We start from the raw sequence: 143805 nt of genomic DNA, 5'->3' as shown, positions 1-143805 counted from the left end.
CACAGTGAGCTTTGCAGGGTGACACAAACATAGCTGTCCCTCCTCCCTTCCAACCTAAAAGTGCATTTGAATCCAACATCTCTGGTGCCTGGTGCTCTCTGAGCACAGCAAAGCACGAACGTTTAAGCTCTGCTCCCACAATAAAAGGGGCAAGAATGAAAGATGTTGCTGGGAAACTTCAGCACCCAGTGAGCTTTGCAATGGCGACACAGTCATTGCTGTATCTCCCCCTTCCTACCGAAAAGTGCATTTGAATCCAACATCTCTGGTGTCTGGTGCTCTCTGAGCACAGCAGAGTAAAGCACGAACGTTTGAACTTTGCTCCCACAGGAAAAGAGGCAAGAATGAAAGATGTTGCTGGGCATCTTCAGCACCCAGTGAGCTTTGCAATGGTGACACACTTATTGCTGTATCTCCCCCTTCCTACCGAAAAGTGCATTTGAATCCAACATCTCTGGTGTCTGGTGCTCTCTGAGCACAGCAGAGTAAAGCACGAACGTTTGAACATTGTTCCCACAGGAAAAGAGGCAAGAATGAAAGATGTTGCTGGGCATCTTCAGCACCCAGTGAGCTTTGCAATGGTGACACACTCATTGCTGTATCTCCCCCTTCCTACCGAAAAGTGCATTTGAATCCAACATCTCTGGTGTCTGGTGCTCTCTGAGCACAGCAGAGTCAAGCACGAACGTTTGAACTCTGCTCCCACAGGAAAGGAGTCAGGAGTGAATGATGTTGCTGGGCATCTTCAGCACCCAGTGAGCTTTGCAATGGTGACACACTTATTGCTGTATCTCCCCCTTCCAACCTAAAAGTGCATTTGAATCCAACATCTCTGGTGTCTGGTGCTCTCTATTAGCACAGCAGAGTAAAGCACGAACATTTGAACTCTGCTCCCACAGGAAAGGAGTCAGGAGTGAAAGATGATGCTGGGCGTCTTCAGCACACAGTGAGAGTTGAAAGGGTGACACGCACATTGAGGTCTCTACTCACTTTCGTTCCTCAAAGTGTATTTGAATCCAACATCTCCGGTGCCTGCTCTCGGCTGAGCAGAACGATGTAAAGCAAGAGCGTTTGAACTTTGCTCCCACAGGAAAAGAGCCAGGAGTGAAAGATGTTGCTGGACATCTTCAGCACACAGTGAGCTTTGCAGGGTGACACAAACATAGCTGTCCCTCCTCCCTTCCAACCTAAAAGTGCATTTGAATCCAACATCTCTGGTGCCTGGTGCTCTCTGAGCACAGCAGAGTAAAGCACGAACGTTTGAACTTTGCTCCCTCAGGAAAAGAGGCAAGAATGAAAGATGTTGCTGGGAATCTTCAGCACCCAGTGAGCTTTGCAATGGTGACACACTTATTGCTCCATCTCCCCCTTCCTACCGAAAAGTGCATTTGAATCCAACATCTCTGGTGTCTGGTGCTCTCTGAGCACAGCAGAGTAAAGCACGAACGTTTGAACTTTGCTCCCACAGGAAAAGAGGCAAGAATGAAAGATGTTGCTGGGCATCTTCAGCACCCAGTGAGCTTTGTAATGGTGACACACTTATTGCTGTATCTCCCCCTTCCTACCGAAAAGTGCATTTGAATCCAACATCTCTGGTGTCTGGTGCTCTCTGAGCACAGCAGAGTAAAGCACGAACGTTTGAACTCTGCTCCCACAGGAAAGGAGTCAGGAGTGAAAGATGATTCTGGGCATCTTCAGCACACAGTGAGAGTTGAAAGGGTGACACGCACATTGAGGTCTTTCCTCACTTTCGTTCCTCAAAGTGTATTTGAATCCAACATCTCCGGTGCCTGCTCTCGGCTGAGCAGAACGATGTAAAGCAAGAGCGTTTGAACTTTGCTCCCACAGGAAAAGAGCCAGGAGTGAAAGATGTTGCTGGACATCTTCAGCACACAGTGAGCTTTGCAGGGTGACACAAACATAGCTGTCCCTCCTCCCTTCCAACCTAAAAGTGCATTTGAATCCAACATCTCTGGTGCCTGGAGCTCTCTGAGCACAGCAGAGTAAAGCACGAACGTTTAAGCTCTGCTCCCACAATAAAAGGGACAAGAATGAAAGATGTTGCTGGGAAACTTCAGCACCCAGTGAGCTTTGCAATGGCGACACAGTCATTGCTGTATCTCCCCCTTCCTACCGAAAAGTGCATTTGAATCCAACATCTCTGGTGTCTGGTGCTCTCTGAGCACAGCAGAGTAAAGCACGAACGTTTGAACTTTGCTCCCACAGGAAAAGAGGCAAGAATGAAAGATGTTGCTGGGCATCTTCAGCACCCAGTGAGCTTTGCAATGGTGACACACTCGTTGCTGTATCTCCCCCTTCCTACCGAAAAGTGCATTTGAATCCAACATCTCTGGTGTCTGGTGCTCTCTGAGCACAGCAGAGTAAAGCACGAACGTTTGAACTCTGCTCCCACAGGAAAGGAGTCAGGAGTGAAAGATGATGCTGGGCATCTTCAGCACACAGTGAGAGTTGAAAGGGTGACACGCACATTGAGGTCTCTACTCACTTTCGTTCCTCAAAGTGTATTTGAATCCAACATCTCCGGTGCCTGCTCTCGGCTGAGCAGAACGATGTAAAGCAAGAGCGTTTGAACTTTGCTCCCACAGGAAAAGAGCCAGGAGTGAAAGATGTTGCTGGACATCTTCAGCACACAGTGAGCTTTGCAGGGTGACACAAACATAGCTGTCCCTCGTCCCTTCCAACCTAAAAGTGCATTTGAATCCAACATCTCTGGTGCCTGGTGCTCTCTGAGCACAGCAGAGTAAAGCACGAACGTTTGAACTTTGCTCCCACAGGAAAAGAGGCAAGAATGAAAGATGTTGCTGGGAATCTTCAGCACCCAGTGAGCTTTGCAATGGTGACACACTTATTGCTCTATCTCCCCCTTCCTACCGAAAAGTGCATTTGAATCCAACATCTCTGGTGTCTGGTGCTCTCTGAGCACAGCAGAGTAAAGCACGAACGTTTGAACTTTGCTCCCACAGGAAAAGAGGCAAGAATGAAAGATGTTGCTGGGCATCTTCAGCACCCAGTGAGCTTTGCAATGGTGACACACTTATTGCTGTATCTCCCCCTTCCTACCGAAAAGTGCATTTGAATCCAACATCTCTGGTGTCTGGTGCTCTCTGAGCACAGCAGAGTAAAGCACGAACGTTTGAACTCTGCTCCCACAGGAAAGGAGTCAGGAGTGAAAGATGATGCTGGGCATCTTCAGCACACAGTGAGAGTTGAAAGGGTGACACGCACATTGAGGTCTCTCCTCACTTTCGTTCCTCAAAGTGTATTTGAATCCAACATCTCCGGTGCCTGCTCTCGGCTAAGCAGAACGATGTAAAGCAAGAGCGTTTGAACTTTGCTCCCACAGGAAAAGAGGCAGGAGTGAAAGATGTTGCTGGACATCTTCAGCACACAGTGAGCTTTGCAGGGTGACACAAACATAGCTGTCCCTCCTCCCTTCCAACCTAAAAGTGCATTTGAATCCAACATCTCTGGTGCCTGGTGCTCTCTGAGCACAGCAGAGTAAAGCACGAACGTTTAAGCTCTGCTCCCACAATAAAAGGGGCAAGTATGAAAGATGTTGCTGGGAAACTTCAGCACCCAGTGAGCTTTGCAATGGTGACACACTCATTGCTGTATCTCCCCCTTCCTACCGAAAAGTGCATTTGAATCCAACATCTCTGGTGTCTGGTGCTCTCTGAGCACAGCAGAGTAAAGCACGAACGTTTGAACTTTGCTCCCACAGGAAAAGAGGCAAGAATGAAAGATGTTGCTGGGCATCTTCAGCACACAGTGAGCTTTGCAATGGTGACACACTTATTGCTGTATCTCCCCCTTCCTACCGAAAAGTGCATTTGAATCCAACATCTCTGGTGTCTGGTGCTCTCTGAGCACAGCAGAGTAAAGCACGAACGTTTGAACTCTGCTCCCACAGGAAAGGAGTCAGGAGTGAAAGATGATGCTGGGCATCTTCAGCACACAGTGAGAGTTAAAAGGGTGACACGCACATTGAGGTCTCTCCTCACTTTCGTTCCTTAAAGTGTATTTGAATCCAACATCTCCGGTGCCTGCTCTCGGCTGAGCAGAACGATGTAAAGCAAGAGCGTTTGAACTTTGCTCCCACAGGAAAAGAGCCAGGAGTGAAAGATGTTGCTGGACATCTTCAGCACACAGTGAGCTTTGCAGGGTGACACAAACATAGCTGTCCCTCCTCCCTTCCAACCTAAAAGTGCATTTGAATCCAACATCTCTGTGCCTGGTGCTCTCTGAGCACAGCAGAGTAAAGCACGAACGTTTGAACTTTGCTCCCACAGGAAAAGGGGCAAGAATGAAAGATGTTGCTGGGTATCTTCAGCACCCAGTGAGCTTTGCAATGGTGACACACTTATTGCTGTATCTCCCCCTTCCTACCGAAAAGTGCATTTGAATCCAACATCTCTGGTGTCTGGTGCTCTCTGAGCACAGCAGAGTAAAGCACGAACGTTTGAACTCTGCTCCCACAGGAAAGGAGTCAGGAGTGAAAGATGATGCTGGGCGTCTTCAGCACACAGTGAGAGTTGAAAGGGTGACACGCACATTGAGGTCTCTACTCACTTTCGTTCCTCAAAGTGTATTTGAATCCAACATCTCCGGTGCCTGCTCTCGGCTGAGCAGAACGATGTAAAGCAAGAGCGTTTGAACTTTGCTCCCACAGGAAAAGAGCCAGGAGTGAAAGATATTGCTGGACATCTTCAGCACACAGTGAGCTTTGCAGGGTGACACAAACATAGCTGTCCCTCGTCCCTTCCAACCTAAAAGTGCATTTGAATCCAACATCTCTGGTGCCTGGTGCACTCTGAGCACAGCAGAGTAAAGCACGAACGTTTGAACTTTGCTCCCACAGGAAAAGAGGCAAGAATGAAAGATGTTGCTGGGAATCTTCAGCACCCAGTGAGCTTTGCAATGGTGACACACTTATTGCTCTATCTCCCCCTTCCTACCGAAAAGTGCATTTGAATCCAACATCTCTGGTGTCTGGTGCTCTCTGAGCACAGCAGAGTAAAGCACGAACGTTTGAACTTTGCTCCCACAGGAAAAGAGGCAAGAATGAAAGATGTTGCTGGGCATCTTCAGCACCCAGTGAGCTTTGCAATGGTGACACACTTATTGCTGTATCTCCCCCTTCCTACCGAAAAGTGCATTTGAATCCAACATCTCTGGTGTCTGGTGCTCTCTGAGCACAGCAGAGTAAAGCACGAACGTTTGAACTCTGCTCCCACAGGAAAGGAGTCAGGAGTGAAAGATGATGCTGGGCATCTTCAGCACACAGTGAGAGTTGAAAGGGTGACACGCACATTGAGGTCTCTCCTCACTTTCGTTCCTCAAAGTGTATTTGAATCCAACATCTCCGGTGCCTGCTCTCGGCTGAGCAGAACGATGTAAAGCAAGAGCGTTTGAACTTTGCTCCCACAGGAAAAGAGCCAGGAGTGAAAGATGTTGCTGGACATCTTCAGCACACAGTGAGCTTTGCAGGGTGACACAAACATAGCTGTCCCTCCTCCCTTCCAACCTAAAAGTGCATTTGAATCCAACATCTCTGTGCCTGGTGCTCTCTGAGCACAGCAGAGTAAAGCACGAACGTTTGAACTTTGCTCCCACAGGAAAAGGGGCAAGAATGAAAGATGTTGCTGGGAATCTTCAGCACCCAGTGAGCTTTGCAATGGTGACACACTTATTGCTGTATCTCCCCCTTCCTACCGAAAAGTGCATTTGAATCCAACATCTCTGGTGTCTGGTGCTCTCTGAGCACAGCAGAGTAAAGCACGAACGTTTGAACTCTGCTCCCACAGGAAAGGAGTCAGGAGTGAAAGATGATGCTGGGCGTCTTCAGCACACAGTGAGAGTTGAAAGGGTGACACGCACATTGAGGTCTCTCCTCACTTTCGTTCCTCAAAGTGTATTTGAATCCAACATCTCCGGTGCCTGCTCTCGGCTAAGCAGAACGATGTAAAGCAAGAGCGTTTGAACTTTGCTCCCACAGGAAAAGAGCCAGGAGTGAAAGATGTTGCTGGACATCTTCAGCACACAGTGAGCTTTGCAGGGTGACACAAACATAGCTGTCCCTCCTCCCTTCCAACCTAAAAGTGCATTTGAATCCAACATCTCTGGTGCCTGGTGCTCTCTGAGCACAGCAGAGTAAAGCACGAACGTTTAAGCTCTGCTCCCACAATAAAAGGGGCAAGTATGAAAGATGTTGCTGGGAAACTTCAGCACCCAGTGAGCTTTGCAATGGTGACACACTCATTGCTGTATCTCCCCCTTCCTACCGAAAAGTGCATTTGAATCCAACATCTCTGGTGTCTGGTGCTCTCTGAGCACAGCAGAGTAAAGCACGAACGTTTGAACTTTGCTCCCACAGGAAAAGAGGCAAGAATGAAAGATGTTGCTGGGCATCTTCAGCACCCAGTGAGCTTTGCAATGGTGACACACTTATTGCTGTATCTCCCCCTTCCTACCGAAAAGTGCATTTGAATCCAACATCTCTGGTGTCTGGTGCTCTCTGAGCACAGCAGAGTAAAGCACGAACGTTTGAACTCTGCTCCCACAGGAAAGGAGTCAGGAGTGAAAGATGATGCTGGGCGTCTTCAGCACACAGTGAGAGTTGAAAGGGTGACACGCACATTGAGGTCTCTACTCACTTTCGTTCCTCAAAGTGTATTTGAATCCAACATCTCCGGTGCCTGCTCTCGGCTGAGCAGAACGATGTAAAGCAAGAGCGTTTGAACTTTGCTCCCACAGGAAAAGAGCCAGGAGTGAAAGATATTGCTGGACATCTTCAGCACACAGTGAGCTTTGCAGGGTGACACAAACATAGCTGTCCCTCGTCCCTTCCAACCTAAAAGTGCATTTGAATCCAACATCTCTGGTGCCTGGTGCACTCTGAGCACAGCAGAGTAAAGCACGAACGTTTGAACTTTGCTCCCACAGGAAAAGAGGCAAGAATGAAAGATGTTGCTGGGAAACTTCAGCACCCAGTGAGCTTTGCAATGGTGACACACTCGTTGCTGTATCTCCCCCTTCCTACCGAAAAGTGCATTTGAATCCAACATCTCTGGTGTCTGGTGCTCTCTGAGCACAGCAGAGTAAAGCACGAACGTTTGAACTCTGCTCCCACAGGAAAGGAGTCAGGAGTGAAAGATGATGCTGGGCGTCTTCAGCACACAGTGAGAGTTGAAAGGGTGACACGCACATTGAGGTCTCTACTCACTTTCGTTCCTCAAAGTGTATTTGAATCCAACATCTCCGGTGCCTGCTCTCGGCTGAGCAGAACGATGTAAAGCAAGAGCGTTTGAACTTTGCTCCCACAGGAAAAGAGCCAGGAGTGAAAGATGTTGCTGGACATCTTCAGCACACAGTGAGCTTTGCAGGGTGACACAAACATAGCTGTCCCTCGTCCCTTCCAACCTAAAAGTGCATTTGAATCCAACATCTCTGGTGCCTGGTGCTCTCTGAGCACAGCAGAGTAAAGCACGAACGTTTGAACTTTGCTCCCACAGGAAAAGAGGCAAGAATGAAAGATGTTGCTGGGAATCTTCAGCACCCAGTGAGCTTTGCAATGGTGACACACTTATTGCTCTATCTCCCCCTTCCTACCGAAAAGTGCATTTGAATCCAACATCTCTGGTGTCTGGTGCTCTCTGAGCACAGCAGAGTAAAGCACGAACGTTTGAACTTTGCTCCCACAGGAAAAGAGGCAAGAATGAAAGATGTTGCTGGGCATCTTCAGCACCCAGTGAGCTTTGCAATGGTGACACACTTATTGCTGTATCTCCCCCTTCCTACCGAAAAGTGCATTTGAATCCAACATCTCTGGTGTCTGGTGCTCTCTGAGCACAGCAGAGTAAAGCACGAACGTTTGAACTCTGCTCCCACAGGAAAGGAGTCAGGAGTGAAAGATGATGCTGGGCATCTTCAGCACACAGTGAGAGTTGAAAGGGTGACACGCACATTGAGGTCTCTCCTCACTTTCGTTCCTCAAAGTGTATTTGAATCCAACATCTCCGGTGCCTGCTCTCGGCTAAGCAGAACGATGTAAAGCAAGAGCGTTTGAACTTTGCTCCCACAGGAAAAGAGCCAGGAGTGAAAGATGTTGCTGGACATCTTCAGCACACAGTGAGCTTTGCAGGGTGACACAAACATAGCTGTCCCTCCTCCCTTCCAACCTAAAAGTGCATTTGAATCCAACATCTCTGGTGCCTGGTGCTCTCTGAGCACAGCAGAGTAAAGCACGAACGTTTAAGCTCTGCTCCCACAATAAAAGGGGCAAGTATGAAAGATGTTGCTGGGAAACTTCAGCACCCAGTGAGCTTTGCAATGGTGACACACTCATTGCTGTATCTCCCCCTTCCTACCGAAAAGTGCATTTGAATCCAACATCTCTGGTGTCTGGTGCTCTCTGAGCACAGCAGAGTAAAGCACGAACGTTTGAACTTTGCTCCCACAGGAAAAGAGGCAAGAATGAAAGATGTTGCTGGGCATCTTCAGCACCCAGTGAGCTTTGCAATGGTGACACACTTATTGCTGTATCTCCCCCTTCCTACCGAAAAGTGCATTTGAATCCAACATCTCTGGTGTCTGGTGCTCTCTGAGCACAGCAGAGTAAAGCACGAACGTTTGAACTCTGCTCCCACAGGAAAGGAGTCAGGAGTGAAAGATGATGCTGGGCATCTTCAGCACACAGTGAGAGTTAAAAGGGTGACACGCACATTGAGGTCTCTCCTCACTTTCGTTCCTTAAAGTGTATTTGAATCCAACATCTCCGGTGCCTGCTCTCGGCTGAGCAGAACGATGTAAAGCAAGAGCGTTTGAACTTTGCTCCCACAGGAAAAGAGCCAGGAGTGAAAGATGTTGCTGGACATCTTCAGCACACAGTGAGCTTTGCAGGGTGACACAAACATAGCTGTCCCTCCTCCCTTCCAACCTAAAAGTGCATTTGAATCCAACATCTCTGTGCCTGGTGCTCTCTGAGCACAGCAGAGTAAAGCACGAACGTTTGAACTTTGCTCCCACAGGAAAAGGGGCAAGAATGAAAGATGTTGCTGGGTATCTTCAGCACCCAGTGAGCTTTGCAATGGTGACACACTTATTGCTGTATCTCCCCCTTCCTACCGAAAAGTGCATTTGAATCCAACATCTCTGGTGTCTGGTGCTCTCTGAGCACAGCAGAGTAAAGCACGAACGTTTGAACTCTGCTCCCACAGGAAAGGAGTCAGGAGTGAAAGATGATGCTGGGCGTCTTCAGCACACAGTGAGAGTTGAAAGGGTGACACGCACATTGAGGTCTCTACTCACTTTCGTTCCTCAAAGTGTATTTGAATCCAACATCTCCGGTGCCTGCTCTCGGCTGAGCAGAACGATGTAAAGCAAGAGCGTTTGAACTTTGCTCCCACAGGAAAAGAGCCAGGAGTGAAAGATATTGCTGGACATCTTCAGCACACAGTGAGCTTTGCAGGGTGACACAAACATAGCTGTCCCTCGTCCCTTCCAACCTAAAAGTGCATTTGAATCCAACATCTCTGGTGCCTGGTGCACTCTGAGCACAGCAGAGTAAAGCACGAACGTTTGAACTTTGCTCCCACAGGAAAAGAGGCAAGAATGAAAGATGTTGCTGGGAATCTTCAGCACCCAGTGAGCTTTGCAATGGTGACACACTTATTGCTCTATCTCCCCCTTCCTACCGAAAAGTGCATTTGAATCCAACATCTCTGGTGTCTGGTGCTCTCTGAGCACAGCAGAGTAAAGCACGAACGTTTGAACTTTGCTCCCACAGGAAAGGAGTCAGGAGTGAAAGATGTTGCTGGGCATCTTCAGCACCCAGGAGCTTTGCAATGGTGACACACTTATTGCTGTATCTCCCCCTTCCTACCGAAAAGTGCATTTGAATCCAACATCTCTGGTGTCTGGTGCTCTCTGAGCACAGCAGAGTAAAGCACGAACGTTTGAACTCTGCTCCCACAGGAAAGGAGTCAGGAGTGAAAGATGATGCTGGGCGTCTTCAGCACACAGTGAGAGTTGAAAGGGTGACACGCACATTGAGGTCTCTACTCACTTTCGTTCCTCAAAGTGTATTTGAATCCAACATCTCCGGTGCCTGCTCTCGGCTGAGCAGAACGATGTAAAGCAAGAGCGTTTGAACTTTGCTCCCACAGGAAAAGAGCCAGGAGTGAAAGATGTTGCTGGACATCTTCAGCACATAGTGAGCTTTGCAGGGTGACACAAACATAGCTGTCCCTCCTCCCTTCCAACCTAAAAGTGCATTTGAATCCAACATCTCTGGTGCCTGGTGCTCTCTGAGCACAGCAGAGTAAAGCACGAACGTTTGAACTTTGCTCCCACAGGAAAAGAGGCAAGAATGAAAGATGTTGCTGGGAATCTTCAGCACCCAGTGAGCTTTGCAATGGTGACACACTTATTGCTGTATCTCCCCCTTCCTACCGAAAAGTGCATTTGAATCCAACATCTCTGGTGTCTGGTGCTCTCTGAGCACAGCAGAGTAAAGCACGAACGTTTGAACTCTGCTCCCACAGGAAAGGAGTCAGGAGTGAAAGATGATGCTGGGCGTCTTCAGCACACAGTGAGAGTTGAAAGGGTGACACGCACATTGAGGTCTCTACTCACTTTCGTTCCTCAAAGTGTATTTGAATCCAACATCTCCGGTGCCTGCTCTCGGCTGAGCAGAACGATGTAAAGCAAGAGCGTTTGAACTTTGCTCCCACAGGAAAAGAGCCAGGAGTGAAAGATGTTGCTGGACATCTTCAGCACACAGTGAGCTTTGCAGGGTGACACAAACATAGCTGTCCCTCGTCCCTTCCAACCTAAAAGTGCATTTGAATCCAACATCTCTGGTGCCTGGTGCTCTCTGAGCACAGCAGAGTAAAGCACGAACGTTTGAACTTTGCTCCCACAGGAAAAGAGGCAAGAATGAAAGATGTTGCTGGGAATCTTCAGCACCCAGTGAGCTTTGCAATGGTGACACACTTATTGCTCTATCTCCCCCTTCCTACCGAAAAGTGCATTTGAATCCAACATCTCTGGTGTCTGGTGCTCTCTGAGCACAGCAGAGTAAAGCACGAACGTTTGAACTTTGCTCCCACAGGAAAAGAGGCAAGAATGAAAGATGTTGCTGGGCATCTTCAGCACCCAGTGAGCTTTGCAATGGTGACACACTTATTGCTGTATCTCCCCCTTCCTACCGAAAAGTGCATTTGAATCCAACATCTCTGGTGTCTGGTGCTCTCTGAGCACAGCAGAGTAAAGCACGAACGTTTGAACTCTGCTCCCACAGGAAAGGAGTCAGGAGTGAAAGATGATGCTGGGCATCTTCAGCACACAGTGAGAGTTGAAAGGGTGACACGCACATTGAGGTCTCTCCTCACTTTCGTTCCTCAAAGTGTATTTGAATCCAACATCTCCGGTGCCTGCTCTCGGCTAAGCAGAACGATGTAAAGCAAGAGCGTTTGAACTTTGCTCCCACAGGAAAAGAGCCAGGAGTGAAAGATGTTGCTGGACATCTTCAGCACACAGTGAGCTTTGCAGGGTGACACAAACATAGCTGTCCCTCCTCCCTTCCAACCTAAAAGTGCATTTGAATCCAACATCTCTGGTGCCTGGTGCTCTCTGAGCACAGCAGAGTAAAGCACGAACGTTTAAGCTCTGCTCCCACAATAAAAGGGGCAAGTATGAAAGATGTTGCTGGGAAACTTCAGCACCCAGTGAGCTTTGCAATGGTGACACACTCATTGCTGTATCTCCCCCTTCCTACCGAAAAGTGCATTTGAATCCAACATCTCTGGTGTCTGGTGCTCTCTGAGCACAGCAGAGTAAAGCACGAACGTTTGAACTTTGCTCCCACAGGAAAAGAGGCAAGAATGAAAGATGTTGCTGGGCATCTTCAGCACCCAGTGAGCTTTGCAATGGTGACACACTTATTGCTGTATCTCCCCCTTCCTACCGAAAAGTGCATTTGAATCCAACATCTCTGGTGTCTGGTGCTCTCTGAGCACAGCAGAGTAAAGCACGAACGTTTGAACTCTGCTCCCACAGGAAAGGAGTCAGGAGTGAAAGATGATGCTGGGCATCTTCAGCACACAGTGAGAGTTAAAAGGGTGACACGCACATTGAGGTCTCTCCTCACTTTCGTTCCTTAAAGTGTATTTGAATCCAACATCTCCGGTGCCTGCTCTCGGCTGAGCAGAACGATGTAAAGCAAGAGCGTTTGAACTTTGCTCCCACAGGAAAAGAGCCAGGAGTGAAAGATGTTGCTGGACATCTTCAGCACACAGTGAGCTTTGCAGGGTGACACAAACATAGCTGTCCCTCCTCCCTTCCAACCTAAAAGTGCATTTGAATCCAACATCTCTGTGCCTGGTGCTCTCTGAGCACAGCAGAGTAAAGCACGAACGTTTGAACTTTGCTCCCACAGGAAAAGGGGCAAGAATGAAAGATGTTGCTGGGTATCTTCAGCACCCAGTGAGCTTTGCAATGGTGACACACTTATTGCTGTATCTCCCCCTTCCTACCGAAAAGTGCATTTGAATCCAACATCTCTGGTGTCTGGTGCTCTCTGAGCACAGCAGAGTAAAGCACGAACGTTTGAACTCTGCTCCCACAGGAAAGGAGTCAGGAGTGAAAGATGATGCTGGGCGTCTTCAGCACACAGTGAGAGTTGAAAGGGTGACACGCACATTGAGGTCTCTACTCACTTTCGTTCCTCAAAGTGTATTTGAATCCAACATCTCCGGTGCCTGCTCTCGGCTGAGCAGAACGATGTAAAGCAAGAGCGTTTGAACTTTGCTCCCACAGGAAAAGAGCCAGGAGTGAAAGATATTGCTGGACATCTTCAGCACACAGTGAGCTTTGCAGGGTGACACAAACATAGCTGTCCCTCGTCCCTTCCAACCTAAAAGTGCATTTGAATCCAACATCTCTGGTGCCTGGTGCACTCTGAGCACAGCAGAGTAAAGCACGAACGTTTGAACTTTGCTCCCACAGGAAAAGAGGCAAGAATGAAAGATGTTGCTGGGAAACTTCAGCACCCAGTGAGCTTTGCAATGGTGACACACTCGTTGCTGTATCTCCCCCTTCCTACCGAAAAGTGCATTTGAATCCAACATCTCTGGTGTCTGGTGCTCTCTGAGCACAGCAGAGTAAAGCACGAACGTTTGAACTCTGCTCCCACAGGAAAGGAGTCAGGAGTGAAAGATGATGCTGGGTGTCTTCAGCACACAGGAGAGTTGAAAGGGTGACACGCACATTGAGGTCTCTACTCACTTTCGTTCCTCAAAGTGTATTTGAATCCAACATCTCCGGTGCTTGCTCTCGGCTGAGCAGAACGATGTAAAGCAAGAGCGTTTGAACTTTGCTCCCACAGGAAAAGAGCCAGGAGTGAAAGATGTTGCTGGACATCTTCAGCACACAGTGAGCTTTGCAGGGTGACACAAACATAGCTGTCCCTCGTCCCTTCCAACCTAAAAGTGCATTTGAATCCAACATCTCTGGTGCCTGGTGCTCTCTGAGCACAGCAGAGTAAAGCACGAACGTTTGAACTTTGCTCCCACAGGAAAAGAGGCAAGAATGAAAGATGTTGCTGGGAATCTTCAGCACCCAGTGAGCTTTGCAATGGTGACACACTTATTGCTCTATCTCCCCCTTCCTACCGAAAAGTGCATTTGAATCCAACATCTCTGGTGTCTGGTGCTCTCTGAGCACAGCAGAGTAAAGCACGAACGTTTGAACTTTGCTCCCACAGGAAAAGAGGCAAGAATGAAAGATGTTGCTGGGCATCTTCAGCACCCAGTGAGCTTTGCAATGGTGACACACTTATTGCTGTATCTCCCCCTTCCTACCGAAAAGTGCATTTGAATCCAACATCTCTGGTGTCTGGTGCTCTCTGAGCACAGCAGAGTAAAGCACGAACGTTTGAACTCTGCTCCCACAGGAAAGGAGTCAGGAGTGAAAGATGATGCTGGGCATCTTCAGCACACAGTGAGAGTTGAAAGGGTGACACGCACATTGAGGTCTCTCCTCACTTTCGTTCCTCAAAGTGTATTTGAATCCAACATCTCCGGTGCCTGCTCTCGGCTAAGCAGAACGATGTAAAGCAAGAGCGTTTGAACTTTGCTCCCACAGGAAAAGAGCCAGGAGTGAAAGATGTTGCTGGACATCTTCAGCACACAGTGAGCTTTGCAGGGTGACACAAACATAGCTGTCCCTCCTCCCTTCCAACCTAAAAGTGCATTTGAATCCAACATCTCTGGTGCCTGGTGCTCTCTGAGCACAGCAGAGTAAAGCACGAACGTTTAAGCTCTGCTCCCACAATAAAAGGGGCAAGTATGAAAGATGTTGCTGGGAAACTTCAGCACCCAGTGAGCTTTGCAATGGTGACACACTCATTGCTGTATCTCCCCCTTCCTACCGAAAAGTGCATTTGAATCCAACATCTCTGGTGTCTGGTGCTCTCTGAGCACAGCAGAGTAAAGCACGAACGTTTGAACTTTGCTCCCACAGGAAAAGAGGCAAGAATGAAAGATGTTGCTGGGCATCTTCAGCACCCAGTGAGCTTTGCAATGGTGACACACTTATTGCTGTATCTCCCCCTTCCTACCGAAAAGTGCATTTGAATCCAACATCTCTGGTGTCTGGTGCTCTCTGAGCACAGCAGAGTAAAGCACGAACGTTTGAACTCTGCTCCCACAGGAAAGGAGTCAGGAGTGAAAGATGATGCTGGGCATCTTCAGCACACAGTGAGAGTTAAAAGGGTGACACGCACATTGAGGTCTCTCCTCACTTTCGTTCCTTAAAGTGTATTTGAATCCAACATCTCCGGTGCCTGCTCTCGGCTGAGCAGAACGATGTAAAGCAAGAGCGTTTGAACTTTGCTCCCACAGGAAAAGAGCCAGGAGTGAAAGATGTTGCTGGACATCTTCAGCACACAGTGAGCTTTGCAGGGTGACACAAACATAGCTGTCCCTCCTCCCTTCCAACCTAAAAGTGCATTTGAATCCAACATCTCTGTGCCTGGTGCTCTCTGAGCACAGCAGAGTAAAGCACGAACGTTTGAACTTTGCTCCCACAGGAAAAGGGGCAAGAATGAAAGATGTTGCTGGGTATCTTCAGCACCCAGTGAGCTTTGCAATGGTGACACACTTATTGCTGTATCTCCCCCTTCCTACCGAAAAGTGCATTTGAATCCAACATCTCTGGTGTCTGGTGCTCTCTGAGCACAGCAGAGTAAAGCACGAACGTTTGAACTCTGCTCCCACAGGAAAGGAGTCAGGAGTGAAAGATGATGCTGGGCGTCTTCAGCACACAGTGAGAGTTGAAAGGGTGACACGCACATTGAGGTCTCTACTCACTTTCGTTCCTCAAAGTGTATTTGAATCCAACATCTCCGGTGCCTGCTCTCGGCTGAGCAGAACGATGTAAAGCAAGAGCGTTTGAACTTTGCTCCCACAGGAAAAGAGCCAGGAGTGAAAGATATTGCTGGACATCTTCAGCACACAGTGAGCTTTGCAGGGTGACACAAACATAGCTGTCCCTCGTCCCTTCCAACCTAAAAGTGCATTTGAATCCAACATCTCTGGTGCCTGGTGCACTCTGAGCACAGCAGAGTAAAGCACGAACGTTTGAACTTTGCTCCCACAGGAAAAGAGGCAAGAATGAAAGATGTTGCTGGGAAACTTCAGCACCCAGTGAGCTTTGCAATGGTGACACACTCGTTGCTGTATCTCCCCCTTCCTACCGAAAAGTGCATTTGAATCCAACATCTCTGGTGTCTGGTGCTCTCTGAGCACAGCAGAGTAAAGCACGAACGTTTGAACTTTGCTCCCACAGGAAAAGAGGCAAGAATGAAAGATGTTGCTGGGCATCTTCAGCATCCAGTGAGCTTTGCAATAGTGACACACTTATTGCTGTATCTCCCCCTTCCTACCGAAAAGTGCATTTGAATCCAACATCTCTGGTGTCTGGTGCTCTCTGAGCACAGCAGAGTCAAGCACGAACGTTTGAACTCTGCTCCCACAGGAAAGGAGTCAGGAGTGAAAGATGTTGCTGGGCATCTTCAGCACCCAGGAGCTTTGCAATGGTGACACACTTATTGCTGTATCTCCCCCTTCCTACCGAAAAGTGCATTTGAATCCAACATCTCTGGTGTCTGGTGCTCTCTGAGCACAGCAGAGTAAAGCACGAACGTTTGAACTCTGCTCCCACAGGAAAGGAGTCAGGAGTGAAAGATGATGCTGGGCGTCTTCAGCACACAGTGAGAGTTGAAAGGGTGACACGCACATTGAGGTCTCTACTCACTTTCGTTCCTCAAAGTGTATTTGAATCCAACATCTCCGGTGCCTGCTCTCGGCTGAGCAGAACGATGTAAAGCAAGAGCGTTTGAACTTTGCTCCCACAGGAAAAGAGCCAGGAGTGAAAGATGTTGCTGGACATCTTCAGCACATAGTGAGCTTTGCAGGGTGACACAAACATAGCTGTCCCTCCTCCCTTCCAACCTAAAAGTGCATTTGAATCCAACATCTCTGGTGCCTGGTGCTCTCTGAGCACAGCAGAGTAAAGCACGAACGTTTGAACTTTGCTCCCACAGGAAAAGAGGCAAGAATGAAAGATGTTGCTGGGAATCTTCAGCACCCAGTGAGCTTTGCAATGGTGACACACTTATTGCTGTATCTCCCCCTTCCTACCGAAAAGTGCATTTGAATCCAACATCTCTGGTGTCTGGTGCTCTCTGAGCACAGCAGAGTAAAGCACGAACGTTTGAACTCTGCTCCCACAGGAAAGGAGTCAGGAGTGAAAGATGATGCTGGGCATCTTCAGCACACAGTGAGAGTTGAAAGGGTGACACGCACATTGAGGTCTCTCCTCACTTTCGTTCCTCAAAGTGTATTTGAATCCAACATCTCCGGTGCCTGCTCTCGGCTAAGCAGAACGATGTAAAGCAAGAGCGTTTGAACTTTGCTCCCACAGGAAAAGAGCCAGGAGTGAAAGATGTTGCTGGACATCTTCAGCACACAGTGAGCTTTGCAGGGTGACACAAACATAGCTGTCCCTCCTCCCTTCCAACCTAAAAGTGCATTTGAATCCAACATCTCTGGTGCCTGGTGCTCTCTGAGCACAGCAGAGTAAAGCACGAACGTTTAAGCTCTGCTCCCACAATAAAAGGGGCAAGTATGAAAGATGTTGCTGGGAAACTTCAGCACCCAGTGAGCTTTGCAATGGTGACACACTCATTGCTGTATCTCCCCCTTCCTACCGAAAAGTGCATTTGAATCCAACATCTCTGGTGTCTGGTGCTCTCTGAGCACAGCAGAGTAAAGCACGAACGTTTGAACTTTGCTCCCACAGGAAAAGAGGCAAGAATGAAAGATGTTGCTGGGCATCTTCAGCACCCAGTGAGCTTTGCAATGGTGACACACTTATTGCTGTATCTCCCCCTTCCTACCGAAAAGTGCATTTGAATCCAACATCTCTGGTGTCTGGTGCTCTCTGAGCACAGCAGAGTAAAGCACGAACGTTTGAACTCTGCTCCCACAGGAAAGGAGTCAGGAGTGAAAGATGATGCTGGGCATCTTCAGCACACAGTGAGAGTTAAAAGGGTGACACGCACATTGAGGTCTCTCCTCACTTTCGTTCCTTAAAGTGTATTTGAATCCAACATCTCCGGTGCCTGCTCTCGGCTGAGCAGAACGATGTAAAGCAAGAGCGTTTGAACTTTGCTCCCACAGGAAAAGAGCCAGGAGTGAAAGATGTTGCTGGACATCTTCAGCACACAGTGAGCTTTGCAGGGTGACACAAACATAGCTGTCCCTCCTCCCTTCCAACCTAAAAGTGCATTTGAATCCAACATCTCTGTGCCTGGTGCTCTCTGAGCACAGCAGAGTAAAGCACGAACGTTTGAACTTTGCTCCCACAGGAAAAGGGGCAAGAATGAAAGATGTTGCTGGGTATCTTCAGCACCCAGTGAGCTTTGCAATGGTGACACACTTATTGCTGTATCTCCCCCTTCCTACCGAAAAGTGCATTTGAATCCAACATCTCTGGTGTCTGGTGCTCTCTGAGCACAGCAGAGTAAAGCACGAACGTTTGAACTCTGCTCCCACAGGAAAGGAGTCAGGAGTGAAAGATGATGCTGGGCGTCTTCAGCACACAGTGAGAGTTGAAAGGGTGACACGCACATTGAGGTCTCTACTCACTTTCGTTCCTCAAAGTGTATTTGAATCCAACATCTCCGGTGCCTGCTCTCGGCTGAGCAGAACGATGTAAAGCAAGAGCGTTTGAACTTTGCTCCCACAGGAAAAGAGCCAGGAGTGAAAGATATTGCTGGACATCTTCAGCACACAGTGAGCTTTGCAGGGTGACACAAACATAGCTGTCCCTCGTCCCTTCCAACCTAAAAGTGCATTTGAATCCAACATCTCTGGTGCCTGGTGCACTCTGAGCACAGCAGAGTAAAGCACGAACGTTTGAACTTTGCTCCCACAGGAAAAGAGGCAAGAATGAAAGATGTTGCTGGGAAACTTCAGCACCCAGTGAGCTTTGCAATGGTGACACACTCGTTGCTGTATCTCCCCCTTCCTACCGAAAAGTGCATTTGAATCCAACATCTCTGGTGTCTGGTGCTCTCTGAGCACAGCAGAGTAAAGCACGAACGTTTGAACTTTGCTCCCACAGGAAAAGAGGCAAGAATGAAAGATGTTGCTGGGCATCTTCAGCATCCAGTGAGCTTTGCAATAGTGACACACTTATTGCTGTATCTCCCCCTTCCTACCGAAAAGTGCATTTGAATCCAACATCTCTGGTGTCTGGTGCTCTCTGAGCACAGCAGAGTCAAGCACGAACGTTTGAACTCTGCTCCCACAGGAAAGGAGTCAGGAGTGAAAGATGTTGCTGGGCATCTTCAGCACCCAGGAGCTTTGCAATGGTGACACACTTATTGCTGTATCTCCCCCTTCCTACCGAAAAGTGCATTTGAATCCAACATCTCTGGTGTCTGGTGCTCTCTGAGCACAGCAGAGTAAAGCACGAACGTTTGAACTCTGCTCCCACAGGAAAGGAGTCAGGAGTGAAAGATGATGCTGGGCGTCTTCAGCACACAGTGAGAGTTGAAAGGGTGACACGCACATTGAGGTCTCTACTCACTTTCGTTCCTCAAAGTGTATTTGAATCCAACATCTCCGGTGCCTGCTCTCGGCTGAGCAGAACGATGTAAAGCAAGAGCGTTTGAACTTTGCTCCCACAGGAAAAGAGCCAGGAGTGAAAGATGTTGCTGGACATCTTCAGCACATAGTGAGCTTTGCAGGGTGACACAAACATAGCTGTCCCTCCTCCCTTCCAACCTAAAAGTGCATTTGAATCCAACATCTCTGGTGCCTGGTGCTCTCTGAGCACAGCAGAGTAAAGCACGAACGTTTGAACTTTGCTCCCACAGGAAAAGAGGCAAGAATGAAAGATGTTGCTGGGAATCTTCAGCACCCAGTGAGCTTTGCAATGGTGACACACTTATTGCTGTATCTCCCCCTTCCTACCGAAAAGTGCATTTGAATCCAACATCTCTGGTGTCTGGTGCTCTCTGAGCACAGCAGAGTAAAGCACGAACGTTTGAACTCTGCTCCCACAGGAAAGGAGTCAGGAGTGAAAGATGATGCTGGGCGTCTTCAGCACACAGTGAGAGTTGAAAGGGTGACACGCACATTGAGGTCTCTACTCACTTTCGTTCCTCAAAGTGTATTTGAATCCAACATCTCCGGTGCCTGCTCTCGGCTGAGCAGAACGATGTAAAGCAAGAGCGTTTGAACTTTGCTCCCACAGGAAAAGAGCCAGGAGTGAAAGATGTTGCTGGACATCTTCAGCACACAGTGAGCTTTGCAGGGTGACACAAACATAGCTGTCCCTCCTCCCTTCCAACCTAAAAGTGCATTTGAATCCAACATCTCTGGTGCCTGGTGCTCTCTGAGCACAGCAGAGTAAAGCACGAACGTTTGAACTTTGCTCCCACAGGAAAAGAGGCAAGAATGAAAGATGTTGCTGGGAATCTTCAGCACCCAGTGAGCTTTGCAATGGTGACACACTTATTGCTCTATCTCCCCCTTCCTACCGAAAAGTGCATTTGAATCCAACATCTCTGGTGTCTGGTGCTCTCTGAGCACAGCAGAGTAAAGCACGAACGTTTGAACTCTGCTCCCACAGGAAAGGAGTCAGGAGTGAAAGATGATGCTGGGCGTCTTCAGCACACAGTGAGAGTTGAAAGGGTGACACGCACATTGAGGTCTCTACTCACTTTCGTTCCTCAAAGTGTATTTGAATCCAACATCTCCGGTGCCTGCTCTCGGCTGAGCAGAACGATGTAAAGCAAGAGCGTTTGAACTTTGCTCCCACAGGAAAAGAGCCAGGAGTGAAAGATATTGCTGGACATCTTCAGCACACAGTGAGCTTTGCAGGGTGACACAAACATAGCTGTCCCTCGTCCCTTCCAACCTAAAAGTGCATTTGAATCCAACATCTCTGGTGCCTGGTGCACTCTGAGCACAGCAGAGTAAAGCACGAACGTTTGAACTTTGCTCCCACAGGAAAAGAGGCAAGAATGAAAGATGTTGCTGGGAAACTTCAGCACCCAGTGAGCTTTGCAATGGTGACACACTCGTTGCTGTATCTCCCCCTTCCTACCGAAAAGTGCATTTGAATCCAACATCTCTGGTGTCTGGTGCTCTCTGAGCACAGCAGAGTAAAGCACGAACGTTTGAACTTTGCTCCCACAGGAAAAGAGGCAAGAATGAAAGATGTTGCTGGGCATCTTCAGCATCCAGTGAGCTTTGCAATAGTGACACACTTATTGCTGTATCTCCCCCTTCCTACCGAAAAGTGCATTTGAATCCAACATCTCTGGTGTCTGGTGCTCTCTGAGCACAGCAGAGTCAAGCACGAACGTTTGAACTCTGCTCCCACAGGAAAGGAGTCAGGAGTGAAAGATGTTGCTGGGCATCTTCAGCACCCAGGAGCTTTGCAATGGTGACACACTTATTGCTGTATCTCCCCCTTCCTACCGAAAAGTGCATTTGAATCCAACATCTCTGGTGTCTGGTGCTCTCTGAGCACAGCAGAGTAAAGCACGAACGTTTGAACTCTGCTCCCACAGGAAAGGAGTCAGGAGTGAAAGATGATGCTGGGCGTCTTCAGCACACAGTGAGAGTTGAAAGGGTGACACGCACATTGAGGTCTCTACTCACTTTCGTTCCTCAAAGTGTATTTGAATCCAACATCTCCGGTGCCTGCTCTCGGCTGAGCAGAACGATGTAAAGCAAGAGCGTTTGAACTTTGCTCCCACAGGAAAAGAGCCAGGAGTGAAAGATGTTGCTGGACATCTTCAGCACATAGTGAGCTTTGCAGGGTGACACAAACATAGCTGTCCCTCCTCCCTTCCAACCTAAAAGTGCATTTGAATCCAACATCTCTGGTGCCTGGTGCTCTCTGAGCACAGCAGAGTAAAGCACGAACGTTTGAACTTTGCTCCCACAGGAAAAGAGGCAAGAATGAAAGATGTTGCTGGGAATCTTCAGCACCCAGTGAGCTTTGCAATGGTGACACACTTATTGCTGTATCTCCCCCTTCCTACCGAAAAGTGCATTTGAATCCAACATCTCTGGTGTCTGGTGCTCTCTGAGCACAGCAGAGTAAAGCACGAACGTTTGAACTCTGCTCCCACAGGAAAGGAGTCAGGAGTGAAAGATGATGCTGGGCATCTTCAGCACACAGTGAGAGTTGAAAGGGTGACACGCACATTGAGGTCTCTCCTCACTTTCGTTCCTCAAAGTGTATTTGAATCCAACATCTCCGGTGCCTGCTCTCGGCTAAGCAGAACGATGTAAAGCAAGAGCGTTTGAACTTTGCTCCCACAGGAAAAGAGCCAGGAGTGAAAGATGTTGCTGGACATCTTCAGCACACAGTGAGCTTTGCAGGGTGACACAAACATAGCTGTCCCTCCTCCCTTCCAACCTAAAAGTGCATTTGAATCCAACATCTCTGGTGCCTGGTGCTCTCTGAGCACAGCAGAGTAAAGCACGAACGTTTAAGCTCTGCTCCCACAATAAAAGGGGCAAGTATGAAAGATGTTGCTGGGAAACTTCAGCACCCAGTGAGCTTTGCAATGGTGACACACTCATTGCTGTATCTCCCCCTTCCTACCGAAAAGTGCATTTGAATCCAACATCTCTGGTGTCTGGTGCTCTCTGAGCACAGCAGAGTAAAGCACGAACGTTTGAACTTTGCTCCCACAGGAAAAGAGGCAAGAATGAAAGATGTTGCTGGGCATCTTCAGCACCCAGTGAGCTTTGCAATGGTGACACACTTATTGCTGTATCTCCCCCTTCCTACCGAAAAGTGCATTTGAATCCAACATCTCTGGTGTCTGGTGCTCTCTGAGCACAGCAGAGTAAAGCACGAACGTTTGAACTCTGCTCCCACAGGAAAGGAGTCAGGAGTGAAAGATGATGCTGGGCATCTTCAGCACACAGTGAGAGTTAAAAGGGTGACACGCACATTGAGGTCTCTCCTCACTTTCGTTCCTTAAAGTGTATTTGAATCCAACATCTCCGGTGCCTGCTCTCGGCTGAGCAGAACGATGTAAAGCAAGAGCGTTTGAACTTTGCTCCCACAGGAAAAGAGCCAGGAGTGAAAGATGTTGCTGGACATCTTCAGCACACAGTGAGCTTTGCAGGGTGACACAAACATAGCTGTCCCTCCTCCCTTCCAACCTAAAAGTGCATTTGAATCCAACATCTCTGTGCCTGGTGCTCTCTGAGCACAGCAGAGTAAAGCACGAACGTTTGAACTTTGCTCCCACAGGAAAAGGGGCAAGAATGAAAGATGTTGCTGGGTATCTTCAGCACCCAGTGAGCTTTGCAATGGTGACACACTTATTGCTGTATCTCCCCCTTCCTACCGAAAAGTGCATTTGAATCCAACATCTCTGGTGTCTGGTGCTCTCTGAGCACAGCAGAGTAAAGCACGAACGTTTGAACTCTGCTCCCACAGGAAAGGAGTCAGGAGTGAAAGATGATGCTGGGCGTCTTCAGCACACAGTGAGAGTTGAAAGGGTGACACGCACATTGAGGTCTCTACTCACTTTCGTTCCTCAAAGTGTATTTGAATCCAACATCTCCGGTGCCTGCTCTCGGCTGAGCAGAACGATGTAAAGCAAGAGCGTTTGAACTTTGCTCCCACAGGAAAAGAGCCAGGAGTGAAAGATATTGCTGGACATCTTCAGCACACAGTGAGCTTTGCAGGGTGACACAAACATAGCTGTCCCTCGTCCCTTCCAACCTAAAAGTGCATTTGAATCCAACATCTCTGGTGCCTGGTGCACTCTGAGCACAGCAGAGTAAAGCACGAACGTTTGAACTTTGCTCCCACAGGAAAAGAGGCAAGAATGAAAGATGTTGCTGGGAAACTTCAGCACCCAGTGAGCTTTGCAATGGTGACACACTCGTTGCTGTATCTCCCCCTTCCTACCGAAAAGTGCATTTGAATCCAACATCTCTGGTGTCTGGTGCTCTCTGAGCACAGCAGAGTAAAGCACGAACGTTTGAACTTTGCTCCCACAGGAAAAGAGGCAAGAATGAAAGATGTTGCTGGGCATCTTCAGCATCCAGTGAGCTTTGCAATAGTGACACACTTATTGCTGTATCTCCCCCTTCCTACCGAAAAGTGCATTTGAATCCAACATCTCTGGTGTCTGGTGCTCTCTGAGCACAGCAGAGTCAAGCACGAACGTTTGAACTCTGCTCCCACAGGAAAGGAGTCAGGAGTGAAAGATGTTGCTGGGCATCTTCAGCACCCAGGAGCTTTGCAATGGTGACACACTTATTGCTGTATCTCCCCCTTCCTACCGAAAAGTGCATTTGAATCCAACATCTCTGGTGTCTGGTGCTCTCTGAGCACAGCAGAGTAAAGCACGAACGTTTGAACTCTGCTCCCACAGGAAAGGAGTCAGGAGTGAAAGATGATGCTGGGCGTCTTCAGCACACAGTGAGAGTTGAAAGGGTGACACGCACATTGAGGTCTCTACTCACTTTCGTTCCTCAAAGTGTATTTGAATCCAACATCTCCGGTGCCTGCTCTCGGCTGAGCAGAACGATGTAAAGCAAGAGCGTTTGAACTTTGCTCCCACAGGAAAAGAGCCAGGAGTGAAAGATGTTGCTGGACATCTTCAGCACATAGTGAGCTTTGCAGGGTGACACAAACATAGCTGTCCCTCCTCCCTTCCAACCTAAAAGTGCATTTGAATCCAACATCTCTGGTGCCTGGTGCTCTCTGAGCACAGCAGAGTAAAGCACGAACGTTTGAACTTTGCTCCCACAGGAAAAGAGGCAAGAATGAAAGATGTTGCTGGGAATCTTCAGCACCCAGTGAGCTTTGCAATGGTGACACACTTATTGCTGTATCTCCCCCTTCCTACCGAAAAGTGCATTTGAATCCAACATCTCTGGTGTCTGGTGCTCTCTGAGCACAGCAGAGTAAAGCACGAACGTTTGAACTCTGCTCCCACAGGAAAGGAGTCAGGAGTGAAAGATGATGCTGGGCGTCTTCAGCACACAGTGAGAGTTGAAAGGGTGACACGCACATTGAGGTCTCTACTCACTTTCGTTCCTCAAAGTGTATTTGAATCCAACATCTCCGGTGCCTGCTCTCGGCTGAGCAGAACGATGTAAAGCAAGAGCGTTTGAACTTTGCTCCCACAGGAAAAGAGCCAGGAGTGAAAGATGTTGCTGGACATCTTCAGCACACAGTGAGCTTTGCAGGGTGACACAAACATAGCTGTCCCTCCTCCCTTCCAACCTAAAAGTGCATTTGAATCCAACATCTCTGGTGCCTGGTGCTCTCTGAGCACAGCAGAGTAAAGCACGAACGTTTGAACTTTGCTCCCACAGGAAAAGAGGCAAGAATGAAAGATGTTGCTGGGAATCTTCAGCACCCAGTGAGCTTTGCAATGGTGACACACTTATTGCTCTATCTCCCCCTTCCTACCGAAAAGTGCATTTGAATCCAACATCTCTGGTGTCTGGTGCTCTCTGAGCACAGCAGAGTAAAGCACGAACGTTTGAACTTTGCTCCCACAGGAAAAGAGGCAAGAATGAAAGATGTTGCTGGGCATCTTCAGCACCCAGTGAGCTTTGCAATGGTGACACACTTATTGCTGTATCTCCCCCTTCCTACCGAAAAGTGCATTTGAATCCAACATCTCTGGTGTCTGGTGCTCTCTGAGCACAGCAGAGTAAAGCACGAACGTTTGAACTCTGCTCCCACAGGAAAGGAGTCAGGAGTGAAAGATGATTCTGGGCATCTTCAGCACACAGTGAGAGTTGAAAGGGTGACACGCACATTGAGGTCTCTCCTCACTTTCGTTCCTCAAAGTGTATTTGAATCCAACATCTCCGGTGCCTGCTCTCGGCTGAGCAGAACGATGTAAAGCAAGAGCGTTTGAACTTTGCTCCCACAGGAAAAGAGCCAGGAGTGAAAGATGTTGCTGGACATCTTCAGCACACAGTGAGCTTTGCAGGGTGACACAAACATAGCTGTCCCTCCTCCCTTCCAGCCTAAAAGTGCATTTGAATCCAACATCTCTGTGCCTGGTGCTCTCTGAGCACAGCAGAGTAAAGCACGAACGTTTGAACTTTGCTCCCACAGGAAAAGGGGCAAGAATGAAAGATGTTGCTGGGAATCTTCAGCACCCAGTGAGCTTTGCAATGGTGACACACTTATTGCTGTATCTCCCCCTTCCTACCGAAAAGTGCATTTGAATCCAACATCTCTGGTGTCTGGTGCTCTCTGAGCACAGCAGAGTAAAGCACGAACGTTTGAACTCTGCTCCCACAGGAAAGGAGTCAGGAGTGAAAGATGATGCTGGGCGTCTTCAGCACACAGTGAGAGTTGAAAGGGTGACACGCACATTGAGGTCTCTACTCACTTTCGTTCCTCAAAGTGTATTTGAATCCAACATCTCCGGTGCCTGCTCTCGGCTGAGCAGAACGATGTAAAGCAAGAGCGTTTGAACTTTGCTCCCACAGGAAAAGAGCCAGGAGTGAAAGATGTTGCTGGACATCTTCAGCACACAGTGAGCTTTGCAGGGTGACACAAACATAGCTGTCCCTCCTCCCTTCCAACCTAAAAGTGCATTTGAATCCAACATCTCTGGTGCCTGGTGCTCTCTGAGCACAGCAGAGTAAAGCACGAACGTTTGAACTTTGCTCCCTCAGGAAAAGAGGCAAGAATGAAAGATGTTGCTGGGAATCTTCAGCACCCAGTGAGCTTTGCAATGGTGACACACTTATTGCTCCATCTCCCCCTTCCTACCGAAAAGTGCATTTGAATCCAACATCTCTGGTGTCTGGTGCTCTCTGAGCACAGCAGAGTAAAGCACGAACGTTTGAACTTTGCTCCCACAGGAAAAGAGGCAAGAATGAAAGATGTTGCTGGGCATCTTCAGCACCCAGTGAGCTTTGTAATGGTGACACACTTATTGCTGTATCTCCCCCTTCCTACCGAAAAGTGCATTTGAATCCAACATCTCTGGTGTCTGGTGCTCTCTGAGCACAGCAGAGTAAAGCACGAACGTTTGAACTCTGCTCCCACAGGAAAGGAGTCAGGAGTGAAAGATGATTCTGGGCATCTTCAGCACACAGTGAGAGTTGAAAGGGTGACACGCACATTGAGGTCTTTCCTCACTTTCGTTCCTCAAAGTGTATTTGAATCCAACATCTCCGGTGCCTGCTCTCGGCTGAGCAGAACGATGTAAAGCAAGAGCGTTTGAACTTTGCTCCCACAGGAAAAGAGCCAGGAGTGAAAGATGTTGCTGGACATCTTCAGCACACAGTGAGCTTTGCAGGGTGACACAAACATAGCTGTCCCTCCTCCCTTCCAACCTAAAAGTGCATTTGAATCCAACATCTCTGGTGCCTGGTGCTCTCTGAGCACAGCAAAGCACGAACGTTTAAGCTCTGCTCCCACAATAAAAGGGGCAAGAATGAAAGATGTTGCTGGGAAACTTCAGCACCCAGTGAGCTTTGCAATGGCGACACAGTCATTGCTGTATCTCCCCCTTCCTACCGAAAAGTGCATTTGAATCCAACATCTCTGGTGTCTGGTGCTCTCTGAGCACAGCAGAGTAAAGCACGAACGTTTGAACTTTGCTCCCACAGGAAAAGAGGCAAGAATGAAAGATGTTGCTGGGCATCTTCAGCACCCAGTGAGCTTTGCAATGGTGACACACTTATTGCTGTATCTCCCCCTTCCTACCGAAAAGTGCATTTGAATCCAACATCTCTGGTGTCTGGTGCTCTCTGAGCACAGCAGAGTAAAGCACGAACGTTTGAACTTTGTTCCCACAGGAAAAGAGGCAAGAATGAAAGATGTTGCTGGGCATCTTCAGCACCCAGTGAGCTTTGCAATGGTGACACACTCATTGCTGTATCTCCCCCTTCCTACCGAAAAGTGCATTTGAATCCAACATCTCTGGTGTCTGGTGCTCTCTGAGCACAGCAGAGTCAAGCACGAACGTTTGAACTCTGCTCCCACAGGAAAGGAGTCAGGAGTGAATGATGTTGCTGGGCATCTTCAGCACCCAGTGAGCTTTGCAATGGTGACACACTTATTGCTGTATCTCCCCCTTCCAACCTAAAAGTGCATTTGAATCCAACATCTCTGGTGTCTGGTGCTCTCTGAGCACAGCAGAGTAAAGCACGAACGTTTGAACTCTGCTCCCACAGGAAAGGAGTCAGGAGTGAAAGATGATGCTGGGCGTCTTCAGCACACAGTGAGAGTTGAAAGGGTGACACGCACATTGAGGTCTCTACTCACTTTCGTTCCTCAAAGTGTATTTGAATCCAACATCTCCGGTGGCTGCTCTCGGCTGAGCAGAACGATGTAAAGCAAGAGCGTTTGAACTTTGCTCCCACAGGAAAAGAGCCAGGAGTGAAAGATGTTGCTGGACATCTTCAGCACACAGTGAGCTTTGCAGGGTGACACAAACATAGCTGTCCCTCCTCCCTTCCAACCTAAAAGTGCATTTGAATCCAACATCTCTGGTGCCTGGTGCTCTCTGAGCACAGCAGAGTAAAGCACGAACGTTTGAACTTTGCTCCCTCAGGAAAAGAGGCAAGAATGAAAGATGTTGCTGGGAATCTTCAGCACCCAGTGAGCTTTGCAATGGTGACACACTTATTGCTCCATCTCCCCCTTCCTACCGAAAAGTGCATTTGAATCCAACATCTCTGGTGTCTGGTGCTCTCTGAGCACAGCAGAGTAAAGCACGAACGTTTGAACTTTGCTCCCACAGGAAAAGAGGCAAGAATGAAAGATGTTGCTGGGCATCTTCAGCACCCAGTGAGCTTTGTAATGGTGACACACTTATTGCTGTATCTCCCCCTTCCTACCGAAAAGTGCATTTGAATCCAACATCTCTGGTGTCTGGTGCTCTCTGAGCACAGCAGAGTAAAGCACGAACGTTTGAACTCTGCTCCCACAGGAAAGGAGTCAGGAGTGAAAGATGATTCTGGGCATCTTCAGCACACAGTGAGAGTTGAAAGGGTGACACGCACATTGAGGTCTTTCCTCACTTTCGTTCCTCAAAGTGTATTTGAATCCAACATCTCCGGTGCCTGCTCTCGGCTGAGCAGAACGATGTAAAGCAAGAGCGTTTGAACTTTGCTCCCACAGGAAAAGAGCCAGGAGTGAAAGATGTTGCTGGACATCTTCAGCACACAGTGAGCTTTGCAGGGTGACACAAACATAGCTGTCCCTCCTCCCTTCCAACCTAAAAGTGCATTTGAATCCAACATCTCTGGTGCCTGGTGCTCTCTGAGCACAGCAAAGCACGAACGTTTAAGCTCTGCTCCCACAATAAAAGGGGCAAGAATGAAAGATGTTGCTGGGAAACTTCAGCACCCAGTGAGCTTTGCAATGGCGACACAGTCATTGCTGTATCTCCCCCTTCCTACCGAAAAGTGCATTTGAATCCAACATCTCTGGTGTCTGGTGCTCTCTGAGCACAGCAGAGTAAAGCACGAACGTTTGAACTTTGCTCCCACAGGAAAAGAGGCAAGAATGAAAGATGTTGCTGGGCATCTTCAGCACCCAGTGAGCTTTGCAATGGTGACACACTTATTGCTGTATCTCCCCCTTCCTACCGAAAAGTGCATTTGAATCCAACATCTCTGGTGTCTGGTGCTCTCTGAGCACAGCAGAGTAAAGCACGAACGTTTGAACTTTGTTCCCACAGGAAAAGAGGCAAGAATGAAAGATGTTGCTGGGCATCTTCAGCACCCAGTGAGCTTTGCAATGGTGACACACTCACTGCTGTATCTCCCCCTTCCTACCGAAAAGTGCATTTGAATCCAACATCTCTGGTGTCTGGTGCTCTCTGAGCACAGCAGAGTCAAGCACGAACGTTTGAACTCTGCTCCCACAGGAAAGGAGTCAGGAGTGAATGATGTTGCTGGGCATCTTCAGCACCCAGTGAGCTTTGCAATGGTGACACACTTATTGCTGTATCTCCCCCTTCCAACCTAAAAGTGCATTTGAATCCAACATCTCTGGTGTCTGGTGCTCTCTGAGCACAGCAGAGTAAAGCACGAACATTTGAACTCTGCTCCCACAGGAAAGGAGTCAGGAGTGAAAGATGATGCTGGGCGTCTTCAGCACACAGTGAGAGTTGAAAGGGTGACACGCACATTGAGGTCTCTACTCACTTTCGTTCCTCAAAGTGTATTTGAATCCAACATCTCCGGTGCCTGCTCTCGGCTGAGCAGAACGATGTAAAGCAAGAGCGTTTGAACTTTGCTCCCACAGGAAAAGAGCCAGGAGTGAAAGATGTTGCTGGACATCTTCAGCACACAGTGAGCTTTGCAGGGTGACACAAACATAGCTGTCCCTCCTCCCTTCCAACCTAAAAGTGCATTTGAATCCAACATCTCTGGTGCCTGGTGCTCTCTGAGCACAGCAGAGTAAAGCACGAACGTTTGAACTTTGCTCCCTCAGGAAAAGAGGCAAGAATGAAAGATGTTGCTGGGAATCTTCAGCACCCAGTGAGCTTTGCAATGGTGACACACTTATTGCTCCATCTCCCCCTTCCTACCGAAAAGTGCATTTGAATCCAACATCTCTGGTGTCTGGTGCTCTCTGAGCACAGCAGAGTAAAGCACGAACGTTTGAACTTTGCTCCCACAGGAAAAGAGGCAAGAATGAAAGATGTTGCTGGGCATCTTCAGCACCCAGTGAGCTTTGTAATGGTGACACACTTATTGCTGTATCTCCCCCTTCCTACCGAAAAGTGCATTTGAATCCAACATCTCTGGTGTCTGGTGCTCTCTGAGCACAGCAGAGTAAAGCACGAACGTTTGAACTCTGCTCCCACAGGAAAGGAGTCAGGAGTGAAAGATGATTCTGGGCATCTTCAGCACACAGTGAGAGTTGAAAGGGTGACACGCACATTGAGGTCTTTCCTCACTTTCGTTCCTCAAAGTGTATTTGAATCCAACATCTCCGGTGCCTGCTCTCGGCTGAGCAGAACGATGTAAAGCAAGAGCGTTTGAACTTTGCTCCCACAGGAAAAGAGCCAGGAGTGAAAGATGTTGCTGGACATCTTCAGCACACAGTGAGCTTTGCAGGGTGACACAAACATAGCTGTCCCTCCTCCCTTCCAACCTAAAAGTGCATTTGAATCCAACATCTCTGGTGCCTGGTGCTCTCTGAGCACAGCAGAGTAAAGCACGAACGTTTAAGCTCTGCTCCCACAATAAAAGGGGCAAGAATGAAAGATGTTGCTGGGAAACTTCAGCACCCAGTGAGCTTTGCAATGGCGACACAGTCATTGCTGTATCTCCCCCTTCCTACCGAAAAGTGCATTTGAATCCAACATCTCTGGTGTCTGGTGCTCTCTGAGCACAGCAGAGTAAAGCACGAACGTTTGAACTTTGCTCCCACAGGAAAAGAGGCAAGAATGAAAGATGTTGCTGGGCATCTTCAGCACCCAGTGAGCTTTGCAATGGTGACACACTTATTGCTGTATCTCCCCCTTCCTACCGAAAAGTGCATTTGAATCCAACATCTCTGGTGTCTGGTGCTCTCTGAGCACAGCAGAGTAAAGCACGAACGTTTGAACTTTGTTCCCACAGGAAAAGAGGCAAGAATGAAAGATGTTGCTGGGCATCTTCAGCACCCAGTGAGCTTTGCAATGGTGACACACTCATTGCTGTATCTCCCCCTTCCTACCGAAAAGTGCATTTGAATCCAACATCTCTGGTGTCTGGTGCTCTCTGAGCACAGCAGAGTCAAGCAGGAACGTTTGAACTCTGCTCCCACAGGAAAGGAGTCAGGAGTGAATGATGTTGCTGGGCATCTTCAGCACCCAGTGAGCTTTGCAATGGTGACACACTTATTGCTGTATCTCCCCCTTCCAACCTAAAAGTGCATTTGAATCCAACATCTCTGGTGTCTGGTGCTCTCTGAGCACAGCAGAGTAAAGCACGAACATTTGAACTCTGCTCCCACAGGAAAGGAGTCAGGAGTGAAAGATGATGCTGGGCGTCTTCAGCACACAGTGAGAGTTGAAAGGGTGACACGCACATTGAGGTCTCTCCTCACTTTCGTTCCTCAAAGTGTATTTGAATCCAACATCTCCGGTGCCTGCTCTCGGCTGAGCAGAACGATGTAAAGCAAGAGCGTTTGAACTTTGCTCCCACAGGAAAAGAGCCAGGAGTGAAAGATGTTGCTGGACATCTTCAGCACACAGTGAGCTTTGCAGGGTGACACAAACATAGCTGTCCCTCCTCCCTTCCAACCTAAAAGTGCATTTGAATCCAACATCTCTGTGCCTGGTGCTCTCTGAGCACAGCAGAGTAAAGCACGAACGTTTGAACTTTGCTCCCACAGGAAAAGGGGCAAGAATGAAAGATGTTGCTGGGAATCTTCAGCACCCAGTGAGCTTTGCAATGGTGACACACTTATTGCTCTATCTCCCCCTTCCTACCGAAAAGTGCATTTGAATCCAACATCTCTGGTGTCTGGTGCTCTCTGAGCACAGCAGAGTAAAGCACGAACGTTTGAACTTTGCTCCCACAGGAAAAGAGGCAAGAATGAAAGATGTTGCTGGGCATCTTCAGCACCCAGTGAGCTTTGCAATGGTGACACACTTATTGCTCTATCTCCCCCTTCCTACCGAAAAGTGCATTTGAATCCAACATCTCTGGTGTCTGGTGCTCTCTGAGCACAGCAGAGTAAAGCACGAACGTTTGAACTCTGCTCCCACAGGAAAGGAGTCAGGAGTGAAAGATGATGCTGGGCATCTTCAGCACACAGTGAGAGTTGAAAGGGTGACACGCACATTGAGGTCTCTCCTCACTTTCGTTCCTCAAAGTGTATTTGAATCCAACATCTCCGGTGCCTGCTCTCGGCTGAGCAGAACGATGTAAAGCAAGAGCGTTTGAACTTTGCTCCCACAGGAAAAGAGCCAGGAGTGAAAGATGTTGCTGGACATCTTCAGCACACAGTGAGCTTTGCAGGGTGACACAAACATAGCTGTCCCTCCTCCCTTCCAACCTAAAAGTGCATTTGAATCCAACATCTCTGGTGCCTGGTGCTCTCTGAGCACAGCAGAGTAAAGCACGAACGTTTAAGCTCTGCTCCCACAATAAAAGGGGCAAGTATGAAAGATGTTGCTGGGAAACTTCAGCACCCAGTGAGCTTTGCAATGGTGACACACTCATTGCTGTATGTCCCCCTTCCTACCGAAAAGTGCATTTGAATCCAACATCTCTGGTGTCTGGTGCTCTCTGAGCACAGCAGAGTAAAGCACGAACGTTTGAACTTTGCTTCCACAGGAAAAGAGGCAAGAATGAAAGATGTTGCTGGGCATCTTCAGCACCCAGTGAGCTTTGCAATGGTGACACACTTATTGCTGTATCTCCCCCTTCCTACCGAAAAGTGCATTTGAATCCAACATCTCTGGTGTCTGGTGCTCTCTGAGCACAGCAGAGTAAAGCACGAACGTTTGAACTCTGCTCCCACAGGAAAGGAGTCAGGAGTGAAAGATGATGCTGGGCATCTTCAGCACACAGTGAGAGTTGAAAGGGTGACACGCACATTGAGGTCTCTCCTCACTTTCGTTCCTCAAAGTGTATTTGAATCCAACATCTCCGGTGCCTGCTCTCGGCTGAGCAGAACGATGTAAAGCAAGAGCGTTTGAACTTTGCTCCCACAGGAAAAGAGCCAGGAGTGAAAGATGTTGCTGGACATCTTCAGCACACAGTGAGCTTTGCAGGGTGACACAAACATAGCTGTCCCTCCTCCCTTCCAACCTAAAAGTGCATTTGAATCCAACATCTCTGGTGCCTGGTGCTCTCTGAGCACAGCAGAGTAAAGCACGAACGTTTGAACTTTGCTCCCACAGGAAAAGGGGCAAGAATGAAAGATGTTGCTGGGAATCTTCAGCACCCAGTGAGCTTTGCAATGGTGACACACTTATTGCTCTATCTCCCCCTTCCTACCGAAAAGTGCATTTGAATCCAACATCTCTGGTGTCTGGTGCTCTCTGAGCACAGCAGAGTAAAGCACGAACGTTTGAACTTTGCTCCCACAGGAAAAGAGGCAAGAATGAAAGATGTTGCTGGGCATCTTCAGCACCCAGTGAGCTTTGCAATGGTGACACACTTATTGCTGTATCTCCCCCTTCCTACCGAAAAGTGCATTTGAATCCAACATCTCTGGTGTCTGGTGCTCTCTGAGCACAGCAGAGTAAAGCACGAACGTTTGAACTCTGCTCCCACAGGAAAGGAGTCAGGAGTGAAAGATGATGCTGGGCATCTTCAGCACACAGTGAGAGTTGAAAGGGTGACACGCACATTGAGGTCTCTCCTCACTTTCGTTCCTCAAAGTGTATTTGAATCCAACATCTCCGGTGCCTGCTCTCGGCTGAGCAGAACGATGTAAAGCAAGAGCGTTTGAACTTTGCTCCCACAGGAAAAGAGCCAGGAGTGAAAGATGTTGCTGGACATCTTCAGCACACAGTGAGCTTTGCAGGGTGACACAAACATAGCTGTCCCTCCTCCCTTCCAACCTAAAAGTGCATTTGTATCTAACATCTCTGGTGCCTGGTGCACTCTGAGCACAGCAGAGTAAAGCACGAATGTTTGAACTTTGCTCCCACAGGAAAAGGGGCAAGAATGAAAGATGTTGCTGGGAATCTTCAGCACCCAGTGAGCTTTGCAATGGTGACACACTTATTGCTCTATCTCCCCCTTCCTACCGAAAAGTGCATTTGAATCCAACATCTCTGGTGTCTGGTGCTCTCTGAGCACAGCAGAGTAAAGCACGAACGTTTGAACTTTGCTCCCACAGGAAAAGAGGCAAGAATGAAAGATGTTGCTGGGCATCTTCAGCACCCAGTGAGCTTTGCAATGGTGACACACTTATTGCTGTATCTCCCCCTTCCTACCGAAAAGTGCATTTGAATCCAACATCTCTGGTGTCTGGTGCTCTCTGAGCACAGCAGAGTAAAGCACGAACGTTTGAACTCTGCTCCCACAGGAAAGGAGTCAGGAGTGAAAGATGATGCTGGGCATCTTCAGCACACAGTGAGAGTTGAAAGGGTGACACGCACATTGAGGTCTCTCCTCACTTTCGTTCCTCAAAGTGTATTTGAATCCAACATCTCCGGTGCCTGCTCTCGGCTGAGCAGAACGATGTAAAGCAAGAGCGTTTGAACTTTGCTCCCACAGGAAAAGAGCCAGGAGTGAAAGATGTTGCTGGACATCTTCAGCACACAGTGAGCTTTGCAGGGTGACACAAACATAGCTGTCCCTCCTCCCTTCCAGCCTAAAAGTGCATTTGAATCCAACATCTCTGTGCCTGGTGCTCTCTGAGCACAGCAGAGTAAAGCACGAACGTTTGAACTTTGCTCCCACAGGAAAAGGGGCAAGAATGAAAGATGTTGCTGGGAATCTTCAGCACCCAGTGAGCTTTGCAATGGTGACACACTTATTGCTGTATCTCCCCCTTCCTACCGAAAAGTGCATTTGAATCCAACATCTCTGGTGTCTGGTGCTCTCTGAGCACAGCAGAGTAAAGCACGAACGTTTGAACTCTGCTCCCACAGGAAAGGAGTCAGGAGTGAAAGATGATGCTGGGCGTCTTCAGCACACAGTGAGAGTTGAAAGGGTGACACGCACATTGAGGTCTCTACTCACTTTCGTTCCTCAAAGTGTATTTGAATCCAACATCTCCGGTGCCTGCTCTCGGCTGAGCAGAACGATGTAAAGCAAGAGCGTTTGAACTTTGCTCCCACAGGAAAAGAGCCAGGAGTGAAAGATGTTGCTGGACATCTTCAGCACACAGTGAGCTTTGCAGGGTGACACAAACATAGCTGTCCCTCCTCCCTTCCAACCTAAAAGTGCATTTGAATCCAACATCTCTGGTGCCTGGTGCTCTCTGAGCACAGCAGAGTAAAGCACGAACGTTTGAACTTTGCTCCCTCAGGAAAAGAGGCAAGAATGAAAGATGTTGCTGGGAATCTTCAGCACCCAGTGAGCTTTGCAATGGTGACACACTTATTGCTCCATCTCCCCCTTCCTACCGAAAAGTGCATTTGAATCCAACATCTCTGGTGTCTGGTGCTCTCTGAGCACAGCAGAGTAAAGCACGAACGTTTGAACTTTGCTCCCACAGGAAAAGAGGCAAGAATGAAAGATGTTGCTGGGCATCTTCAGCACCCAGTGAGCTTTGTAATGGTGACACACTTATTGCTGTATCTCCCCCTTCCTACCGAAAAGTGCATTTGAATCCAACATCTCTGGTGTCTGGTGCTCTCTGAGCACAGCAGAGTAAAGCACGAACGTTTGAACTCTGCTCCCACAGGAAAGGAGTCAGGAGTGAAAGATGATTCTGGGCATCTTCAGCACACAGTGAGAGTTGAAAGGGTGACACGCACATTGAGGTCTTTCCTCACTTTCGTTCCTCAAAGTGTATTTGAATCCAACATCTCCGGTGCCTGCTCTCGGCTGAGCAGAACGATGTAAAGCAAGAGCGTTTGAACTTTGCTCCCACAGGAAAAGAGCCAGGAGTGAAAGATGTTGCTGGACATCTTCAGCACACAGTGAGCTTTGCAGGGTGACACAAACATAGCTGTCCCTCCTCCCTTCCAACCTAAAAGTGCATTTGAATCCAACATCTCTGGTGCCTGGTGCTCTCTGAGCACAGCAAAGCACGAACGTTTAAGCTCTGCTCCCACAATAAAAGGGGCAAGAATGAAAGATGTTGCTGGGAAACTTCAGCACCCAGTGAGCTTTGCAATGGCGACACAGTCATTGCTGTATCTCCCCCTTCCTACCGAAAAGTGCATTTGAATCCAACATCTCTGGTGTCTGGTGCTCTCTGAGCACAGCAGAGTAAAGCACGAACGTTTGAACTTTGCTCCCACAGGAAAAGAGGCAAGAATGAAAGATGTTGCTGGGCATCTTCAGCACCCAGTGAGCTTTGCAATGGTGACACACTTATTGCTGTATCTCCCCCTTCCTACCGAAAAGTGCATTTGAATCCAACATCTCTGGTGTCTGGTGCTCTCTGAGCACAGCAGAGTAAAGCACGAACGTTTGAACTTTGTTCCCACAGGAAAAGAGGCAAGAATGAAAGATGTTGCTGGGCATCTTCAGCACCCAGTGAGCTTTGCAATGGTGACACACTCATTGCTGTATCTCCCCCTTCCTACCGAAAAGTGCATTTGAATCCAACATCTCTGGTGTCTGGTGCTCTCTGAGCACAGCAGAGTCAAGCACGAACGTTTGAACTCTGCTCCCACAGGAAAGGAGTCAGGAGTGAATGATGTTGCTGGGCATCTTCAGCACCCAGTGAGCTTTGCAATGGTGACACACTTATTGCTGTATCTCCCCCTTCCAACCTAAAAGTGCATTTGAATCCAACATCTCTGGTGTCTGGTGCTCTCTGAGCACAGCAGAGTAAAGCACGAACATTTGAACTCTGCTCCCACAGGAAAGGAGTCAGGAGTGAAAGATGATGCTGGGCGTCTTCAGCACACAGTGAGAGTTGAAAGGGTGACACGCACATTGAGGTCTCTACTCACTTTCGTTCCTCAAAGTGTATTTGAATCCAACATCTCCGGTGCCTGCTCTCGGCTGAGCAGAACGATGTAAAGCAAGAGCGTTTGAACTTTGCTCCCACAGGAAAAGAGCCAGGAGTGAAAGATGTTGCTGGACATCTTCAGCACACAGTGAGCTTTGCAGGGTGACACAAACATAGCTGTCCCTCCTCCCTTCCAACCTAAAAGTGCATTTGAATCCAACATCTCTGGTGCCTGGTGCTCTCTGAGCACAGCAGAGTAAAGCACGAACGTTTGAACTTTGCTCCCTCAGGAAAAGAGGCAAGAATGAAAGATGTTGCTGGGAATCTTCAGCACCCAGTGAGCTTTGCAATGGTGACACACTTATTGCTCCATCTCCCCCTTCCTACCGAAAAGTGCATTTGAATCCAACATCTCTGGTGTCTGGTGCTCTCTGAGCACAGCAGAGTAAAGCACGAACGTTTGAACTTTGCTCCCACAGGAAAAGAGGCAAGAATGAAAGATGTTGCTGGGCATCTTCAGCACCCAGTGAGCTTTGTAATGGTGACACACTTATTGCTGTATCTCCCCCTTCCTACCGAAAAGTGCATTTGAATCCAACATCTCTGGTGTCTGGTGCTCTCTGAGCACAGCAGAGTAAAGCACGAACGTTTGAACTCTGCTCCCACAGGAAAGGAGTCAGGAGTGAAAGATGATTCTGGGCATCTTCAGCACACAGTGAGAGTTGAAAGGGTGACACGCACATTGAGGTCTTTCCTCACTTTCGTTCCTCAAAGTGTATTTGAATCCAACATCTCCGGTGCCTGCTCTCGGCTGAGCAGAACGATGTAAAGCAAGAGCGTTTGAACTTTGCTCCCACAGGAAAAGAGCCAGGAGTGAAAGATGTTGCTGGACATCTTCAGCACACAGTGAGCTTTGCAGGGTGACACAAACATAGCTGTCCCTCCTCCCTTCCAACCTAAAAGTGCATTTGAATCCAACATCTCTGGTGCCTGGTGCTCTCTGAGCACAGCAGAGTAAAGCACGAACGTTTAAGCTCTGCTCCCACAATAAAAGGGGCAAGAATGAAAGATGTTGCTGGGAAACTTCAGCACCCAGTGAGCTTTGCAATGGCGACACAGTCATTGCTGTATCTCCCCCTTCCTACCGAAAAGTGCATTTGAATCCAACATCTCTGGTGTCTGGTGCTCTCTGAGCACAGCAGAGTAAAGCACGAACGTTTGAACTTTGCTCCCACAGGAAAAGAGGCAAGAATGAAAGATGTTGCTGGGCATCTTCAGCACCCAGTGAGCTTTGCAATGGTGACACACTTATTGCTGTATCTCCCCCTTCCTACCGAAAAGTGCATTTGAATCCAACATCTCTGGTGTCTGGTGCTCTCTGAGCACAGCAGAGTAAAGCACGAACGTTTGAACTTTGTTCCCACAGGAAAAGAGGCAAGAATGAAAGATGTTGCTGGGCATCTTCAGCACCCAGTGAGCTTTGCAATGGTGACACACTCATTGCTGTATCTCCCCCTTCCTACCGAAAAGTGCATTTGAATCCAACATCTCTGGTGTCTGGTGCTCTCTGAGCACAGCAGAGTCAAGCAGGAACGTTTGAACTCTGCTCCCACAGGAAAGGAGTCAGGAGTGAATGATGTTGCTGGGCATCTTCAGCACCCAGTGAGCTTTGCAATGGTGACACACTTATTGCTGTATCTCCCCCTTCCAACCTAAAAGTGCATTTGAATCCAACATCTCTGGTGTCTGGTGCTCTCTGAGCACAGCAGAGTAAAGCACGAACATTTGAACTCTGCTCCCACAGGAAAGGAGTCAGGAGTGAAAGATGATGCTGGGCGTCTTCAGCACACAGTGAGAGTTGAAAGGGTGACACGCACATTGAGGTCTCTCCTCACTTTCGTTCCTCAAAGTGTATTTGAATCCAACATCTCCGGTGCCTGCTCTCGGCTGAGCAGAACGATGTAAAGCAAGAGCGTTTGAACTTTGCTCCCACAGGAAAAGAGCCAGGAGTGAAAGATGTTGCTGGACATCTTCAGCACACAGTGAGCTTTGCAGGGTGACACAAACATAGCTGTCCCTCCTCCCTTCCAACCTAAAAGTGCATTTGAATCCAACATCTCTGTGCCTGGTGCTCTCTGAGCACAGCAGAGTAAAGCACGAACGTTTGAACTTTGCTCCCACAGGAAAAGGGGCAAGAATGAAAGATGTTGCTGGGAATCTTCAGCACCCAGTGAGCTTTGCAATGGTGACACACTTATTGCTCTATCTCCCCCTTCCTACCGAAAAGTGCATTTGAATCCAACATCTCTGGTGTCTGGTGCTCTCTGAGCACAGCAGAGTAAAGCACGAACGTTTGAACTTTGCTCCCACAGGAAAAGAGGCAAGAATGAAAGATGTTGCTGGGCATCTTCAGCACCCAGTGAGCTTTGCAATGGTGACACACTTATTGCTCTATCTCCCCCTTCCTACCGAAAAGTGCATTTGAATCCAACATCTCTGGTGTCTGGTGCTCTCTGAGCACAGCAGAGTAAAGCACGAACGTTTGAACTCTGCTCCCACAGGAAAGGAGTCAGGAGTGAAAGATGATGCTGGGCATCTTCAGCACACAGTGAGAGTTGAAAGGGTGACACGCACATTGAGGTCTCTCCTCACTTTCGTTCCTCAAAGTGTATTTGAATCCAACATCTCCGGTGCCTGCTCTCGGCTGAGCAGAACGATGTAAAGCAAGAGCGTTTGAACTTTGCTCCCACAGGAAAAGAGCCAGGAGTGAAAGATGTTGCTGGACATCTTCAGCACACAGTGAGCTTTGCAGGGTGACACAAACATAGCTGTCCCTCCTCCCTTCCAACCTAAAAGTGCATTTGAATCCAACATCTCTGGTGCCTGGTGCTCTCTGAGCACAGCAGAGTAAAGCACGAACGTTTAAGCTCTGCTCCCACAATAAAAGGGGCAAGTATGAAAGATGTTGCTGGGAAACTTCAGCACCCAGTGAGCTTTGCAATGGTGACACACTCATTGCTGTATGTCCCCCTTCCTACCGAAAAGTGCATTTGAATCCAACATCTCTGGTGTCTGGTGCTCTCTGAGCACAGCAGAGTAAAGCACGAACGTTTGAACTTTGCTCCCACAGGAAAAGAGGCAAGAATGAAAGATGTTGCTGGGCATCTTCAGCACCCAGTGAGCTTTGCAATGGTGACACACTTATTGCTGTATCTCCCCCTTCCTACCGAAAAGTGCATTTGAATCCAACATCTCTGGTGTCTGGTGCTCTCTGAGCACAGCAGAGTAAAGCACGAACGTTTGAACTCTGCTCCCACAGGAAAGGAGTCAGGAGTGAAAGATGATGCTGGGCATCTTCAGCACACAGTGAGAGTTGAAAGGGTGACACGCACATTGAGGTCTCTCCTCACTTTCGTTCCTCAAAGTGTATTTGAATCCAACATCTCCGGTGCCTGCTCTCGGCTGAGCAGAACGATGTAAAGCAAGAGCGTTTGAACTTTGCTCCCACAGGAAAAGAGCCAGGAGTGAAAGATGTTGCTGGACATCTTCAGCACACAGTGAGCTTTGCAGGGTGACACAAACATAGCTGTCCCTCCTCCCTTCCAACCTAAAAGTGCATTTGAATCCAACATCTCTGGTGCCTGGTGCTCTCTGAGCACAGCAGAGTAAAGCACGAACGTTTGAACTTTGCTCCCACAGGAAAAGGGGCAAGAATGAAAGATGTTGCTGGGAATCTTCAGCACCCAGTGAGCTTTGCAATGGTGACACACTTATTGCTCTATCTCCCCCTTCCTACCGAAAAGTGCATTTGAATCCAACATCTCTGGTGTCTGGTGCTCTCTGAGCACAGCAGAGTAAAGCACGAACGTTTGAACTTTGCTCCCACAGGAAAAGAGGCAAGAATGAAAGATGTTGCTGGGCATCTTCAGCACCCAGTGAGCTTTGCAATGGTGACACACTTATTGCTGTATCTCCCCCTTCCTACCGAAAAGTGCATTTGAATCCAACATCTCTGGTGTCTGGTGCTCTCTGAGCACAGCAGAGTAAAGCACGAACGTTTGAACTCTGCTCCCACAGGAAAGGAGTCAGGAGTGAAAGATGATGCTGGGCATCTTCAGCACACAGTGAGAGTTGAAAGGGTGACACGCACATTGAGGTCTCTCCTCACTTTCGTTCCTCAAAGTGTATTTGAATCCAACATCTCCGGTGCCTGCTCTCGGCTGAGCAGAACGATGTAAAGCAAGAGCGTTTGAACTTTGCTCCCACAGGAAAAGAGCCAGGAGTGAAAGATGTTGCTGGACATCTTCAGCACACAGTGAGCTTTGCAGGGTGACACAAACATAGCTGTCCCTCCTCCCTTCCAACCTAAAAGTGCATTTGAATCTAACATCTCTGGTGCCTGGTGCACTCTGAGCACAGCAGAGTAAAGCACGAATGTTTGAACTTTGCTCCCACAGGAAAAGGGGCAAGAATGAAAGATGTTGCTGGGAATCTTCAGCACCCAGTGAGCTTTGCAATGGTGACACACTTATTGCTCTATCTCCCCCTTCCTACCGAAAAGTGCATTTGAATCCAACATCTCTGGTGTCTGGTGCTCTCTGAGCACAGCAGAGTAAAGCACGAACGTTTGAACTTTGCTCCCACAGGAAAAGAGGCAAGAATGAAAGATGTTGCTGGGCATCTTCAGCACCCAGTGAGCTTTGCAATGGTGACACACTTATTGCTGTATCTCCCCCTTCCTACCGAAAAGTGCATTTGAATCCAACATCTCTGGTGTCTGGTGCTCTCTGAGCACAGCAGAGTAAAGCACGAACGTTTGAACTCTGCTCCCACAGGAAAGGAGTCAGGAGTGAAAGATGATGCTGGGCATCTTCAGCACACAGTGAGAGTTGAAAGGGTGACACGCACATTGAGGTCTCTCCTCACTTTCGTTCCTCAAAGTGTATTTGAATCCAACATCTCCGGTGCCTGCTCTCGGCTGAGCAGAACGATGTAAAGCAAGAGCGTTTGAACTTTGCTCCCACAGGAAAAGAGCCAGGAGTGAAAGATGTTGCTGGACATCTTCAGCACACAGTGAGCTTTGCAGGGTGACACAAACATAGCTGTCCCTCCTCCCTTCCAACCTAAAAGTGCATTTGAATCCAACATCTCTGGTGCCTGGTGCTCTCTGAGCACAGCAGAGTAAAGCACGAACGTTTAAGCTCTGCTCCCACAATAAAAGGGGCAAGTATGAAAGATGTTGTTGGGAAACTTCAGCACCCAGTGAGCTTTGTAATGGTGACACACTTATTGCTCTATCTCCCCCTTCCTACCGAAAAGTGCATTTGAATCCAACATCTCTGGTGTCTGGTGCTCTCTGAGCACAGCAGAGTAAAGCACGAACGTTTGAACTTTGCTCCCACAGGAAAAGAGGCAAGAATGAAAGATGTTGCTGGGCATCTTCAGCACTCAGTGAGCTTTGCAAAGGTGACACACTTATTGCTGTATCTCCCCCTTCCTACCGAAAAGTGCATTTGAATCCAACATCTCTGGTGTCTGGTGCTCTCTGAGCACAGCAGAGTCAAGCACGAACGTTTGAACTCTGCTCCCACAGGAAAGGAGTCAGGAGTGAAAGATGTTGCTGGGCATCTTCAGCACCCAGTGAGCTTTGCAATGGTGACACACTTATTGCTGTATCTCCCCCTTCCTACCGAAAAGTGCATTTGAATCCAACATCTCTGGTGTCTGGTGCTCTCTGAGCACAGCAGAGTAAAGCACGAACGTTTGAACTCTGCTCCCACAGGAAAGGAGTCAGGAGTGAAAGATGATGCTGGGCGTCTTCAGCACACAGTGAGAGTTGAAAGGGTGACACGCACATTGAGGTCTCTCCTCACTTTCGTTCCTCAAAGTGTATTTGAATCCAACATCTCCGGTGCCTGCTCTCGGCTGAGCAGAACGATGTAAAGCAAGAGCGTTTGAACTTTGCTCCCACAGGAAAAGAGCCAGGAGTGAAAGATGTTGCTGGACATCTTCAGCACACAGTGAGCTTTGCAGGGTGACACAAACATAGCTGTCCCTCCTCCCTTCCAACCTAAAAGTGCATTTGAATCCAACATCTCTGTGCCTGGTGCTCTCTGAGCACAGCAGAGTAAAGCACGAACGTTTGAACTTTGCTCCCACAGGAAAAGAGGCAAGAATGAAAGATGTTGCTGGGAATCTTCAGCACCCAGTGAGCTTTGCAATGGTGACACACTTATTGCTCTATCTCCCCCTTCCTACCGAAAAGTGCATTTGAATCCAACATCTCTGGTGTCTGGTGCTCTCTGAGCACAGCAGAGTAAAGCACGAACGTTTGAACTTTGCTCCCACAGGAAAAGAGGCAAGAATGAAAGATGTTGCTGGGCATCTTCAGCACCCAGTGAGCTTTGCAATGGTGACACACTTATTGCTGTATCTCCCCCTTCCTACCGAAAAGTGCATTTGAATCCAACATCTCTGGTGTCTGGTGCTCTCTGAGCACAGCAGAGTAAAGCACGAACGTTTGAACTCTGCTCCCACAGGAAAGGAGTCAGGAGTGAAAGATGATGCTGGGCATCTTCAGCACACAGTGAGAGTTGAAAGGGTGACACGCACATTGAGGTCTCTCCTCACTTTCGTTCCTCAAAGTGTATTTGAATCCAACATCTCCGGTGCCTGCTCTCGGCTGAGCAGAACGATGTAAAGCAAGAGCGTTTGAACTTTGCTCCCACAGGAAAAGAGCCAGGAGTGAAAGATGTTGCTGGACATCTTCAGCACACAGTGAGCTTTGCAGGGTGACACAAACATAGCTGTCCCTCCTCCCTTCCAACCTAAAAGTGCATTTGAATCCAACATCTCTGTGCCTGGTGCTCTCTGAGCACAGCAGAGTAAAGCACGAACGTTTGAACTTTGCTCCCACAGGAAAAGAGGCAAGAATGAAAGATGTTGCTGGGCATCTTCAGCACCCAGTGAGCTTTGCAATGGTGACACACTTATTGCTCTATCTCCCCCTTCCTACCGAAAAGTGCATTTGAATCCAACATCTCTGGTGTCTGGTGCTCTCTGAGCACAGCAGAGTAAAGCACGAACGTTTGAACTTTGCTCCCACAGGAAAAGAGGCAAGAATGAAAGATGTTGCTGGGCATCTTCAGCACCCAGTGAGCTTTGCAATGGTGACACACTTATTGCTGTATCTCCCCCTTCCTACCGAAAAGTGCATTTGAATCCAACATCTCTGGTGTCTGGTGCTCTCTGAGCACAGCAGAGTAAAGCACGAACGTTTGAACTCTGCTCCCACAGGAAAGGAGTCAGGAGTGAAAGATGATGCTGGGCATCTTCAGCACACAGTGAGAGTTGAAAGGGTGACACGCACATTGAGGTCTCTCCTCACTTTCGTTCCTCAAAGTGTATTTGAATCCAACATCTCCGGTGCCTGCTCTCGGCTGAGCAGAACGATGTAAAGCAAGAGCGTTTGAACTTTGCTCCCACAGGAAAAGAGCCAGGAGTGAAAGATGTTGCTGGACATCTTCAGCACACAGTGAGCTTTGCAGGGTGACACAAACATAGCTGTCCCTCCTCCCTTCCAACCTAAAAGTGCATTTGAATCCAACATCTCTGGTGCCTGGTGCTCTCTGAGCACAGCAGAGTAAAGCACGAACGTTTAAGCTCTGCTCCCACAATAAAAGGGGCAAGTATGAAAGATGTTGTTGGGAAACTTCAGCACCCAGTGAGCTTTGTAATGGTGACACACTTATTGCTCTATCTCCCCCTTCCTACCGAAAAGTGCATTTGAATCCAACATCTCTGGTGTCTGGTGCTCTCTGAGCACAGCAGAGTAAAGCACGAACGTTTGAACTTTGCTCCCACAGGAAAAGAGGCAAGAATGAAAGATGTTGCTGGGCATCTTCAGCACTCAGTGAGCTTTCAAAGGTGACACACTTATTGCTGTATCTCCCCCTTCCTACCGAAAAGTGCATTTGAATCCAACATCTCTGGTGTCTGGTGCTCTCTGAGCACAGCAGAGTCAAGCACGAACGTTTGAACTCTGCTCCCACAGGAAAGGAGTCAGGAGTGAAAGATGTTGCTGGGCATCTTCAGCACCCAGTGAGCTTTGCAATGGTGACACACTTATTGCTGTATCTCCCCCTTCCTACCGAAAAGTGCATTTGAATCCAACATCTCTGGTGTCTGGTGCTCTCTGAGCACAGCAGAGTAAAGCACGAACGTTTGAACTCTGCTCCCACAGGAAAGGAGTCAGGAGTGAAAGATGATGCTGGGCGTCTTCAGCACACAGTGAGAGTTGAAAGGGTGACACGCACATTGAGGTCTCTCCTCACTTTCGTTCCTCAAAGTGTATTTGAATCCAACATCTCCGGTGCCTGCTCTCGGCTGAGCAGAACGATGTAAAGCAAGAGCGTTTGAACTTTGCTCCCACAGGAAAAGAGCCAGGAGTGAAAGATGTTGCTGGACATCTTCAGCACACAGTGAGCTTTGCAGGGTGACACAAACATAGCTGTCCCTCCTCCCTTCCAACCTAAAAGTGCATTTGAATCCAACATCTCTGTGCCTGGTGCTCTCTGAGCACAGCAGAGTAAAGCACGAACGTTTGAACTTTGCTCCCACAGGAAAAGGGGCAAGAATGAAAGATGTTGCTGGGAATCATCAGCACCCAGTGAGCTTTGCAGTGGTGACACACTCATTGCTGTATCTCCCCCTTCCTACCGAAAAGTGCATTTGAATCCAACATCTCTGGTGTCTGGTGCTCTCTGAGCACAGCAGAGTAAAGCACGAACGTTTGAACTTTGCTCCCACAGGAAAAGAGGCAAGAATGAAAGATGTTGCTGGGCATCTTCAGCACCCAGTGAGCTTTGCAATGGTGACACACTTATTGCTGTATCTCCCCCTTCCTACCGAAAAGTGCATTTGAATCCAACATCTCTGGTGTCTGGTGCTCTCTGAGCACAGCAGAGTAAAGCACGAACGTTTGAACTCTGCTCCCACAGGAAAGGAGTCAGGAGTGAAAGATGATGCTGGGCGTCTTCAGCACACAGTGAGAGTTGAAAGGGTGACACGCACATTGAGGTCTCTCCTCACTTTCGTTCCTCAAAGTGTATTTGAATCCAACATCTCCGGTGCCTGCTCTCGGCTGAGCAGAACGATGTAAAGCAAGAGCGTTTGAACTTTGCTCCCACAGGAAAAGAGCCAGGAGTGAAAGATGTTGCTGGACATCTTCAGCACACAGTGAGCTTTGCAGGGTGACACAAACATAGCTGTCCCTCCTCCCTTCCAACCTAAAAGTGCATTTGAATCCAACATCTCTGGTGCCTGGTGCTCTCTGAGCACAGCAGAGTAAAGCACGAACGTTTAAGCTCTGCTCCCACAATAAAAGGGGCAAGTATGAAAGATGTTGCGGGGAAACTTCAGCACCCAGTGAGCTTTGCAATGGTGACACACTCATTGCTGTATCTCCCCCTTCCTACCGAAAAGTGCATTTGAATCCAACATCTCTGGTGTCTGGTGCTCTCTGAGCACAGCAGAGTAAAGCACGAACGTTTGAACTTTGCTCCCACAGGAAAAGAGGCAAGAATGAAAGATGTTGCTGGGCATCTTCAGCACCCAGTGAGCTTTGCAATGGTGACACACTTATTGCTGTATCTCCCCCTTCCTACCGAAAAGTGCATTTGAATCCAACATCTCTGGTGTCTGGTGCTCTCTGAGCACAGCAGAGTAAAGCACGAACGTTTGAACTCTGCTCCCACAGGAAAGGAGTCAGGAGTGAAAGATGATTCTGGGCATCTTCAGCACACAGTGAGAGTTGAAAGGGTGACACGCACATTGAGGTCTCTCCTCACTTTCGTTCCTCAAAGTGTATTTGAATCCAACATCTCCGGTGCCTGCTCTCGGCTGAGCAGAACGATGTAAAGCAAGAGCGTTTGAACTTTGCTCCCACAGGAAAAGAGCCAGGAGTGAAAGATGTTGCTGGACATCTTCAGCACACAGTGAGCTTTGCAGGGTGACACAAACATAGCTGTCCCTCCTCCCTTCCTACCGAAAAGTGCATTTGAATCCAACATCTCCGGTGCCTGGTGCTCTCTGAGCACAGCAGAGTAAAGCACGAACGTTTAAGCTCTGCTCCCACAATAAAAGGGGCAAGAATGAAAGATGTTGCTGGGAAACTTCAGCACCCAGTGAGCTTTGCAATGGCGACACAGTCATTGCTGTATCTCCCCCTTCCTACCGAAAAGTGCATTTGAATCCAACATCTCTGGTGTCTGGTGCTCTCTGAGCACAGCATAGTAAAGCACGAACGTTTGAACTTTGTTCCCACAGGAAAAGAGGCAAGAATGAAAGATGTTGCTGGGCATCTTCAGCACCCAGTGAGCTTTGCAATGGTGACACACTTATTGCTGTATCTCCCCCTTCCTACCGAAAAGTGCATTTGAATCCAACATCTCTGGTGTCTGGTGCTCTCTGAGCACAGCAGAGTAAAGCACGAACGTTTGAACTCTGCTCCCACAGGAAAGGAGTCAGGAGTGAAAGATGTTGCTGGGCATCTTCAGCACCCAGTGAGCTTTGCAATGGTGACACACTCATTGCTGTATCTCCCCCTTCCTACCGAAAAGTGCATTTGAATCCAACATCTCTGGTGTCTGGTGCTCTCTGAGCACAGCAGAGTAAAGCACGAACGTTTGAACTTTGCTCCCACAGGAAAAGAGGCAAGAATGAAAGATGTTGCTGGGCATCTTCAGCACCCAGTGAGCTTTGCAATGGTGACACACTTATTGCTGTATCTCCCCCTTCCTACCGAAAAGTGCATTTGAATCCAACATCTCTGGTGTCTGGTGCTCTCTGAGCACAGCAGAGTAAAGCACGAACGTTTGAACTCTGCTCCCACAGGAAAGGAGTCAGGAGTGAAAGATGATTCTGGGCATCTTCAGCACACAGTGAGAGTTGAAAGGGTGACACGCACATTGAGGTCTCTCCTCACTTTCGTTCCTCAAAGTGTATTTGAATCCAACATCTCCGGTGCCTGCTCTCGGCTGAGCAGAACGATGTAAAGCAAGAGCGTTTGAACTTTGCTCCCACAGGAAAAGAGCCAGGAGTGAAAGATGTTGCTGGACATCTTCAGCACACAGTGAGCTTTGCAGGGTGACACAAACATAGCTGTCCCTCCTCCCTTCCTACCGAAAAGTGCATTTGAATCCAACATCTCCGGTGCCTGGTGCTCTCTGAGCACAGCAGAGTAAAGCACGAACGTTTAAGCTCTGCTCCCACAATAAAAGGGGCAAGAATGAAAGATGTTGCTGGGAAACTTCAGCACCCAGTGAGCTTTGCAATGGCGACACAGTCATTGCTGTATCTCCCCCTTCCTACCGAAAAGTGCATTTGAATCCAACATCTCTGGTGTCTGGTGCTCTCTGAGCACAGCATAGTAAAGCACGAACGTTTGAACTTTGTTCCCACAGGAAAAGAGGCAAGAATGAAAGATGTTGCTGGGCATCTTCAGCACCCAGTGAGCTTTGCAATGGTGACACACTTATTGCTGTATCTCCCCCTTCCTACCGAAAAGTGCATTTGAATCCAACATCTCTGGTGTCTGGTGCTCTCTGAGCACAGCAGAGTAAAGCACGAACGTTTGAACTCTGCTCCCACAGGAAAGGAGTCAGGAGTGAAAGATGTTGCTGGGCATCTTCAGCACCCAGTGAGCTTTGCAATGGTGACACACTTATTGCTGTATCTCCCCCTTCCTACCGAAAAGTGCATTTGAATCCAACATCTCTGGTGTCTGGTGCTCTCTGAGCACAGCAGAGTAAAGCACGAACGTTTGAACTCTGCTCCCACAGGAAAGGAGTTAGGAGTGAAAGATGATGCTGGGCGTCTTCAGCACACAGTGAGAGTTGAAAGGGTGACACGCACATTGAGGTCTCTACTCACTTTCGTTCCTCAAAGTGTATTTGAATCCAACATCTCCGGTGCCTGCTCTCGGCTGAGCAGAACGATGTAAAGCAAGAGCGTTTGAACTTTGCTCCCACAGGAAAAGAGCCAGGAGTGAAAGATGTTGCTGGACATCTTCAGCACACAGTGAGCTTTGCAGGGTGACACAAACATAGCTGTCCCTCCTCCCTTCCAACCTAAAAGTGCATTTGAATCCAACATCTCTGGTGCCTGGTGCACTCTGAGCACAGCAGAGTAAAGCACGAACGTTTGAACTTTGCTCCCACAATAAAAGGGGCAAGAATGAAAGATGTTGCTGGGAATCTTCAGCACCCAGTGAGCTTTGCAATGGTGACACACTTATTGCTCTATCTCCCCCTTCCTACCGAAAAGTGCATTTGAATCCAACATCTCTGGTGTCTGGTGCTCTCTGAGCACAGCAGAGTAAAGCACGAACGTTTGAACTCTGCTCCCACAGGAAAGGAGTCAGGAGTGAAAGATGATGCTGGGCATCTTCAGCACACAGTGAGAGTTGAAAGGGTGACACGCACATTGAGGTCTCTCCTCACTTTCGTTCCTCAAAGTGTATTTGAATCCAACATCTCCGGTGCCTGCTCTGGGCTGAGCAGAACGATGTAAAGCAAGAGCGTTTGAACTTTGCTCCCACAGGAAAAGAGCCAGGAGTGAAAGATGTTGCTGGACATCTTCAGCACACAGTGAGCTTTGCAGGGTGACACAAACATAGCTGTCCCTCCTCCCTTCCAACCTAAAAGTGCATTTGAATCCAACATCTCTGGTGCCTGGTGCTCTCTGAGCACAGCAGAGTAAAGCACGAACGTTTAAGCTCTGCTCCCACAATAAAAGGGGCAAGTATGAAAGATGTTGCTGGGAAACTTCAGCACCCAGTGAGCTTTGCAATGGTGACACACTCATTGCTGTATGTCCCCCTTCCTACCGAAAAGTGCATTTGAATCCAACATCTCTGGTGTCTGGTGCTCTCTGAGCACAGCAGAGTAAAGCACGAACGTTTGAACTTTGCTCCCACAGGAAAAGAGGCAAGAATGAAAGATGTTGCTGGGCATCTTCAGCACCCAGTGAGCTTTGCAATGGTGACACACTTATTGCTGTATCTCCCCCTTCCTACCGAAAAGTGCATTTGAATCCAACATCTCTGGTGTCTGGTGCTCTCTGAGCACAGCAGAGTAAAGCACGAACGTTTGAACTCTGCTCCCACAGGAAAGGAGTCAGGAGTGAAAGATGATGCTGGGCATCTTCAGCACACAGTGAGAGTTGAAAGGGTGACACGCACATTGAGGTCTCTCCTCACTTTCGTTCCTCAAAGTGTATTTGAATCCAACATCTCCGGTGCCTGCTCTCGGCTGAGCAGAACGATGTAAAGCAAGAGCGTTTGAACTTTGCTCCCACAGGAAAAGAGCCAGGAGTGAAAGATGTTGCTGGACATCTTCAGCACACAGTGAGCTTTGCAGGGTGACACAAACATAGCTGTCCCTCCTCCCTTCCATCCTAAAAGTGCATTTGAATCCAACATCTCTGGTGCCTGGTGCTCTCTGAGCACAGCAGAGTAAAGCACGAACGTTTGAACTTTGCTCCCACAGGAAAAGGGGCAAGAATGAAAGATGTTGCTGGGAATCTTCAGCACCCAGTGAGCTTTGCAGTGGTGACACACTTATTGCTGTATCTCCCCCTTCCTACCGAAAAGTGCATTTGAATCCAACATCTCTGGTGTCTGGTGCTCTCTGAGCACAGCAGAGTAAAGCACGAACGTTTGAACTCTGCTCCCACAGGAAAGGAGTCAGGAGTGAAAGATGATGCTGGGCATCTTCAGCACACAGTGAGAGTTGAAAGGGTGACACGCACATTGAGGTCTCTCCTCACTTTCGTTCCTCAAAGTGTATTTGAATCCAACATCTCCGGTGCCTGCTCTCGGCTGAGCAGAACGATGTAAAGCAAGAGCGTTTGAACTTTGCTCCCACAGGAAAAGAGCCAGGAGTGAAAGATGTTGCTGGACATCTTCAGCACACAGTGAGCTTTGCAGGGTGACACAAACATAGCTGTCCCTCCTCCCTTCCAACCTAAAAGTGCATTTGAATCCAACATCTCTGGTGCCTGGTGCTCTCTGAGCACAGCAGAGTAAAGCACGAACGTTTAAGCTCTGCTCCCACAATAAAAGGGGCAAGTATGAAAGATGTTGCTGGGAAACTTCAGCACCCAGTGAGCTTTGCAATGGTGACACACTCATTGCTGTATCTCCCCCTTCCTACCGAAAAGTGCATTTGAATCCAACATCTCTGGTGTCTGGTGCTCTCTGAGCACAGCAGAGTAAAGCACGAACGTTTGAACTTTGCTCCCACAGGAAAAGAGGCAAGAATGAAAGATGTTGCTGGGCATCTTCAGCACCCAGTGAGCTTTGCAATGGTGACACACTTATTGCTGTATCTCCCCCTTCCTACCGAAAAGTGCATTTGAATCCAACATCTCTGGTGTCTGGTGCTCTCTGAGCACAGCCGAGTAAAGCACGAACGTTTGAACTCTGCTCCCACAGGAAAGGAGTCAGGAGTGAAAGATGATGCTGGGCATCTTCAGCACACAGTGAGAGTTGAAAGGGTGACACGCACATTGAGGTCTCTCCTCACTTTCGTTCCTCAAAGTGTATTTGAATCCAACATCTCCGGTGCCTGCTCTCGGCTGAGCAGAACGATGTAAAGCAAGAGCGTTTGAACTTTGCTCCCACAGGAAAAGAGCCAGGAGTGAAAGATGTTGCTGGACATCTTCAGCACACAGTGAGCTTTGCAGGGTGACACAAACATAGCTGTCCCTCCTCCCTTCCAACCTAAAAGTGCATTTGAATCCAACATCTCTGGTGCCTGGTGCTCTCTGAGCACAGCAGAGTAAAGCACGAACGTTTAAGCTCTGCTCCCACAATAAAAGGGGCAAGTCTGAAAGATGTTGCTGGGAAACTTCAGCACCCAGTGAGCTTTGCAATGGTGACACACTCATTGCTGTATCTCCCCCTTCCTACCGAAAAGTGCATTTGAATCCAACATCTCTGGTGTCTGGTGCTCTCTGAGCACAGCAGAGTAAAGCACGAACGTTTGAACTTTGCTCCCACAGGAAAAGAGGCAAGAATGAAAGATGTTGCTGGGCATCTTCAGCACCCAGTGAGCTTTGCAATGGTGACACACTTATTGCTGTATCTCCCCCTTCCTACCGAAAAGTGCATTTGAATCCAACATCTCTGGTGTCTGGTGCTCTCTGAGCACAGCAGAGTAAAGCACGAACGTTTGAACTCTGCTCCCACAGGAAAGGAGTCAGGAGTGAAAGATGATGCTGGGCATCTTCAGCACACAGTGAGAGTTGAAAGGGTGACACGCACATTGAGGTCTCTCCTCACTTTCGTTCCTCAAAGTGTATTTGAATCCAACATCTCCGGTGCCTGCTCTCGGCTGAGCAGAACGATGTAAAACAAGAGCGTTTGAACTTTGCTCCCACAGGAAAAGAGCCAGGAGTGAAAGATGTTGCTGGACATCTTCAGCACACAGTGAGCATTGCAGGGTGACACAAACATAGCTGTCCCTCCTCCCTTCCAACCTAAAAGTGCATTTGAATCCAACATCTCTGGTGCCTGGTGCTCTCTGAGCACAGCAGAGTAAAGCACGAACGTTTAAGCTCTGCTCCCACAATAAAAGGGGCAAGAATGAAAGATGTTGCTGGGAAACTTCAGCACCCAGTGAGCTTCGCAATGGCGACACAGTCATTGCTGTATCTCCCCCTTCCTACCGAAAAGTGCATTTGAATCCAACATCTCTGGTGTCTGGTGCTCTCTGAGCACAGCAGAGTAAAGCACGAACGTTTGAACTCTGCTCCCACAGGAAAGGAGTCAGGAGTGAAAGATGATGCTGGGCATCTTCAGCACCCAGTGAGCTTTGCAATGGTGACACACTTATTGCTGTATCTCCCCCTTCCTACCGAAAAGTGCATTTGAATCCAACATCTCTGGTGTCTGGTGCTCTCTGAGCACAGCAGAGTAAAGCACGAATGTTTGAACTCTGCTCCCACAGGAAAGGAGTCAGGAGTGAAAGATGATGCTGGGCGTCTTCAGCACACAGTGAGAGTTGAAAGGGTGACACGCACATTGAGGTCTCTCCTCACTTTCGTTCCTCAAAGTGTATTTGAATCCAACATCTCCGGTGCCTGCTCTCGGCTGAGCAGAACGATGTAAAGCAAGAGCGTTTGAACTTTGCTCCCACAGGAAAAGAGCCAGGAGTGAAAGATGTTGCTGGACATCTTCAGCACACAGTGAGCTTTGCAGGGTGACACAAACATAGCTGTCCCTCCTCCCTTCCAACCTAAAAGTGCATTTGAATCCAACATCTCTGGTGCCTGGTGCTCTCTGAGCACAGCAGAGTAAAGCACGAACGTTTGAACTTTGCTCCCACAGGAAAAGGGGCAAGAATGAAAGATGTTGCGGGGAATCTTCAGCACCCAGTGAGCTTTGCAATGGTGACACACTTATTGCTCTATCTCCCCCTTCCTACCGAAAAGTGCATTTGAATCCAACATCTCTGGTGTCTGGTGCTCTCTGAGCACAGCAGAGTAAAGCACGAACGTTTGAACTCTGCTCCCACAGGAAAGGAGTCAGGAGTGAAAGATGATGCTGGGCATCTTCAGCACACAGTGAGAGTTGAAAGGGTGACACGCACATTGAGGTCTCTCCTCACTTTCGTTCCTCAAAGTGTATTTGAATCCAACATCTCCGGTGCCTGCTCTCGGCTGAGCAGAACGATGTAAAGCAAGAGCGTTTGAACTTTGCTCCCACAGGAAAAGAGCCAGGAGTGAAAGATGTTGCTGGACATCTTCAGCACACAGTGAGCTTTGCAGGGTGACACAAACATAGCTGTCCCTCCTCCCTTCCAACCTAAAAGTGCATTTGAATCCAACATCTCTGGTGCCTGGTGCTCTCTGAGCACAGCAGAGTAAAGCACGAACGTTTAAGCTCTGCTCCCACAATAAAAGGGGCAAGTCTGAAAGATGTTGCTGGGAAACTTCAGCACCCAGTGAGCTTTGCAATGGTGACACACTCATTGCTGTATCTCCCCCTTCCTACCGAAAAGTGCATTTGAATCCAACATCTCTGGTGTCTGGTGCTCTCTGAGCACAGCAGAGTAAAGCACGAACGTTTGAACTTTGCTCCCACAGGAAAAGAGGCAAGAATGAAAGATGTTGCTGGGCATCTTCAGCACCCAGTGAGCTTTGCAATGGTGACACACTTATTGCTGTATCTCCCCCTTCCTACCGAAAAGTGCATTTGAATCCAACATCTCTGGTGTCTGGTGCTCTCTGAGCACAGCCGAGTAAAGCACGAACGTTTGAACTCTGCTCCCACAGGAAAGGAGTCAGGAGTGAAAGATGATGCTGGGCATCTTCAGCACACAGTGAGAGTTGAAAGGGTGACACGCACATTGAGGTCTCTCCTCACTTTCGTTCCTCAAAGTGTATTTGAATCCAACATCTCCGGTGCCTGCTCTCGGCTGAGCAGAACGATGTAAAGCAAGAGCGTTTGAACTTTGCTCCCACAGGAAAAGAGCCAGGAGTGAAAGATGTTGCTGGACATCTTCAGCACACAGTGAGCTTTGCAGGGTGACACAAACATAGCTGTCCCTCCTCCCTTCCAACCTAAAAGTGCATTTGAATCCAACATCTCTGGTGCCTGGTGCTCTCTGAGCACAGCAGAGTAAAGCACGAACGTTTAAGCTCTGCTCCCACAATAAAAGGGGCAAGTCTGAAAGATGTTGCTGGGAAACTTCAGCACCCAGTGAGCTTCGCAATGGCGACACAGTCATTGCTGTATCTCCCCCTTCCTACCGAAAAGTGCATTTGAATCCAACATCTCTGGTGTCTGGTGCTCTCTGAGCACAGCAGAGTAAAGCACGAACGTTTGAACTTTGCTCCCACAGGAAAAGAGGCAAGAATGAAAGATGTTGCTGGGCATCTTCAGCACCCAGTGAGCTTTGCAATGGTGACACACTTATTGCTGTATCTCCCCCTTCCTACCGAAAAGTGCATTTGAATCCAACATCTCTGGTGTCTGGTGCTCTCTGAGCACAGCAGAGTAAAGCACGAACGTTTGAACTCTGCTCCCACAGGAAAGGAGTCAGGAGTGAAAGATGATGCTGGGCATCTTCAGCACACAGTGAGAGTTGAAAGGGTGACACGCACATTGAGGTCTCTCCTCACTTTCGTTCCTCAAAGTGTATTTGAATCCAACATCTCCGGTGCCTGCTCTCGGCTGAGCAGAACGATGTAAAGCAAGAGCGTTTGAACTTTGCTCCCACAGGAAAAGAGCCAGGAGTGAAAGATGTTGCTGGACATCTTCAGCACACAGTGAGCTTTGCAGGGTGACACAAACATAGCTGTCCCTCCTCCCTTCCTACCGAAAAGTGCATTTGAATCCAACATCTCTGGTGCCTGGTGCTCTCTGAGCACAGCAGAGTAAAGCACGAACGTTTGAACTCTGCTCCCACAATAAAAGGGGCAAGTATGAAAGATGTTGCTGGGAAACTTCAGCACCCAGTGAGCTTTGCAATGGTGACACACTTATTGCTCTATCTCCCCCTTCCTACCGAAAAGTGCATTTGAATCCAACATCTCTGGTGTCTGGTGCTCTCTGAGCACAGCAGAGTAAAGCACGAACGTTTGAACTTTGCTCCCACAGGAAAAGAGGCAAGAATGAAAGATGTTGCTGGGCATCTTCAGCACTCAGTGAGCTTTGCAAAGGTGACACACTTATTGCTGTATCTCCCCCTTCCTACCGAAAAGTGCATTTGAATCCAACATCTCTGGTGTCTGGTGCTCTCTGAGCACAGCAGAGTAAAGCACGAACGTTTGAACTCTGCTCCCACAGGAAAGGAGTCAGGAGTGAACGATGTTGCTGGGCATCTTCAGCACCCAGTGAGCTTTGCAATGGTGACACACTTATTGCTGTATCTCCCCCTTCCTACCGAAAAGTGCATTTGAATCCAACATCTCTGGTGTCTGGTGCTCTCTGAGCACAGCAGAGTAAAGCACGAACGTTTGAACTCTGCTCCCACAGGAAAGGAGTCAGGAGTGAAAGATGATGCTGGGCGTCTTCAGCACACAGTGAGAGTTGAAAGGGTGACACGCACATTGAGGTCTCTCCTCACTTTCGTTCCTCAAAGTGTATTTGAATCCAACATCTCCGGTGCCTGCTCTCGGCTGAGCAGAACGATGTAAAGCAAGAGCGTTTGAACTTTGCTCCCACAGGAAAAGAGCCAGGAGTGAAAGATGTTGCTGGACATCTTCAGCACACAGTGAGCTTTGCAGGGTGACACAAACATAGCTGTCCCTCCTCCCTTCCAACCTAAAAGTGCATTTGAATCCAACATCTCTGGTGCCTGGTGCTCTCTGAGCACAGCAGAGTAAAGCACGAACGTTTGAACTTTGCTCCCACAGGAAAAGGGGCAAGAATGAAAGATGTTGCGGGGAATCTTCAGCACCCAGTGAGCTTTGCAATGGTGACACACTTATTGCTCTATCTCCCCCTTCCTACCGAAAAGTGCATTTGAATCCAACATCTCTGGTGTCTGGTGCTCTCTGAGCACAGCAGAGTAAAGCACGAACGTTTGAACTCTGCTCCCACAGGAAAGGAGTCAGGAGTGAAAGATGATGCTGGGCATCTTCAGCACACAGTGAGAGTTGAAAGGGTGACACGCACATTGAGGTCTCTCCTCACTTTCGTTCCTCAAAGTGTATTTGAATCCAACATCTCCGGTGCCTGCTCTCGGCTGAGCAGAACGATGTAAAGCAAGAGCGTTTGAACTTTGCTCCCACAGGAAAAGAGCCAGGAGTGAAAGATGTTGCTGGACATCTTCAGCACACAGTGAGCTTTGCAGGGTGACACAAACATAGCTGTCCCTCCTCCCTTCCAACCTAAAAGTGCATTTGAATCCAACATCTCTGGTGCCTGGTGCTCTCTGAGCACAGCAGAGTAAAGCACGAACGTTTAAGCTCTGCTCCCACAATAAAAGGGGCAAGTATGAAAGATGTTGCTGGGAAACTTCAGCACCCAGTGAGCTTTGCAATGGTGACACACTCATTGCTGTATCTCCCCCTTCCTACCGAAAAGTGCATTTGAATCCAACATCTCTGGTGTCTGGTGCTCTCTGAGCACAGCAGAGTAAAGCACGAACGTTTGAACTTTGCTCCCACAGGAAAAGAGGCAAGAATGAAAGATGTTGCTGGGCATCTTCAGCACCCAGTGAGCTTTGCAATGGTGACACACTTATTGCTGTATCTCCCCCTTCCTACCGAAAAGTGCATTTGAATCCAACATCTCTGGTGTCTGGTGCTCTCTGAGCACAGCAGAGTCAAGCACGAACGTTTGAACTCTGCTCCCACAGGAAAGGAGTCAGGAGTGAAAGATGATGCTGGGCATCTTCAGCACACAGTGAGAGTTGAAAGGGTGACACGCACATTGAGGTCTCTCCTCACTTTCGTTCCTCAAAGTGTATTTGAATCCAACATCTCCGGTGCCTGCTCTCGGCTGAGCAGAACGATGTAAAGCAAGAGCGTTTGAACTTTGCTCCCACAGGAAAAGAGCCAGGAGTGAAAGATGTTGCTGGACATCTTCAGCACACAGTGAGCTTTGCAGGGTGACACAAACATAGCTGTCCCTCCTCCCTTCCAACCTAAAAGTGCATTTGAATCCAACATCTCTGGTGCCTGGTGCTCTCTGAGCACAGCAGAGTAAAGCACGAACGTTTAAGCTCTGCTCCCACAATAAAAGGGGCAAGTATGAAAGATGTTGCTGGGAAACTTCAGCACCCAGTGAGCTTTGCAATGGTGACACACTCATTGCTGTATCTCCCCCTTCCTACCGAAAAGTGCATTTGAATCCAACATCTCTGGTGTCTGGTGCTCTCTGAGCACAGCAGAGTAAAGCACGAACGTTTGAACTTTGCTCCCACAGGAAAAGAGGCAAGAATGAAAGATGTTGCTGGGCATCTTCAGCACCCAGTGAGCTTTGCAATGGTGACACACTTATTGCTGTATCTCCCCCTTCCTACCGAAAAGTGCATTTGAATCCAACATCTCTGGTGTCTGGTGCTCTCTGAGCACAGCAGAGTAAAGCACGAACGTTTGAACTCTGCTCCCACAGGAAAGGAGTCAGGAGTGAAAGATGATGCTGGGCATCTTCAGCACACAGTGAGAGTTGAAAGGGTGACACGCACATTGAGGTCTCTCCTCACTTTCGTTCCTCAAAGTGTATTTGAATCCAACATCTCCGGTGCCTGCTCTCGGCTGAGCAGAACGATGTAAAACAAGAGCGTTTGAACTTTGCTCCCACAGGAAAAGAGCCAGGAGTGAAAGATGTTGCTGGACATCTTCAGCACACAGTGAGCTTTGCAGGGTGACACAAACATAGCTGTCCCTCCTCCCTTCCAACCTAAAAGTGCATTTGAATCCAACATCTCTGGTGCCTGGTGCTCTCTGAGCACAGCAGAGTAAAGCACGAACGTTTAAGCTCTGCTCCCACAATAAAAGGGGCAAGAATGAAAGATGTTGCTGGGAAACTTCAGCACCCAGTGAGCTTCGCAATGGCGACACAGTCATTGCTGTATCTCCCCCTTCCTACCGAAAAGTGCATTTGAATCCAACATCTCTGGTGTCTGGTGCTCTCTGAGCACAGCAGAGTAAAGCACGAACGTTTGAACTTTGCTCCCACAGGAAAAGAGGCAAGAATGAAAGATGTTGCTGGGCATCTTCAGCACCCAGTGAGCTTTGCAATGGTGACACACTTATTGCTGTATCTCCCCCTTCCTACCGAAAAGTGCATTTGAATCCAACATCTCTGGTGTCTGGTGCTCTCTGAGCACAGCAGAGTAAAGCACGAACGTTTGAACTCTGCTCCCACAGGAAAGGAGTCAGGAGTGAAAGATGATGCTGGGCATCTTCAGCACACAGTGAGAGTTGAAAGGGTGACACGCACATTGAGGTCTCTCCTCACTTTCATTCCTCAAAGTGTATTTGAATCCAACATCTCCGGTGCCTGCTCTCGGCTGAGCAGAACGATGTAAAGCAAGAGCGTTTGAACTTTGCTCCCACAGGAAAAGAGCCAGGAGTGAAAGATGTTGCTGGACATCTTCAGCACACAGTGAGCTTTGCAGGGTGACACAAACATAGCTGTCCCTCCTCCCTTCCTACCGAAAAGTGCATTTGAATCCAACATCTCTGGTGCCTGGTGCTCTCTGAGCACAGCAGAGTAAAGCACGAACGTTTAAGCTCTGCTCCCACAATAAAAGGGGCAAGTATGAAAGATGTTGCTGGGAAACTTCAGCACCCAGTGAGCTTTGCAATGGTGACACACTTATTGCTCTATCTCCCCCTTCCTACCGAAAAGTGCATTTGAATCCAACATCTCTGGTGTCTGGTGCTCTCTGAGCACAGCAGAGTAAAGCACGAACGTTTGAACTTTGCTCCCACAGGAAAAGAGGCAAGAATGAAAGATGTTGCTGGGCATCTTCAGCACTCAGTGAGCTTTGCAAAGGTGACACACTTATTGCTGTATCTCCCCCTTCCTACCGAAAAGTGCATTTGAATCCAACATCTCTGGTGTCTGGTGCTCTCTGAGCACAGCAGAGTAAAGCACGAACGTTTGAACTCTGCTCCCACAGGAAAGGAGTCAGGAGTGAAAGATGATGCTGGGCGTCTTCAGCACACAGTGAGAGTTGAAAGGGTGACACGCACATTGAGGTCTCTCCTCACTTTCGTTCCTCAAAGTGTATTTGAATCCAACATCTCCGGTGCCTGCTCTCGGCTGAGCAGAACGATGTAAAGCAAGAGCGTTTGAACTTTGCTCCCACAGGAAAAGAGCCAGGAGTGAAAGATGTTGCTGGACATCTTCAGCACACAGTGAGCTTTGCAGGGTGACACAAACATAGCTGTCCCTCCTCCCTTCCAACCTAAAAGTGCATTTGAATCCAACATCTCTGGTGCCTGGTGCTCTCTGAGCACAGCAGAGTAAAGCACGAACGTTTGAACTTTGCTCCCACAGGAAAAGGGGCAAGAATGAAAGATGTTGCTGGGAATCTTCAGCACCCAGTGAGCTTTGCAATGGTGACACACTTATTGCTCTATCTCCCCCTTCCTACCGAAAAGTGCATTTGAATCCAACATCTCTGGTGTCTGGTGCTCTCTGAGCACAGCAGAGTAAAGCACGAACGTTTGAACTTTGCTCCCACAGGAAAAGAGGCAAGAATGAAAGATGTTGCTGGGCATCTTCAGCACCCAGTGAGCTTTGCAATGGTGACACACTTATTGCTGTATCTCCCCCTTCCTACCGAAAAGTGCATTTGAATCCAACATCTCTGGTGTCTGGTGCTCTCTGAGCACAGCAGAGTAAAGCACGAACGTTTGAACTCTGCTCGCACAGGAAAGGAGTCAGGAGTGAAAGATGATGCTGGGCATCTTCAGCACACAGTGAGAGTTGAAAGGGTGACACGCACATTGAGGTCTCTCCTCACTTTCGTTCCTCAAAGTGTATTTGAATCCAACATCTCCGGTGCCTGCTCTCGGCTGAGCAGAACGATGTAAAGCAAGAGCGTTTGAACTTTGCTCCCACAGGAAAAGAGCCAGGAGTGAAAGATGTTGCTGGACATCTTCAGCACACAGTGAGCTTTGCAGGGTGACACAAACATAGCTGTCCCTCCTCCCTTCCAACCTAAAAGTGCATTTGAATCCAACATCTCTGGTGCCTGGTGCTCTCTGAGCACAGCAGAGTAAAGCACGAACGTTTAAGCTCTGCTCCCACAATAAAAGGGGCAAGTCTGAAAGATGTTGCTGGGAAACTTCAGCACCCAGTGAGCTTTGCAATGGTGACACACTCATTGCTGTATCTCCCCCTTCCTACCGAAAAGTGCATTTGAATCCAACATCTCTGGTGTCTGGTGCTCTCTGAGCACAGCAGAGTAAAGCACGAACGTTTGAACTTTGCTCCCACAGGAAAAGAGGCAAGAATGAAAGATGTTGCTGGGCATCTTCAGCACCCAGTGAGCTTTGCAATGGTGACACACTTATTGCTGTATCTCCCCCTTCCTACCGAAAAGTGCATTTGAATCCAACATCTCTGGTGTCTGGTGCTCTCTGAGCACAGCAGAGTAAAGCACGAACGTTTGAACTCTGCTCCCACAGGAAAGGAGTCAGGAGTGAAAGATGATGCTGGGCATCTTCAGCACACAGTGAGAGTTGAAAGGGTGACACGCACATTGAGGTCTCTCCTCACTTTCGTTCCTCAAAGTGTATTTGAATCCAACATCTCCGGTGCCTGCTCTCGGCTGAGCAGAACGATGTAAAACAAGAGCGTTTGAACTTTGCTCCCACAGGAAAAGAGCCAGGAGTGAAAGATGTTGCTGGACATCTTCAGCACACAGTGAGCTTTGCAGGGTGACACAAACATAGCTGTCCCTCCTCCCTTCCAACCTAAAAGTGCATTTGAATCCAACATCTCTGGTGCCTGGTGCTCTCTGAGCACAGCAGAGTAAAGCACGAACGTTTAAGCTCTGCTCCCACAATAAAAGGGGCAAGTCTGAAAGATGTTGCTGGGAAACTTCAGCACCCAGTGAGCTTCGCAATGGCGACACAGTCATTGCTGTATCTCCCCCTTCCTACCGAAAAGTGCATTTGAATCCAACATCTCTGGTGTCTGGTGCTCTCTGAGCACAGCAGAGTAAAGCACGAACGTTTGAACTTTGCTCCCACAGGAAAAGAGGCAAGAATGAAAGATGTTGCTGGGCATCTTCAGCACCCAGTGAGCTTTGCAATGGTGACACACTTATTGCTGTATCTCCCCCTTCCTACCGAAAAGTGCATTTGAATCCAACATCTCTGGTGTCTGGTGCTCTCTGAGCACAGCAGAGTAAAGCACGAACGTTTGAACTCTGCTCCCACAGGAAAGGAGTCAGGAGTGAAAGATGATGCTGGGCATCTTCAGCACACAGTGAGAGTTGAAAGGGTGACACGCACATTGAGGTCTCTCCTCACTTTCATTCCTCAAAGTGTATTTGAATCCAACATCTCCGGTGCCTGCTCTCGGCTGAGCAGAACGATGTAAAGCAAGAGCGTTTGAACTTTGCTCCCACAGGAAAAGAGCCAGGAGTGAAAGATGTTGCTGGACATCTTCAGCACACAGTGAGCTTTGCAGGGTGACACAAACATAGCTGTCCCTCCTCCCTTCCTACCGAAAAGTGCATTTGAATCCAACATCTCTGGTGCCTGGTGCTCTCTGAGCACAGCAGAGTAAAGCACGAACGTTTGAACTCTGCTCCCACAATAAAAGGGGCAAGTATGAAAGATGTTGCTGGGAAACTTCAGCACCCAGTGAGCTTTGCAATGGTGACACACTTATTGCTCTATCTCCCCCTTCCTACCGAAAAGTGCATTTGAATCCAACATCTCTGGTGTCTGGTGCTCTCTGAGCACAGCAGAGTAAAGCACGAACGTTTGAACTTTGCTCCCACAGGAAAAGAGGCAAGAATGAAAGATGTTGCTGGGCATCTTCAGCACTCAGTGAGCTTTGCAAAGGTGACACACTTATTGCTGTATCTCCCCCTTCCTACCGAAAAGTGCATTTGAATCCAACATCTCTGGTGTCTGGTGCTCTCTGAGCACAGCAGAGTAAAGCACGAACGTATGAACTCTGCTCCCACAGGAAAGGAGTCAGGAGTGAACGATGTTGCTGGGCATCTTCAGCACCCAGTGAGCTTTGCAATGGTGACACACTTATTGCTGTATCTCCCCCTTCCTACCGAAAAGTGCATTTGAATCCAACATCTCTGGTGTCTGGTGCTCTCTGAGCACAGCAGAGTAAAGCACGAACGTTTGAACTCTGCTCCCACAGGAAAGGAGTCAGGAGTGAAAGATGATGCTGGGCGTCTTCAGCACACAGTGAGAGTTGAAAGGGTGACACGCACATTGAGGTCTCTCCTCACTTTCGTTCCTCAAAGTGTATTTGAATCCAACATCTCCGGTGCCTGCTCTCGGCTGAGCAGAACGATGTAAAGCAAGAGCGTTTGAACTTTGCTCCCACAGGAAAAGAGCCAGGAGTGAAAGATGTTGCTGGACATCTTCAGCACACAGTGAGCTTTGCAGGGTGACACAAACATAGCTGTCCCTCCTCCCTTCCAACCTAAAAGTGCATTTGAATCCAACATCTCTGGTGCCTGGTGCTCTCTGAGCACAGCAGAGTAAAGCACGAACGTTTGAACTTTGCTCCCACAGGAAAAGGGGCAAGAATGAAAGATGTTGCGGGGAATCTTCAGCACCCAGTGAGCTTTGCAATGGTGACACACTTATTGCTCTATCTCCCCCTTCCTACCGAAAAGTGCATTTGAATCCAACATCTCTGGTGTCTGGTGCTCTCTGAGCACAGCAGAGTAAAGCACGAACGTTTGAACTCTGCTCCCACAGGAAAGGAGTCAGGAGTGAAAGATGATGCTGGGCATCTTCAGCACACAGTGAGAGTTGAAAGGGTGACACGCACATTGAGGTCTCTCCTCACTTTCGTTCCTCAAAGTGTATTTGAATCCAACATCTCCGGTGCCTGCTCTCGGCTGAGCAGAACGTTGTAAAGCAAGAGCGTTTGAACTTTGCTCCCACAGGAAAAGAGCCAGGAGTGAAAGATGTTGCTGGACATCTTCAGCACACAGTGAGCTTTGCAGGGTGACACAAACATAGCTGTCCCTCCTCCCTTCCAACCTAAAAGTGCATTTGAATCCAACATCTCTGGTGCCTGGTGCTCTCTGAGCACAGCAGAGTAAAGCACGAACGTTTAAGCTCTGCTCCCACAATAAAAGGGGCAAGTATGAAAGATGTTGCTGGGAAACTTCAGCACCCAGTGAGCTTTGCAATGGTGACACACTCATTGCTGTATGTCCCCCTTCCTACCGAAAAGTGCATTTGAATCCAACATCTCTGGTGTCTGGTGCTCTCTGAGCACAGCAGAGTAAAGCACGAACGTTTGAACTTTGCTCCCACAGGAAAAGAGGCAAGAATGAAAGATGTTGCTGGGCATCTTCAGCACCCAGTGAGCTTTGCAATGGTGACACACTTATTGCTGTATCTCCCCCTTCCTACCGAAAAGTGCATTTGAATCCAACATCTCTGGTGTCTGGTGCTCTCTGAGCACAGCCGAGTAAAGCACGAACGTTTGAACTCTGCTCCCACAGGAAAGGAGTCAGGAGTGAAAGATGATGCTGGGCATCTTCAGCACACAGTGAGAGTTGAAAGGGTGACACGCACATTGAGGTCTCTCCTCACTTTCGTTCCTCAAAGTGTATTTGAATCCAACATCTCCGGTGCCTGCTCTCGGCTGAGCAGAACGATGTAAAGCAAGAGCGTTTGAACTTTGCTCCCACAGGAAAAGAGCCAGGAGTGAAAGATGTTGCTGGACATCTTCAGCACACAGTGAGCTTTGCAGGGTGACACAAACATAGCTGTCCCTCCTCCCTTCCAACCTAAAAGTGCATTTGAATCCAACATCTCTGGTGCCTGGTGCTCTCTGAGCACAGCAGAGTAAAGCACGAACGTTTAAGCTCTGCTCCCACAATAAAAGGGGCAAGTCTGAAAGATGTTGCTGGGAAACTTCAGCACCCAGTGAGCTTTGCAATGGTGACACACTCATTGCTGTATCTCCCCCTTCCTACCGAAAAGTGCATTTGAATCCAACATCTCTGGTGTCTGGTGCTCTCTGAGCACAGCAGAGTAAAGCACGAACGTTTGAACTTTGCTCCCACAGGAAAAGAGGCAAGAATGAAAGATGTTGCTGGGCATCTTCAGCACCCAGTGAGCTTTGCAATGGTGACACACTTATTGCTGTATCTCCCCCTTCCTACCGAAAAGTGCATTTGAATCCAACATCTCTGGTGTCTGGTGCTCTCTGAGCACAGCAGAGTAAAGCACGAACGTTTGAACTCTGCTCCCACAGGAAAGGAGTCAGGAGTGAAAGATGATGCTGGGCATCTTCAGCACACAGTGAGAGTTGAAAGGGTGACACGCACATTGAGGTCTCTCCTCACTTTCGTTCCTCAAAGTGTATTTGAATCCAACATCTCCGGTGCCTGCTCTCGGCTGAGCAGAACGATGTAAAACAAGAGCGTTTGAACTTTGCTCCCACAGGAAAAGAGCCAGGAGTGAAAGATGTTGCTGGACATCTTCAGCACACAGTGAGCTTTGCAGGGTGACACAAACATAGCTGTCCCTCCTCCCTTCCAACCTAAAAGTGCATTTGAATCCAACATCTCTGGTGCCTGGTGCTCTCTGAGCACAGCAGAGTAAAGCACGAACGTTTAAGCTCTGCTCCCACAATAAAAGGGGCAAGAATGAAAGATGTTGCTGGGAAACTTCAGCACCCAGTGAGCTTCGCAATGGCGACACAGTCATTGCTGTATCTCCCCCTTCCTACCGAAAAGTGCATTTGAATCCAACATCTCTGGTGTCTGGTGCTCTCTGAGCACAGCAGAGTAAAGCACGAACGTTTGAACTTTGCTCCCACAGGAAAAGAGGCAAGAATGAAAGATGTTGCTGGGCATCTTCAGCACCCAGTGAGCTTTGCAATGGTGACACACTTATTGCTGTATCTCCCCCTTCCTACCGAAAAGTGCATTTGAATCCAACATCTCTGGTGTCTGGTGCTCTCTGAGCACAGCAGAGTAAAGCACGAACGTTTGAACTCTGCTCCCACAGGAAAGGAGTCAGGAGTGAAAGATGATGCTGGGCATCTTCAGCACACAGTGAGAGTTGAAAGGGTGACACGCACATTGAGGTCTCTCCTCACTTTCATTCCTCAAAGTGTATTTGAATCCAACATCTCCGGTGCCTGCTCTCGGCTGAGCAGAACGATGTAAAGCAAGAGCGTTTGAACTTTGCTCCCACAGGAAAAGAGCCAGGAGTGAAAGATGTTGCTGGACATCTTCAGCACACAGTGAGCTTTGCAGGGTGACACAAACATAGCTGTCCCTCCTCCCTTCCTACCGAAAAGTGCATTTGAATCCAACATCTCTGGTGCCTGGTGCTCTCTGAGCACAGCAGAGTAAAGCACGAACGTTTAAGCTCTGCTCCCACAATAAAAGGGGCAAGTATGAAAGATGTTGCTGGGAAACTTCAGCACCCAGTGAGCTTTGCAATGGTGACACACTTATTGCTCTATCTCCCCCTTCCTACCGAAAAGTGCATTTGAATCCAACATCTCTGGTGTCTGGTGCTCTCTGAGCACAGCAGAGTAAAGCACGAACGTTTGAACTTTGCTCCCACAGGAAAAGAGGCAAGAATGAAAGATGTTGCTGGGCATCTTCAGCACTCAGTGAGCTTTGCAAAGGTGACACACTTATTGCTGTATCTCCCCCTTCCTACCGAAAAGTGCATTTGAATCCAACATCTCTGGTGTCTGGTGCTCTCTGAGCACAGCAGAGTAAAGCACGAACGTTTGAACTCTGCTCCCACAGGAAAGGAGTCAGGAGTGAAAGATGATGCTGGGCGTCTTCAGCACACAGTGAGAGTTGAAAGGGTGACACGCACATTGAGGTCTCTCCTCACTTTCGTTCCTCAAAGTGTATTTGAATCCAACATCTCCGGTGCCTGCTCTCGGCTGAGCAGAACGATGTAAAGCAAGAGCGTTTGAACTTTGCTCCCACAGGAAAAGAGCCAGGAGTGAAAGATGTTGCTGGACATCTTCAGCACACAGTGAGCTTTGCAGGGTGACACAAACATAGCTGTCCCTCCTCCCTTCCAACCTAAAAGTGCATTTGAATCCAACATCTCTGGTGCCTGGTGCTCTCTGAGCACAGCAGAGTAAAGCACGAACGTTTGAACTTTGCTCCCACAGGAAAAGGGGCAAGAATGAAAGATGTTGCTGGGAATCTTCAGCACCCAGTGAGCTTTGCAATGGTGACACACTTATTGCTCTATCTCCCCCTTCCTACCGAAAAGTGCATTTGAATCCAACATCTCTGGTGTCTGGTGCTCTCTGAGCACAGCAGAGTAAAGCACGAACGTTTGAACTTTGCTCCCACAGGAAAAGAGGCAAGAATGAAAGATGTTGCTGGGCATCTTCAGCACCCAGTGAGCTTTGCAATGGTGACACACTTATTGCTGTATCTCCCCCTTCCTACCGAAAAGTGCATTTGAATCCAACATCTCTGGTGTCTGGTGCTCTCTGAGCACAGCAGAGTAAAGCACGAACGTTTGAACTCTGCTCGCACAGGAAAGGAGTCAGGAGTGAAAGATGATGCTGGGCATCTTCAGCACACAGTGAGAGTTGAAAGGGTGACACGCACATTGAGGTCTCTCCTCACTTTCGTTCCTCAAAGTGTATTTGAATCCAACATCTCCGGTGCCTGCTCTCGGCTGAGCAGAACGATGTAAAGCAAGAGCGTTTGAACTTTGCTCCCACAGGAAAAGAGCCAGGAGTGAAAGATGTTGCTGGACATCTTCAGCACACAGTGAGCTTTGCAGGGTGACACAAACATAGCTGTCCCTCCTCCCTTCCAACCTAAAAGTGCATTTGAATCCAACATCTCTGGTGCCTGGTGCTCTCTGAGCACAGCAGAGTAAAGCACGAACGTTTAAGCTCTGCTCCCACAATAAAAGGGGCAAGTCTGAAAGATGTTGCTGGGAAACTTCAGCACCCAGTGAGCTTTGCAATGGTGACACACTCATTGCTGTATCTCCCCCTTCCTACCGAAAAGTGCATTTGAATCCAACATCTCTGGTGTCTGGTGCTCTCTGAGCACAGCAGAGTAAAGCACGAACGTTTGAACTTTGCTCCCACAGGAAAAGAGGCAAGAATGAAAGATGTTGCTGGGCATCTTCAGCACCCAGTGAGCTTTGCAATGGTGACACACTTATTGCTGTATCTCCCCCTTCCTACCGAAAAGTGCATTTGAATCCAACATCTCTGGTGTCTGGTGCTCTCTGAGCACAGCAGAGTAAAGCACGAACGTTTGAACTCTGCTCCCACAGGAAAGGAGTCAGGAGTGAAAGATGATGCTGGGCATCTTCAGCACACAGTGAGAGTTGAAAGGGTGACACGCACATTGAGGTCTCTCCTCACTTTCGTTCCTCAAATTGTATTTGAATCCAACATCTCCGGTGCCTGCTCTCGGCTGAGCAGAACGATGTAAAACAAGAGCGTTTGAACTTTGCTCCCACAGGAAAAGAGCCAGGAGTGAAAGATGTTGCTGGACATCTTCAGCACACAGTGAGCTTTGCAGGGTGACACAAACATAGCTGTCCCTCCTCCCTTCCAACCTAAAAGTGCATTTGAATCCAACATCTCTGGTGCCTGGTGCTCTCTGAGCACAGCAGAGTAAAGCACGAACGTTTAAGCTCTGCTCCCACAATAAAAGGGGCAAGAATGAAAGATGTTGCTGGGAAACTTCAGCACCCAGTGAGCTTCGCAATGGCGACACAGTCATTGCTGTATCTCCCCCTTCCTACCGAAAAGTGCATTTGAATCCAACATCTCTGGTGTCTGGTGCTCTCTGAGCACAGCAGAGTAAAGCACGAACGTTTGAACTTTGCTCCCACAGGAAAAGAGGCAAGAATGAAAGATGTTGCTGGGCATCTTCAGCACCCAGTGAGCTTTGCAATGGTGACACACTTATTGCTGTATCTCCCCCTTCCTACCGAAAAGTGCATTTGAATCCAACATCTCTGGTGTCTGGTGCTCTCTGAGCACAGCAGAGTAAAGCACGAACGTTTGAACTCTGCTCGCACAGGAAAGGAGTCAGGAGTGAAAGATGATGCTGGGCATCTTCAGCACACAGTGAGAGTTGAAAGGGTGACACGCACATTGAGGTCTCTCCTCACTTTCATTCCTCAAAGTGTATTTGAATCCAACATCTCCGGTGCCTGCTCTCGGCTGAGCAGAACGATGTAAAGCAAGAGCGTTTGAACTTTGCTCCCACAGGAAAAGAGCCAGGAGTGAAAGATGTTGCTGGACATCTTCAGCACACAGTGAGCTTTGCAGGGTGACACAAACATAGCTGTCCCTCCTCCCTTCCTACCGAAAAGTGCATTTGAATCCAACATCTCTGGTGCCTGGTGCTCTCTGAGCACAGCAGAGTAAAGCACGAACGTTTAAGCTCTGCTCCCACAATAAAAGGGGCAAGTATGAAAGATGTTGCTGGGAAACTTCAGCACCCAGTGAGCTTTGCAATGGTGACACACTTATTGCTCTATCTCCCCCTTCCTACCGAAAAGTGCATTTGAATCCAACATCTCTGGTGTCTGGTGCTCTCTGAGCACAGCAGAGTCAAGCACGAACGTTTGAACTTTGCTCCCACAGGAAAAGAGGCAAGAATGAAAGATGTTGCTGGGCATCTTCAGCACTCAGTGAGCTTTGCAAAGGTGACACACTTATTGCTGTATCTCCCCCTTCCTACCGAAAAGTGCATTTGAATCCAACATCTCTGGTGTCTGGTGCTCTCTGAGCACAGCAGAGTAAAGCACGAACGTTTGAACTCTGCTCCCACAGGAAAGGAGTCAGGAGTGAAAGATGATGCTGGGCGTCTTCAGCACACAGTGAGAGTTGAAAGGGTGACACGCACATTGAGGTCTCTACTCACTTTCGCTCCTCAAAGTGTATTTGAATCCAACATCTCCGGTGCCTGCTCTCGGCTGAGCAGAACGATGTAAAGCAAGAGCGTTTGAACTTTGCTCCCACAGGAAAAGAGCCAGGAGTGAAAGATGTTGCTGGACATCTTCAGCACACAGTGAGCTTTGCAGGGTGACACAAACATAGCTGTCCCTCCTCCCTTCCTACCGAAAAGTGCATTTGAATCCAACATCTCTGGTGCCTGGTGCTCTCTGAGCACAGCAGAGTAAAGCACGAACGTTTAAGCTCTGCTCCCACAATAAAAGGGGCAAGTATGAAAGATGTTGCTGGGAAACTTCAGCACCCAGTGAGCTTTGCAATGGTGACACACTCATTGCTGTATCTCCCCCTTCCTACCGAAAAGTGCATTTGAATCCAACATCTCTGGTGTCTGGTGCTCTCTGAGCACAGCAGAGTAAAGCACGAACGTTTGAACTTTGCTCCCACAGGAAAAGAGGCAAGAATGAAAGATGTTGCTGGGCATCTTCAGCACTCAGTGAGCTTTGCAAAGGTGACACACTTATTGCTGTATCTCCCCCTTCCTACCGAAAAGTGCATTTGAATCCAACATCTCTGGTGTCTGGTGCTCTCTGAGCACAGCAGAGTCAAGCACGAACGTTTGAACTCTGCTCCCACAGGAAAGGAGTCAGGAGTGAAAGATGTTGCTGGGCATCTTCAGCACCCAGTGAGCTTTGCAATGGTGACACACTTATTGCTGTATCTCCCCCTTCCTACCGAAAAGTGAATTTGAATCCAACATCTCTGGTGTCTGGTGCTCTCTGAGCACAGCAGAGTAAAGCACGAACGTTTGAACTCTGCTCCCACAGGAAAGGAGTCAGGAGTGAAAGATGATGCTGGGCGTCTTCAGCACACAGTGAGAGTTGAAAGGGTGACACGCACATTGAGGTCTCTCCTCACTTTCGTTCCTCAAAGTGTATTTGAATCCAACATCTCCGGTGCCTGCTCTCGGCTGAGCAGAACGATGTAAAGCAAGAGCGTTTGAACTTTGCTCCCACAGGAAAAGAGCCAGGAGTGAAAGATGTTGCTGGACATCTTCAGCACACAGTGAGCTTTGCAGGGTGACACAAACATAGCTGTCCCTCCTCCCTTCCAACCTAAAAGTGCATTTGAATCCAACATCTCTGTGCCTGGTGCTCTCTGAGCACAGCAGAGTAAAGCACGAACGTTTGAACTTTGCTCCCACAGGAAAAGGGGCAAGAATGAAAGATGTTGCTGGGAATCTTCAGCACCCAGTGAGCTTTGTAATGATGACACACTTATTGCTCTATCTCCCCCTTCCTACCGAAACGTGCATTTGAATCCAACATCTCTGGTGTCTGGTGCTCTCTGAGCACAGCAGAGTAAAGCACGAACGTTTGAACTTTGCTCCCACAGGAAAAGAGGCAAGAATGAAAGATGTTGCTGGGCATCTTCAGCACCCAGTGAGCTTTGCAATGGTGACACACTTATTGCTGTATCTCCCCCTTCCTACCGAAAAGTGCATTTGAATCCAACATCTCTGGTGTCTGGTGCTCTCTGAGCACAGCAGAGTCAAGCACGAACGTTTGAACTCTGCTCCCACAGGAAAGGAGTCAGGAGTGAAAGATGTTGCTGGGCATCTTCAGCACCCAGTGAGCTTTGCAATGGTGACACACTTATTGCTGTATCTCCCCCTTCCTACCGAAAAGTGCATTTGAATCCAACATCTCTGGTGTCTGGTGCTCTCTGAGCACAGCAGAGTCAAGCACGAACGTTTGAACTCTGCTCCCACAGGAAAGGAGTCAGGAGTGAAAGATGATGCTGGGCGTCTTCAGCACACAGTGAGAGTTGAAAGGGTGACACGCACATTGAGGTCTCTCCTCACTTTCGTTCCTCAAAGTGTATTTGAATCCAACATCTCCGGTGCCTGCTCTCGGCTGAGCAGAACGATGTAAAGCAAGAGCGTTTGAACTTTGCTCCCACAGGAAAAGAGCCAGGAGTGAAAGATGTTGCTGGACATCTTCAGCACACAGTGAGCTTTGCAGGGTGACACAAACATAGCTGTAACTCCTCCCTTCCTACCGAAAAGTGCATTTGAATCCAACATCTCTGGTGCCTGGTGCTCTCTGAGCACAGCAGAGTAAAGCACGAACGTTTAAGCTCTGCTCCCACAATAAAAGGGGCAAGTATGAAAGATGTTGCTGGGAAACTTCAGCACCCAGTGAGCTTTGCAATGGTGACACACTCATTGCTGTATCTCCCCCTTCCTACCGAAAAGTGCATTTGAATCCAACATCTCTGGTGCCTGGTGCTCTCTGAGCACAGCAGAGTAAAGCACGAACGTTTGAACTTTGCTCCCACAGGAAAAGAGGCAAGAATGAAAGATGTTGCTGGGCATCTTCAGCACTCAGTGAGCTTTGCAAAGGTGACACACTTATTGCTGTATCTCCCCCTTCCTACCGAAAAGTGCATTTGAATCCAACATCTCTGGTGTCTGGTGCTCTCTGAGCACAGCAGAGTAAAGCACGAACGTTTGAACTCTGCTCCCACAGGAAAGGAGCCAGGAGTGAAAGATGATGCTGGGCGTCTTCAGCACACAGTGAGAGTTGAAAGGGTGACACGCACATTGAGGTCTCTCCTCACTTTCGTTCCTCAAAGTGTATTTGAATCCAACATCTCCGGTGCCTGCTCTCGGCTGAGCAGAACGATGTAAAGCAAGAGCGTTTGAACTTTGCTCCCACAGGAAAAGAGCCAGGAGTGAAAGATGTTGCTGGACATCTTCAGCACACAGTGAGCTTTGAGGGTGACACAAACATAGCTGTCCCTCCTCCCTTCCTACCGAAAAGTGCATTTGAATCCAACATCTCTGGTGCCTGGTGCTCTCTGAGCACAGCAGAGTAAAGCACGAACGTTTAAGCTCTGCTCCCACAATAAAAGGGGCAAGTATGAAAGATGTTGCTGGGAAACTTCAGCACCCAGTGAGCTTTGCAATGGTGACACACTCATTGCTGTATCTCCCCCTTCCTACCGAAAAGTGCATTTGAATCCAACATCTCTGGTGTCTGGTGCTCTCTGAGCACAGCAGAGTAAAGCACGAACGTTTGAACTTTGCTCCCACAGGAAAAGAGGCAAGAATGAAAGATGTTGCTGGGCATCTTCAGCACTCAGTGAGCTTTGCAAAGGTGACACACTTATTGCTGTATCTCCCCCTTCCTACCGAAAAGTGCATTTGAATCCAACATCTCTGGTGTCTGGTGCTCTCTGAGCACAGCAGAGTAAAGCACGAACGTTTGAACTCTGCTCCCACAGGAAAGGAGCCAGGAGTGAAAGATGATGCTGGGCGTCTTCAGCACACAGTGAGAGTTGAAAGGGTGACACGCACATTGAGGTCTCTCCTCACTTTCGTTCCTCAAAGTGTATTTGAATCCAACATCTCCGGTGCCTGCTCTCGGCTGAGCAGAACGATGTAAAGCAAGAGCGTTTGAACTTTGCTCCCACAGGAAAAGAGCCAGGAGTGAAAGATGTTGCTGGACATCTTCAGCACACAGTGAGCTTTGCAGGGTGACACAAACATAGCTGTCCCTCCTCCCTTCCAACCTAAAAGTGCATTTGAATCCAACATCTCTGGTGCCTGGTGCTCTCTGAGCACAGCAGAGTAAAGCACGAACGTTTGAACTTTGCTCCCACAGGAAAAGGGGCAAGAATGAAAGATGTTGCTGGGAATCTTCAGCACCCAGTGAGCTTTGCAATGGTGACACACTTATTGCTCTATCTCCCCCTTCCTACCGAAAAGTGCATTTGAATCCAACATCTCTGGTGTCTGGTGCTCTCTGAGCACAGCAGAGTAAAGCACGAACGTTTGAACTTTGCTCCCACAGGAAAAGAGGCAAGAATGAAAGATGTTGCTGGGCATCTTCAGCACCCAGTGAGCTTTGCAATGGTGACACACTTATTGCTGTATCTCCCCCTTCCTACCGAAAAGTGCATTTGAATCCAACATCTCTGGTGTCTGGTGCTCTCTGAGCACAGCAGAGTAAAGCACGAACGTTTGAACTCTGCTCCCACAGGAAAGGAGTCAGGAGTGAAAGATGATGCTGGGCATCTTCAGCACACAGTGAGAGTTGAAAGGGTGACACGCACATTGAGGTCTCTCCTCACTTTCGTTCCTCAAAGTGTATTTGAATCCAACATCTCCGGTGCCTGCTCTCGGCTGAGCAGAACGATGTAAAGCAAGAGCGTTTGAACTTTGCTCCCACAGGAAAAGAGCCAGGAGTGAAAGATGTTGCTGGACATCTTCAGCACACAGTGAGCTTTGCAGGGTGACACAAACATAGCTGTAACTCCTCCCTTCCTACCGAAAAGTGCATTTGAATCCAACATCTCTGGTGCCTGGTGCTCTCTGAGCACAGCAGAGTAAAGCACGAACGTTTAAGCTCTGCTCCCACAATAAAAGGGGCAAGTATGAAAGATGTTGCTGGGAAACTTCAGCACCCAGTGAGCTTTGCAATGGTGACACACTCATTGCTGTATCTCCCCCTTCCTACCGAAAAGTGCATTTGAATCCAACATCTCTGGTGTCTGGTGCTCTCTGAGCACAGCAGAGTCAAGCACGAACGTTTGAACTTTGCTCCCACAGGAAAAGAGGCAAGAATGAAAGATGTTGCTGGGCATCTTCAGCACTCAGTGAGCTTTGCAAAGGTGACACACTTATTGCTGTATCTCCCCCTTCCTACCGAAAAGTGCATTTGAATCCAACATCTCTGGTGTCTGGTGCTCTCTGAGCACAGCAGAGTAAAGCACGAACGTTTGAACTTTGCTCCCACAGGAAAAGAGGCAAGAATGAAAGATGTTGCTGGGCATCTTCAGCACCCAGTGAGCTTTGCAATGGTGACACACTTATTGCTGTATCTCCCCCTTCCTACCGAAAAGTGCATTTGAATCCAACATCTCTGGTGTCTGGTGCTCTCTGAGCACAGCAGAGTAAAGCACGAACGTTTGAACTCTGCTCCCACAGGAAAGGAGTCAGGAGTGAAAGATGATGCTGGGCGTCTTCAGCACACAGTGAGAGTTGAAAGGGTGACACGCACATTGAGGTCTCTACTCACTTTCGCTCCTCAAAGTGTATTTGAATCCAACATCTCCGGTGCCTGCTCTCGGCTGAGCAGAACGATGTAAAGCAAGAGCGTTTGAACTTTGCTCCCACAGGAAAAGAGCCAGGAGTGAAAGATGTTGCTGGACATCTTCAGCACACAGTGAGCTTTGCAGGGTGACACAAACATAGCTGTCCCTCCTCCCTTCCTACCGAAAAGTGCATTTGAATCCAACATCTCTGGTGCCTGGTGCTCTCTGAGCACAGCAGAGTAAAGCACGAACGTTTGAACTTTGCTCCCACAGGAAAAGAGGCAAGAATGAAAGATGTTGCTGGGCATCTTCAGCACCCAGTGAGCTTTGCAATGGTGACACACTTATTGCTGTATCTCCCCCTTCCTACCGAAAAGTGCATTTGAATCCAACATCTCTGGTGTCTGGTGCTCTCTGAGCACAGCAGAGTCAAGCACGAACGTTTGAACTCTGCTCCCACAGGAAAGGAGTCAGGAGTGAAAGATGTTGCTGGGCATCTTCAGCACCCAGTGAGCTTTGCAATGGTGACACACTTATTGCTGTATCTCCCCCTTCCTACCGAAAAGTGCATTTGAATCCAACATCTCTGGTGTCTGGTGCTCTCTGAGCACAGCAGAGTCAAGCACGAACGTTTGAACTCTGCTCCCACAGGAAAGGAGTCAGGAGTGAAAGATGATGCTGGGCGTCTTCAGCACACAGTGAGAGTTGAAAGGGTGACACGCACATTGAGGTCTCTCCTCACTTTCGTTCCTCAAAGTGTATTTGAATCCAACATCTCCGGTGCCTGCTCTCGGCTGAGCAGAACGATGTAAAGCAAGAGCGTTTGAACTTTGCTCCCACAGGAAAAGAGCCAGGAGTGAAAGATGTTGCTGGACATCTTCAGCACACAGTGAGCTTTGCAGGGTGACACAAACATAGCTGTCCCTCCTCCCTTCCAACCTAAAAGTGCATTTGAATCCAACATCTCTGGTGCCTGGTGCTCTCTGAGCACAGCAGAGTAAAGCACGAACGTTTAAGCTCTGCTCCCACAATAAAAGGGGCAAGTATGAAAGATGTTGCTGGGAAACTTCAGCACCCAGTGAGCTTTGCAATGGTGACACACTCATTGCTGTATCTCCCCCTTCCTACCGAAAAGTGCATTTGAATCCAACATCTCTGGTGCCTGGTGCTCTCTGAGCACAGCAGAGTAAAGCACGAACGTTTGAACTTTGCTCCCACAGGAAAAGAGGCAAGAATGAAAGATGTTGCTGGGCATCTTCAGCACTCAGTGAGCTTTGCAAAGGTGACACACTTATTGCTGTATCTCCCCCTTCCTACCGAAAAGTGCATTTGAATCCAACATCTCTGGTGTCTGGTGCTCTCTGAGCACAGCAGAGTAAAGCACGAACGTTTGAACTCTGCTCCCACAGGAAAGGAGCCAGGAGTGAAAGATGATGCTGGGCGTCTTCAGCACACAGTGAGAGTTGAAAGGGTGACACGCACATTGAGGTCTCTCCTCACTTTCGTTCCTCAAAGTGTATTTGAATCCAACATCTCCGGTGCCTGCTCTCGGCTGAGCAGAACGATGTAAAGCAAGAGCGTTTGAACTTTGCTCCCACAGGAAAAGAGCCAGGAGTGAAAGATGTTGCTGGACATCTTCAGCACACAGTGAGCTTTGAGGGTGACACAAACATAGCTGTCCCTCCTCCCTTCCTACCGAAAAGTGCATTTGAATCCAACATCTCTGGTGCCTGGTGCTCTCTGAGCACAGCAGAGTAAAGCACGAACGTTTAAGCTCTGCTCCCACAATAAAAGGGGCAAGTATGAAAGATGTTGCTGGGAAACTTCAGCACCCAGTGAGCTTTGCAATGGTGACACACTCATTGCTGTATCTCCCCCTTCCTACCGAAAAGTGCATTTGAATCCAACATCTCTGGTGTCTGGTGCTCTCTGAGCACAGCAGAGTAAAGCACGAACGTTTGAACTTTGCTCCCACAGGAAAAGAGGCAAGAATGAAAGATGTTGCTGGGCATCTTCAGCACTCAGTGAGCTTTGCAAAGGTGACACACTTATTGCTGTATCTCCCCCTTCCTACCGAAAAGTGCATTTGAATCCAACATCTCTGGTGTCTGGTGCTCTCTGAGCACAGCAGAGTAAAGCACGAACGTTTGAACTCTGCTCCCACAGGAAAGGAGCCAGGAGTGAAAGATGATGCTGGGCGTCTTCAGCACACAGTGAGAGTTGAAAGGGTGACACGCACATTGAGGTCTCTCCTCACTTTCGTTCCTCAAAGTGTATTTGAATCCAACATCTCCGGTGCCTGCTCTCGGCTGAGCAGAACGATGTAAAGCAAGAGCGTTTGAACTTTGCTCCCACAGGAAAAGAGCCAGGAGTGAAAGATGTTGCTGGACATCTTCAGCACACAGTGAGCTTTGCAGGGTGACACAAACATAGCTGTCCCTCCTCCCTTCCAACCTAAAAGTGCATTTGAATCCAACATCTCTGGTGCCTGGTGCTCTCTGAGCACAGCAGAGTAAAGCACGAACGTTTGAACTTTGCTCCCACAGGAAAAGGGGCAAGAATGAAAGATGTTGCTGGGCATCTTCAGCACCCAGTGAGCTTTGCAATGGTGACACACTTATTGCTGTATCTCCCCCTTCCTACCGAAAAGTGCATTTGAATCCAACATCTCTGGTGTCTGGTGCTCTCTGAGCACAGCAGAGTAAAGCACGAACGTTTGAACTCTGCTCCCACAGGAAAGGAGTCAGGAGTGAAAGATGATGCTGGGCATCTTCAGCACACAGTGAGAGTTGAAAGGGTGACACGCACATTGAGGTCTCTCCTCACTTTCGTTCCTCAAAGTGTATTTGAATCCAACATCTCCGGTGCCTGCTCTCGGCTGAGCAGAACGATGTAAAGCAAGAGCGTTTGAACTTTGCTCCCACAGGAAAAGAGCCAGGAGTGAAAGATGTTGCTGGACATCTTCAGCACACAGTGAGCTTTGCAGGGTGACACAAACATAGCTGTAACTCCTCCCTTCCTACCGAAAAGTGCATTTGAATCCAACATCTCTGGTGCCTGGTGCTCTCTGAGCACAGCAGAGTAAAGCACGAACGTTTAAGCTCTGCTCCCACAATAAAAGGGGCAAGTATGAAAGATGTTGCTGGGAAACTTCAGCACCCAGTGAGCTTTGCAATGGTGACACACTCATTGCTGTATCTCCCCCTTCCTACCGAAAAGTGCATTTGAATCCAACATCTCTGGTGTCTGGTGCTCTCTGAGCACAGCAGAGTCAAGCACGAACGTTTGAACTTTGCTCCCACAGGAAAAGAGGCAAGAATGAAAGATGTTGCTGGGCATCTTCAGCACTCAGTGAGCTTTGCAAAGGTGACACACTTATTGCTGTATCTCCCCCTTCCTACCGAAAAGTGCATTTGAATCCAACATCTCTGGTGTCTGGTGCTCTCTGAGCACAGCAGAGTAAAGCACGAACGTTTGAACTTTGCTCCCACAGGAAAAGAGGCAAGAATGAAAGATGTTGCTGGGCATCTTCAGCACCCAGTGAGCTTTGCAATGGTGACACACTTATTGCTGTATCTCCCCCTTCCTACCGAAAAGTGCATTTGAATCCAACATCTCTGGTGTCTGGTGCTCTCTGAGCACAGCAGAGTAAAGCACGAACGTTTGAACTCTGCTCCCACAGGAAAGGAGTCAGGAGTGAAAGATGATGCTGGGCGTCTTCAGCACACAGTGAGAGTTGAAAGGGTGACACGCACATTGAGGTCTCTACTCACTTTCGCTCCTCAAAGTGTATTTGAATCCAACATCTCCGGTGCCTGCTCTCGGCTGAGCAGAACGATGTAAAGCAAGAGCGTTTGAACTTTGCTCCCACAGGAAAAGAGCCAGGAGTGAAAGATGTTGCTGGACATCTTCAGCACACAGTGAGCTTTGCAGGGTGACACAAACATAGCTGTCCCTCCTCCCTTCCTACCGAAAAGTGCATTTGAATCCAACATCTCTGGTGCCTGGTGCTCTCTGAGCACAGCAGAGTAAAGCACGAACGTTTAAGCTCTGCTCCCACAATAAAAGGGGCAAGTATGAAAGATGTTGCTGGGAAACTTCAGCACCCAGTGAGCTTTGCAATGGTGACACACTCATTGCTGTATCTCCCCCTTCCTACCGAAAAGTGCATTTGAATCCAACATCTCTGGTGTCTGGTGCTCTCTGAGCACAGCAGAGTAAAGCACGAACGTTTGAACTTTGCTCCCACAGGAAAAGAGGCAAGAATGAAAGATGTTGCTGGGCATCTTCAGCACTCAGTGAGCTTTGCAAAGGTGACACACTTATTGCTGTATCTCCCCCTTCCTACCGAAAAGTGCATTTGAATCCAACATCTCTGGTGTCTGGTGCTCTCTGAGCACAGCAGAGTCAAGCACGAACGTTTGAACTCTGCTCCCACAGGAAAGGAGTCAGGAGTGAAAGATGTTGCTGGGCATCTTCAGCACCCAGTGAGCTTTGCAATGGTGACACACTTATTGCTGTATCTCCCCCTTCCTACCGAAAAGTGAATTTGAATCCAACATCTCTGGTGTCTGGTGCTCTCTGAGCACAGCAGAGTAAAGCACGAACGTTTGAACTCTGCTCCCACAGGAAAGGAGTCAGGAGTGAAAGATGATGCTGGGCGTCTTCAGCACACAGTGAGAGTTGAAAGGGTGACACGCACATTGAGGTCTCTCCTCACTTTCGTTCCTCAAAGTGTATTTGAATCCAACATCTCCGGTGCCTGCTCTCGGCTGAGCAGAACGATGTAAAGCAAGAGCGTTTGAACTTTGCTCCCACAGGAAAAGAGCCAGGAGTGAAAGATGTTGCTGGACATCTTCAGCACACAGTGAGCTTTGCAGGGTGACACAAACATAGCTGTCCCTCCTCCCTTCCAACCTAAAAGTGCATTTGAATCCAACATCTCTGTGCCTGGTGCTCTCTGAGCACAGCAGAGTAAAGCACGAACGTTTGAACTTTGCTCCCACAGGAAAAGGGGCAAGAATGAAAGATGTTGCTGGGAATCTTCAGCACCCAGTGAGCTTTGTAATGATGACACACTTATTGCTCTATCTCCCCCTTCCTACCGAAAAGTGCATTTGAATCCAACATCTCTGGTGTCTGGTGCTCTCTGAGCACAGCAGAGTAAAGCACGAACGTTTGAACTTTGCTCCCACAGGAAAAGAGGCAAGAATGAAAGATGTTGCTGGGCATCTTCAGCACCCAGTGAGCTTTGCAATGGTGACACACTTATTGCTGTATCTCCCCCTTCCTACCGAAAAGTGCATTTGAATCCAACATCTCTGGTGTCTGGTGCTCTCTGAGCACAGCAGAGTCAAGCACGAACGTTTGAACTCTGCTCCCACAGGAAAGGAGTCAGGAGTGAAAGATGTTGCTGGGCATCTTCAGCACCCAGTGAGCTTTGCAATGGTGACACACTTATTGCTGTATCTCCCCCTTCCTACCGAAAAGTGCATTTGAATCCAACATCTCTGGTGTCTGGTGCTCTCTGAGCACAGCAGAGTCAAGCACGAACGTTTGAACTCTGCTCCCACAGGAAAGGAGTCAGGAGTGAAAGATGATGCTGGGCGTCTTCAGCACACAGTGAGAGTTGAAAGGGTGACACGCACATTGAGGTCTCTCCTCACTTTCGTTCCTCAAAGTGTATTTGAATCCAACATCTCCGGTGCCTGCTCTCGGCTGAGCAGAACGATGTAAAGCAAGAGCGTTTGAACTTTGCTCCCACAGGAAAAGAGCCAGGAGTGAAAGATGTTGCTGGACATCTTCAGCACACAGTGAGCTTTGCAGGGTGACACAAACATAGCTGTCCCTCCTCCCTTCCTACCGAAAAGTGCATTTGAATCCAACATCTCTGGTGCCTGGTGCTCTCTGAGCACAGCAGAGTAAAGCACGAACGTTTAAGCTCTGCTCCCACAATAAAAGGGGCAAGTATGAAAGATGTTGCTGGGAAACTTCAGCACCCAGTGAGCTTTGCAATGGTGACACACTCATTGCTGTATCTCCCCCTTCCTACCGAAAAGTGCATTTGAATCCAACATCTCTGGTGTCTGGTGCTCTCTGAGCACAGCAGAGTAAAGCACGAACGTTTGAACTTTGCTCCCACAGGAAAAGAGGCAAGAATGAAAGATGTTGCTGGGCATCTTCAGCACTCAGTGAGCTTTGCAAAGGTGACACACTTATTGCTGTATCTCCCCCTTCCTACCGAAAAGTGCATTTGAATCCAACATCTCTGGTGTCTGGTGCTCTCTGAGCACAGCAGAGTCAAGCACGAACGTTTGAACTCTGCTCCCACAGGAAAGGAGTCAGGAGTGAAAGATGTTGCTGGGCATCTTCAGCACCCAGTGAGCTTTGCAATGGTGACACACTTATTGCTGTATCTCCCCCTTCCTACCGAAAAGTGAATTTGAATCCAACATCTCTGGTGTCTGGTGCTCTCTGAGCACAGCAGAGTAAAGCACGAACGTTTGAACTCTGCTCCCACAGGAAAGGAGTCAGGAGTGAAAGATGATGCTGGGCGTCTTCAGCACACAGTGAGAGTTGAAAGGGTGACACGCACATTGAGGTCTCTCCTCACTTTCGTTCCTCAAAGTGTATTTGAATCCAACATCTCCGGTGCCTGCTCTCGGCTGAGCAGAACGATGTAAAGCAAGAGCGTTTGAACTTTGCTCCCACAGGAAAAGAGCCAGGAGTGAAAGATGTTGCTGGACATCTTCAGCACACAGTGAGCTTTGCAGGGTGACACAAACATAGCTGTCCCTCCTCCCTTCCAACCTAAAAGTGCATTTGAATCCAACATCTCTGTGCCTGGTGCTCTCTGAGCACAGCAGAGTAAAGCACGAACGTTTGAACTTTGCTCCCACAGGAAAAGGGGCAAGAATGAAAGATGTTGCTGGGAATCTTCAGCACCCAGTGAGCTTTGTAATGATGACACACTTATTGCTCTATCTCCCCCTTCCTACCGAAAAGTGCATTTGAATCCAACATCTCTGGTGTCTGGTGCTCTCTGAGCACAGCAGAGTAAAGCACGAACGTTTGAACTTTGCTCCCACAGGAAAAGAGGCAAGAATGAAAGATGTTGCTGGGCATCTTCAGCACCCAGTGAGCTTTGCAATGGTGACACACTTATTGCTGTATCTCCCCCTTCCTACCGAAAAGTGCATTTGAATCCAACATCTCTGGTGTCTGGTGCTCTCTGAGCACAGCAGAGTAAAGCACGAACGTTTGAACTCTGCTCCCACAGGAAAGGAGTCAGGAGTGAAAGATCATGCTGGGCGTCTTCAGCACACAGTGAGAGTTGAAAGGGTGACACGCACATTGAGGTCTCTACTCACTTTCGCTCCTCAAAGTGTATTTGAATCCAACATCTCCGGTGCCTGCTCTCGGCTGAGCATAACGATGTAAAGCAAGAGCGTTTGAACTTTGCTCCCACAGGAAAAGAGCCAGGAGTGAAAGATGTTGCTGGACATCTTCAGCACACAGTGAGCTTTGCAGGGTGACACAAACATAGCTGTCCCTCCTCCCTTCCTACCGAAAAGTGCATTTGAATCCAACATCTCTGGTGCCTGGTGCTCTCTGAGCACAGCAGAGTAAAGCACGAACGTTTAAGCTCTGCTCCCACAATAAAAGGGGCAAGTATGAAAGATGTTGCTGGGAAACTTCAGCACCCAGTGAGCTTTGCAATGGTGACACACTCATTGCTGTATCTCCCCCTTCCTACCGAAAAGTGCATTTGAATCCAACATCTCTGGTGTCTGGTGCTCTCTGAGCACAGCAGAGTAAAGCACGAACGTTTGAACTCTGCTCCCACAGGAAAGGAGTCAGGAGTGAAAGATGATGCTGGGCGTCTTCAGCACACAGTGAGAGTTGAAAGGGTGACACGCACATTGAGGTCTCTCCTCACTTTCGTTCCTCAAAGTGTATTTGAATCCAACATCTCCGGTGCCTGCTCTCGGCTGAGCAGAACGATGTAAAGCAAGAGCGTTTGAACTTTGCTCCCACAGGAAAAGAGCCAGGAGTGAAAGATGTTGCTGGACATCTTCAGCACACAGTGAGCTTTGCAGGGTGACACAAACATAGCTGTCCCTCCTCCCTTCCAACCTAAAAGTGCATTTGAATTCAACATCTCTGTGCCTGGTGCTCTCTGAGCACAGCAGAGTAAAGCACGAACGTTTGAACTTTGCTCCCACAGGAAAAGGGGCAAGAATGAAAGATGTTGCTGGGAATCTTCAGCACCCAGTGAGCTTTGCAATGGTGACACACTTATTGCTGTATCTCCCCCTTCCTACCGAAAAGTGCATTTGAATCCAACATCTCTGGTGTCTGGTGCTCTCTGAGCACAGCAGAGTAAAGCACGAACGTTTGAACTTTGCTCCCACAGGAAAAGAGGCAAGAATGAAAGATGTTGCTGGGCATCTTCAGCACCCAGTGAGCTTTGCAATGGTGACACACTTATTGCTGTATCTCCCCCTTCCTACCGAAAAGTGCATTTGAATCCAACATCTCTGGTGTCTGGTGCTCTCTGAGCACAGCAGAGTAAAGCACGAACGTTTGAACTCTGCTCCCACAGGAAAGGAGTCAGGAGTGAAAGATGATGCTGGGCGTCTTCAGCACACAGTGAGAGTTGAAAGGGTGACACGCACATTGAGGTCTCTACTCACTTTCGTTCCTCAAAGTGTATTTGAATCCAACATCTCCGGTGCCTGCTCTCGGCTGAGCAGAACGATGTAAAGCAAGAGCGTTTGAACTTTGCTCCCACAGGAAAAGAGCCAGGAGTGAAAGATGTTGCTGGACATCTTCAGCACACAGTGAGCTTTGCAGGGTGACACAAACATAGCTGTCCCTCCTCCCTTCCTACCGAAAAGTGCATTTGAATCCAACATCTCTGTGCCTGGTGCTCTCTGAGCACAGCAGAGTAAAGCACGAACGTTTAAGCTCTGCTCCCACAATAAAAGGGGCAAGTATGAAAGATGTTGCTGGGAAACTTCAGCACCCAGTGAGCTTTGCAATGGTGACACACTCATTGCTGTATCTCCCCCTTCCTACCGAAAAGTGCATTTGAATCCAACATCTCTGGTGTCTGGTGCTCTCTGAGCACAGCAGAGTAAAGCACGAACGTTTGAACTTTGCTCCCACAGGAAAAGAGGCAAGAATGAAAGATGTTGCTGGGCATCTTCAGCACTCAGTGAGCTTTGCAAAGGTGACACACTTATTGCTGTATCTCCCCCTTCCTACCGAAAAGTGCATTTGAATCCAACATCTCTGGTGTCTGGTGCTCTCTGAGCACAGCAGAGTCAAGCACGAACGTTTGAACTCTGCTCCCACAGGAAAGGAGTCAGGAGTGAAAGATGTTGCTGGGCATCTTCAGCACCCAGTGAGCTTTGCAATGGTGACACACTTATTGCTGTATCTCCCCCTTCCTACCGAAAAGTGCATTTGAATCCAACATCTCTGGTGTCTGGTGCTCTCTGAGCACAGCAGAGTAAAGCACGAACGTTTGAACTCTGCTCCCACAGGAAAGGAGTCAGGAGTGAAAGATGATGCTGGGCGTCTTCAGCACACAGTGAGAGTTGAAAGGGTGACACGCACATTGAGGTCTCTCCTCACTTTCGTTCCTCAAAGTGTATTTGAATCCAACATCTCCGGTGCCTGCTCTCGGCTGAGCAGAACGATGTAAAGCAAGAGCGTTTGAACTTTGCTCCCACAGGAAAAGAGCCAGGAGTGAAAGATGTTGCTGGACATCTTCAGCACACAGTGAGCTTTGCAGGGTGACACAAACATAGCTGTCCCTCCTCCCTTCCAACCTAAAAGTGCATTTGAATCCAACATCTCTGTGCCTGGTGCTCTCTGAGCACAGCAGAGTAAAGCACGAACGTTTGAACTTTGCTCCCACAGGAAAAGGGGCAAGAATGAAAGATGTTGCTGGGAATCTTCAGCACCCAGTGAGCTTTGTAATGATGACACACTTATTGCTCTATCTCCCCCTTCCTACCGAAAAGTGCATTTGAATCCAACATCTCTGGTGTCTGGTGCTCTCTGAGCACAGCAGAGTAAAGCACGAACGTTTGAACTTTGCTCCCACAGGAAAAGAGGCAAGAATGAAAGATGTTGCTGGGCATCTTCAGCACCCAGTGAGCTTTGCAATGGTGACACACTTATTGCTGTATCTCCCCCTTCCTACCGAAAAGTGCATTTGAATCCAACATCTCTGGTGTCTGGTGCTCTCTGAGCACAGCAGAGTAAAGCACGAACGTTTGAACTCTGCTCCCACAGGAAAGGAGTCAGGAGTGAAAGATCATGCTGGGCGTCTTCAGCACACAGTGAGAGTTGAAAGGGTGACACGCACATTGAGGTCTCTACTCACTTTCGCTCCTCAAAGTGTATTTGAATCCAACATCTCCGGTGCCTGCTCTCGGCTGAGCAGAACGATGTAAAGCAAGAGCGTTTGAACTTTGCTCCCACAGGAAAAGAGCCAGGAGTGAAAGATGTTGCTGAACATCTTCAGCACACAGTGAGCTTTGCAGGGTGACACAAACATAGCTGTAACTCCTCCCTTCCTACCGAAAAGTGCATTTGAATCCAACATCTCTGGTGCCTGGTGCTCTCTGAGCACAGCAGAGTAAAGCACGAACGTTTAAGCTCTGCTCCCACAATAAAAGGGGCAAGTATGAAAGATGTTGCTGGGAAACTTCAGCACCCAGTGAGCTTTGCAATGGTGACACACTCATTGCTGTATCTCCCCCTTCCTACCGAAAAGTGCATTTGAATCCAACATCTCTGGTGTCTGGTGCTCTCTGAGCACAGCAGAGTAAAGCACGAACGTTTGAACTTTGCTCCCACAGGAAAAGAGGCAAGAATGAAAGATGTTGCTGGGCATCTTCAGCACTCAGTGAGCTTTGCAAAGGTGACACACTTATTGCTGTATCTCCCCCTTCCTACCGAAAAGTGCATTTGAATCCAACATCTCTGGTGTCTGGTGCTCTCTGAGCACAGCAGAGTCAAGCACGAACGTTTGAACTCTGCTCCCACAGGAAAGGAGTCAGGAGTGAAAGATGTTGCTGGGCATCTTCAGCACCCAGTGAGCTTTGCAATGGTGACACACTTATTGCTGTATCTCCCCCTTCCTACCGAAAAGTGCATTTGAATCCAACATCTCTGGTGTCTGGTGCTCTCTGAGCACAGCAGAGTAAAGCACGAACGTTTGAACTCTGCTCCCACAGGAAAGGAGTCAGGAGTGAAAGATGATGCTGGGCGTCTTCAGCACACAGTGAGAGTTGAAAGGGTGACACGCACATTGAGGTCTCTCCTCACTTTCGTTCCTCAAAGTGTATTTGAATCCAACATCTCCGGTGCCTGCTCTCGGCTGAGCAGAACGATGTAAAGCAAGAGCGTTTGAACTTTGCTCCCACAGGAAAAGAGCCAGGAGTGAAAGATGTTGCTGGACATCTTCAGCACAAAGTGAGCTTTGCAGGGTGACACAAACATAGCTGTCCCTCCTCCCTTCCAACCTAAAAGTGCATTTGAATCCAACATCTCTGTGCCTGGTGCTCTCTGAGCACAGCAGAGTAAAGCACGAACGTTTGAACTTTGCTCCCACAGGAAAAGGGGCAAGAATGAAAGATGTTGCTGGGAATCTTCAGCACCCAGTGAGCTTTGCAATGGTGACACACTTATTGCTGTATCTCCCCCTTCCTACCGAAAAGTGCATTTGAATCCAACATCTCTGGTGTCTGGTGCTCTCTGAGCACAGCAGAGTAAAGCACGAACGTTTGAACTTTGCTCCCACAGGAAAAGAGTCAAGAATGAAAGATGTTGCTGGGCATCTTCAGCACCCAGTGAGCTTTTGCAATGGTGACACACTTATTGCTGTATCTCCCCTTCCTACCGAAAAGTGCATTTGAATCCACATCTCTGGTGTCTGGTGCTCTCTGAGCACAGCAGAGTAAAGCACGAACGTTTGAACTCTGCTCCCACAGGAAAGGAGTCAGGAGTGAAAGATGATGCTGGGCGTCTTCAGCACACAGTGAGAGTTGAAAGGGTGACACGCACATTGAGGTCTCTACTCACTTTCGCTCCTCAAAGTGTATTTGAATCCAACATCTCCGGTGCCTGCTCTCGGCTGAGCAGAACGATGTAAAGCAAGAGCGTTTGAACTTTGCTCCCACAGGAAAAGAGCCAGGAGTGAAAGATGTTGCTGGACATCTTCAGCACACAGTGAGCTTTGCAGGGTGACACAAACATAGCTGTCCCTCCTCCCTTCCAACCTAAAAGTGCATTTGAATCCAACATCTCTGGTGTCTGGTGCACTCTGAGCACAGCAGAGTAAAGCACGAACGTTTGAACTTTGCTCCCACAGGAAAAGAGGCAAGAATGAAAGATGTTGCTGGGAATCTTCAGCACCCAGTGAGCTTTGCAATGGTGACACACTTATTGCTCTATCTCCCCCTTCCTACCGAAAAGTGCATTTGAATCCAACATCTCTGGTGTCTGGTGCTCTCTGAGCACAGCAGAGTAAAGCACGAACGTTTGAACTCTGCTCCCACAGGAAAGGAGTCAGGAGTGAAAGATGATGCTGGGCATCTTCAGCACACAGTGAGAGTTGAAAGGGTGACACGCACATTGAGGTCTCTCCTCACTTTCGTTCCTCAAAGTGTATTTGAATCCAACATCTCCGGTGCCTGCTCTCGGCTGAGCAGAGCGATGTAAAGCAAGAGCGTTTGAACTTTGCTCCCACAGGAAAAGAGCCAGGAGTGAAAGATGTTGCTGGACATCTTCAGCACACAGTGAGCTTTGCAGGGTGACACAAACATAGCTGTCCCTCCTCCCTTCCTACCGAAAAGTGCATTTGAATCCAACATCTCTGGTGCCTGGTGCTCTCTGAGCACAGCAGAGTAAAGCACGAACGTTTAAGCTCTGCTCCCACAATAAAAGGGGCAAGTATGAAAGATGTTGCTGGGAAACTTCAGCACCCAGTGAGCTTTGCAATGGTGACACACTCATTGCTGTATCTCCCCCTTCCTACCGAAAAGTGCATTTGAATCCAACATCTCTGGTGTCTGGTGCTCTCTGAGCACAGCAGAGTAAAGCACGAACGTTTGAACTTTGCTCCCACAGGAAAAGAGGCAAGAATGAAAGATGTTGCTGGGCATCTTCAGCACTCAGTGAGCTTTGCAAAGGTGACACACTTATTGCTGTATCTCCCCCTTCCTACCGAAAAGTGCGTTTGAATCCAACATCTCTGGTGTCTGGTGCTCTCTGAGCACAGCAGAGTCAAGCACGAACGTTTGAACTCTGCTCCCACAGGAAAGGAGTCAGGAGTGAAAGATGTTGCTGGGCATCTTCAGCACCCAGTGAGCTTTGCAATGGTGACACACTTATTGCTGTATCTCCCCCTTCCTACCGAAAAGTGCATTTGAATCCAACATCTCTGGTGTCTGGTGCTCTCTGAGCACAGCAGAGTAAAGCACGAACGTTTGAACTCTGCTCCCACAGGAAAGGAGTCAGGAGTGAAAGATGATGCTGGGCGTCTTCAGCACACAGTGAGAGTTGAAAGGGTGACACGCACATTGAGGTCTCTCCTCACTTTCGTTCCTCAAAGTGTATTTGAATCCAACATCTCCGGTGCCTGCTCTCGGCTGAGCAGAACGATGTAAAGCAAGAGCGTTTGAACTTTGCTCCCACAGGAAAAGAGCCAGGAGTGAAAGATGTTGCTGGACATCTTCAGCACACAGTGAGCTTTGCAGGGTGACACAAACATAGCTGTCCCTCCTCCCTTCCAACCTAAAAGTGCATTTGAATCCAACATCTCTGGTGCCTGGTGCTCTCTGAGCACAGCAGAGTAAAGCACGAACGTTTAAGCTCTGCTCCCACAATAAAAGGGGCAAGAATGAAAGATGTTGCTGGGAAACTTCAGCACCCAGTGAGCTTCGCAATGGCGACACAGTCATTGCTGTATCTCCCCCTTCCTACCGAAAAGTGCATTTGAATCCAACATCTCTGGTGTCTGGTGCTCTCTGAGCACAGCAGAGTAAAGCACGAACGTTTGAACTTTGCTCCCACAGGAAAAGAGTCAAGAATGAAAGATGTTGCTGGGCATCTTCAGCACCCAGTGAGCTTTGCAATGGTGACACACTTATTGCTGTATCTCCCCCTTCCTACCGAAAAGTGCATTTGAATCCAACATCTCTGGTGTCTGGTGCTCTCTGAGCACAGCAGAGTAAAGCACGAACGTTTGAACTCTGCTCCCACAGGAAAGGAGTCAGGAGTGAAAGATGATGCTGGGCATCTTCAGCACACAGTGAGAGTTGAAAGGGTGACACGCACATTGAGGTCTCTCCTCACTTTCATTCCTCAAAGTGTATTTGAATCCAACATCTCCGGTGCCTGCTCTCGGCTGAGCAGAACGATGTAAAGCAAGAGCGTTTGAACTTTGCTCCCACAGGAAAAGAGCCAGGAGTGAAAGATGTTGCTGGACATCTTCAGCACACAGTGAGCTTTGCAGGGTGACACAAACATAGCTGTCCCTCCTCCCTTCCAACCTAAAAGTGCATTTGAATCCAACATCTCTGGTGCCTGGTGCTCTCTGAGCACAGCAGAGTAAAGCACGAACGTTTAAGCTCTGCTCCCACAATAAAAGGGGCAAGTATGAAAGATGTTGCTGGGAATCTTCAGCACCCAGTGAGCTTTGCAATGATGACACACTTATTGCTCTATCTCCCCCTTCCTACCGAAAAGTGCATTTGAATCCAACATCTCTGGTGTCTGGTGCTCTCTGAGCACAGCAGAGTAAAGCACGAACGTTTGAACTTTGCTCCCACAGGAAAAGAGGCAAGAATGAAAGATGTTGCTGGGCATCTTCAGCACCCAGTGAGCTTTGCAATGGTGACACACTTATTGCTGTATCTCCCCCTTCCTACCGAAAAGTGCATTTGAATCCAACATCTCTGGTGTCTGGTGCTCTCTGAGCACAGCAGAGTAAAGCACGAACGTTTGAACTCTGCTCGCACAGGAAAGGAGTCAGGAGTGAAAGATGATGCTGGGCGTCTTCAGCACACAGTGAGAGTTGAAAGGGTGACACGCACATTGAGGTCTCTACTCACTTTCGCTCCTCAAAGTGTATTTGAATCCAACATCTCCGGTGCCTGCTCTCGGCTGAGCAGAACGATGTAAAGCAAGAGCGTTTGAACTTTGCTCCCACAGGAAAAGAGCCAGGAGTGAAAGATGTTGCTGGACATCTTCAGCACACAGTGAGCTTTGCAGGGTGACACAAACATAGCTGTAACTCCTCCCTTCCAACCTAAAAGTGCATTTGAATCCAACATCTCTGGTGCCTGGTGCTCTCTGAGCACAGCAGAGTAAAGCACGAACGTTTAAGCTCTGCTCCCACAATAAAAGGGGCAAGTATGAAAGATGTTGCTGGGAAACTTCAGCACCCAGTGAGCTTTGCAATGGTGACACACTCATTGCTGTATCTCCCCCTTCCTACCGAAAAGTGCATTTGAATCCAACATCTCTGGTGTCTGGTGCTCTCTGAGCACAGCAGAGTCAAGCACGAACGTTTGAACTTTGCTCCCACAGGAAAAGAGGCAAGAATGAAAGATGTTGCTGGGCATCTTCAGCACTCAGTGAGCTTTGCAAAGGTGACACACTTATTGCTGTATCTCCCCCTTCCTACCGAAAAGTGCATTTGAATCCAACATCTCTGGTGTCTGGTGCTCTCTGAGCACAGCAGAGTCAAGCACGAACGTTTGAACTCTGCTCCCACAGGAAAGGAGTCAGGAGTGAAAGATGTTGCTGGGCATCTTCAGCACCCAGTGAGCTTTGCAATGGTGACACACTTATTGCTGTATCTCCCCCTTCCTACCGAAAAGTGAATTTGAATCCAACATCTCTGGTGTCTGGTGCTCTCTGAGCACAGCAGAGTAAAGCACGAACGTTTGAACTCTGCTCCCACAGGAAAGGAGTCAGGAGTGAAAGATGATGCTGGGCGTCTTCAGCACACAGTGAGAGTTGAAAGGGTGACACGCACATTGAGGTCTCTCCTCACTTTCGTTCCTCAAAGTGTATTTGAATCCAACATCTCCGGTGCCTGCTCTCGGCTGAGCAGAACGATGTAAAGCAAGAGCGTTTGAACTTTGCTCCCACAGGAAAAGAGCCAGGAGTGAAAGATGTTGCTGGACATCTTCAGCACACAGTGAGCTTTGCAGGGTGACACAAACATAGCTGTCCCTCCTCCCTTCCAACCTAAAAGTGCATTTGAATCCAACATCTCTGTGCCTGGTGCTCTCTGAGCACAGCAGAGTAAAGCACGAACGTTTGAACTTTGCTCCCACAGGAAAAGGGGCAAGAATGAAAGATGTTGCTGGGAATCTTCAGCACCCAGTGAGCTTTGTAATGATGACACACTTATTGCTCTATCTCCCCCTTCCTACCGAAAAGTGCATTTGAATCCAACATCTCTGGTGTCTGGTGCTCTCTGAGCACAGCAGAGTAAAGCACGAACGTTTGAACTTTGCTCCCACAGGAAAAGAGGCAAGAATGAAAGATGTTGCTGGGCATCTTCAGCACCCAGTGAGCTTTGCAATGGTGACACACTTATTGCTGTATCTCCCCCTTCCTACCGAAAAGTGCATTTGAATCCAACATCTCTGGTGTCTGGTGCTCTCTGAGCACAGCAGAGTCAAGCACGAACGTTTGAACTCTGCTCCCACAGGAAAGGAGTCAGGAGTGAAAGATGTTGCTGGGCATCTTCAGCACCCAGTGAGCTTTGCAATGGTGACACACTTATTGCTGTATCTCCCCCTTCCTACCGAAAAGTGCATTTGAATCCAACATCTCTGGTGTCTGGTGCTCTCTGAGCACAGCAGAGTAAAGCACGAACGTTTGAACTCTGCTCCCACAGGAAAGGAGTCAGGAGTGAAAGATGATGCTGGGCGTCTTCAGCACACAGTGAGAGTTGAAAGGGTGACACGCACATTGAGGTCTCTCCTCACTTTCGTTCCTCAAAGTGTATTTGAATCCAACATCTCCGGTGCCTGCTCTCGGCTGAGCAGAACGATGTAAAGCAAGAGCGTTTGAACTTTGCTCCCACAGGAAAAGAGCCAGGAGTGAAAGATGTTGCTGGACATCTTCAGCACACAGTGAGCTTTGCAGGGTGACACAAACATAGCTGTCCCTCCTCCCTTCCAACCTAAAAGTGCATTTGAATCCAACATCTCTGGTGCCTGGTGCTCTCTGAGCACAGCAGAGTAAAGCACGAACGTTTAAGCTCTGCTCCCACAATAAAAGGGGCAAGAATGAAAGATGTTGCTGGGAAACTTCAGCACCCAGTGAGCTTCGCAATGGCGACACAGTCATTGCTGTATCTCCCCCTTCCTACCGAAAAGTGCATTTGAATCCAACATCTCTGGTGTCTGGTGCTCTCTGAGCACAGCAGAGTAAAGCACGAACGTTTGAACTTTGCTCCCACAGGAAAAGAGTCAAGAATGAAAGATGTTGCTGGGCATCTTCAGCACCCAGTGAGCTTTGCAATGGTGACACACTTATTGCTGTATCTCCCCCTTCCTACCGAAAAGTGCATTTGAATCCAACATCTCTGGTGTCTGGTGCTCTCTGAGCACAGCAGAGTAAAGCACGAACGTTTGAACTCTGCTCCCACAGGAAAGGAGTCAGGAGTGAAAGATGATGCTGGGCATCTTCAGCACACAGTGAGAGTTGAAAGGGTGACACACACATTGAGGTCTCTCCTCACTTTCATTCCTCAAAGTGTATTTGAATCCAACATCTCCGGTGCCTGCTCTCGGCTGAGCAGAACGATGTAAAGCAAGAGCGTTTGAACTTTGCTCCCACAGGAAAAGAGCCAGGAGTGAAAGATGTTGCTGGACATCTTCAGCACACAGTGAGCTTTGCAGGGTGACACAAACATAGCTGTCCCTCCTCCCTTCCAACCTAAAAGTGCATTTGAATCCAACATCTCTGGTGCCTGGTGCTCTCTGAGCACAGCAGAGTAAAGCACGAACGTTTAAGCTCTGCTCCCACAATAAAAGGGGCAAGTATGAAAGATGTTGCTGGGAATCTTCAGCACCCAGTGAGCTTTGCAATGATGACACACTTATTGCTCTATCTCCCCCTTCCTACCGAAAAGTGCATTTGAATCCAACATCTCTGGTGTCTGGTGCTCTCTGAGCACAGCAGAGTAAAGCACGAACGTTTGAACTCTGCTCCCACAGGAAAGGAGTCAGGAGTGAAAGATCATGCTGGGCGTCTTCAGCACACAGTGAGAGTTGAAAGGGTGACACGCACATTGAGGTCTCTACTCACTTTCGCTCCTCAAAGTGTATTTGAATCCAACATCTCCGGTGCCTGCTCTCGGCTGAGCAGAACGATGTAAAGCAAGAGCGTTTGAACTTTGCTCCCACAGGAAAAGAGCCAGGAGTGAAAGATGTTGCTGGACATCTTCAGCACACAGTGAGCTTTGCAGGGTGACACAAACATAGCTGTAACTCCTCCCTTCCTACCGAAAAGTGCATTTGAATCCAACATCTCTGGTGCCTGGTGCTCTCTGAGCACAGCAGAGTAAAGCACGAACGTTTAAGCTCTGCTCCCACAATAAAAGGGGCAAGTATGAAAGATGTTGCTGGGAAACTTCAGCACCCAGTGAGCTTTGCAATGGTGACACACTCATTGCTGTATCTCCCCCTTCCTACCGAAAAGTGCATTTGAATCCAACATCTCTGGTGTCTGGTGCTCTCTGAGCACAGCAGAGTAAAGCACGAACGTTTGAACTTTGCTCCCACAGGAAAAGAGGCAAGAATGAAAGATGTTGCTGGGCATCTTCAGCACTCAGTGAGCTTTGCAAAGGTGACACACTTATTGCTGTATCTCCCCCTTCCTACCGAAAAGTGCATTTGAATCCAACATCTCTGGTGTCTGGTGCTCTCTGAGCACAGCAGAGTCAAGCACGAACGTTTGAACTCTGCTCCCACAGGAAAGGAGTCAGGAGTGAAAGATGTTGCTGGGCATCTTCAGCACCCAGTGAGCTTTGCAATGGTGACACACTTATTGCTGTATCTCCCCCTTCCTACCGAAAAGTGAATTTGAATCCAACATCTCTGGTGTCTGGTGCTCTCTGAGCACAGCAGAGTAAAGCACGAACGTTTGAACTCTGCTCCCACAGGAAAGGAGTCAGGAGTGAAAGATGATGCTGGGCGTCTTCAGCACACAGTGAGAGTTGAAAGGGTGACACGCACATTGAGGTCTCTCCTCACTTTCGTTCCTCAAAGTGTATTTGAATCCAACATCTCCGGTGCCTGCTCTCGGCTGAGCAGAACGATGTAAAGCAAGAGCGTTTGAACTTTGCTCCCACAGGAAAAGAGCCAGGAGTGAAAGATGTTGCTGGACATCTTCAGCACACAGTGAGCTTTGCAGGGTGACACAAACATAGCTGTCCCTCCTCCCTTCCAACCTAAAAGTGCATTTGAATCCAACATCTCTGTGCCTGGTGCTCTCTGAGCACAGCAGAGTAAAGCACGAACGTTTGAACTTTGCTCCCACAGGAAAAGGGGCAAGAATGAAAGATGTTGCTGGGAATCTTCAGCACCCAGTGAGCTTTGTAATGATGACACACTTATTGCTCTATCTCCCCCTTCCTACCGAAAAGTGCATTTGAATCCAACATCTCTGGTGTCTGGTGCTCTCTGAGCACAGCAGAGTAAAGCACGAACGTTTGAACTTTGCTCCCACAGGAAAAGAGGCAAGAATGAAAGATGTTGCTGGGCATCTTCAGCACCCAGTGAGCTTTGCAATGGTGACACACTTATTGCTGTATCTCCCCCTTCCTACCGAAAAGTGCATTTGAATCCAACATCTCTGGTGTCTGGTGCTCTCTGAGCACAGCAGAGTAAAGCACGAACGTTTGAACTCTGCTCCCACAGGAAAGGAGTCAGGAGTGAAAGATGATGCTGGGCGTCTTCAGCACACAGTGAGAGTTGAAAGGGTGACACGCACATTGAGGTCTCTACTCACTTTCGCTCCTCAAAGTGTATTTGAATCCAACATCTCCGGTGCCTGCTCTCGGCTGAGCAGAACGATGTAAAGCAAGAGCGTTTGAACTTTGCTCCCACAGGAAAAGAGCCAGGAGTGAAAGATGTTGCTGGACATCTTCAGCACACAGTGAGCTTTGCAGGGTGACACAAACATAGCTGTCCCTCCTCCCTTCCTACCGAAAAGTGCATTTGAATCCAACATCTCTGGTGCCTGGTGCTCTCTGAGCACAGCAGAGTAAAGCACGAACGTTTAAGCTCTGCTCCCACAATAAAAGGGGCAAGTATGAAAGATGTTGCTGGGAAACTTCAGCACCCAGTGAGCTTTGCAATGGTGACACACTCATTGCTGTATCTCCCCCTTCCTACCGAAAAGTGCATTTGAATCCAACATCTCTGGTGTCTGGTGCTCTCTGAGCACAGCAGAGTAAAGCACGAACGTTTGAACTTTGCTCCCACAGGAAAAGAGGCAAGAATGAAAGATGTTGCTGGGCATCTTCAGCACTCAGTGAGCTTTGCAAAGGTGACACACTTATTGCTGTATCTCCCCCTTCCTACCGAAAAGTGCATTTGAATCCAACATCTCTGGTGTCTGGTGCTCTCTGAGCACAGCAGAGTCAAGCACGAACGTTTGAACTCTGCTCCCACAGGAAAGGAGTCAGGAGTGAAAGATGTTGCTGGGCATCTTCAGCACCCAGTGAGCTTTGCAATGGTGACACACTTATTGCTGTATCTCCCCCTTCCTACCGAAAAGTGCATTTGAATCCAACATCTCTGGTGTCTGGTGCTCTCTGAGCACAGCAGAGTAAAGCACGAACGTTTGAACTCTGCTCCCACAGGAAAGGAGTCAGGAGTGAAAGATGATGCTGGGCGTCTTCAGCACACAGTGAGAGTTGAAAGGGTGACACGCACATTGAGGTCTCTCCTCACTTTCGTTCCTCAAAGTGTATTTGAATCCAACATCTCCGGTGCCTGCTCTCGGCTGAGCAGAACGATGTAAAGCAAGAGCGTTTGAACTTTGCTCCCACAGGAAAAGAGCCAGGAGTGAAAGATGTTGCTGGACATCTTCAGCACACAGTGAGCTTTGCAGGGTGACACAAACATAGCTGTCCCTCCTCCCTTCCAACCTAAAAGTGCATTTGAATCCAACATCTCTGTGCCTGGTGCTCTCTGAGCACAGCAGAGTAAAGCACGAACGTTTGAACTTTGCTCCCACAGGAAAAGGGGCAAGAATGAAAGATGTTGCTGGGAATCTTCAGCACCCAGTGAGCTTTGTAATGATGACACACTTATTGCTCTATCTCCCCCTTCCTACCGAAAAGTGCATTTGAATCCAACATCTCTGGTGTCTGGTGCTCTCTGAGCACAGCAGAGTAAAGCACGAACGTTTGAACTTTGCTCCCACAGGAAAAGAGGCAAGAATGAAAGATGTTGCTGGGCATCTTCAGCACCCAGTGAGCTTTGCAATGGTGACACACTTATTGCTGTATCTCCCCCTTCCTACCGAAAAGTGCATTTGAATCCAACATCTCTGGTGTCTGGTGCTCTCTGAGCACAGCAGAGTCAAGCACGAACGTTTGAACTCTGCTCCCACAGGAAAGGAGTCAGGAGTGAAAGATCATGCTGGGCGTCTTCAGCACACAGTGAGAGTTGAAAGGGTGACACGCACATTGAGGTCTCTACTCACTTTCGCTCCTCAAAGTGTATTTGAATCCAACATCTCCGGTGCCTGCTCTCGGCTGAGCAGAACGATGTAAAGCAAGAGCGTTTGAACTTTGCTCCCACAGGAAAAGAGCCAGGAGTGAAAGATGTTGCTGGACATCTTCAGCACACAGTGAGCTTTGCAGGGTGACACAAACATAGCTGTCCCTCCTCCCTTCCTACCGAAAAGTGCATTTGAATCCAACATCTCTGGTGCCTGGTGCTCTCTGAGCACAGCAGAGTAAAGCACGAACGTTTAAGCTCTGCTCCCACAATAAAAGGGGCAAGTATGAAAGATGTTGCTGGGAAACTTCAGCACCCAGTGAGCTTTGCAATGGTGACACACTCATTGCTGTATCTCCCCCTTCCTACCGAAAAGTGCATTTGAATCCAACATCTCTGGTGTCTGGTGCTCTCTGAGCACAGCAGAGTAAAGCACGAACGTTTGAACTCTGCTCCCACAGGAAAGGAGTCAGGAGTGAAAGATGATGCTGGGCGTCTTCAGCACACAGTGAGAGTTGAAAGGGTGACACGCACATTGAGGTCTCTCCTCACTTTCGTTCCTCAAAGTGTATTTGAATCCAACATCTCCGGTGCCTGCTCTCGGCTGAGCAGAACGATGTAAAGCAAGAGCGTTTGAACTTTGCTCCCACAGGAAAAGAGCCAGGAGTGAAAGATGTTGCTGGACATCTTCAGCACACAGTGAGCTTTGCAGGGTGACACAAACATAGCTGTCCCTCCTCCCTTCCAACCTAAAAGTGCATTTGAATCCAACATCTCTGTGCCTGGTGCTCTCTGAGCACAGCAGAGTAAAGCACGAACGTTTGAACTTTGCTCCCACAGGAAAAGGGGCAAGAATGAAAGATGTTGCTGGGAATCTTCAGCACCCAGTGAGCTTTGCAATGGTGACACACTTATTGCTGTATCTCCCCCTTCCTACCGAAAAGTGCATTTGAATCCAACATCTCTGGTGTCTGGTGCTCTCTGAGCACAGCAGAGTAAAGCACGAACGTTTGAACTTTGCTCCCACAGGAAAAGAGGCAAGAATGAAAGATGTTGCTGGGCATATTCAGCACCCAGTGAGCTTTGCAATGGTGACACACTTATTGCTGTATCTCCCCCTTCCTACCGAAAAGTGCATTTGAATCCAACATCTCTGGTGTCTGGTGCTCTCTGAGCACAGCAGAGTAAAGCACGAACGTTTGAACTCTGCTCCCACAGGAAAGGAGTCAGGAGTGAAAGATGATGCTGGGCGTCTTCAGCACACAGTGAGAGTTGAAAGGGTGACACGCACATTGAGGTCTCTACTCACTTTCGCTCCTCAAAGTGTATTTGAATCCAACATCTCCGGTGCCTGCTCTCGGCTGAGCAGAACGATGTAAAGCAAGAGCGTTTGAACTTTGCTCCCACAGGAAAAGAGCCAGGAGTGAAAGATGTTGCTGGACATCTTCAGCACACAGTGAGCTTTGCAGGGTGACACAAACATAGCTGTCCCTCCTCCCTTCCTACCGAAAAGTGCATTTGAATCCAACATCTCTGGTGCCTGGTGCTCTCTGAGCACAGCAGAGTAAAGCACGAACGTTTAAGCTCTGCTCCCACAATAAAAGGGGCAAGTATGAAAGATGTTGCTGGGAAACTTCAGCACCCAGTGAGCTTTGCAATGGTGACACACTCATTGCTGTATCTCCCCCTTCCTACCGAAAAGTGCATTTGAATCCAACATCTCTGGTGTCTGGTGCTCTCTGAGCACAGCAGAGTAAAGCACGAACGTTTGAACTTTGCTCCCACAGGAAAAGAGGCAAGAATGAAAGATGTTGCTGGGCATCTTCAGCACCCAGTGAGCTTTGCAATGGTGACACACTTATTGCTGTATCTCCCCCTTCCTACCGAAAAGTGCATTTGAATCCAACATCTCTGGTGTCTGGTGCTCTCTGAGCACAGCAGAGTAAAGCACGAACGTTTGAACTCTGCTCCCACAGGAAAGGAGTCAGGAGTGAAAGATGATGCTGGGCGTCTTCAGCACACAGTGAGAGTTGAAAGGGTGACACGCACATTGAGGTCTCTCCTCACTTTCGCTCCTCAAAGTGTATTTGAATCCAACATCTCCGGTGCCTGCTCTCGGCTGAGCAGAACGATGTAAAGCAAGAGCGTTTGAACTTTGCTCCCACAGGAAAAGAGCCAGGAGTGAAAGATGTTGCTGGACATCTTCAGCACACAGTGAGCTTTGCAGGGTGACACAAACATAGCTGTCCCTCCTCCCTTCCTACCGAAAAGTGCATTTGAATCCAACATCTCTGGTGCCTGGTGCTCTCTGAGCACAGCAGAGTAAAGCACGAACGTTTAAGCTCTGCTCCCACAATAAAAGGGGCAAGTATGAAAGATGTTGCTGGGAAACTTCAGCACCCAGTGAGCTTTGCAATGGTGACACACTCATTGCTGTATCTCCCCCTTCCTACCGAAAAGTGCATTTGAATCCAACATCTCTGGTGTCTGGTGCTCTCTGAGCACAGCAGAGTAAAGCACGAACGTTTGAACTTTGCTCCCACAGGAAAAGAGGCAAGAATGAAAGATGTTGCTGGGCATCTTCAGCACTCAGTGAGCTTTGCAAAGGTGACACACTTATTGCTGTATCTCCCCCTTCCTACCGAAAAGTGCATTTGAATCCAACATCTCTGGTGTCTGGTGCTCTCTGAGCACAGCAGAGTCAAGCACGAACGTTTGAACTCTGCTCCCACAGGAAAGGAGTCAGGAGTGAAAGATGTTGCTGGGCATCTTCAGCACCCAGTGAGCTTTGCAATGGTGACACACTTATTGCTGTATCTCCCCCTTCCTACCGAAAAGTGCATTTGAATCCAACATCTCTGGTGTCTGGTGCTCTCTGAGCACAGCAGAGTAAAGCACGAACGTTTGAACTCTGCTCCCACAGGAAAGGAGTCAGGAGTGAAAGATGATGCTGGGCGTCTTCAGCACACAGTGAGAGTTGAAAGGGTGACACGCACATTGAGGTCTCTCCTCACTTTCGTTCCTCAAAGTGTATTTGAATCCAACATCTCCGGTGCCTGCTCTCGGCTGAGCAGAACGATGTAAAGCAAGAGCGTTTGAACTTTGCTCCCACAGGAAAAGAGCCAGGAGTGAAAGATGTTGCTGGACATCTTCAGCACACAGTGAGCTTTGCAGGGTGACACAAACATAGCTGTCCCTCCTCCCTTCCAACCTAAAAGTGCATTTGAATCCAACATCTCTGTGCCTGGTGCTCTCTGAGCACAGCAGAGTAAAGCACGAACGTTTGAACTTTGCTCCCACAGGAAAAGGGGCAAGAATGAAAGATGTTGCTGGGAATCTTCAGCACCCAGTGAGCTTTGTAATGATGACACACTTATTGCTCTATCTCCCCCTTCCTACCGAAAAGTGCATTTGAATCCAACATCTCTGGTGTCTGGTGCTCTCTGAGCACAGCAGAGTAAAGCACGAACGTTTGAACTTTGCTCCCACAGGAAAAGAGGCAAGAATGAAAGATGTTGCTGGGCATCTTCAGCACCCAGTGAGCTTTGCAATGGTGACACACTTATTGCTGTATCTCCCCCTTCCTACCGAAAAGTGCATTTGAATCCAACATCTCTGGTGTCTGGTGCTCTCTGAGCACAGCAGAGTAAAGCACGAACGTTTGAACTCTGCTCCCACAGGAAAGGAGTCAGGAGTGAAAGATCATGCTGGGCGTCTTCAGCACACAGTGAGAGTTGAAAGGGTGACACGCACATTGAGGTCTCTACTCACTTTCGCTCCTCAAAGTGTATTTGAATCCAACATCTCCGGTGCCTGCTCTCGGCTGAGCAGAACGATGTAAAGCAAGAGCGTTTGAACTTTGCTCCCACAGGAAAAGAGCCAGGAGTGAAAGATGTTGCTGGACATCTTCAGCACACAGTGAGCTTTGCAGGGTGACACAAACATAGCTGTCCCTCCTCCCTTCCTACCGAAAAGTGCATTTGAATCCAACATCTCTGGTGCCTGGTGCTCTCTGAGCACAGCAGAGTAAAGCACGAACGTTTAAGCTCTGCTCCCACAATAAAAGGGGCAAGTATGAAAGATGTTGCTGGGAAACTTCAGCACCCAGTGAGCTTTGCAATGGTGACACACTCATTGCTGTATCTCCCCCTTCCTACCGAAAAGTGCATTTGAATCCAACATCTCTGGTGTCTGGTGCTCTCTGAGCACAGCAGAGTAAAGCACGAACGTTTGAACTCTGCTCCCACAGGAAAGGAGTCAGGAGTGAAAGATGATGCTGGGCGTCTTCAGCACACAGTGAGAGTTGAAAGGGTGACACGCACATTGAGGTCTCTCCTCACTTTCGTTCCTCAAAGTGTATTTGAATCCAACATCTCCGGTGCCTGCTCTCGGCTGAGCAGAACGATGTAAAGCAAGAGCGTTTGAACTTTGCTCCCACAGGAAAAGAGCCAGGAGTGAAAGATGTTGCTGGACATCTTCAGCACACAGTGAGCTTTGCAGGGTGACACAAACATAGCTGTCCCTCCTCCCTTCCAACCTAAAAGTGCATTTGAATCCAACATCTCTGTGCCTGGTGCTCTCTGAGCACAGCAGAGTAAAGCACGAACGTTTGAACTTTGCTCCCACAGGAAAAGGGGCAAGAATGAAAGATGTTGCTGGGAATCTTCAGCACCCAGTGAGCTTTGCAATGGTGACACACTTATTGCTGTATCTCCCCCTTCCTACCGAAAAGTGCATTTGAATCCAACATCTCTGGTGTCTGGTGCTCTCTGAGCACAGCAGAGTAAAGCACGAACGTTTGAACTTTGCTCCCACAGGAAAAGAGGCAAGAATGAAAGATGTTGCTGGGCATCTTCAGCACCCAGTGAGCTTTGCAATGGTGACACACTTATTGCTGTATCTCCCCCTTCCTACCGAAAAGTGCATTTGAATCCAACATCTCTGGTGTCTGGTGCTCTCTGAGCACAGCAGAGTAAAGCACGAACGTTTGAACTCTGCTCCCACAGGAAAGGAGTCAGGAGTGAAAGATGATGCTGGGCGTCTTCAGCACACAGTGAGAGTTGAAAGGGTGACACGCACATTGAGGTCTCTACTCACTTTCGCTCCTCAAAGTGTATTTGAATCCAACATCTCCGGTGCCTGCTCTCGGCTGAGCAGAACGATGTAAAGCAAGAGCGTTTGAACTTTGCTCCCACAGGAAAAGAGCCAGGAGTGAAAGATGTTGCTGGACATCTTCAGCACACAGTGAGCTTTGCAGGGTGACACAAACATAGCTGTCCCTCCTCCCTTCCTACCGAAAAGTGCATTTGAATCCAACATCTCTGGTGCCTGGTGCTCTCTGAGCACAGCAGAGTAAAGCACGAACGTTTAAGCTCTGCTCCCACAATAAAAGGGGCAAGTATGAAAGATGTTGCTGGGAAACTTCAGCACCCAGTGAGCTTTGCAATGGTGACACACTCATTGCTGTATCTCCCCCTTCCTACCGAAAAGTGCATTTGAATCCAACATCTCTGGTGTCTGGTGCTCTCTGAGCACAGCAGAGTAAAGCACGAACGTTTGAACTTTGCTCCCACAGGAAAAGAGGCAAGAATGAAAGATGTTGCTGGGCATCTTCAGCACTCAGTGAGCTTTGCAAAGGTGACACACTTATTGCTGTATCTCCCCCTTCCTACCGAAAAGTGCATTTGAATCCAACATCTCTGGTGTCTGGTGCTCTCTGAGCACAGCAGAGTCAAGCACGAACGTTTGAACTCTGCTCCCACAGGAAAGGAGTCAGGAGTGAAAGATGTTGCTGGGCATCTTCAGCACCCAGTGAGCTTTGCAATGGTGACACACTTATTGCTGTATCTCCCCCTTCCTACCGAAAAGTGCATTTGAATCCAACATCTCTGGTGTCTGGTGCTCTCTGAGCACAGCAGAGTAAAGCACGAACGTTTGAACTCTGCTCCCACAGGAAAGGAGTCAGGAGTGAAAGATGATGCTGGGCGTCTTCAGCACACAGTGAGAGTTGAAAGGGTGACACGCACATTGAGGTCTCTCCTCACTTTCGTTCCTCAAAGTGTATTTGAATCCAACATCTCCGGTGCCTGCTCTCGGCTGAGCAGAACGATGTAAAGCAAGAGCGTTTGAACTTTGCTCCCACAGGAAAAGAGCCAGGAGTGAAAGATGTTGCTGGACATCTTCAGCACACAGTGAGCTTTGCAGGGTGACACAAACATAGCTGTCCCTCCTCCCTTCCAACCTAAAAGTGCATTTGAATCCAACATCTCTGTGCCTGGTGCTCTCTGAGCACAGCAGAGTAAAGCACGAACGTTTGAACTTTGCTCCCACAGGAAAAGGGGCAAGAATGAAAGATGTTGCTGGGAATCTTCAGCACCCAGTGAGCTTTGTAATGATGACACACTTATTGCTCTATCTCCCCCTTCCTACCGAAAAGTGCATTTGAATCCAACATCTCTGGTGTCTGGTGCTCTCTGAGCACAGCAGAGTAAAGCACGAACGTTTGAACTTTGCTCCCACAGGAAAAGAGGCAAGAATGAAAGATGTTGCTGGGCATCTTCAGCACCCAGTGAGCTTTGCAATGGTGACACACTTATTGCTGTATCTCCCCCTTCCTACCGAAAAGTGCATTTGAATCCAACATCTCTGGTGTCTGGTGCTCTCTGAGCACAGCAGAGTAAAGCACGAACGTTTGAACTCTGCTCCCACAGGAAAGGAGTCAGGAGTGAAAGATCATGCTGGGCGTCTTCAGCACACAGTGAGAGTTGAAAGGGTGACACGCACATTGAGGTCTCTACTCACTTTCGCTCCTCAAAGTGTATTTGAATCCAACATCTCCGGTGCCTGCTCTCGGCTGAGCAGAACGATGTAAAGCAAGAGCGTTTGAACTTTGCTCCCACAGGAAAAGAGCCAGGAGTGAAAGATGTTGCTGGACATCTTCAGCACACAGTGAGCTTTGCAGGGTGACACAAACATAGCTGTAACTCCTCCCTTCCTACCGAAAAGTGCATTTGAATCCAACATCTCTGGTGCCTGGTGCTCTCTGAGCACAGCAGAGTAAAGCACGAACGTTTAAGCTCTGCTCCCACAATAAAAGGGGCAAGTATGAAAGATGTTGCTGGGAAACTTCAGCACCCAGTGAGCTTTGCAATGGTGACACACTCATTGCTGTATCTCCCCCTTCCTACCGAAAAGTGCATTTGAATCCAACATCTCTGGTGTCTGGTGCTCTCTGAGCACAGCAGAGTAAAGCACGAACGTTTGAACTTTGCTCCCACAGGAAAAGAGGCAAGAATGAAAGATGTTGCTGGGCATCTTCAGCACTCAGTGAGCTTTGCAAAGGTGACACACTTATTGCTGTATCTCCCCCTTCCTACCGAAAAGTGCATTTGAATCCAACATCTCTGGTGTCTGGTGCTCTCTGAGCACAGCAGAGTCAAGCACGAACGTTTGAACTCTGCTCCCACAGGAAAGGAGTCAGGAGTGAAAGATGTTGGTGGGCATCTTCAGCACCCAGTGAGCTTTGCAATGGTGACACACTTATTGCTGTATCTCCCCCTTCCTACCGAAAAGTGCATTTGAATCCAACATCTCTGGTGTCTGGTGCTCTCTGAGCACAGCAGAGTAAAGCACGAACGTTTGAACTCTGCTCCCACAGGAAAGGAGTCAGGAGTGAAAGATGATGCTGGGCGTCTTCAGCACACAGTGAGAGTTGAAAGGGTGACACGCACATTGAGGTCTCTCCTCACTTTCGTTCCTCAAAGTGTATTTGAATCCAACATCTCCGGTGCCTGCTCTCGGCTGAGCAGAACGATGTAAAGCAAGAGCGTTTGAACTTTGCTCCCACAGGAAAAGAGCCAGGAGTGAAAGATGTTGCTGGACATCTTCAGCACACAGTGAGCTTTGCAGGGTGACACAAACATAGCTGTCCCTCCTCCCTTCCAACCTAAAAGTGCATTTGAATCCAACATCTCTGTGCCTGGTGCTCTCTGAGCACAGCAGAGTAAAGCACGAACGTTTGAACTTTGCTCCCACAGGAAAAGGGGCAAGAATGAAAGATGTTGCTGGGAATCTTCAGCACCCAGTGAGCTTTGCAATGGTGACACACTTATTGCTGTATCTCCCCCTTCCTACCGAAAAGTGCATTTGAATCCAACATCTCTGGTGTCTGGTGCTCTCTGAGCACAGCAAAGTAAAGCACGAACGTTTGAACTTTGCTCCCACAGGAAAAGAGGCAAGAATGAAAGATGTTGCTGGGCATCTTCAGCACCCAGTGAGCTTTGCAATGGTGACACACTTATTGCTGTATCTCCCCCTTCCTACCGAAAAGTGCATTTGAATCCAACATCTCTGGTGTCTGGTGCTCTCTGAGCACAGCAGAGTAAAGCACGAACGTTTGAACTCTGCTCCCACAGGAAAGGAGTCAGGAGTGAAAGATGATGCTGGGCGTCTTCAGCACACAGTGAGAGTTGAAAGGGTGACACGCACATTGAGGTCTCTCCTCACTTTCGTTCCTCAAAGTGTATTTGAATCCAACATCTCCGGTGCCTGCTCTCGGCTGAGCAGAACGATGTAAAGCAAGAGCGTTTGAACTTTGCTCCCACAGGAAAAGAGCCAGGAGTGAAAGATGTTGCTGGACATCTTCAGCACACAGTGAGCTTTGCAGGGTGACACAAACATAGCTGTCCCTCCTCCCTTCCAACCTAAAAGTGCATTTGAATCCAACATCTCTGGTGCCTGGTGCTCTCTGAGCACAGCAGAGTAAAGCACGAACGTTTAAGCTCTGCTCCCACAATAAAAGGGGCAAGTATGAAAGATGTTGCTGGGAAACTTCAGCACCCAGTGAGCTTTGCAATGGTGACACACTCATTGCTGTATCTCCCCCTTCCTACCGAAAAGTGCATTTGAATCCAACATCTCTGGTGTCTGGTGCTCTCTGAGCACAGCAGAGTAAAGCACGAACGTTTGAACTTTGCTCCCACAGGAAAAGAGGCAAGAATGAAAGATGTTGCTGGGCATCTTCAGCACCCAGTGAGCTTTGCAATGGTGACACACTTATTGCTGTATCTCCCCCTTCCTACCGAAAAGTGCATTTGAATCCAACATCTCTGGTGTCTGGTGCTCTCTGAGCACAGCAGAGTAAAGCACGAACGTTTGAACTCTGCTCCCACAGGAAAGGAGTCAGGAGTGAAAGATGATGCTGGGCATCTTCAGCACACAGTGAGAGTTGAAAGGGTGACACGCACATTGAGGTCTCTCCTCACTTTCGTTCCTCAAAGTGTATTTGAATCCAACATCTCCGGTGCCTGCTCTCGGCTGAGCAGAACGATGTAAAGCAAGAGCGTTTGAACTTTGCTCCCACAGGAAAAGAGCCAGGAGTGAAAGATGTTGCTGGACATCTTCAGCACATAGTGAGCTTTGCAGGGTGACACAAACATAGCTGTCCCTCCTCCCTTCCAACCTAAAAGTGCATTTGAATCCAACATCTCTGGTGCCTGGTGCTCTCTGAGCACAGCAGAGTAAAGCACGAACGTTTAAGCTCTGCTCCCACAATAAAAGGGGCAAGTATGAAAGATGTTGCTGGGAAACTTCAGCACCCAGTGAGCTTTGCAATGGTGACACACTCATTGCTGTATCTCCCCCTTCCTACCGAAAAGTGCATTTGAATCCAACATCTCTGGTGTCTGGTGCTCTCTGAGCACAGCAGAGTAAAGCACGAACGTTTGAACTTTGCTCCCACAGGAAAAGAGGCAAGAATGAAAGATGTTGCTGGGCATCTTCAGCACCCAGTGAGCTTTGCAATGGTGACACACTTATTGCTGTATCTCCCCCTTCCTACCGAAAAGTGCATTTGAATCCAACATCTCTGGTGTCTGGTGCTCTCTGAGCACAGCAGAGTAAAGCACGAACGTTTGAACTCTGCTCCCACAGGAAAGGAGTCAGGAGTGAAAGATGTTGCTGGGCATCTTCAGCACCCAGTGAGCTTTGCAATGGTGACACACTTATTGCTGTATCTCCCCCTTCCTACCGAAAAGTGCATTTGAATCCAACATCTCTGGTGTCTGGTGCTCTCTGAGCACAGCAGAGTAAAGCACGAACGTTTGAACTCTGCTCCCACAGGAAAGGAGTCAGGAGTGAAAGATGATGCTGGGCGTCTTCAGCACACAGTGAGAGTTGAAAGGGTGACACGCACATTGAGGTCTCTCCTCACTTTCATTCCTCAAAGTGTATTTGAATCCAACATCTCCGGTGCCTGCTCTCGGCTGAGCAGAACGATGTAAAGCAAGAGCGTTTGAACTTTGCTCCCACAGGAAAAGAGCCAGGAGTGAAAGATGTTGCTGGACATCTTCAGCACACAGTGAGCTTTGCAGGGTGACACAAACATAGCTGTCCCTCCTCCCTTCCAACCTAAAAGTGCATTTGAATCTAACATCTCTGGTGCCTGGTGCACTCTGAGCACAGCAGAGTAAAGCACGAACGTTTGAACTTTGCTCCCACAGGAAAAGGGGCAAGAATGAAAGATGTTGCTGGGAATCTTCAGCACCCAGTGAGCTTTGCAATGGTGACACACTTATTGCTCTATCTCCCCCTTCCTACCGAAAAGTGCATTTGAATCCAACATCTCTGGTGTCTGGTGCTCTCTGAGCACAGCAGAGTAAAGCACGAACGTTTGAACTCTGCTCCCACAGGAAAGGAGTCAGGAGTGAAAGATGATGCTGGGCATCTTCAGCACACAGTGAGAGTTGAAAGGGTGACACGCACATTGAGGTCTCTCCTCACTTTCGTTCCTCAAAGTGTATTTGAATCCAACATCTCCGGTGCCTGCTCTCGGCTGAGCAGAGCGATGTAAAGCAAGAGCGTTTGAACTTTGCTCCCACAGGAAAAGAGCCAGGAGTGAAAGATGTTGCTGGACATCTTCAGCACACAGTGAGCTTTGCAGGGTGACACAAACATAGCTGTCCCTCCTCCCTTCCTACCGAAAAGTGCATTTGAATCCAACATCTCTGGTGCCTGGTGCTCTCTGAGCACAGCAGAGTAAAGCACGAACGTTTAAGCTCTGCTCCCACAATAAAAGGGGCAAGTATGAAAGATGTTGCTGGGAAACTTCAGCACCCAGTGAGCTTTGCAATGGTGACACACTCATTGCTGTATCTCCCCCTTCCTACCGAAAAGTGCATTTGAATCCAACATCTCTGGTGTCTGGTGCTCTCTGAGCACAGCAGAGTAAAGCACGAACGTTTGAACTTTGCTCCCACAGGAAAAGAGGCAAGAATGAAAGATGTTGCTGGGCATCTTCAGCACTCAGTGAGCTTTGCAAAGGTGACACACTTATTGCTGTATCTCCCCCTTCCTACCGAAAAGTGCATTTGAATCCAACATCTCTGGTGTCTGGTGCTCTCTGAGCACAGCAGAGTCAAGCACGAACGTTTGAACTCTGCTCCCACAGGAAAGGAGTCAGGAGTGAAAGATGTTGCTGGGCATCTTCAGCACCCAGTGAGCTTTGCAATGGTGACACACTTATTGCTGTATCTCCCCCTTCCTACCGAAAAGTGCATTTGAATCCAACATCTCTGGTGTCTGGTGCTCTCTGAGCACAGCAGAGTAAAGCACGAACGTTTGAACTCTGCTCCCACAGGAAAGGAGTCAGGAGTGAAAGATGATGCTGGGCGTCTTCAGCACACAGTGAGAGTTGAAAGGGTGACACGCACATTGAGGTCTCTCCTCACTTTCGTTCCTCAAAGTGTATTTGAATCCAACATCTCCGGTGCCTGCTCTCGGCTGAGCAGAACGATGTAAAGCAAGAGCGTTTGAACTTTGCTCCCACAGGAAAAGAGCCAGGAGTGAAAGATGTTGCTGGACATCTTCAGCACACAGTGAGCTTTGCAGGGTGACACAAACATAGCTGTCCCTCCTCCCTTCCAATCTAAAAGTGCATTTGAATCCAACATCTCTGTGCCTGGTGCTCTCTGAGCACAGCAGAGTAAAGCACGAACGTTTGAACTTTGCTCCCACAGGAAAAGGGGCAAGAATGAAAGATGTTGCTGGGAATCTTCAGCACCCAGTGAGCTTTGCAATGGTGACACACTTATTGCTGTATCTCCCCCTTCCTACCGAAAAGTGCATTTGAATCCAACATCTCTGGTGTCTGGTGCTCTCTGAGCACAGCAGAGTAAAGCACGAACGTTTGAACTCTGCTCGCACAGGAAAGGAGTCAGGAGTGAAAGATGATGCTGGGCATCTTCAGCACACAGTGAGAGTTGAAAGGGTGACACGCACATTGAGGTCTCTCCTCACTTTCGTTCCTCAAAGTGTATTTGAATCCAACATCTCCGGTGCCTGCTCTCGGCTGAGCAGAGCGATGTAAAGCAAGAGCGTTTGAACTTTGCTCCCACAGGAAAAGAGCCAGGAGTGAAAGATGTTGCTGGACATCTTCAGCACACAGTGAGCTTTGCAGGGTGACACAAACATAGCTGTCCCTCCTCCCTTCCAACCTAAAAGTGCATTTGAATCCAACATCTCTGGTGCCTGGTGCTCTCTGAGCACAGCAGAGTAAAGCACGAACGTTTAAGCTCTGCTCCCACAATAAAAGGGGCAAGAATGAAAGATGTTGCTGGGAAACTTCAGCACCCAGTGAGCTTCGCAATGGCGACACAGTCATTGCTGTATCTCCCCCTTCCTACCGAAAAGTGCATTTGAATCCAACATCTCTGGTGTCTGGTGCTCTCTGAGCACAGCAGAGTAAAGCACGAACGTTTGAACTTTGCTCCCACAGGAAAAGAGGCAAGAATGAAAGATGTTGCTGGGCATCTTCAGCACCCAGTGAGCTTTGCAATGGTGACACACTTATTGCTGTATCTCCCCCTTCCTACCGAAAAGTGCATTTGAATCCAACATCTCTGGTGTCTGGTGCTCTCTGAGCACAGCAGAGTAAAGCACGAACGTTTGAACTCTGCTCCCACAGGAAAGGAGTCAGGAGTGAAAGATGATGCTGGGCATCTTCAGCACACAGTGAGAGTTGAAAGGGTGACACGCACATTGAGGTCTCTCCTCACTTTCATTCCTCAAAGTGTATTTGAATCCAACATCTCCGGTGCCTGCTCTCGGCTGAGCAGAACGATGTAAAGCAAGAGCGTTTGAACTTTGCTCCCACAGGAAAAGAGCCAGGAGTGAAAGATGTTGCTGGACATCTTCAGCACACAGTGAGCTTTGCAGGGTGACACAAACATAGCTGTCCCTCCTCCCTTCCAACCTAAAAGTGCATTTGAATCCAACATCTCTGGTGCCTGGTGCTCTCTGAGCACAGCAGAGTAAAGCACGAACGTTTGAACTTTGCTCCCACAGGAAAAGGGGCAAGAATGAAAGATGTTGCTGGGAATCTTCAGCACCCAGTGAGCTTTGCAATGGTGACACACTTATTGCTCTATCTCCCCCTTCCTACCGAAAAGTGCATTTGAATCCAACATCTCTGGTGTCTGGTGCTCTCTGAGCACAGCAGAGTAAAGCACGAACGTTTGAACTTTGCTCCCACAGGAAAAGAGGCAAGAATGAAAGATGTTGCTGGGCATCTTCAGCACCCAGTGAGCTTTGCAATGGTGACACACTTATTGCTGTATCTCCCCCTTCCTACCGAAAAGTGCATTTGAATCCAAAATCTCTGGTGTCTGGTGCTCTCTGAGCACAGCAGAGTAAAGCACGAACGTTTGAACTCTGCTCCCACAGGAAAGGAGTCAGGAGTGAAAGATGATGCTGGGCGTCTTCAGCACACAGTGAGAGTTGAAAGGGTGACACGCACATTGAGGTCTCTCCTCACTTTCGTTCCTCAAAGTGTATTTGAATCCAACATCTCCGGTGCCTGCTCTCGGCTGAGCAGAACGATGTAAAGCAAGAGCGTTTGAACTTTGCTCCCACAGGAAAAGAGCCAGGAGTGAAAGATGTTGCTGGACATCTTCAGCACACAGTGAGCTTTGCAGGGTGACACAAACATAGCTGTCCCTCCTCCCTTCCTACCGAAAAGTGCATTTAATCCAACATCTCTGGTGCCTGGTGCTCTCTGAGCACAGCAGAGTAAAGCACGAACGTTTAAGCTCTGCTCCCACAATAAAAGGGGCAAGTATGAAAGATGTTGCTGGGAAACTTCAGCACCCAGTGAGCTTTGCAATGGTGACACACTTATTGCTCTATCTCCCCCTTCCTACCGAAAAGTGCATTTGAATCCAACATCTCTGGTGTCTGGTGCTCTCTGAGCACAGCAGAGTAAAGCACGAACGTTTGAACTTTGCTCCCACAGGAAAAGAGGCAAGAATGAAAGATGTTGCTGGGCATCTTCAGCACTCAGTGAGCTTTGCAAAGGTGACACACTTATTGCTGTATCTCCCCCTTCCTACCGAAAAGTGCATTTGAATCCAACATCTCTGGTGTCTGGTGCTCTCTGAGCACAGCAGAGTCAAGCACGAACGTTTGAACTCTGCTCCCACAGGAAAGGAGTCAGGAGTGAAAGATGTTGCTGGGCATCTTCAGCACCCAGTGAGCTTTGCAATGGTGACACACTTATTGCTGTATCTCCCCCTTCCTACCGAAAAGTGCATTTGAATCCAACATCTCTGGTGTCTGCTGCTCTCTGAGCACAGCAGAGTAAAGCACGAACGTTTGAACTCTGCTCCCACAGGAAAGGAGTCAGGAGTGAAAGATGATGCTGGGCGTCTTCAGCACACAGTGAGAGTTGAAAGGGTGACACGCACATTGAGGTCTCTCCTCACTTTCGTTCCTCAAAGTGTATTTGAATCCAACATCTCCGGTGCCTGCTCTCGGCTGAGCAGAACGATGTAAAGCAAGAGCGTTTGAACTTTGCTCCCACAGGAAAAGAGCCAGGAGTGAAAGATGTTGCTGGACATCTTCAGCACACAGTGAGCTTTGCAGGGTGACACAAACATAGCTGTCCCTCCTCCCTTCCAACCTAAAAGTGCATTTGAATCCAACATCTCTGGTGCCTGGTGCTCTCTGAGCACAGCAGAGTAAAGCACGAACGTTTGAACTTTGCTCCCACAGGAAAAGGGGCAAGAATGAAAGATGTTGCTGGGAATCTTCAGCACCCAGTGAGCTTTGCAATGGTGACACACTTATTGCTCTATCTCCCCCTTCCTACCGAAAAGTGCATTTGAATCCAACATCTCTGGTGTCTGGTGCTCTCTGAGCACAGCAGAGTAAAGCACGAACGTTTGAACTTTGCTCCCACAGGAAAAGAGGCAAGAATGAAAGATGTTGCTGGGCATCTTCAGCACCCAGTGAGCTTTGCAATGGTGACACACTTATTGCTGTATCTCCCCCTTCCTACCGAAAAGTGCATTTGAATCCAACATCTCTGGTGTCTGGTGCTCTCTGAGCACAGCAGAGTAAAGCACGAACGTTTGAACTCTGCTCCCACAGGAAAGGAGTCAGGAGTGAAAGATGATGCTGGGCATCTTCAGCACACAGTGAGAGTTGAAAGGGTGACACGCACATTGAGGTCTCTCCTCACTTTCGTTCCTCAAAGTGTATTTGAATCCAACATCTCCGGTGCCTGCTCTCGGCTGAGCAGAACGATGTAAAGCAAGAGCGTTTGAACTTTGCTCCCACAGGAAAAGAGCCAGGAGTGAAAGATGTTGCTGGACATCTTCAGCACACAGTGAGCTTTGCAGGGTGACACAAACATAGCTGTCCCTCCTCTCTTCCAACCTAAAAGTGCATTTGAATCCAACATCTCTGGTGCCTGGTGCTCTCTGAGCACAGCAGAGTAAAGCACGAACGTTTAAGCTCTGCTCCCACAATAAAAGGGGCAAGTATGAAAGATGTTGCTGGGAAACTTCAGCACCCAGTGAGCTTTGCAATGGTGACACACTCATTGCTGTATCTCCCCCTTCCTACCGAAAAGTGCATTTGAATCCAACATCTCTGGTGTCTGGTGCTCTCTGAGCACAGCAGAGTAAAGCACGAACGTTTGAACTTTGCTCCCACAGGAAAAGAGGCAAGAATGAAAGATGTTGCTGGGCATCTTCAGCACCCAGTGAGCTTTGCAATGGTGACACACTTATTGCTGTATCTCCCCCTTCCTACCGAAAAGTGCATTTGAATCCAACATCTCTGGTGTCTGGTGCTCTCTGAGCACAGCAGAGTAAAGCACGAACGTTTGAACTCTGCTCCCACAGGAAAGGAGTCAGGAGTGAAAGATGATGCTGGGCGTCTTCAGCACACAGTGAGAGTTGAAAGGGTGACACGCACATTGAGGTCTCTCCTCACTTTCGTTCCTCAAAGTGTATTTGAATCCAACATCTCCGGTGCCTGCTCTCGGCTGAGCAGAACGATGTAAAGCAAGAGCGTTTGAACTTTGCTCCCACAGGAAAAGAGCCAGGAGTGAAAGATGTTGCTGGACATCTTCAGCACACAGTGAGCTTTGCAGGGTGACACAAACATAGCTGTCCCTCCTCCCTTCCAACCTAAAAGTGCATTTGAATCCAACATCTCTGGTGCCTGGTGCTCTCTGAGCACAGCAGAGTAAAGCACGAACGTTTAAGCTCTGCTCCCACAATAAAAGGGGCAAGAATGAAAGATGTTGCTGGGAAACTTCAGCACCCAGTGAGCTTCGCAATGGCGACACAGTCATTGCTGTATCTCCCCCTTCCTACCGAAAAGTGCATTTGAATCCAACATCTCTGGTGTCTGGTGCTCTCTGAGCACAGCAGAGTAAAGCACGAACGTTTGAACTTTGCTCCCACAGGAAAAGAGGCAAGAATGAAAGATGTTGCTGGGCATCTTCAGCACCCAGTGAGCTTTGCAATGGTGACACACTTATTGCTGTATCTCCCCCTTCCTACCGAAAAGTGCATTTGAATCCAACATCTCTGGTGTCTGGTGCTCTCTGAGCACAGCAGAGTAAAGCACGAACGTTTGAACTCTGCTCCCACAGGAAAGGAGTCAGGAGTGAAAGATGATGCTGGGCATCTTCAGCACACAGTGAGAGTTGAAAGGGTGACACGCACATTGAGGTCTCTCCTCACTTTCATTCCTCAAAGTGTATTTGAATCCAACATCTCCGGTGCCTGCTCTCGGCTGAGCAGAACGATGTAAAGCAAGAGCGTTTGAACTTTGCTCCCACAGGAAAAGAGCCAGGAGTGAAAGATGTTGCTGGACATCTTCAGCACACAGTGAGCTTTGCAGGGTGACACAAACATAGCTGTCCCTCCTCCCTTCCAACCTAAAAGTGCATTTGAATCCAACATCTCTGGTGCCTGGTGCTCTCTGAGCACAGCAGAGTAAAGCACGAACGTTTAAGCTCTGCTCCCACAATAAAAGGGGCAAGTATGAAAGATGTTGCTGGGAATCTTCAGCACCCAGTGAGCTTTGCAATGGTGACACACTTATTGCTCTATCTCCCCCTTCCTACCGAAAAGTGCATTTGAATCCAACATCTCTGGTGTCTGGTGCTCTCTGAGCACAGCAGAGTAAAGCACGAACGTTTGAACTTTGCTCCCACAGGAAAAGAGGCAAGAATGAAAGATGTTGCTGGGCATCTTCAGCACCCAGTGAGCTTTGCAATGGTGACACACTTATTGCTGTATCTCCCCCTTCCTACCGAAAAGTGCATTTGAATCCAACATCTCTGGTGTCTGGTGCTCTCTGAGCACAGCAGAGTAAAGCACGAACGTTTGAACTCTGCTCCCACAGGAAAGGAGTCAGGAGTGAAAGATGATGCTGGGCATCTTCAGCACACAGTGAGAGTTGAAAGGGTGACACGCACATTGAGGTCTCTCCTCACTTTCGTTCCTCAAAGTGTATTTGAATCCAACATCTCCGGTGCCTGCTCTCGGCTGAGCAGAACGATGTAAAGCAAGAGCGTTTGAACTTTGCTCCCACAGGAAAAGAGCCAGGAGTGAAAGATGTTGCTGGACATCTTCAGCACACAGTGAGCTTTGCAGGGTGACACAAACATAGCTGTCCCTCCTCTCTTCCAACCTAAAAGTGCATTTGAATCCAACATCTCTGGTGCCTGGTGCTCTCTGAGCACAGCAGAGTAAAGCACGAACGTTTAAGCTCTGCTCCCACAATAAAAGGGGCAAGTATGAAAGATGTTGCTGGGAAACTTCAGCACCCAGTGAGCTTTGCAATGGTGACACACTCATTGCTGTATCTCCCCCTTCCTACCGAAAAGTGCATTTGAATCCAACATCTCTGGTGTCTGGTGCTCTCTGAGCACAGCAGAGTAAAGCACGAACGTTTGAACTTTGCTCCCACAGGAAAAGAGGCAAGAATGAAAGATGTTGCTGGGCATCTTCAGCACCCAGTGAGCTTTGCAATGGTGACACACTTATTGCTGTATCTCCCCCTTCCTACCGAAAAGTGCATTTGAATCCAACATCTCTGGTGTCTGGTGCTCTCTGAGCACAGCAGAGTAAAGCACGAACGTTTGAACTCTGCTCCCACAGGAAAGGAGTCAGGAGTGAAAGATGATGCTGGGCGTCTTCAGCACACAGTGAGAGTTGAAAGGGTGACACGCACATTGAGGTCTCTCCTCACTTTCGTTCCTCAAAGTGTATTTGAATCCAACATCTCCGGTGCCTGCTCTCGGCTGAGCAGAACGATGTAAAGCAAGAGCGTTTGAACTTTGCTCCCACAGGAAAAGAGCCAGGAGTGAAAGATGTTGCTGGACATCTTCAGCACACAGTGAGCTTTGCAGGGTGACACAAACATAGCTGTCCCTCCTCCCTTCCAACCTAAAAGTGCATTTGAATCCAACATCTCTGGTGCCTGGTGCTCTCTGAGCACAGCAGAGTAAAGCACGAACGTTTAAGCTCTGCTCCCACAATAAAAGGGGCAAGAATGAAAGATGTTGCTGGGAAACTTCAGCACCCAGTGAGCTTCGCAATGGCGACACAGTCATTGCTGTATCTCCCCCTTCCTACCGAAAAGTGCATTTGAATCCAACATCTCTGGTGTCTGGTGCTCTCTGAGCACAGCAGAGTAAAGCACGAACGTTTGAACTTTGCTCCCACAGGAAAAGAGGCAAGAATGAAAGATGTTGCTGGGCATCTTCAGCACCCAGTGAGCTTTGCAATGGTGACACACTTATTGCTGTATCTCCCCCTTCCTACCGAAAAGTGCATTTGAATCCAACATCTCTGGTGTCTGGTGCTCTCTGAGCACAGCAGAGTAAAGCACGAACGTTTGAACTCTGCTCCCACAGGAAAGGAGTCAGGAGTGAAAGATGATGCTGGGCATCTTCAGCACACAGTGAGAGTTGAAAGGGTGACACGCACATTGAGGTCTCTCCTCACTTTCGTTCCTCAAAGTGTATTTGAATCCAACATCTCCGGTGCCTGCTCTCGGCTGAGCAGAACGATGTAAAGCAAGAGCGTTTGAACTTTGCTCCCACAGGAAAAGAGCCAGGAGTGAAAGATGTTGCTGGACATCTTCAGCACACAGTGAGCTTTGCAGGGTGACACAAACATAGCTGTCCCTCCTCCCTTCCAACCTAAAAGTGCATTTGAATCCAACATCTCTGGTGCCTGGTGCTCTCTGAGCACAGCAGAGTAAAGCACGAACGTTTAAGCTCTGCTCCCACAATAAAAGGGGCAAGTATGAAAGATGTTGCTGGGAATCTTCAGCACCCAGTGAGCTTTGCAATGATGACACACTTATTGCTCTATCTCCCCCTTCCTACCGAAAAGTGCATTTGAATCCAACATCTCTGGTGTCTGGTGCTCTCTGAGCACAGCAGAGTAAAGCACGAACGTTTGAACTTTGCTCCCACAGGAAAAGAGGCAAGAATGAAAGATGTTGCTGGGCATCTTCAGCACCCAGTGAGCTTTGCAATGGTGACACACTTATTGCTGTATCTCCCCCTTCCTACCGAAAAGTGCATTTGAATCCAACATCTCTGGTGTCTGGTGCTCTCTGAGCACAGCAGAGTAAAGCACGAACGTTTGAACTCTGCTCCCACAGGAAAGGAGTCAGGAGTGAAAGTTGATGCTGGGCATCTTCAGCACACAGTGAGAGTTGAAAGGGTGACACGCACATTGAGGTCTCTCCTCACTTTCGTTCCTCAAAGTGTATTTGAATCCAACATCTCCGGTGCCTGCTCTCGGCTGAGCAGAATGATGCAAAGCAAGAGCGTTTGAACTTTGCTCCCACAGGAAAAGAGCCAGGAGTGAAAGATGTTGCTGGACATCTTCAGCACACAGTGAGCTTTGCAGGGTGACACAAACATAGCTGTAACTCCTCCCTTCCTACCGAAAAGTGCATTTGAATCCAACATCTCTGGTGTCTGGTGCTCTCTGAGCACAGCAGAGTAAAGCACGAACGTTTGAACTTTGCTCCCACAGGAAAAGAGGCAAGAATGAAAGATGTTGCTGGGCATCTTCAGCACTCAGTGAGCTTTGCAAAGGTGACACACTTATTGCTGTATCTCACCCTTCCTACCGAAAAGTGCATTTGAATCCAACATCTCTGGTGTCTGGTGCTCTCTGAGCACAGCAGAGTAAAGCACGAACGTTTGAACTTTGCTCCCACAGGAAAAGAGGCAAGAATGAAAGATGTTGCTGGGCATCTTCAGCACCCAGTGAGCTTTGCAATGGTGACACACTTATTGCTGTATCTCCCCCTTCCTACCGAAAAGTGCATTTGAATCCAACATCTCTGGTGTCTGGTGCTCTCTGAGCACAGCAGAGTCAAGCACGAACGTTTGAACTCTGCTCCCACAGGAAAGGAGTCAGGAGTGAAAGATGATGCTGGGCGTCTTCAGCACACAGTGAGAGTTGAAAGGGTGACACGCACATTGAGGTCTCTCCTCACTTTCGTTCCTCAAAGTGTATTTGAATCCAACATCTCCGGTGCCTGCTCTCGGCTGAGCAGAACGATGTAAAGCAAGAGCGTTTGAACTTTGCTCCCACAGGAAAAGAGCCAGGAGTGAAAGATGTTGCTGGACATCTTCAGCACACAGTGAGCTTTGCAGGGTGACACAAACATAGCTGTCCCTCCTCTCTTCCAACCTAAAAGTGCATTTGAATCCAACATCTCTGTGCCTGGTGCTCTCTGAGCACAGCAGAGTAAAGCACGTACGTTTGAACTTTGCTCCCACAGGAAAAGGGGCAAGAATGAAAGATGTTGCTGGGAATCTTCAGCACCCAGTGAGCTTTGCAATGGTGACACACTTATTGCTGTATCTCCCCCTTCCTACCGAAAAGTGCATTTGAATCCAACATCTCTGGTGTCTGGTGCTCTCTGAGCACAGCAGAGTAAAGCACGAACGTTTGAACTTTGCTCCCACAGGAAAAGAGGCAAGAATGAAAGATGTTGCTGGGCATCTTCAGCACCCAGTGAGCTTTGCAATGGTGACACACTTATTGCTGTATCTCCCCCTTCCTACCGAAAAGTGCATTTGAATCCAACATCTCTGGTGTCTGGTGCTCTCTGAGCACAGCAGAGTAAAGCACGAACGTTTGAACTCTGCTCCCACAGGAAAGGAGTCAGGAGTGAAAGATGATGCTGGGCGTCTTCAGCACACAGTGAGAGTTGAAAGGGTGACACGCACATTGAGGTCTCTCCTCACTTTCATTCCTCAAAGTGTATTTGAATCCAACATCTCCGGTGCCTGCTCTCGGCTGAGCAGAACGATGTAAAGCAAGAGCGTTTGAACTTTGCTCCCACAGGAAAAGAGCCAGGAGTGAAAGATGTTGCTGGACATCTTCAGCACACAGTGAGCTTTGCAGGGTGACACAAACATAGCTGTCCCTCCTCCCTTCCAACCTAAAAGTGCATTTGAATCCAACATCTCTGGTGCCTGGTGCTCTCTGAGCACAGCAGAGTAAAGCACGAACGTTTAAGCTCTGCTCCCACAATAAAAGGGGCAAGTATGAAAGATGTTGCTGGGAATCTTCAGCACCCAGTGAGCTTTGCAATGATGACACACTTATTGCTCTATCTCCCCCTTCCTACCGAAAAGTGCATTTGAATCCAACATCTCTGGTGTCTGGTGCTCTCTGAGCACAGCAGAGTAAAGCACGAACGTTTGAACTTTGCTCCCACAGGAAAAGAGGCAAGAATGAAAGATGTTGCTGGGCATCTTCAGCACCCAGTGAGCTTTGCAATGGTGACACACTTATTGCTGTATCTCCCCCTTCCTACCGAAAAGTGCATTTGAATCCAACATCTCTGGTGTCTGGTGCTCTCTGAGCACAGCAGAGTAAAGCACGAACGTTTGAACTCTGCTCCCACAGGAAAGGAGTCAGGAGTGAAAGTTGATGCTGGGCATCTTCAGCACACAGTGAGAGTTGAAAGGGTGACACGCACATTGAGGTCTCTCCTCACTTTCGTTCCTCAAAGTGTATTTGAATCCAACATCTCCGGTGCCTGCTCTCGGCTGAGCAGAATGATGCAAAGCAAGAGCGTTTGAACTTTGCTCCCACAGGAAAAGAGCCAGGAGTGAAAGATGTTGCTGGACATCTTCAGCACACAGTGAGCTTTGCAGGGTGACACAAACATAGCTGTAACTCCTCCCTTCCTACCGAAAAGTGCATTTGAATCCAACATCTCTGGTGCCTGGTGCTCTCTGAGCACAGCAGAGTAAAGCACGAACGTTTAAGCTGTGCTCCCACAATAAAAGGGGCAAGTATGAAAGATGTTGCTGGGAAACTTCAGCACCCAGTGAGCTTTGCAATGGTGACACACTCATTGCTGTATCTCCCCCTTCCTACCGAAAAGTGCATTTGAATCCAACATCTCTGGTGTCTGGTGCTCTCTGAGCACAGCAGAGTCAAGCACGAACGTTTGAACTTTGCTCCCACAGGAAAAGAGGCAAGAATGAAAGATGTTGCTGGGCATCTTCAGCACTCAGTGAGCTTTGCAAAGGTGACACACTTATTGCTGTATCTCACCCTTCCTACCGAAAAGTGCATTTGAATCCAACATCTCTGGTGTCTGGTGCTCTCTGAGCACAGCAGAGTCAAGCACGAACGTTTGAACTCTGCTCCCACAGGAAAGGAGTCAGGAGTGAAAGATGTTGCTGGGCATCTTCAGCACCCAGTGAGCTTTGCAATGGTGACACACTTATTGCTGTATCTCCCCCTTCCTACCGAAAAGTGCATTTGAATCCAACATCTCTGGTGTCTGGTGCTCTCTGAGCACAGCAGAGTCAAGCACGAACGTTTGAACTCTGCTCCCACAGGAAAGGAGTCAGGAGTGAAAGATGATGCTGGGCGTCTTCAGCACACAGTGAGAGTTGAAAGGGTGACACGCACATTGAGGTCTCTCCTCACTTTCGTTCCTCAAAGTGTATTTGAATCCAACATCTCCGGTGCCTGCTCTCGGCTGAGCAGAACGATGTAAAGCAAGAGCGTTTGAACTTTGCTCCCACAGGAAAAGAGCCAGGAGTGAAAGATGTTGCTGGACATCTTCAGCACACAGTGAGCTTTGCAGGGTGACACAAACATAGCTGTCCCTCCTCTCTTCCAACCTAAAAGTGCATTTGAATCCAACATCTCTGTGCCTGGTGCTCTCTGAGCACAGCAGAGTAAAGCACGTACGTTTGAACTTTGCTCCCACAGGAAAAGGGGCAAGAATGAAAGATGTTGCTGGGAATCTTCAGCACCCAGTGAGCTTTGCAATGGTGACACACTTATTGCTGTATCTCCCCCTTCCTACCGAAAAGTGCATTTGAATCCAACATCTCTGGTGTCTGGTGCTCTCTGAGCACAGCAGAGTAAAGCACGAACGTTTGAACTTTGCTCCCACAGGAAAAGAGGCAAGAATGAAAGATGTTGCTGGGCATCTTCAGCACCCAGTGAGCTTTGCAATGGTGACACACTTATTGCTGTATCTCCCCCTTCCTACCGAAAAGTGCATTTGAATCCAACATCTCTGGTGTCTGGTGCTCTCTGAGCACAGCAGAGTAAAGCACGAACGTTTGAACTCTGCTCCCACAGGAAAGGAGTCAGGAGTGAAAGATGATGCTGGGCGTCTTCAGCACACAGTGAGAGTTGAAAGGGTGACACGCACATTGAGGTCTCTACTCACTTTCGCTCCTCAAAGTGTATTTGAATCCAACATCTCCGGTGCCTGCTCTCGGCTGAGCAGAACGATGTAAAGCAAGAGCGTTTGAACTTTGCTCCCACAGGAAAAGAGCCAGGAGTGAAAGATGTTGCTGGACATCTTCAGCACACAGTGAGCTTTGCAGGGTGACACAAACATAGCTGTCCCTCCTCCCTTCCAACCTAAAAGTGCATTTGAATCCAACATCTCTGGTGCCTGGTGCTCTCTGAGCACAGCAGAGTAAAGCACGAACGTTTAAGCTCTGCTCCCACAATAAAAGGGGCAAGTATGAAAGATGTTGCTGGGAATCTTCAGCACCCAGTGAGCTTTGCAATGATGACACACTTATTGCTCTATCTCCCCCTTCCTACCGAAAAGTGCATTTGAATCCAACATCTCTGGTGTCTGGTGCTCTCTGAGCACAGCAGAGTAAAGCACGAACGTTTGAACTTTGCTCCCACAGGAAAAGAGGCAAGAATGAAAGATGTTGCTGGGCATCTTCAGCACCCAGTGAGCTTTGCAATGGTGACACACTTATTGCTGTATCTCCCCCTTCCTACCGAAAAGTGCATTTGAATCCAACATCTCTGGTGTCTGGTGCTCTCTGAGCACAGCAGAGTAAAGCACGAACGTTTGAACTCTGCTCGCACAGGAAAGGAGTCAGGAGTGAAAGATGATGCTGGGCATCTTCAGCACACAGTGAGAGTTGAAAGGGTGACACGCACATTGAGGTCTCTCCTCACTTTCGTTCCTCAAAGTGTATTTGAATCCAACATCTCCGGTGCCTGCTCTCGGCTGAGCAGAACGATGTAAAGCAAGAGCGTTTGAACTTTGCTCCCACAGGAAAAGAGCCAGGAGTGAAAGATGTTGCTGGACATCTTCAGCACACAGTGAGCTTTGCAGGGTGACACAAACATAGCTGTCCCTCCTCCCTTCCAACCTAAAAGTGCATTTGAATCCAACATCTCTGGTGCCTGGTGCTCTCTGAGCACAGCAGAGTAAAGCACGAACGTTTAAGCTCTGCTCCCACAATAAAAGGGGCAAGTATGAAAGATGTTGCTGGGAAACTTCAGCACCCAGTGAGCTTTGCAATGGTGACACACTCATTGCTGTATCTCCCCCTTCCTACCGAAAAGTGCATTTGAATCCAACATCTCTGGTGTCTGGTGCTCTCTGAGCACAGCAGAGTAAAGCACGAACGTTTGAACTTTGCTCCCACAGGAAAAGAGGCAAGAATGAAAGATGTTGCTGGGCATCTTCAGCACCCAGTGAGCTTTGCAATGGTGACACACTTATTGCTGTATCTCCCCCTTCCTACCGAAAAGTGCATTTGAATCCAACATCTCTGGTGTCTGGTGCTCTCTGAGCACAGCAGAGTAAAGCACGAACGTTTGAACTCTGCTCCCACAGGAAAGGAGTCAGGAGTGAAAGATGATGCTGGGCGTCTTCAGCACACAGTGAGAGTTGAAAGGGTGACACGCACATTGAGGTCTCTCCTCACTTTCGTTCCTCAAAGTGTATTTGAATCCAACATCTCCGGTGCCTGCTCTCGGCTGAGCAGAACGATGTAAAGCAAGAGCGTTTGAACTTTGCTCCCACAGGAAAAGAGCCAGGAGTGAAAGATGTTGCTGGACATCTTCAGCACACAGTGAGCTTTGCAGGGTGACACAAACATAGCTGTCCCTCCTCCCTTCCTACCGAAAAGTGCATTTAATCCAACATCTCTGGTGCCTGGTGCTCTCTGAGCACAGCAGAGTAAAGCACGAACGTTTAAGCTCTGCTCCCACAATAAAAGGGGCAAGTATGAAAGATGTTGCTGGGAAACTTCAGCACCCAGTGAGCTTTGCAATGGTGACACACTTATTGCTCTATCTCCCCCTTCCTACCGAAAAGTGCATTTGAATCCAACATCTCTGGTGTCTGGTGCTCTCTGAGCACAGCAGAGTAAAGCACGAACGTTTGAACTTTGCTCCCACAGGAAAAGAGGCAAGAATGAAAGATGTTGCTGGGCATCTTCAGCACCCAGTGAGCTTTGCAATGGTGACACACTTATTGCTGTATCTCCCCCTTCCTACCGAAAAGTGCATTTGAATCCAACATCTCTGGTGTCTGGTGCTCTCTGAGCACAGCAGAGTAAAGCACGAACGTTTGAACTCTGCTCCCACAGGAAAGGAGTCAGGAGTGAAAGATGATGCTGGGCATCTTCAGCACACAGTGAGAGTTGAAAGGGTGACACGCACATTGAGGTCTCTCCTCACTTTCGTTCCTCAAAGTGTATTTGAATCCAACATCTCCGGTGCCTGCTCTCGGCTGAGCAGAACGATGTAAAGCAAGAGCGTTTGAACTTTGCTCCCACAGGAAAAGAGCCAGGAGTGAAAGATGTTGCTGGACATCTTCAGCACACAGTGAGCTTTGCAGGGTGACACAAACATAGCTGTCCCTCCTCTCTTCCAACCTAAAAGTGCATTTGAATCCAACATCTCTGGTGCCTGGTGCTCTCTGAGCACAGCAGAGTAAAGCACGAACGTTTAAGCTCTGCTCCCACAATAAAAGGGGCAAGTATGAAAGATGTTGCTGGGAAACTTCAGCACCCAGTGAGCTTTGCAATGGTGACACACTCATTGCTGTATCTCCCCCTTCCTACCGAAAAGTGCATTTGAATCCAACATCTCTGGTGTCTGGTGCTCTCTGAGCACAGCAGAGTAAAGCACGAACGTTTGAACTTTGCTCCCACAGGAAAAGAGGCAAGAATGAAAGATGTTGCTGGGCATCTTCAGCACCCAGTGAGCTTTGCAATGGTGACACACTTATTGCTGTATCTCCCCCTTCCTACCGAAAAGTGCATTTGAATCCAACATCTCTGGTGTCTGGTGCTCTCTGAGCACAGCAGAGTAAAGCACGAACGTTTGAACTCTGCTCCCACAGGAAAGGAGTCAGGAGTGAAAGATGATGCTGGGCGTCTTCAGCACACAGTGAGAGTTGAAAGGGTGACACGCACATTGAGGTCTCTCCTCACTTTCGTTCCTCAAAGTGTATTTGAATCCAACATCTCCGGTGCCTGCTCTCGGCTGAGCAGAACGATGTAAAGCAAGAGCGTTTGAACTTTGCTCCCACAGGAAAAGAGCCAGGAGTGAAAGATGTTGCTGGACATCTTCAGCACACAGTGAGCTTTGCAGGGTGACACAAACATAGCTGTCCCTCCTCCCTTCCAACCTAAAAGTGCATTTGAATCCAACATCTCTGGTGCCTGGTGCTCTCTGAGCACAGCAGAGTAAAGCACGAACGTTTAAGCTCTGCTCCCACAATAAAAGGGGCAAGAATGAAAGATGTTGCTGGGAAACTTCAGCACCCAGTGAGCTTCGCAATGGCGACACAGTCATTGCTGTATCTCCCCCTTCCTACCGAAAAGTGCATTTGAATCCAACATCTCTGGTGTCTGGTGCTCTCTGAGCACAGCAGAGTAAAGCACGAACGTTTGAACTTTGCTCCCACAGGAAAAGAGGCAAGAATGAAAGATGTTGCTGGGCATCTTCAGCACCCAGTGAGCTTTGCAATGGTGACACACTTATTGCTGTATCTCCCCCTTCCTACCGAAAAGTGCATTTGAATCCAACATCTCTGGTGTCTGGTGCTCTCTGAGCACAGCAGAGTAAAGCACGAACGTTTGAACTCTGCTCCCACAGGAAAGGAGTCAGGAGTGAAAGATGATGCTGGGCATCTTCAGCACACAGTGAGAGTTGAAAGGGTGACACGCACATTGAGGTCTCTCCTCACTTTCATTCCTCAAAGTGTATTTGAATCCAACATCTCCGGTGCCTGCTCTCGGCTGAGCAGAACGATGTAAAGCAAGAGCGTTTGAACTTTGCTCCCACAGGAAAAGAGCCAGGAGTGAAAGATGTTGCTGGACATCTTCAGCACACAGTGAGCTTTGCAGGGTGACACAAACATAGCTGTCCCTCCTCCCTTCCAACCTAAAAGTGCATTTGAATCCAACATCTCTGGTGCCTGGTGCTCTCTGAGCACAGCAGAGTAAAGCACGAACGTTTAAGCTCTGCTCCCACAATAAAAGGGGCAAGTATGAAAGATGTTGCTGGGAATCTTCAGCACCCAGTGAGCTTTGCAATGATGACACACTTATTGCTCTATCTCCCCCTTCCTACCGAAAAGTGCATTTGAATCCAACATCTCTGGTGTCTGGTGCTCTCTGAGCACAGCAGAGTAAAGCACGAACGTTTGAACTTTGCTCCCACAGGAAAAGAGGCAAGAATGAAAGATGTTGCTGGGCATCTTCAGCACCCAGTGAGCTTTGCAATGGTGACACACTTATTGCTGTATCTCCCCCTTCCTACCGAAAAGTGCATTTGAATCCAACATCTCTGGTGTCTGGTGCTCTCTGAGCACAGCAGAGTAAAGCACGAACGTTTGAACTCTGCTCCCACAGGAAAGGAGTCAGGAGTGAAAGTTGATGCTGGGCATCTTCAGCACACAGTGAGAGTTGAAAGGGTGACACGCACATTGAGGTCTCTCCTCACTTTCGTTCCTCAAAGTGTATTTGAATCCAACATCTCCGGTGCCTGCTCTCGGCTGAGCAGAATGATGCAAAGCAAGAGCGTTTGAACTTTGCTCCCACAGGAAAAGAGCCAGGAGTGAAAGATGTTGCTGGACATCTTCAGCACACAGTGAGCTTTGCAGGGTGACACAAACATAGCTGTAACTCCTCCCTTCCTACCGAAAAGTGCATTTGAATCCAACATCTCTGGTGCCTGGTGCTCTCTGAGCACAGCAGAGTAAAGCACGAACGTTTAAGCTGTGCTCCCACAATAAAAGGGGCAAGTATGAAAGATGTTGCTGGGAAACTTCAGCACCCAGTGAGCTTTGCAATGGTGACACACTCATTGCTGTATCTCCCCCTTCCTACCGAAAAGTGCATTTGAATCCAACATCTCTGGTGTCTGGTGCTCTCTGAGCACAGCAGAGTCAAGCACGAACGTTTGAACTTTGCTCCCACAGGAAAAGAGGCAAGAATGAAAGATGTTGCTGGGCATCTTCAGCACTCAGTGAGCTTTGCAAAGGTGACACACTTATTGCTGTATCTCCCCCTTCCTACCGAAAAGTGCATTTGAATCCAACATCTCTGGTGTCTGGTGCTCTCTGAGCACAGCAGAGTCAAGCACGAACGTTTGAACTCTGCTCCCACAGGAAAGGAGTCAGGAGTGAAAGATGTTGCTGGGCATCTTCAGCACCCAGTGAGCTTTGCAATGGTGACACACTTATTGCTGTATCTCCCCCTTCCTACCGAAAAGTGCATTTGAATCCAACATCTCTGGTGTCTGGTGCTCTCTGAGCACAGCAGAGTCAAGCACGAACGTTTGAACTCTGCTCCCACAGGAAAGGAGTCAGGAGTGAAAGATGATGCTGGGCGTCTTCAGCACACAGTGAGAGTTGAAAGGGTGACACGCACATTGAGGTCTCTCCTCACTTTCGTTCCTCAAAGTGTATTTGAATCCAACATCTCCGGTGCCTGCTCTCGGCTGAGCAGAACGATGTAAAGCAAGAGCGTTTGAACTTTGCTCCCACAGGAAAAGAGCCAGGAGTGAAAGATGTTGCTGGACATCTTCAGCACACAGTGAGCTTTGCAGGGTGACACAAACATAGCTGTCCCTCCTCTCTTCCAACCTAAAAGTGCATTTGAATCCAACATCTCTGTGCCTGGTGCTCTCTGAGCACAGCAGAGTAAAGCACGTACGTTTGAACTTTGCTCCCACAGGAAAAGGGGCAAGAATGAAAGATGTTGCTGGGAATCTTCAGCACCCAGTGAGCTTTGCAATGGTGACACACTTATTGCTGTATCTCCCCCTTCCTACCGAAAAGTGCATTTGAATCCAACATCTCTGGTGTCTGGTGCTCTCTGAGCACAGCAGAGTAAAGCACGAACGTTTGAACTTTGCTCCCACAGGAAAAGAGGCAAGAATGAAAGATGTTGCTGGGCATCTTCAGCACCCAGTGAGCTTTGCAATGGTGACACACTTATTGCTGTATCTCCCCCTTCCTACCGAAAAGTGCATTTGAATCCAACATCTCTGGTGTCTGGTGCTCTCTGAGCACAGCAGAGTAAAGCACGAACGTTTGAACTCTGCTCCCACAGGAAAGGAGTCAGGAGTGAAAGATGATGCTGGGCGTCTTCAGCACACAGTGAGAGTTGAAAGGGTGACACGCACATTGAGGTCTCTACTCACTTTCGCTCCTCAAAGTGTATTTGAATCCAACATCTCCGGTGCCTGCTCTCGGCTGAGCAGAACGATGTAAAGCAAGAGCGTTTGAACTTTGCTCCCACAGGAAAAGAGCCAGGAGTGAAAGATGTTGCTGGACATCTTCAGCACACAGTGAGCTTTGCAGGGTGACACAAACATAGCTGTCCCTCCTCCCTTCCAACCTAAAAGTGCATTTGAATCCAACATCTCTGGTGCCTGGTGCTCTCTGAGCACAGCAGAGTAAAGCACAAACGTTTAAGCTCTGCTCCCACAATAAAAGGGGCAAGTATGAAAGATGTTGCTGGGAATCTTCAGCACCCAGTGAGCTTTGCAATGATGACACACTTATTGCTCTATCTCCCCCTTCCTACCGAAAAGTGCATTTGAATCCAACATCTCTGGTGTCTGGTGCTCTCTGAGCACAGCAGAGTAAAGCACGAACGTTTGAACTTTGCTCCCACAGGAAAAGAGGCAAGAATGAAAGATGTTGCTGGGCATCTTCAGCACCCAGTGAGCTTTGCAATGGTGACACACTTATTGCTGTATCTCCCCCTTCCTACCGAAAAGTGCATTTGAATCCAACATCTCTGGTGTCTGGTGCTCTCTGAGCACAGCAGAGTAAAGCACGAACGTTTGAACTCTGCTCGCACAGGAAAGGAGTCAGGAGTGAAAGATGATGCTGGGCGTCTTCAGCACACAGTGAGAGTTGAAAGGGTGACACGCACATTGAGGTCTCTACTCACTTTCGCTCCTCAAAGTGTATTTGAATCCAACATCTCCGGTGCCTGCTCTCGGCTGAGCAGAACGATGTAAAGCAAGAGCGTTTGAACTTTGCTCCCACAGGAAAAGAGCCAGGAGTGAAAGATGTTGCTGGACATCTTCAGCACACAGTGAGCTTTGCAGGGTGACACAAACATAGCTGTAACTCCTCCCTTCCTACCGAAAAGTGCATTTGAATCCAACATCTCTGGTGCCTGGTGCTCTCTGAGCACAGCAGAGTAAAGCACGAACGTTTAAGCTCTGCTCCCACAATAAAAGGGGCAAGTATGAAAGATGTTGCTGGGAAACTTCAGCACCCAGTGAGCTTTGCAATGGTGACACACTCATTGCTGTATCTCCCCCTTCCTACCGAAAAGTGCATTTGAATCCAACATCTCTGGTGTCTGGTGCTCTCTGAGCACAGCAGAGTCAAGCACGAACGTTTGAACTTTGCTCCCACAGGAAAAGAGGCAAGAATGAAAGATGTTGCTGGGCATCTTCAGCACTCAGTGAGCTTTGCAAAGGTGACACACTTATTGCTGTATCTCCCCCTTCCTACCGAAAAGTGCATTTGAATCCAACATCTCTGGTGTCTGGTGCTCTCTGAGCACAGCAGAGTCAAGCACGAACGTTTGAACTCTGCTCCCACAGGAAAGGAGTCAGGAGTGAAAGATGTTGCTGGGCATCTTCAGCACCCAGTGAGCTTTGCAATGGTGACACACTTATTGCTGTATCTCCCCCTTCCTACCGAAAAGTGCATCTGAATCCAACATCTCTGGTGTCTGGTGCTCTCTGAGCACAGCAGAGTCAAGCACGAACGTTTGAACTCTGCTCCCACAGGAAAGGAGTCAGGAGTGAAAGATGATGCTGGGCGTCTTCAGCACACAGTGAGAGTTGAAAGGGTGACACGCACATTGAGGTCTCTCCTCACTTTCGTTCCTCAAAGTGTATTTGAATCCAACATCTCCGGTGCCTGCTCTCGGCTGAGCAGAGCGATGTAAAGCAAGAGCGTTTGAACTTTGCTCCCACAGGAAAAGAGCCAGGAGTGAAAGATGTTGCTGGACATCTTCAGCACACAGTGAGCTTTGCAGGGTGACACAAACATAGCTGTCCCTCCTCTCTTCCAACCTAAAAGTGCATTTGAATCCAACATCTCTGTGCCTGGTGCTCTCTGAGCACAGCAGAGTAAAGCACGTACGTTTGAACTTTGCTCCCACAGGAAAAGGGGCAAGAATGAAAGATGTTGCTGGGAATCTTCAGCACCCAGTGAGCTTTGCAATGGTGACACACTTATTGCTGTATCTCCCCCTTCCTACCGAAAAGTGCATTTGAATCCAACATCTCTGGTGTCTGGTGCTCTCTGAGCACAGCAGAGTAAAGCACGAACGTTTGAACTTTGCTCCCACAGGAAAAGAGGCAAGAATGAAAGATGTTGCTGGGCATCTTCAGCACCCAGTGAGCTTTGCAATGGTGACACACTTATTGCTGTATCTCCCCCTTCCTACCGAAAAGTGCATTTGAATCCAACATCTCTGGTGTCTGGTGCTCTCTGAGCACAGCAGAGTAAAGCACGAACGTTTGAACTCTGCTCCCACAGGAAAGGAGTCAGGAGTGAAAGATGATGCTGGGCGTCTTCAGCACACAGTGAGAGTTGAAAGGGTGACACGCACATTGAGGTCTCTACTCACTTTCGCTCCTCAAAGTGTATTTGAATCCAACATCTCCGGTGCCTGCTCTCGGCTGAGCAGAACGATGTAAAGCAAGAGCGTTTGAACTTTGCTCCCACAGGAAAAGAGCCAGGAGTGAAAGATGTTGCTGGACATCTTCAGCACACAGTGAGCTTTGCAGGGTGACACAAACATAGCTGTCCCTCCTCCCTTCCTACCGAAAAGTGCATTTGAATCCAACATCTCTGGTGCCTGGTGCTCTCTGAGCACAGCAGAGTAAAGCACGAACGTTTAAGCTCTGCTCCCACAATAAAAGGGGCAAGTATGAAAGATGTTGCTGGGAAACTTCAGCACCCAGTGAGCTTTGCAATGGTGACACACTCATTGCTGTATCTCCCCCTTCCTACCGAAAAGTGCATTTGAATCCAACATCTCTGGTGTCTGGTGCTCTCTGAGCACAGCAGAGTCAAGCACGAACGTTTGAACTTTGCTCCCACAGGAAAAGAGGCAAGAATGAAAGATGTTGCTGGGCATCTTCAGCACTCAGTGAGCTTTGCAAAGGTGACACACTTATTGCTGTATCTCCCCCTTCCTACCGAAAAGTGCATTTGAATCCAACATCTCTGGTGTCTGGTGCTCTCTGAGCACAGCAGAGTCAAGCACGAACGTTTGAACTCTGCTCCCACAGGAAAGGAGTCAGGAGTGAAAGATGTTGCTGGGCATCTTCAGCACCCAGTGAGCTTTGCAATGGTGACACACTTATTGCTGTATCTCCCCCTTCCTACCGAAAAGTGAATTTGAATCCAACATCTCTGGTGTCTGGTGCTCTCTGAGCACAGCAGAGTAAAGCACGAACGTTTGAACTCTGCTCCCACAGGAAAGGAGTCAGGAGTGAAAGATGATGCTGGGCGTCTTCAGCACACAGTGAGAGTTGAAAGGGTGACACGCACATTGAGGTCTCTCCTCACTTTCGTTCCTCAAAGTGTATTTGAATCCAACATCTCCGGTGCCTGCTCTCGGCTGAGCAGAACGATGTAAAGCAAGAGCGTTTGAACTTTGCTCCCACAGGAAAAGAGCCAGGAGTGAAAGATGTTGCTGGACATCTTCAGCACACAGTGAGCTTTGCAGGGTGACACAAACATAGCTGTCCCTCCTCCCTTCCAACCTAAAAGTGCATTTGAATCCAACATCTCTGTGCCTGGTGCTCTCTGAGCACAGCAGAGTAAAGCACGAACGTTTGAACTTTGCTCCCACAGGAAAAGGGGCAAGAATGAAAGATGTTGCTGGGAATCTTCAGCACCCAGTGAGCTTTGTAATGATGACACACTTATTGCTCTATCTCCCCCTTCCTACCGAAAAGTGCATTTGAATCCAACATCTCTGGTGTCTGGTGCTCTCTGAGCACAGCAGAGTAAAGCACGAACGTTTGAACTTTGCTCCCACAGGAAAAGAGGCAAGAATGAAAGATGTTGCTGGGCATCTTCAGCACCCAGTGAGCTTTGCAATGGTGACACACTTATTGCTGTATCTCCCCCTTCCTACCGAAAAGTGCATTTGAATCCAACATCTCTGGTGTCTGGTGCTCTCTGAGCACAGCAGAGTCAAGCACGAACGTTTGAACTCTGCTCCCACAGGAAAGGAGTCAGGAGTGAAAGATGTTGCTGGGCATCTTCAGCACCCAGTGAGCTTTGCAATGGTGACACACTTATTGCTGTATCTCCCCCTTCCTACCGAAAAGTGCATTTGAATCCAACATCTCTGGTGTCTGGTGCTCTCTGAGCACAGCAGAGTCAAGCACGAACGTTTGAACTCTGCTCCCACAGGAAAGGAGTCAGGAGTGAAAGATGATGCTGGGCGTCTTCAGCACACAGTGAGAGTTGAAAGGGTGACACGCACATTGAGGTCTCTCCTCACTTTCGTTCCTCAAAGTGTATTTGAATCCAACATCTCCGGTGCCTGCTCTCGGCTGAGCAGAACGATGTAAAGCAAGAGCGTTTGAACTTTGCTCCCACAGGAAAAGAGCCAGGAGTGAAAGATGTTGCTGGACATCTTCAGCACACAGTGAGCTTTGCAGGGTGACACAAACATAGCTGTCCCTCCTCTCTTCCAACCTAAAAGTGCATTTGAATCCAACATCTCTGTGCCTGGTGCTCTCTGAGCACAGCAGAGTAAAGCACGTACGTTTGAACTTTGCTCCCACAGGAAAAGGGGCAAGAATGAAAGATGTTGCTGGGAATCTTCAGCACCCAGTGAGCTTTGCAATGGTGACACACTTATTGCTGTATCTCCCCCTTCCTACCGAAAAGTGCATTTGAATCCAACATCTCTGGTGTCTGGTGCTCTCTGAGCACAGCAGAGTAAAGCACGAACGTTTGAACTTTGCTCCCACAGGAAAAGAGGCAAGAATGAAAGATGTTGCTGGGCATCTTCAGCACCCAGTGAGCTTTGCAATGGTGACACACTTATTGCTGTATCTCCCCCTTCCTACCGAAAAGTGCATTTGAATCCAACATCTCTGGTGTCTGGTGCTCTCTGAGCACAGCAGAGTAAAGCACGAACGTTTGAACTCTGCTCCCACAGGAAAGGAGTCAGGAGTGAAAGATGATGCTGGGTGTCTTCAGCACACAGTGAGAGTTGAAAGGGTGACACGCACATTGAGGTCTCTACTCACTTTCGCTCCTCAAAGTGTATTTGAATCCAACATCTCCGGTGCCTGCTCTCGGCTGAGCAGAACGATGTAAAGCAAGAGCGTTTGAACTTTGCTCCCACAGGAAAAGAGCCAGGAGTGAAAGATGTTGCTGGACATCTTCAGCACACAGTGAGCTTTGCAGGGTGACACAAACATAGCTGTCCCTCCTCCCTTCCTACCGAAAAGTGCATTTGAATCCAACATCTCTGGTGCCTGGTGCTCTCTGAGCACAGCAGAGTAAAGCACGAACGTTTAAGCTCTGCTCCCACAATAAAAGGGGCAAGTATGAAAGATGTTGCTGGGAAACTTCAGCACCCAGTGAGCTTTGCAATGGTGACACACTCATTGCTGTATCTCCCCCTTCCTACCGAAAAGTGCATTTGAATCCAACATCTCTGGTGTCTGGTGCTCTCTGAGCACAGCAGAGTAAAGCACGAACGTTTGAACTTTGCTCCCACAGGAAAAGAGGCAAGAATGAAAGATGTTGCTGGGCATCTTCAGCACTCAGTGAGCTTTGCAAAGGTGACACACTTATTGCTGTATCTCCCCCTTCCTACCGAAAAGTGCATTTGAATCCAACATCTCTGGTGTCTGGTGCTCTCTGAGCACAGCAGAGTCAAGCACGAACGTTTGAACTCTGCTCCCACAGGAAAGGAGTCAGGAGTGAAAGATGTTGCTGGGCATCTTCAGCACCCAGTGAGCTTTGCAATGGTGACACACTTATTGCTGTATCTCCCCCTTCCTACCGAAAAGTGAATTTGAATCCAACATCTCTGGTGTCTGGTGCTCTCTGAGCACAGCAGAGTAAAGCACGAACGTTTGAACTCTGCTCCCACAGGAAAGGAGTCAGGAGTGAAAGATGATGCTGGGCGTCTTCAGCACACAGTGAGAGTTGAAAGGGTGACACGCACATTGAGGTCTCTCCTCACTTTCGTTCCTCAAAGTGTATTTGAATCCAACATCTCCGGTGCCTGCTCTCGGCTGAGCAGAACGATGTAAAGCAAGAGCGTTTGAACTTTGCTCCCACAGGAAAAGAGCCAGGAGTGAAAGATGTTGCTGGACATCTTCAGCACACAGTGAGCTTTGCAGGGTGACACAAACATAGCTGTCCCTCCTCCCTTCCTACCGAAAAGTGCATTTGAATCCAACATCTCTGGTGCCTGGTGCTCTCTGAGCACAGCAGAGTAAAGCACGAACGTTTAAGCTCTGCTCCCACAATAAAAGGGGCAAGTATGAAAGATGTTGCTGGGAAACTTCAGCACCCAGTGAGCTTTGCAATGGTGACACACTCATTGCTGTATCTCCCCCTTCCTACCGAAAAGTGCATTTGAATCCAACATCTCTGGTGTCTGGTGCTCTCTGAGCACAGCAGAGTAAAGCACGAACGTTTGAACTTTGCTCCCACAGGAAAAGAGGCAAGAATGAAAGATGTTGCTGGGCATCTTCAGCACTCAGTGAGCTTTGCAAAGGTGACACACTTATTGCTGTATCTCCCCCTTCCTACCGAAAAGTGCATTTGAATCCAACATCTCTGGTGTCTGGTGCTCTCTGAGCACAGCAGAGTAAAGCACGAACGTTTGAACTCTGCTCCCACAGGAAAGGAGTCAGGAGTGAAAGATGATGCTGGGCGTCTTCAGCACACAGTGAGAGTTGAAAGGGTGACACGCACATTGAGGTCTCTCCTCACTTTCGTTCCTCAAAGTGTATTTGAATCCAACATCTCCGGTGCCTGCTCTCGGCTGAGCAGAACGATGTAAAGCAAGAGCGTTTGAACTTTGCTCCCACAGGAAAAGAGCCAGGAGTGAAAGATGTTGCTGGACATCTTCAGCACACAGTGAGCTTTGCAGGGTGACACAAACATAGCTGTCCCTCCTCCCTTCCAACCTAAAAGTGCATTTGAATCCAACATCTCTGTGCCTGGTGCTCTCTGAGCACAGCAGAGTAAAGCACGAACGTTTGAACTTTGCTCCCACAGGAAAAGGGGCAAGAATGAAAGATGTTGCTGGGAATCTTCAGCACCCAGTGAGCTTTGCAATGGTGACACACTTATTGCTGTATCTCCCCCTTCCTACCGAAAAGTGCATTTGAATCCAACATCTCTGGTGTCTGGTGCTCTCTGAGCACAGCAGAGTAAAGCACGAACGTTTGAACTCTGCTCCCACAGGAAAGGAGTCAGGAGTGAAAGATGATGCTGGGCATCTTCAGCACACAGTGAGAGTTGAAAGGTTGACACGCACATTGAGGTCTCTCCTCACTTTCGTTCCTCAAAGTGTATTTGAATCCAACATCTCCGGTGCCTGCTCTCGGCTGAGCAGAACGATGTAAAGCAAGAGCGTTTGAACTTTGCTCCCACAGGAAAAGAGCCAGGAGTGAAAGATGTTGCTGGACATCTTCAGCACACAGTGAGCTTTGCAGGGTGACACAAACATAGCTGTCCCTCCTCCCTTCCTACCGAAAAGTGCATTTGAATCCAACATCTCTGGTGCCTGGTGCTCTCTGAGCACAGCAGAGTAAAGCACGAACGTTTAAGCTCTGCTCCCACAATAAAAGGGGCAAGTATGAAAGATGTTGCTGGGAAACTTCAGCACCCAGTGAGCTTTGCAATGGTGACACACTCATTGCTGTATCTCCCCCTTCCTACCGAAAAGTGCATTTGAGTCCAACATCTCTGGTGTCTGGTGCTCTCTGAGCACAGCAGAGTAAAGCACGAACGTTTGAACTTTGCTCCCACAGGAAAAGAGGCAAGAATGAAAGATGTTGCTGGGCATCTTCAGCACTCAGTGAGCTCTGCAAAGGTGACACACTTATTGCTGTATCTCCCCCTTCCTACCGAAAAGTGCATTTGAATCCAACATCTCTGGTGTCTGGTGCTCTCTGAGCACAGGAGAGTCAAGCACGAACGTTTGAACTCTGCTCCCACAGGAAAGGAGTCAGGAGTGAAAGATGTTGCTGGGCATCTTCAGCACCCAGTGAGCTTTGCAATGGTGACACACTTATTGCTGTATCTCCCCCTTCCTACCGAAAAGTGCATTTGAATCCAACATCTCTGGTGTCTGGTGCTCTCTGAGCACAGCAGAGTAAAGCACGAACGTTTGAACTCTGCTCCCACAGGAAAGGAGTCAGGAGTGAAAGATGATGCTGGGCGTCTTCAGCACACAGTGAGAGTTGAAAGGGTGACACGCACATTGAGGTCTCTCCTCACTTTCGTTCCTCAAAGTGTATTTGAATCCAACATCTCCGGTGCCTGCTCTCGGCTGAGCAGAACGATGTAAAGCAAGAGCGTTTGAACTTTGCTCCCACAGGAAAAGAGCCAGGAGTGAAAGATGTTGCTGGACATCTTCAGCACACAGTGAGCTTTGCAGGGTGACACAAACATAGCTGTCCCTCCTCCCTTCCAACCTAAAAGTGCATTTGAATCCAACATCTCTGTGCCTGGTGCTCTCTGAGCACAGCAGAGTAAAGCACGAACGTTTAAGCTCTGCTCCCACAATAAAAGGGGCAAGAATGAAAGATGTTGCTGGGAAACTTCAGCACCCAGAGAGCTTTGCAATGGTAACACACTCATTGCTGTATCTCCCCCTTCCTACCGAAAAGTGCATTTGAATCCAACATCTCTGGTGTCTGGTGCTCTCTGAGCACAGCAGAGTAAAGCACGAACGTTTGAACTTTGCTCCCACAGGAAAAGAGGCAAGAATGAAAGATGTTGCTGGGCATCTTCAGCACCCAGTGAGCTTTGCAATGGTGACACACTTATTGCTGTATCTCCCCCTTCCTACCGAAAAGTGCATTTGAATCCAACATCTCTGGTGTCTGGTGCTCTCTGAGCACAGCAGAGTAAAGCACGAACGTTTGAACTCTGCTCCCACAGGAAAGGAGTCAGGAGTGAAAGATGATGCTGGGCATCTTCAGCACACAGTGAGAGTTGAAAGGTTGACACGCACATTGAGGTCTCTCCTCACTTTCGTTCCTCAAAGTGTATTTGAATCCAACATCTCCGGTGCCTGCTCTCGGCTGAGCAGAACGATGTAAAGCAAGAGCGTTTGAACTTTGCTCCCACAGGAAAAGAGCCAGGAGTGAAAGATGTTGCTGGACATCTTCAGCACACAGTGAGCTTTGCAGGGTGACACAAACATAGCTGTCCCTCCTCCCTTCCTACCGAAAAGTGCATTTGAATCCAACATCTCTGGTGCCTGGTGCTCTCTGAGCACAGCAGAGTAAAGCACGAACGTTTAAGCTCTGCTCCCACAATAAAAGGGGCAAGTATGAAAGATGTTGCTGGGAAAATTCAGCACCCAGTGAGCTTTGCAATGGTGACACACTCATTGCTGTATCTCCCCCTTCCTACCGAAAAGTGCATTTGAGTCCAACATCTCTGGTGTCTGGTGCTCTCTGAGCACAGCAGAGTAAAGCACGAACGTTTGAACTTTGCTCCCACAGGAAAAGAGGCAAGAATGAAAGATGTTGCTGGGCATCTTCAGCACTCAGTGAGCTCTGCAAAGGTGACACACTTATTGCTGTATCTCCCCCTTCCTACCGAAAAGTGCATTTGAATCCAACATCTCTGGTGTCTGGTGCTCTCTGAGCACAGCAGAGTCAAGCACGAACGTTTGAACTCTGCTCCCACAGGAAAGGAGTCAGGAGTGAAAGATGTTGCTGGGCATCTTCAGCACCCAGTGAGCTTTGCAATGGTGACACACTTATTGCTGTATCTCCCCCTTCCTACCGAAAAGTGCATTTGAATCCAACATCTCTGGTGTCTGGTGCTCTCTGAGCACAGCAGAGTAAAGCACGAACGTTTGAACTCTGCTCCCACAGGAAAGGAGTCAGGAGTGAAAGATGATGCTGGGCGTCTTCAGCACACAGTGAGAGTTGAAAGGGTGACACGCACATTGAGGTCTCTCCTCACTTTCGTTCCTCAAAGTGTATTTGAATCCAACATCTCCGGTGCCTGCTCTCGGCTGAGCAGAACGATGTAAAGCAAGAGCGTTTGAACTTTGCTCCCACAGGAAAAGAGCCAGGAGTGAAAGATGTTGCTGGACATCTTCAGCACACAGTGAGCTTTGCAGGGTGACACAAACATAGCTGTCCCTCCTCCCTTCCAACCTAAAAGTGCATTTGAATCCAACATCTCTGTGCCTGGTGCTCTCTGAGCACAGCAGAGTAAAGCACGAACGTTTAAGCTCTGCTCCCACAATAAAAGGGGCAAGAATGAAAGATGTTGCTGGGAATCTTCAGCACCCAGTGAGCTTTGCAATGGTGACACACTTATTGCTCTATCTCCCCCTTCCTACCGAAAAGTGCATTTGAATCCAACATCTCTGGTGTCTGGTGCTCTCTGAGCACAGCAGAGTAAAGCACGAACGTTTGAACTTTGCTCCCACAGGAAAAGAGGCAAGAATGAAAGATGTTGCTGGGCATCTTCAGCACCCAGTGAGCTTTGCAATGGTGACACACTTATTGCTCTATCTCCCCCTTCCTACCGAAAAGTGCATTTGAATCCAACATCTCTGGTGTCTGGTGCTCTCTGAGCACAGCAGAGTAAAGCACGAACGTTTGAACTCTGCTCCCACAGGAAAGGAGTCAGGAGTGAAAGATGATGCTGGGCATCTTCAGCACACAGTGAGAGTTGAAAGGGTGACACGCACATTGAGGTCTCTCCTCACTTTCGTTCCTCAAAGTGTATTTGAATCCAACATCTCCGGTGCCTGCTCTCGGCTGAGCAGAACGATGTAAAGCAAGAGCGTTTGAACTTTGCTCCCACAGGAAAAGAGCCAGGAGTGAAAGATGTTGCTGGACATCTTCAGCACACAGTGAGCTTTGCAGGGTGACACAAACATAGCTGTCCCTCCTCCCTTCCTACCGAAAAGTGCATTTGAATCCAACATCTCTGGTGCCTGGTGCTCTCTGAGCACAGCAGAGTAAAGCACGAACGTTTAAGCTCTGCTCCCACAATAAAAGGGGCAAGAATGAAAGATGTTGCTGGGAAACTTCAGCACAGAGTGAGCTTTGCAATGGTGACACACTCATTGCTGTATCTCCCCCTTCCTACCGAAAAGTGCTTTTGAATCCAACATCTCTGGTGTCTGGTGCTCTCTGAGCACAGCAGAGTAAAGCACGAACGTTTGAACTTTGCTCCCACAGGAAAAGAGGCAAGAATGAAAGATGTTGCTGGGCATCTTCAGCACCCAGTGAGCTTTGCAATGGTGACACACTTATTGCTGTATCTCCCCCTTCCTACCGAAAAGTGCATTTGAATCCAACATCTCTGGTGTCTGGTGCTCTCTGAGCACAGCAGAGTAAAGCACGAACGTTTGAACTCTGCTCCCACAGGAAAGGAGTCAGGAGTGAAAGATGATGCTGGGCGTCTTCAGCACACAGTGAGAGTTGAAAGGGTGACACGCACATTGAGGTCTCTCCTCACTTTCGTTCCTCAAAGTGTATTTGAATCCAACATCTCCGGTGCCTGCTCTCGGCTGAGCAGAACGATGTAAAGCAAGAGCGTTTGAACTTTGCTCCCACAGGAAAAGAGCCAGGAGTGAAAGATGTTGCTGGACATCTTCAGCACACAGTGAGCTTTGCAGGGTGACACAAACATAGCTGTCCCTCCTCCCTTCCAACCTAAAAGTGCATTTGAATCCAACATCTCTGGTGCCTGGTGCACTCTGAGCACAGCAGAGTAAAGCACGAACGTTTGAACTTTGCTCCCACAGGAAAAGAGGCAAGAATGAAAGATGTTGCTGGGAATCTTCAGCACCCAGTGAGCTTTGCAATGGTGACACACTTATTGCTCTATCTCCCCCTTCCTACCGAAAAGTGCATTTGAATCCAACATCTCTGGTGTCTGGTGCTCTCTGAGCACAGCAGAGTAAAGCACGAACGTTTGAACTTTGCTCCCACAGGAAAAGAGGCAAGAATGAAAGATGTTGCTGGGCATCTTCAGCACCCAGTGAGCTTTGTAATGGTGACACACTTATTGCTGTATCTCCCCCTTCCTACCGAAAAGTGCATTTGAATCCAACATCTCTGGTGTCTGGTGCTCTCTGAGCACAGCAGAGTAAAGCACGAACGTTTGAACTCTGCTCCCACAGGAAAGGAGTCAGGAATGAAAGATGATGCTGGGCATCTTCAGCACACAGAGAGAGTTGAAAGGGTGACACGCACATTGAGGTCTCTCCTCACTTTCGTTCCTCAAAGTGTATTTGAATCCAACATCTCCGGTGCCTGCTCTCGGCTGAGCAGAACGATGTAAAGCAAGAGCGTTTGAACATTGCTCCCACAGGAAAAGAGCCAGGAGTGAAAGATGTTGCTGGACATCTTCAGCACACAGTGAGCTTTGCAGGGTGACACAAACATAGCTGTCCCTCCTCCCTTCCAACCTAAAAGTGCATTTGAATCCAACATCTCTGGTGCCTGGTGCTCTCTGAGCACAGCAGAGTAAAGCACGAACGTTTAAGCTCTGCTCCCACAATAAAAGGGGCAAGAATGAAAGATGTTGCTGGGAAACTTCAGCACCCAGTGAGCTTTGCAATGGTGACACACTCATTGCTGTATCTCCCCCTTCCTACCGAAAAGTGCATTTGAATCCAACATCTCTGGTGTCTGGTGCTCTCTGAGCACAGCAGAGTAAAGCACGAACGTTTGAACTTTGCTCCCACAGGAAAAGAGGCAAGAATGAAAGATGTTGCTGGGCATCTTCAGCACCCAGTGAGCTTTGCAATGGTGACACACTTATTGCTGTATCTCCCCCTTCCTACCGAAAAGTGCATTTGAATCCAACATCTCTGGTGTCTGGTGCTCTCTGAGCACAGCAGAGTAAAGCACGAACGTTTGAACTCTGCTCCCACAGGAAAGGAGTCAGGAGTGAAAGATGATGCTGGGCATCTTCAGCACACAGTGAGAGTTGAAAGGGTGACACGCACATTGAGGTCTCTCCTCACTTTCGTTCCTCAAAGTGTATTTGAATCCAACATCTCCGGTGCCTGCTCTCGGCTGAGCAGAACGATGTAAAGCAAGAGCGTTTGAACTTTGCTCCCACAGGAAAAGAGCCAGGAGTGAAAGATGTTGCTGGACATCTTCAGCACACAGTGAGCTTTGCAGGGTGACACAAACATAGCTGTCCCTCCTCCCTTCCAACCTAAAAGTGCATTTGAATCCAACATCTCTGGTGCCTGGTGCTCTCTGAGCACAGCAGAGTAAAGCACGAACGTTTAAGCTCTGCTCCCACAATAAAAGGAACAAGTATGAAAGATGTTGATGGGAAAATTCAGCACCCAGTGAGCTTTGCAATGGTGACACACTCATTGCTGTATCTCCCCCTTCCTACCGAAAAGTGCATTTGAATCCAACATCTCTGGTGTCTGGTGCTCTCTGAGCACAGCAGAGTAAAGCACGAACGTTTGAACTTTGCTCCCACAGGAAAAGAGGCAAGAATGAAAGATGTTGCTGGGCATCTTCAGCACTCAGTGAGCTTTGCAAAGGTGACACACTTATTGCTGTATCTCCCCCTTCCTACCGAAAAGTGCATTTGAATCCAACATCTCTGGTGTCTGGTGCTCTCTGAGCACAGGAGAGTCAAGCACGAACGTTTGAACTCTGCTCCCACAGGAAAGGAGTCAGGAGTGAAAGATGTTGCTGGGCATCTTCAGCACCCAGTGAGCTTTGCAATGGTGACACACTTATTGCTGTATCTCCCCCTTCCTACCGAAAAGTGCATTTGAATCCAACATCTCTGGTGTCTGGTGCTCTCTGAGCACAGCAGAGTAAAGCACGAACGTTTGAACTCTGCTCCCACAGGAAAGGAGTCAGGAGTGAAAGATGATGCTGGGCATCTTCAGCACACAGTGAGAGTTGAAAGGGTGACACGCACATTGAGGTCTCTCCTCACTTTCGTTCCTCAAAGTGTATTTGAATCCAACATCTCCGGTGCCTGCTCTCGGCTGAGCAGAACGATGTAAAGCAAGAGCGTTTGAACTTTGCTCCCACAGGAAAAGAGCCAGGAGTGAAAGATGTTGCTGGACATCTTCAGCACACAGTGAGCTTTGCAGGGTGACACAAACATAGCTGTCCCTCCTCCCTTCCTACCGAAAAGTGCATTTGAATCCAACATCTCTGGTGCCTGGTGCTCTCTGAGCACAGCAGAGTAAAGCACGAACGTTTAAGCTCTGCTCCCACAATAAAAGGGGCAAGTATGAAAGATGTTGCTGGGAAAATTCAGCACCCAGTGAGCTTTGCAATGGTGACACACTCATTGCTGTATCTCCCCCTTCCTACCGAAAAGTGCATTTGAATCCAACATCTCTGGTGTCTGGTGCTCTCTGAGCACAGCAGAGTAAAGCACGAACGTTTGAACTTTGCTCCCACAGGAAAAGAGGCAAGAATGAAAGATGTTGCTGGGCATCTTCAGCACTCAGTGAGCTTTGCAAAGGTGACACACTTATTGCTGTATCTCCCCCTTCCTACCGAAAAGTGCATTTGAATCCAACATCTCTGGTGTCTGGTGCTCTCTGAGCACAGGAGAGTCAAGCACGAACGTTTGAACTCTGCTCCCACAGGAAAGGAGTCAGGAGTGAAAGATGTTGCTGGGCATCTTCAGCACCCAGTGAGCTTTGCAATGGTGACACACTTATTGCTGTATCTCCCCCTTCCTACCGAAAAGTGCATTTGAATCCAACATCTCTGGTGTCTGGTGCTCTCTGAGCACAGCAGAGTAAAGCACGAAAGTTTGAACTCTGCTCCCACAGGAAAGGAGTCAGGAGTGAAAGATGATGCTGGGCGTCTTCAGCACACAGTGAGAGTTGAAAGGGTGACACGCACATTGAGGTCTCTCCTCACTTTCGTTCCTCAAAGTGTATTTGAATCCAACATCTCCGGTGCCTGCTCTCGGCTGAGCAGAACGATGTAAAGCAAGAGCGTTTGAACTTTGCTCCCACAGGAAAAGAGCCAGGAGTGAAAGATGTTGCTGGACATCTTCAGCACACAGTGAGCTTTGCAGGGTGACACAAACATAGCTGTCCCTCCTCCCTTCCAACCTAAAAGTGCATTTGAATCCAACATCTCTGTGCCTGGTGCTCTCTGAGCACAGCAGAGTAAAGCACGAACGTTTAAGCTCTGCTCCCACAATAAAAGGGGCAAGAATGAAAGATGTTGCTGGGAAACTTCAGCACCCAGTGAGCTTTGCAATGGTGACACACTCATTGCTGTATCTCCCCCTTCCTACCGAAAAGTGCATTTGAATCCAACATCTCTGGTGTCTGGTGCTCTCTGAGCACAGCAGAGTAAAGCACGAACGTTTGAACTTTGCTCCCACAGGAAAAGAGGCAAGAATGAAAGATGTTGCTGGGCATCTTCAGCACCCAGTGAGCTTTGCAATGGTGACACACTTATTGCTGTATCTCCCCCTTCCTACCGAAAAGTGCATTTGAATCCAACATCTCTGGTGTCTGGTGCTCTCTGAGCACAGCAGAGTAAAGCACGAACGTTTGAACTCTGCTCCCACAGGAAAGGAGTCAGGAGTGAAAGATGATGCTGGGCGTCTTCAGCACACAGTGAGAGTTGAAAGGGTGACACGCACATTGAGGTCTCTCCTCACTTTCGTTCCTCAAAGTGTATTTGAATCCAACATCTCCGGTGCCTGCTCTCGGCTGAGCAGAACGATGTAAAGCAAGAGCGTTTGAACTTTGCTCCCACAGGAAAAGAGCCAGGAGTGAAAGATGTTGCTGGACATCTTCAGCACACAGTGAGCTTTGCAGGGTGACACAAACATAGCTGTCCCTCCTCCCTTCCAACCTAAAAGTGCATTTGAATCCAACATCTCTGGTGTCTGGTGCTCTCTGAGCACAGCAGAGTAAAGCACGAACGTTTAAGCTCTGCTCCCACAATAAAAGGGGCAAGAATGAAAGATGTTGCTGGGAAACTTCAGCACCCAGTGAGCTTTGCAATGGCGACACACTCATTGCTGTATCTCCCCCTTCCTACCGAAATGTGCATTTGAATCCAACATCTCTGGTGTCTGGTGCTCTCTGAGCACAGCAGAGTCAAGCACGAACGTTTGAACTTTGCTCCCACAGGAAAAGAGGCAAGAATGAAAGATGTTGCTGGGCATCTTCAGCACCCAGTGAGCTTTGCAATGGTGACACACTTATTGCTGTATCTCCCCCTTCCTACCGAAAAGTGCATTTGAATCCAACATCTCTGGTGTCTGGTGCTCTCTGAGCACAGCAGAGTAAAGCACGAACGTTTGAACTCTGCTCCCACAGGAAAGGAGTCAGGAGTGAAAGATGATGCTGGGCATCTTCAGCACACAGTGAGAGTTGAAAGGGTGACACGCACATTGAGGTCTCTCCTCACTTTCGTTCCTCAAAGTGTATTTGAATCCAACATCTCCGGTGCCTGCTCTCGGCTGAGCAGAACGATGTAAAGCAAGAGCGTTTGAACTTTGCTCCCACAGGAAAAGAGCCAGGAGTGAAAGATGTTGCTGGACATCTTCAGCACACAGTGAGCTTTGCAGGGTGACACAAACATAGCTGTCCCTCCTCCCTTCCTACCGAAAAGTGCATTTGAATCCAACATCTCTGGTGCCTGGTGCTCTCTGAGCACAGCAGAGTAAAGCACGAACGTTTAAGCTCTGCTCCCACAATAAAAGGGGCAAGTATGAAAGATGTTGCTGGGAAAATTCAGCACCCAGTGAGCTTTGCAATGGTGACACACTCATTGCTGTATCTCCCCCTTCCTACCG

This window comes from Lathamus discolor, chromosome 9 (genome assembly GCF_037157495.1).
Source record: "Lathamus discolor isolate bLatDis1 chromosome 9, bLatDis1.hap1, whole genome shotgun sequence".
NCBI lineage: Eukaryota > Metazoa > Chordata > Aves > Psittaciformes > Psittacidae > Lathamus > Lathamus discolor.
This window is presented reverse-complemented; position numbering follows the sequence as displayed.